This window comes from Leopardus geoffroyi, chromosome B1, assembly GCF_018350155.1.
Source record: "Leopardus geoffroyi isolate Oge1 chromosome B1, O.geoffroyi_Oge1_pat1.0, whole genome shotgun sequence".
Lineage (NCBI taxonomy): Eukaryota > Metazoa > Chordata > Mammalia > Carnivora > Felidae > Leopardus > Leopardus geoffroyi.
The window spans coordinates 25560913-25705091 of record NC_059327.1 but is presented as its reverse complement, the minus strand read 5'-3'; the positions used below and the strand labels follow the sequence as shown (position 1 = coordinate 25705091).

Sequence of the window (144179 nt, the reverse complement as noted above, 5' to 3'; positions counted from 1 at the left end):
AGATTAGACCTCGTGTTCTTGCCACTGTGGAATTTTGCTGCCCATGCAAACAGTCACTCTTTCCCTGGTAGTGAGCAGAAGGCAGTACTCCAAATAGTTAGAGATGTCCTAGGCGGAAGTAGCAAAGACATGGCACGTGCATGGCACATCTGCTGGTCCCCCTTCCTCCCCCTTCCTTTCCCAGGGCCAACACTGTTGAATAACCAGTGCCTCTTTCTGTTGGAGCCCAACCAAGGACCTGGAATCCTCACATGGCATTCCTTTCTGTCCACGACAACTGAAGGGGTCTCACTGTAGAACAGAAGATCTTCTGGTGAGAGGTTTTACAATGTCCTCTTTCACCATTACCACACAGTCCAACATCCTGCCATTTGTGAAACACAACAAGAAAAGACACTACTCTAACAGACCAAAAGTACATATAAATCCTCAATCACTACATGGCCTTCTACTGTAGCACATCGATTGCAAAAGTAGCTCCATTAGTTCCCCATATCCACGCTCTGCAATGGGACTTTGCAGCTATTCATATCAAGAGATGGAGCCATTTTTCTCTTTGAATTTGACCTGGTTTAGTGACTTGGTTTGGCCAGTAGAATGCAGTAGAAGGGACAATGTGACCGTTGCTAACCTGGGCCTCAAAGGACCTTGAACTCCTCTGCTCTGTCTCTAGTTCCTCTACCCTCACCATGACCTTGGTCATGAGAACATATCCCATTGGCCTGCTGGAGACTGAGAAATGGAGCAGAGCAGAGGCAGCCCAGTGGGCCAAGCCAAGGCCCCAGATTTGGGAGAGAGCCCAACCAAGATCACTCAAACTGCCCAGACTGGCACAGTGACCACAGACACATAAATGAGCCCTGCTGAGCCAGCTCATATCAGCAGATCCAGAGTAGTGAGCAAAATGAAATGTTCACTACATTATACAACCAAGATTTGGGAGTGGTTTGTGGCACAGTAATAGTTGACTGACATAATGGCAAATCACAGTCCAATTTCCACTTCCCCCACAAAGCCTTCTTAACCACTTCAGCCAACATTAACTTCTCACTTTCCTGTGGACCACTAAGCATTTACTAAGCCAATAGTTCCCAAGCTTTGTTCCGGTGACAAAAATTCTACGTCCATCTTAGTCATGCACCTTTAATATTTGTTGAGAAAACCAATCATCACAATCACTTAAATTTAATAATTTTGAATATTTATTTTCATAATCATATACTTCACATACATTTAAAAAGAGTTGTGCATATATGATTGAGACATTATTTATTTAGTCAAGGGACGATGGTTGGTACAGCTAGAGATTCAAAACCCCCTTACTACACTTCAGCACTATTTTGGATCCTGGACTCCAAGGTTGAGAATCTTTGGTCTATACGTTTTGGCATCTAATCATGCAATGTCTAGGGGTATGACTTGAATGTTCTCTCAGATATCCATGGCATTGTTTTTGTTTTGAGAGGAGGGACTACATCTTGTCCTCCCCTTGCCCTGCTTAGTGTCCCTCCTCCCAGCACTTACAACCATGCTGTGTACACAACTACAGCAGTGTGGGCAAGGCAGGGGCCGACTACGAAGGCTGTACCTTGTCATTAGGAAAGCACACTCTGGAGTCAGGGTGCCTCGGTTCAAAGCCTGGCTCTGCCACTTACTAGCTCTGTGATCTTGAGCAAGTCAATTCACCCCATCTGGACCTCAGTTTCCTTATCTATAAAATGGGCATATTAATAGTGCTTACCTTATAAGGTTGTGATGAAGGCTAAATATATTCATACATGTAAAACATTCAGAACACTGGGTGATATGTATTAACTTATACTGATCTGCTAGTGTTAGCTTGCGTTATTAACATAAATTAACATATAGTATTATTAATAGAGACATCCTTAGAAAGAGTACCTGGCGTAAATACTTGTTAAATGTTAGATATTATTGCTACTAATGTTGTTATCGCTATCGTTATTATGATGATTAGATCTTCAAAGTCTCTGAACAGTGTTGATTCGTTGAAGTGGGGGTTTGCTAGTATCATTGCCGAATATATGATTCATAATATAACTAGGCTCAGCTCCTCAGGCTAATTTTGAGGCTAATTGGGACTAATTTTGGTACTGGATTTCATGGTGGCAGATAAGGGTTCTGAGGAAACAGCCTGTTCCCTTTCTGTTCAAGGGAATATGCGTGACAGGTCCTTGGAGAATGTTTTCTTGTTAATCATTCTCTTCTTTTTAAAATTTTTTTTTTCAACATTTATTTTTGAGACAGAGAGAGACAGAGCATGAACAGGGGAGGGACAGAGAGAGAGGGAGACACAGAATCTGAAACAGGCTGCAGGCTCTGAGTGGTCAACCCAGAGCCCGACGTGGGGCTCGAACTCACGGGCCGTGAGATCATGACCTGAGCCGAAGTTGGACGCTTAACCGACCAAGCCACCCAGGTGCCCCTAATCATTCTCTTCTGATTCATGCCCAAGCTCTGCTTCTATACTGTGAGCCTCTTCACATGCAGGATAAAGAGCAGTAAAAGCTTGAAGAGCCAACTCGTATAACTTTTACTTCCACAGCATTTACTTCCACAAAATGCTTTCAATTTTTCCTTCCATTTATTTTATTTTTTTAGTTTTTATTTTATTTGTTAAATTTTTAAAGTTTTTTTTATTTATTTTTGACAGAGAGAGAGAGAAACAGAGCATGAGTGGGGGAGGGGCAGAGAGAGAGGAAGACAGAATCCGAAGCAGGCTCGATGCTCTGGGCTGTCAACACAGAGCCCGATGCAGGGTTTGAACTCATGAACTGGGAGATCATGACCTGAGTCAAAGTCGGACACTTAATTGACTGAGCCACCTAGATGCCCAGACTTCCATTTATTTTTAAATGTCTTCTGACATTATGTAATCATTCCAGCTATGGGGAAGCTAATTGTGTGATGATCGGAACAGTTATATATAAAATCTCCTTGGCATTTTCAAGTACTTGTCAACTGTAACCACGGATGTCCAGGCAAAGTGTCACCTCAGACTGCACCCTTCTGAATCCCTTCACCTTTCTCATTGTGGCCATACTTGTTCCTGTCCCCTGCGCTGTTGACCGGCAAGGACCTGCTGCACAATCCCAAGGAGGAGCACAGGTCCCGTAAGGGAGGAGGCTCTGCTTCCAGAGTGCTCATGTGGGTTGTGTGTGACGAGAGTTTTCACATTTGGGGCAAGTGTCTATGTAAACAGCTACGCACAAGTATTACACTTAGGGGTGCTCAGAAGACTTGTTTGGCTTATTAAAAACTGAGGCCTCAGGGCGCCTGGGTGGTTCAGTCGGTTAAGCATCTGACTTCAGCTCAGGTCATGATCTCACAGTTTGTGGGTTCAAACCCTGTATCGGGTTCTGTGCTGACAGTTCAGAGGCTGGAGCCCACTTCAGATTCTGTGTCTCCTTCACTCTCTGCCCCTCCCCTGCTTACACTCTGTCTCTGTCTCTGTCTCAAAAATAAATAAACATTTTTAAAAAAAGCTGAGGCCTCAGGGCGCCTGGGTGGCTCAGTTGGTTAAGCACTTGACTCTTCACGTTGGCTCAGCTCATGATCTCACAGTCTGTGGATTGAGCCTCACACCGTGCTCTGCGCTCACACCTGCTTGGGATTCTATCTCTCCCTCTCTCTCTGCCCCTCCCCTGCTCTCTCGCTCTCAAATAAACATTAAACAAATAAACAAAACTGAGGTCCTGCAAAAGGAAAGCTTAAAACAGCTGAAACCCAAATGATTCTGGTAATGTCTCTGTGCGAAGCCACCCTGTCACTCACCTGCACAGGAGTGGCTTGCTCCGGTACTTTCTTGAGAGCACCTTTTGATGGGGAAGACGGCAGTAATGGATGGAGGCAGAGCCCAGCTAAAGCCCGAGGACAGAGGTGGCCACTCTATAGGTGTCCGCCCTCTGCGCTAACAGTTCTAGAGGTGGCCCTGCTCAAAACCTTCCAAGGGGAAGGGTCGCAGATGCTCTTCCCACCTCACAAATGGGTCAGAGTAAGCGGCATCCTGAAGGCCAGCACGTGCAGCCACACACGGCCCACGGGTTCACAATCAAAGTCCTGCTACTGTTTTCCACTGTACATACTAAGATGAGGACTCAAAAGCAGCATCTGTTTTCAGCAAACTTCAAATTTCATTCAGTTTTAGTAAAATTTAAATGCAAGTTTCCTTCTGTTTTTGGAACTGGAAGAGGCTTTGACAGGTCACATCACCCATTGCCTTGTCTTCTCTCTCTGCCCCTCCCCCACTCATGCAGTCTCTCTCTCTCAAAATAAATAAATAAACTAAAAAAAAAAAAAAAACAGTTATGAGGACAAGGACAGGAGTGGGGGCAGGGGGATATGAACCAAGACTGGCCATCGGTTGATGACTTGAGATTGAAGGAGGAATATATGGGATTTTGTTTCATTATCATCTCTACTTTTGTGGGTACCTAGCATTTTCCCACCACAACAACAAATTTTTAAAAGGGGCATCCACCCTGTTAAAAGGGCTAAACAAAGAGATTTCATTTCCTTCTAAGATAATGTGTTTTATTGTCTCAGAACATTTGCTTTCAGTTAATTCTTACTATTACTTTTTCTCCTATCTTTCCATGGCCATTTGAGTCTCTACTCGTCATCAGGTATTCCACAGCAATAAGAAAAGGGGCCTGACCCCTCATTTATCCATTCCATAAATGTTTACTGAGCAACAACTATGGTCACTGAAGAAGACAGAGAGTCGCCCTCTTCTCTCACGGAGTTGCCTGGGAAAACTAGAGTGCAAACAAGTAAATAAGAAAAAGAACAGATGATGTATATGCGGAGAATTTTCGTAAAGGGGGCTTGATAATACCAGAGAGGTTACATTGAATTTGCTGGTCAGGAGAGATCTCCTAGGGTAGACAGCATCTAAGCTGAGATGAGCCATCCAAAGTTAACGAAGAACATTCTAGGTAAAAAGACCAGGCAGTGCAAAGGCCCTCTGGCAGAGCAAGCATGGTGATGTCTGCAAACCAGAAAGATGGCTGCTATGATTGGTGTATGGTGGGCAAATGGGACTGAGGCTCAAGGTGAAAGAGAAAGGGGGGCGCGTGATGGCTCAGTCAGTTAAGTGTCCGACTTTGGCTCAGGTCAAGATCTCACGGTTGATGAGTTCGAGCCCTGTGTCGGGCTCTGTGCTGACAGCTCAGGGCCTGGAGCCGAATTCAGACTCTGTGTCTCCCTCTCTCTCTGCCCCTCCCCAGCTTGCACTCTCTCTCTCAAAAATAAATAAAACACTTAAAAAAATGTTTAAAAAAAGATGAGAGAGAAAGAATGAGATGAAAATTCAAGGCAGACTTTGAAATCCAGGGAAGAATGCTTGATTTTCATTCCAAGTGTGTTAAGAAAGCAGTAGGAGGGTTTATGGCAGGGAAGTGACATGACACTCCATGGGAGAACAATCACAAGGCAGGGGTTAATGGCAGGCAGACCAGTTTGGGATCTCTTGAGGAAGTCCTGGCCAGGGAAGGTGGAGATTTAGGCCAGGGCTGCTGGCCTGGATGGGGGTAGGACACTGGTGAGGACAGAACAACTCTTGGGTTTGGAACTTGAACAGTGGGGTGGATGGAGACACTGTTTTCAGAAATGGGGAAGACTGAAAGGAAACCAGGCTTTTTTGGCATTTGCGTGGGTCGAGGGGGTGGGAGTAGGAATCATCTGCGTGTTCTAAGTGGTTAATGCCAAGTAACTAAACACAGTCTTGTCATAAACGTGGGTGGCAGCTTCTCTCATTGACATTATATTTAGATATGCAAAGAAAACAATCACCTTTGTTCATGACCAAGACTAAAACTGCTTCTTAAATAAGTTAGTAGAACCAAGCACGTGATTGGGTTTTCTTTTCTTGGTACATCTTTATGTGAAACGAGGCCCTAGATGAGTGTTTTCTCATGATATCAATGATGATAACTCACAGCAGGTAACCTGACCTTTATCTTCCAGATTACATCAGAATAACTGTGTAATTGCTGGTTTAATGGCTGTCTCCATCAGCAGAACATAGGCTTCACAGAGGCAAGGACTTTATCCGTCTTGTTCAGTGCTTGGTACATCATGGATGCTCAGTAAACAGATGAATAAAAGCTTAAAGTTTAGAGAATCTTTGGAAAGTTATTCCAGTTTTGACTATTAAAAAGAAGTTTTTAAAAATAAGGTAGCAGATGTCTATGAAATAGATTTATTCCCTCTGCTAAGTACAACTAAAATAAACATTAGAGGACTCTGGCAGTAGAGAAAGGAAGGTGTGGATGTAGGGATCTCAGAACCTGAGGAAAACCCAACATTCTTTGGGTTTTCTTTCAGCCTCATCTGTCCCAGACCAGGAGCTGAAAAAGCCAGATGAAGCTTCTTCAGCCAATGGTGCATACGAGAGAAATCTGCAGCAAAATCCTGCTGTCTCTAGCCAAAGGGCCAAAAAGGGGATAACCTTGCAAATCAGGAAGCTTGCATACAATAACCTCTATACTCCACACACCTTGGAAAAACCTGCAGCCTCACCCCATCCATGTCAATACAGCTCAGTGAGGAGACTGGACTTACACCCATACAGGCTGTCACAGGTGAAAGTAGTGTCCAAAAAAGCCAAACACATAGTCAATCATGAGGCTCCCTTGTCACATCAGTGGAGACCACAAGGGGAGCCTGGCCCTTCTTTCTCACCCACAGTAACGAGGTATCTATCCCCATACTACCTGGGGTGGTGTCAGGGGAAGCCCAGTAGGGATCAGGACTTCCAAGATCTACCAGCAGTAGTGACACTTCCCTCAGTGTCAGTGAACCCCACGAAGGGAACCAGGAATCTCACTCCCAACCAATGGCACCAAGGACTTCCCTATCCACCACCTCCTCGGGTGTCAACAGAGGATATAGTGAACCTGCATTTCCACCTGTACCTCTCAGTCAGCAAGAAACAGCTAAAACAGAAAGTTCAAATAAGATTTAGGGTGACATAACATAATGCAAAAATGTCCAGGTTATAAGAGAAAGTCATTCATCAATATGATCAATAGAAAATCATATAACCAGGAAGATCTTTAAAAGAAGGAAAAGGGAGAATCAATAGATGCCAACAGCGAGGTGACAGAGATGTTAGAATTATTTGACAAAGATTTCATTGTAGCCATCGTAAAAATGTTTCAAAAAGAAATTAAAGGGCACCTGGGTGGCTCAGTTGGTTGGGCGTCCAACATCGGCTCAGGTCATGATCTCACGGTTTGTGAGTTTGAGCCCTTCATTAGGCTCTCTGCTGTCAGCACACAGCTCGCTTCAGATCCTCTGTCTCCCTCTCTCTGCCCCTCCACCTCCCCCTCCCTCCCTCCCTCCCTCTCTCTCTCAAAAATCAATCAACATAAAAGAAATTAAGAACTTGAAGTAAATGGAAAAAATAGGAAGCCTAAGCAAAGAAATAGCAAATCTCGGGAAAGACACAGAAGATATAAAGAAGGAACAAATGGAAATTTTAGAACTGAAAATATAATAACTGAAATAAAAAGCTCACCAGCAGAACAGAGAGGGTAGAGGAATATAGGCAGAGAACTGGAAGACAGAACAAGAGAAATCCCCCAATCTGAACAAGAGAGAGAACATAAGCTAAAATTAAGTTAACAGAGTTTCAGGAACCTGTGGGCTCTGACAAAAGATCTAACATTCATGCCATTATTGTTCTGAGAGGAGAGGAGAAAGAGGGCAGAGCTGAAAATACACTTAAAGAAATGATTGCAGGAAACTCTACAAGTTTGGTAGGAGATATAAACCTACAGATTAAAGAACCTAAGTGAAACTCAGCACAATAAAGCCAAATAAAGTTATGCAATGACATATTATGATTGAACTTCCAAAAACGAAATAAGAGTAAAAAAAATTTTTTTTGAAAGCAGCAAGAGAGAAATGACACTTTACCTGCAGAAAAACAATTAGAATGACAGCATACTTCCCATCAGAAGTGACAGACCCAGAAGTAAGTGCCCAAGGTATTTCAAGCCCTGAAAGAAAAGAACTGTCAATCCAGAATCCTATATCCAACAAAAGTATCCTTGAGGAATGAAGGGGAAATGAAGACATTCTCAGATAAAGAAAAACTAGTAGAACCTGTTGTCAGCAGCCCACTCTAAAAAAAATGGCTATAGGAAGTTCCCTAAACAGAAAAGACATAGTAAAAGAAGAGACCTTGGCTCAAAGAGGAAATCTCATGGGAAATAGCAAAATATGATAAACTGAGTAAAAATGAAAATACAACATAGGAGAACTTGGGGGATACAGTTAAAGCAGCACTGGCAGGAAAATTTATAGCACTAAAATGCATACGTTGAAAAAGAGGAAAAGTCTCAAACCAATACTCCCATCTCAAGAATCTAGAAAGAGAGGAGCAAAATGAACTCAAAGCAAGCAGAAAAAGGAAATAATGAAGGGTGTAAATCAATAAAACCAAAAACAAAAAAAAAAAAATAGAGAAAATCAATAAAACAAAGATGGGGTTCTTTGAAAAGTTCAGTACAATTGGCAAACCTCTGGCAAGTCTGACAATGAAGAAATAAGAGAAAACACAAATAACCAGCATCAGAATGAAGCAGGGGATATCACTATAGACAGTGCAGGTATCAAAAGGATAATGGAACGCTACAGACAACTGTACACACATAAACTTGATTACTTAGGGAAAATGAACCATTTCCTAAAAAACTCCATAAACTACCAGAATTTACTCAGTATAAAATATGTAATTTGAACAGCCTAAAAACTATTAAGTAAATTGAGTTTTAAAAAAACTTCCAAAAAATAAATTTCAAGGTCCTGAAAGCTTCACTTGGAAGACACTTCAAATGTTTAAAGAAGTAACATCAATTCTATACAATCTCTTCCAGAAAATATATGAGAAATGAATTATGTCCCCAATTCATTGTGTGAAGTTAGTATTACCCTGATACCAAAATCATACAAAGACAGTACAATTAAAAATACCTATAGACCAGTATCCCCATAATTAACGATACAGAGGTTCTTTTTTTTTTTTTTTTTTTTTTTAATTTTTTTTTTTTTCAATGTTTATTTTATTTTTGGGACAGAGAGAGACAGAGCATGAACGGGGGAGGGGCAGAGAGAGAGAGAGACACAGAATCAGAAACAGGCTCCAGGCTCTGAGCCATCAGCCCAGAGCCCGACGCGGGGCTCGAACTCACGGAGCGCAAGATCGTGACCTGGCTGAAGTCGGACGCTTAACCGACTGCGCCACCCAGGCGCCCCGGAGGTTCTTTTTTTAATGTTTATTTCTGAGAGACAGAGTGCAAGTGGGGGAGGGACAGAGAGAGAGGGAGACACAGAATCCGAAGGAGGCTCTAGGCTCTGAGCTGTCAGCACAGAGCCCGATGTGGGGCTCAAACTCACAAACCTTGAGATCATGACTTGAGCTGAAGCCAGATGCTTAACCGACTGAGCCACCCAGGCACCCCAATGATATAGAAGTTCTTAGCAAAATATCAAGAAACAGAATTCAGCAACATATCAAAAGAATTATGCACTATGACTAAGTGGGATTTATTCCAAGGATGCAAAGCTGGTTCAATACTTGAAAATCAACCATTATGATATACTGTATTAAAAGGCTATAGAAGAAAAACTGCATTATATTAATCAATGTAAAAAAAAAGGATTTCACATAATCAACATCTATTTATGATTTTAAAAATCAGAAAAATAACAATAGAAGGGAACTTTTCCAACTTGATAAAGATTTATCTACAAAGAAGCTATAGCTAACATACTTAATGGTGAAAGATGGAATGTTTTCCTCCTAAGATCAGAAACAGGGCAAAGATGTCTGCTCACCACTCTAGTTTAACAAAGTGCTAGAAGCTTTAAGAAGAAATAAAAGTATTCCTTTTTGCAACTAACATGATTGTCTTTGTAGAAAATCCCAAAGAATCTCCCAAATCTCCTAGAATAAATGAGTTCAGTAAGGACACAGGATACAAAATAAAAATACACAAATTAATTACATTTCCATATATTAGCAATGAACACGTGAACACTGAAATTTGAACTACAACACCACTGCATTCTCTCAGGAAAGAAATGCTTAGTATATATCTAACAAAACATATTCAAGACTGGTATTGTGAACAGTGCACCACACCGGTGAAAGAAATCAAAGATAAATAAATGCAGAGATATACTATGTTCATAGATTGGAAATCTCAACAAATTGATTCCCCTAAAATTGATCAAAATCCTAGCAAGACTTTTTTGTAGATACAAACAAAATTATTACAAAATTTATATGAAAGACAAAGGATCTAGAATAGCTAAAACAATTTTGAAAAAGAAAAACAAGATGGGAAGAATCAATCTGCCAAATTTCAAGACTTATTATATAGCTACAGTAATCAAATCTGTGTGGTACTGGCAGAAAGACACAAGATCAATGCAATGGATTAGATGTTAGGGGCTGAACTGCATTCCTCCCAAAATTCATATGTTAAAGTCTTATATTAGTTCTTCAGAGAAACAGAAACAATAGGCTGCAAATATATATATATTTATTGTAGGCACTGGCTCACATGATTATAGAGGCTGAGAAATCCCACAATCTGCTGTCTGCAAGCTAGAGAACTTTTTTTTAGTGTTTATTTATTTTCGAGAGAGAGAGAGCACAAGCGGGGAAGTGGTAGACAGAGAAATGGAGACACAGAATCTGAAGCAGGCTCCAGGCTCTGAGCTGTCAGCGCAGAGCCCGACACAGGGTTCAGACCCATGAACTGCGAGATCATGACCTGAGCCAAAGTTGGATGCTTAACCGACTGAGCCACCCAAGCACCCCTGCAAGCTACAAAATTAAAGCCAATGGCATAATTCAGTCTGAGTGCAAAGGCCTGAGTGTGTAGTATTTAAATCTGTATCTATCCATATCTATATCTATATCTATACCTATATCTATATCTCTGAAACAAAGAGAGAGAGATTATAAACAATTGACTCATGGGGTTATAAAGTCTTAGAAGTCCAAAGATCTTCATTCAGAAACCTAGATACTCAGGAGAGCTGAGGGTGTAGTTCCAATGAGTCTTTTTTTTTTTTTTTTTTTTTTAAGTTTATTTATTTAGAGAGAGAGAGAAACAGAGCACATGAGTGGGACAGGGGCAGAGAAAGAGGGAGACACAGAGAATCCCAAGCAGGCTCTGTGCTATCAGTACAGAGCCTGATGTGGGGCTTAAACTCATGAACTATGAGATCACGACCTGAGCCGAAGTCAAGAGCCAGATGCTTCACTGACTGAGCCACCCAGGTGCCCCTCCAGTCTAGTCTTAAGGCATAAGAACTAGGAAAGCCAATGGTGCAGTTTTAGTACAAATGCCAGCAGACCCAAGAACTAGAAGAGAACTGATGTCCTGGTGTCAGGCAGTCCGGCAGAAAGAGCTCCCTTCTACTCACAGGAGGAGGATCAGTCTTTTTGTATTATTCAGACCTTCAGCTGATTGGATGGACCTGCCCATATTAGGAAGAGCAATCTGCTTTACTCAGTCTACCCATTTGAATATTAATCTCATCCAAAAAAAAAAAAAAAAAAAACCCTTGCAGACAGACCCAGAATAATGTTGACCACATGTCTGGGTCCAGCAGCTCAGTCAAGTTGACACATCAAATTACCCATCTGGAAGCTCTAGCCCCAGTAGCTCAGAATGTGACTATATTTGGTGATAGGACCTTAAAAAGAGGCAATTAAGTTAAAATGAGATCATTAGGGTGGATCTGAATCCAATATAATCAGCGTCCTTATAAGAGAAAAGGAAATTGGGGCACAAACACATACAGAGGGAAGACCATGTGAAGACACATGTCAAGTCAAGGAGAGAGGCCTCAGAAAAAAATCAACCCTGCTGACATTTTGATCTCGGACATCTGTTGTGGTGCTCCCCAAGTGTGGGGTACTTTGTTACGGCAGTCCAAGCAAACTAATACCATAGAGAATCCAGCTATACACAAATATGTCCAACTGATGTTTGACACCAAGGTGCAAAAGCAATTAAACATCCGTAGGCAAAATGTAAACATCAAAGTCTGACACCTTTTGCAAAATTAAGTCAGATGATGGACTTACATATAAGACATAAAAGTATAAATCTCTTAGGAAAAAAAATAGAAAAAGTCTTTGGTTTCCAGAGCTAAAAGATTAAGACTTGACACCAAAACCCAATTCCTACAAAGAAAAATTGCTACGTCGGACTTTATCCAAATTAAAAACTTTGTTCTGCGAAAGGCTGTTAAGAGGGATGTTGTTATTTTAAGGGGATGTAAAGATAAGCTACAGACTGGGAGAGTATATTTGCAAGCCACAGATCTGACAAAGGACTAGAGTCTAGACTGTATGAAGTACTCTTAAAATCCCTCCTAAAAACAACAGCAAATCTGATTTCTCAATTAGAAAAATCGGCAGAAGACACAAACAGATATTTCAGCAAAGAGAATACACAGTCAATAACCACATGAAAAAATATTTAACAGCATGAGCCAATAGGGAAATGCAAATTATAACCACAATGAGATATCCCTTCATATCTATCAGAATGGTTTGAATAAAAAATAGCGACAATATCCAACACTGACAAGAAAGCAAAGAAACTGTATCCCCATACATTGCTGATGGGAGTGTAAAATGGTCCAGCTATTCTGAAAAAGTTTGCTGACTATGCAATTTACCATATGACCCAGCAATTACATTCCCAAAGAAATATTTATGTCCACATAAAGCCCTATACATGGATGTTTTATGACTGTATCATTAATAACAAAAAAAAAATGGAAACAGATGTCCTTCAACAGGTGAGTAATCAAACACACTATGGTATATCCATACTGTGCTATGGAATTCTGTTGTATAGAACACAGTGCAACAATAAAAAGCATGGACATAGTGATACACACAACAACCTGGATGAATCTCCAGAGAATAATGCTGAATGAAAAGTAACCAAGAGGTTACTTACTGTAGGATTCCATTTCACTTTTTATAAAACTGAAAAAGAGATTAGTGGTTACCACAGATCGAACAGGTGATAGGGTAGGAGGAAAGTGGGTCTGGCCATGAGGGAGCCTTATGATGATGGAAATGTTCTGTATCTTGACTATATCAACATCAATATCTGGGCTGTGACATAATACTGCAGTTTGCAAGATGTTACCACTGCAGGAAACTGAGCAAAGGATGTATGGATTTCTCCATATTATTTATTACAACTCCCCCATGAATCTGTAAATTAGCCCAAAATAACAAGTTTAATTTAAAAAATGAGTTATAGGGGCACATGGGGGCTCAGTCAGTTAAGCGTCCAACTTCAGCTCAGGTCATGATCTCACGGTTCATGGGTGCAAGCCCTGCGTTGGGCTCTGCGCTGATAGTTCAGAGCCTGGAGCCTGTTTCGGATTCTGTGTGTCCTTCTCTCTCTGCTCCTCCATCTCCCCCCCACCCAACTCTCTGTCTCTCTCTCACCTGTCTATCTCTCAAAAATAAACATAAAAAATAATAAATAAAATAAAAATGAGTTAAAAAATAAAATAAAAAAATAACAACATGCAGAATGGAAGTATAGGACATGATGGCTAGAAGGGACTTTAGTTTTCTTCCAATCCAAAGTACCCTACACCAGACAAAATTCATTTAATCATTTTGGTTTAAATTAATAGTTTCCCTTATATATATGTTAGGACATGCGATTATATGAAGAAACTTTATTCAGCGGCTATTTAGTCTGAATTTATTAATGACATGCAAAATATAATCCAGAGTATCTTGTCCTTAAGGAAATGGGTTAAAATAATCCTCTATGGCTATGAAGGAACTGTCAGCGTGAGGTCCAGCTGTATTGAACAAAGAAGTGCTCTGGCCCCTTCTTTTGTGAAGCCTTCTTATATTTCATGAGAAATTTACCTTGAAAAGAATCCTAGTTTACTTCTTTGAGAATGTGGACATAGATCCTTCTAGTTTCTAGCACAAGGACTGATACATGGTAGATCTTTAATAAATGTCTGTTGATTTGGCATGGACATTTCTTGCTTTACTTACTAGGCTTACCTATTGCTTTTTCAAGTGTACATACTTGTGGCAGATCACTGAAGTGAAGAGATTAAGGACAAGATGACCTATCAAAGAAGTATTGGTGACAAAATTCCTCAGTACCCTATTAAGAGGGTAAGAGACACCTTACAACTCCTCCCGGTATTCCTCTGCTGATGGGTGAAAATGTGAAGAAATCCAAAGTGTACCATTACAGTGTTTTATTTTTAAAGGCCTTGGATGCTTACAGATATTTTTCTAACATAATGTGCTAGATTCTGCTACTGGGCATTGTCCTCCTCGGACACAATGGATGGCTCTAATGGCAATGACTGAGCCATCTCATAGAATGTTCTTTGTCTACATTTCTCCTGAATTCTGTTGCCAGCAGAGAAAAATGAGAGGCAATAGAATCGGAGTGCCAGAAGCTGAAAGGGAAATTTAGAGGGCCTGTAATTACCCTCCTCACTCTCTAGGTAGATCATTGACATGTAGGGTTCTCTGGTACCATAACAGTGACAGGATGCAGATTTCCACATTCCAAACCACTGTTTCCCTCACTTACATTTCCCCCCTAAACATATGATGTCTACTCTCAGGAGAATAAAGGCTATACTGTGTTTTCATCTTTTGCTTGTATGAGAAATATTAAATCCTAAGTCCCTGAAGGGTAAAATGTCTGCTCTTTTTACACATTGTGTATACAATCTAGCTTGGTACTGTGTGTAGGCATGTAATATGCTCAGTTTTTGAATCGATCATTTGAGAACTTGTCTCTTCTTTCTTAAAGTGAATGCTGCTAACTTTTCTTAAGGCCAAGGGCTTGCGTGGCATTCGCACAGCTCAGAAGGGAGTGGTTCCATGGAGGGAATTCTGTGTCAGGACAGCCAAGCCTTGTCAGACGAGCCCTGGCCTGTGCTCTCAGCAGGCTTGCTTTCTCACAGGCTGCTAACCCAGGGGCCATTTGATCTCTCTGGCACGGTCCTCAAAACCAAGGGGTGGCCCCAAACTGCAGCAGAAAGACACTCTTCTTACTGCTTATTTGTCCCTAACAGATTGATTTAGGGTCCAACCAACTTGCAGTGTTACCAGGAACAAGCGCGTGCGCGCGCGTGCGCGCGCGCGCACACACACACACACACACACACACACACACACAAACACATGTTCATATTTTATAAATGTGCTAAGGAAATAACCTGAATCAGATTTCTACTTAGGCATCCAAAGCCAACTGAGAACCTTTCAGGTATTTTGACATCTACTAGTATAATTGCTAATTATCTGCTTTTATTTGAATCCTTTTAATTCCCTCAAAGCTATCGGATCATGCAACTTCTCTGAGAATCTAAAACTAATCGTACAGGTGTGCAGAGTTCGAAAGGAGGTCACCAATCATATGAAAATGAGCGTGTGAATAGCTCCTGAGGCAGAATCTTGTACTGCTTTCCAGGTATCAGGAATGAAAGAATAAGAAACCTTAAGGTTATTCACAGTAATTGGTGTTAGATGCTAAAAGGTTGGCCACGTCCATGGCTCTCAGAGGGCTGAGCTTCTTAACGCCCTCTAACTGGGGGCAAAACTTGACAGAGATATGAGGTAGCACAAACTTGAAATGATAGATTTGCTTTTGACTACCATACGGCAATCCTTGTTAGGCAGCGTAGCCAAATAACTGATCTGGAGAAGAGCTTTGCAATCGGGAGCCGCCCACTGTTGGCTAGTATCTTCCCCATCACAAAACCCACAGTTCTGCACTATCTCTGAACCCTGGTCAGTGACCCAACTGCTATATGCGCTTCCTCCTGTGGGAAGCAGGTCAAGGAGGAAAAGACAGGTCAGCATTAATCATTCTGTTGCCTCATGAGTAAGCCAGGGTTAGTGGCCTTTTGTACCTGAAAAGCAACCTGTCCCATTTTCTAATCTCCAAATCTATATTGCTAAAAAGACAAGGGTCTGAAAAAGAGCTCCAAGCAGGACCATAGTTCAGAGCCCTGAGGCTCAATTCATGATCACAGATGATTGCATGGTACTCCTTCACCTATTCGTCGTCCAAGCTCCTGGATGATGGATGAGCTTGTTTAAAAGGAAAAGATGATGTTGGCAGATTGCTGCCTGGACAGAGTGTCTCACAGAGGCAAGATTGCCCTTCGCCAAGGCTCTGTGACCGCTGAGATGCCTGGAACCTTGGATGGTAGCTGGTTTTACAGTTATGTCCTTTGATGTGGTACCTAACTGTTTCTTTGAAAAGTTCACAGTGCATTCCATTTTTTAAGACGAACACAGCAGAAGGCATGGCAAGTCCAAACCCATCCCTTTATTCCCAGAGGTAACATTTAGCTGGTGAGCATTTCTGCAGCCCCTCTGGCTGTTACTCCTTTGACTTCTAAACAGGACTAATCAAGTGAGAACAGAATTGGAGAATAGGTTGTGCACCCACAAATCTGGGCTTCTATGATAAGTGAGAAAGGAGAAACACTAAGAAGTAGAATTTATGCAAAAGCAGTAATTAATTTTGTTGTGAATTTTTGTGTATTTTGTACTCAACTATAGTTTATTAACAGTATAGCATACAAATCACAAGAATATAAGCGGATCTTGACACATGCACATGCTGGTGTCACAATCATTCAGTCAATCATTATTTTTAAGTGCTTAGGTTTCTAAAAGCACATTAACAGGCCAATCTAGTTTCTCCATTATTTTCAAGTAAACCTGTAACATTTTTTTTTCTTTTAAAGGCCAGATCAGATCTTGGGAAGTTGATAAATAGAGAAGGGATAACAGTCTGCTTCTTCCTAGACTGAAGTGTCTTATGTGTTTGATCTAGGTCTGAACACACTCTTCAGAAAGAAACAGATCTCAGGGTAAACCAAATTTTCTTTAACTTTTGGCATTATAGAAATCTTGATGCAACTCATTTAAAAAAATACTCTTTCTAAATGTTACAAATTTCACAAGTATTACTATTTTTTTATTATTTATTTATTTTTTTAATTTACATCCAAGTTAGTTAGCATATAGTGCAATAATGATTTCAGGACTAGAATCCAGTGATTCACCCCATATGTACAACACCCAGTGCTCACCCCAACAAGTGTCTTCCTTAATGCCCCTTGCCCATCACAAGCATTATTTTTGATGTATAATTTTCATTCAAGAGGGTACTAAATTTTATCAAAATCCTAAAACATTGGACTTATTTGAGGTACTTACTAAAAATGTAGTCCCCACTCCACTCCAGTTATATTGGATCTCTGAGAATCTGCATTACATCAAATGGCTCTGAAGCTGGGAGACCTGGAAACACTTTGAGAAACCCAAACTTATCGGGACCCAGGGAACAGCCCTAATGAATATCCAGTAGTGCCTACAACCATGCTAAATTATTCTTTTTTTTCCCCTTTTTAATTCAATGAGCACCCCTTTTGGTGAGCAGGCTCTGAAGTCCACAGAGATAAGCTTGCAATCTGGCAGCACAGCTGCATGGTTAAGCGTGGAGCCAAATGTAACAGGTTCAAAGCTGGACTTTGCCACTTCCGAGCTATGTTACTTGCCCTCTCCGTGACTTGGTTTTTCATCCGTTAAAATGGCATTTTTGAATTTTGCCAATAAATTTTTCTAAAGGTTATCAGGATTGGGAAGGGGCAGGGACAGTGCCCACCTCATACTGTGGCGTGGATTAAACAAGTTAATACAGGCCCCAAGCTTATTTGTAACCCCCAAATCCACACCTGTGGCATTGCCACAGCCATTCTTGGACACATGCAGTGTTCAAGAATGTGTCATGTGACGTGCACAATCTCAGCTGAGACTAAACAGGACAGACACTCTGCCTTCTTGTTTCAGCTCTCAGACTGTAAACAAGTGTCACTTTTGAAGTCTATTTACAGTGCCACGTTTTTGCATTTTTGTGCTTTTCATTGGTGATTCTGCTGTTTAAAATGGCCCCCAAGCATAGCTCTAAAGCACTGTGTAGTGTTTGTAAGCACAGACGGCTTTGATGGGCCATGCGGGGAAAATAAGTGCATTAGAGAAGCTTTATTCAGGCATAAGTTACAGTGCTGTTGGCCGGGAGTTCAATGTTGATGGGTCAACAATACCAAAGTGTCTTTAAACAGAAAACACACATAAAGCAAGTTATGTACTGACTGGACGATGCAAACGCTGTGACCGCAGGCTCTCAGAAACCTACCCCCAAATCTCCTCCAAGAGCAGCGGTTCTGTATTCCCTAATTCAGTATTTGCTGCGACTCTCTAGAAAATCACTACCACAAATAATGAGAGCTTGCTGCATACTAAGTAAAGAGCCTACAGTGCTGCCAGGCACACAGTTACTGCTAAAGAAGTGTTTGTGAAATTAAGAAATCCTGACTGAGTTTAGGGAGTCCAGATCCCATCTTTAGAGAGGCTGTACAAGAGACCCAGGAGGAAGCAGAAGCAGGAGATCAGGTGTCTCTACAAGTCCTTCTAAGGAAAGCCAGGGATCCAGGTTTAGGGGAATCACAATGGGCCAAGGCAGACTGGGCGGATGGGATTCCCTCAGGTTTAAGGCCCTTTACAAGCACTGGGGCTACTTGAAGCGGCAATCAAAAGTGCTGGTGGGAAGGCAGTGTGGTTCAGTGGTCCAGTGCCTGAGGGTCAGAATCACCAGGAGGGATTTAGAAACAAACATCTGCTGAGGCTAATTTCCCCAGCCTCACCTCACAAGTTCTGATTCACAGTCTCTGCAGGTAGGTCCAGACATGTGTCACCTTGAGCAGCTCCCCAACACCAGTCCAAAAACAGCACTGGGAGCCACTCAGGTGAGAGAAAGATCTCTTCCTTTCGAATAGGACAAGCTTGTGTTTGAATCCAGCCACATGGCCTTGGGCGGGTGAATGAAATCCGTGAGCCTGGGTTTCAAGAGAAACCTTGAAGCATCAGTGCTGAGGAACACCAGAGAATGTATGTAAACATCTAGATCTGATGTCTGGAATGTTGTGAAGTATCTAATGCATGGTAGGCTGACCTGCCTTCTCGTTAGTTCATCCCCAACTGCTGTTCCCCTGTCTCACTTTATGTATGAAAGGGATGCTGCCCTAGGAAGCACAGGGTTATTTTCCAGCAGGGTGGAGAATTTGTGGCACCCCTCCCTGTGGCGGGGCTCACACATCTGGCTTAGAACAAATGAATATGAAGGCACCTGGGCAGGACTCGGCCCAGGCTCACTTTCCTTGTAGTTTTTGCAACCCAGGGAAGGCTGCAGCCTACATTGTTGGTGAGAATGGGAACCACAAAGAAAGCATTCCTTCCTTGGGCCTCATGTCAGCCTTCCTTAGGAACTTGATCTGGAGCCCCGGGGGCTTTGCAGATGTCACTGGTGAATTGAGTAAATGCAGATGGGCCAGGTGGGTAGCGTGGGCAATGAGCACAGGTGGCCACCGGCCTTAGCTGCATCTGGCCCTGGCTGAAGCTTCCCCAGAGTCCTCAGCAGGCCCTCCAAGCCCCATCTGTTTGCCACTGTCCAGGATGCAGGCCCCTGAGGCCCTGAACAATAGCTCTGTACTGCAGGACAAACTGTCCTTAGTGAGAAGGCCCATGCGGCCTTCTTCACTTCCTCCCCTTCTGCCCCTAACATCTTGTCCAAACCTGTCTCCCTTCCTGTTCTCTCCACCCTCTGCCCCAACTCCTACCCAATCTCCAAAGCTAAATTTCTTCAGGCCACTCCCAGCCTTTGTCATTCATGGTTTCCCTGGATCTTGGCTAAGGGCTCTGCAAGTAGAAAACCTCCTCGCTGGTGGCAAAGCCATAACCGCCAATAAAAGCAATTTCCCTGTGACTCTTTGGCAGGGTGAGAGGAACCCCACATGGTTTCCCTTCATTCCCCTTGACTGGGTTTTGTTCCAGCCAGTGTCCAGGGCTTGTTGAAGTTCAGTCCTGTCCATCAGAAGGCAGGACTTATATGAGCACTCATCAAAGCACGGGCAGTGGAGTGGAATTTTCCTAGGCTTTTAAGTATGTTCTGTTGACATCTTCCACCCTGACTGAAAAATGAAGGCAGCTATACAGGGCAGTGGAAAGCTGAAAATTTACAAACACATACATTATATTACCTGACATTTCTTCGGTGCCATGTGTCAGGCCTGATGTGAATGAAATAACTCATTTAATAGTTTGAATACCCAAGGAGTTAGGAACTCTTAGCATCAGGTACTATCTTGATTTTACTGATAAGGATATTGACACATAGAAAGATTAAGTAATTTGGGGCAAGAGCACAAAGCTTGGAAGCAGCAATGTTAGCATTAGAAACAGCAGAATGTCCCCAGAGTCAGCTCTTGTGGCCTCTTCACTAAGCTGGGCTCTAAAACAGCATTTTTCAACCTAAGAAACCACTGATTGAATCTTAGGGTTCCTGGATACCCTGGGGACTGTCAGGGGGTGGGAGGTACCAAATTTGGGGGGTACCTAGTTACCCAGTCTGCACCCCTCTCCACAGCCCATTTCCCCAGCATCTGCTGCAGCCCCAAACCTTGTGCTTTTCTCTGTTATATCCCGTGGATTCTCATGTGAGTCTTAGTTGGAAAGGGGAGCCTAAGGGAAGTATGTAACTCATCAGACAGTTCCATTGGTCCAGGACAGTTTGGTTGGTGTTCACTCCAGCAATTAGCAGGAAAGCTTGTATTTGGTGGTTGCCTAACAACTGTTTGTTGAATGAGCAAATGATGCCGCCACCCTGCCTTCCCTTCCTCCCCAGCGATGAGGAGATGAGCGCAGGAAGGGGAAGAGTGGGACCGAGTGGCAGAATGCAGCAAGCAAAGCCCTGGGAGTGACGCTTCCTGACTGTGGCACACGTCCAGGGAACTCAGCAGGCCTCGAGGGTCTCGGCTGTAGACTCTGGGTGTTGGGACTAAAAACCTCGAGTTCTAGTACGAACCTTACATTTCTGTGAGTCAACAGCCAGGACACCAGAACCGGGAGCCAGCTAAGCATCAAAGGTGTCAATCATATCTCTTATCTCTAACAAGGGAATCCTCCTCCCTCCAGTGAGTGCACAGGGCTGCTGTTCAATGTTATCTCTGGGAGCTCCCTTAGGGGAAAATTAACATGAAACCTCCCAAGGAAAGAAACAGACACGTATAGACAGTTACTTTTAAGTATAACTAGGTCAAGGATAGTAAGTGGGAGTGGGACCATGAAGAAGGTTCTCTCTACAGGGACAAGGTGGAAAAAGGAATTACACAGGCTGGAAAGTGATGCACACTTACAGGAAGGCCCCACTGTCATTTGGTCAGAGGCAGAAACAAATGCAGAGACAACGCCAATCAAGTGACATCCCTCAGACTCGTGTACACACATCAAAAGTCAAATATATTAACACTCGCCTGCAGGAGTGAAAAGTAGCCCTTGTCAGAGGCATTAAGACAATTTTAAAAATCATTCCTTTTACAACAGATTCAAAATGGGATTCTTTCTACTTTACTTTTAGGTGAGGCACCCATATTCATTTCCTGGGGCTACGGTAACAAATGAGCCCAACCTGGGTGGCTTAAAACAACTGAAATACCTTCTCTCACAGCTCTGGATGCAGGAAGTGGCAAGCAGTATCATGGAGCTGAAATCAAGGCATCCGGAGGGTTGCGCTCCCTGAGAAGGTTCTAGAAGGTTTGGACACCAGTCCAAACGGGAGGGCGGGAGGGTTCTTGCCTCCTCTGGCTTCTGGTGGCTGCTGGCATTCCTTGGCTTGTGACCACCGCTCTCTCTTAACTCTATCTTCCTGCTTATGTTACCTCCTCATCTTCTACATGTCAAATCTCCTTCTGACTTCCTCATAAAGACACTTATGATTGCACTAAGAGCTTACCTGGACAATCCGAGATAACCTCAAGATTCTTAGTTTACCATGTCTTTTGGCATCTAAGGTAATAGTCACCCGATATCTTTGGGGGATGTTTTTCAGCAACAAAAGGCCAAGAATGAATTGCTACGTGCCAGGCCAATGCAGGACTCAAAAACCATCCAGATGAGGGCGTGGGGGATGGGGGTAGGGGGTCAAATACCCAACACCATCACCCACCTTGAATCACCCACCTAGATAAACAGAGGTGGATGCTGAACAGCGCCAACAGGATGCTGCTCATTTTCCCCCACCCCCGAGGAGGAAGACAGAGAAATTTCCCCTTCTCTAGGCCGTGGAAAGTGCTGCCAAGAACACAGTGGAGCACGGTTAGAGTTTTAGCTTGACTGCACCCGCCTTGAGTGTGCACCTGCACTGGGCTGTGCAGGAGGCGCCGGGGGACAGAGCACAGGGACTAAAGTCAGTGCTGCTCATGGCCGCATCGGGCTTTGGAAGACCCGGCCCCACGTGGCTTCCAGGAGGGGCACCGGGATCCAGCAGAGGGACCCACATGCAGAGGCCCCAAGACTGAGGAGGGAATTATCATAAGGAGCTTGCCAGAGAATGGCACAACCCGAAAGTGCCCCAGAGAGGAGCACAACTGGTCAACTGTCAGAGCCCACGTCCAATCCACTATGATTACATCTGTGCCCCTCCAGAAAGACCTCTGGCTCCTTCTCACACATCCCTTGGCCCAGCTCCAGCCTCAGAGAAACTCCAGTTCAATGAGGCAGTAATAGGAGGGAAAATCCTATTGTCGGACCTTGAACCCAAGGCAGGCACAAAATGGGAGAAGGAAAGCTTTAACTTTGACGTCTTCTGTTTGGATGTCTATGCTGGCCTGGTTATTTTAATTATTGAAATGCTTAATTTTCAAAGTGAGACTCATTTGGGGACTTAGAGAACCCAGAGGGCTCTTTATTACCAGCAGTGATGAAGTCATTGGACCTGCCCAAGTCTTTCCCCAGCAGCAGGGAACAAACCAGCCCACAGAATTAGTAAATGGATTCAAACACACCAGGGTGAAAATAAAGTGGTTTTCTGCATGCACCTCATTAAGGCTAGCTAGCCCATTCACTGTGATGTCTGGATTTCTTTTTATCCTTTGGTCTCTTTTTATTATTTAGAGCAAAGAGTTGGATTTCGCCCATGTTCCTAAGCCTCAAGAGAAGGCCACAAAGGGCACATGTGCCAACTAGAGCTGCCCAGGTCTTTCTGTTTTCGAAAATGAACTGCACAAATCACCTTCACAATGTATGTCCTTAAGCTGTGAATTGCAAGGATTTCTGGGTCAGTGGGGAGTGCCTGCATTTCTACAATTAGCTGAACCAGTAACCTCACTAACTTGAAGAGCTACAGTTCACTTGGCTTCCAAAGGCCATCCTCATGGGCTCATTTCAGTGTCGATACAGCATTGGTATCCAGCCTGGGAAGACAGTTCACTGTTTTACTCATTCTTCCAGTGCCTGGGAATCCCCATGCCTTTTATCACCCTTTGTGACTACCACAAATGTGGTCATCTCTGCATTTATCTGCTCCTAATGTTAAGTGGCCTTAACAGTTGCAGCAGATAAAGAAGGGCCAGGATGGAATAAAAGCGTTTTAGACCAGGCTTCCCTCTTCTATTTCTCTTCTTTGTAGACTCAGGCAGTGAACTTGAAATCTGAATCAGGGTGATAAATGGAATCATGGTTTCCCATAATCTCTGGTGGACCAGAGAGCATCATCCTTCCTAGTTACAGATGGTGTCCTCAATACAGGCCAGAACACAATACGGAAACATGCAAAAGGCACCAGGTTAGAAGTCAGGAAGCCTGTGATGTGCTCCCAGCCCAGGAATTTATTGTTTGCATACCATTCTTCATCTGTGCGATGGGCATTCGATGGCCTCATGACCTGTCCAACCAGGCTGAGAAAAGCCAATGAATCAAGGACTGGGAAAGTGCCAATACCCAATTTCGGCAGCATGAAAATAGCCAATTGTCTGTCCTTCTAACAGAGGTGGTGATGAAGAGCTCAGACTCCTCCATGAGGATGATGATTGATCACTTATTTAACTCCACTCCTATTTGTTTCCCCGGAAGAACGAGGGGACAGCATTAAATCACTAGGACAAATAGACTGGACAGAAGATCCTATAACAAATCCACACATATGGGAATGGATATGTGCGTGGGTGTGTTATATTCTTAAAAAGGAGAAGCACAAATGATAACTCACTGGGCATATTCTAGCAGATGCATGCTAAGTCAACAGCAAGGGAAGTTGGAAAACAATTCAGTTTGCATCCAGAACCGTGAGAAGCCTCAGGAATTGGCAGCACAGTTACCTTCAGAAGTGAGGATGAATGAGGGGCCAAAAAGGGAGCAGCTGGTTAAAAGTCTATTTACAAAGCAGTGAGGTGCACAGTCCTCCTGCCAACCCTGTACAGGTTTCCCACCCCTCCCCCTGGAGATTGGAGGCTGATTCTCTAGGGAAGACAAAACAGAATCTACAGATCAGTGATCTCCAGACCAGCTGAGGGCAAGAGTACTTGGTTGAAAACAGGGGGATTAACTGAAATATCCTCACCCTTCTTCCCTACTTTGAAAGTGCTGGAATCCAGGGTAACACTCTTCAGAGAGAAGACTGGAAGATCCTTCTCTGGGGAATGTGTGCATCCTGAGAGAAAAGATCCAAAGACACAGACCTTGGAGTTTCCTGCGGAAATGCACAGTGAAGCCAGCTAGATGCCCCCATGTGCATGTTTCAGATTTCTTTAACACCTAGGAGCAGACAGCCAAGGGCCACAGGACATCTGAGGCAAGTCTCAGATATGAAAAGCTGATTCCAGAAAAGATAAATAGAAAAAAGCAACTTGGAGTAAACAGATACTATGCAAAGATATGAGAATTACTCCCTGTCCTTGTCAAAAACAAACAACAAAGAAATTTATCTTTATCATTCCCAGAGAGATAACAACAGATATTACAACTCAGAAACAAGCATGGAGTTGTTTAAAAAAGGAAAGCATAACCATGTAGCGAACGTACTACACAGCTCAGCTGAAAACAGTATTTACATAATCCACATAATGCAATCTGCTGTGATATAATCAAAAGAATGGTGCAGTTATATATAAATGAGCAGTGATGGGTGGTAAAATCTATGCCATCGTCTTCCATGTGGGAAGATCAGAGCTAATGCTTAAAACTACAAAAAACAAAAGTACCATTATAAACAATACTGGTGAGAGACATACACATATATATGAAAAGAAAAAGTAAAACCACTAAAAGTGATAGCCTTGAGAAGAGGAAATTGGACAGCTGGGGGGTGGCACTAGAGGACTGACAGAATGGTATTTTGGCTAATGAGCTCTGAGAATTCTTTGATTCTTGAAACCATGTGTGTTTCATATAAACCCAAATTGTAAAAGAGCTTAGGCTCTGGAATCAGGCTGTCTGATTAGTAACCGGTTCTCATCCTTGGCTCCCTATAGGTCATTGGGAAGTCTATGTAACCTTTGAGTGCCTGAGCTATCTCCTCACCTGTCCAGCTGGGATCATGGAATTTTTGGAGGATGTAATGGGATAATGCATATAAGGCATGGAGCATGGACCCTGGCACATAGTATGTGCTCAGTAAATGCTGCCTAGTGTTTTTATCATTGTTTTCCCACCCTCAGGGATCTGACTGAATTGGCCTGGGGCACAGCCTAGATACAGGGGTTTGAAAAGCTACCCAGGTGATTCTAACACATGAAGGAAAACCAGCAGTCTACAGCCTAGAGGAAGTGATAGGGAATATAACTACTGCTTAAAAAAAAAAAAAAAATGATTCCTGCATGTTTCATTGTCTGTCATCCCACTTGAGTCCTACAGCATCCAGACGATAAAGATATGGAATGTTAGCACCCCAGTGATTTTCATTTTTCAAAAGAGTAAAAGTTGATAGAAATGTTGACTATACACAGAAGTTTTCTAAGTCGAACCCCACTTGCTCACTGAATTAGATTTGACTTCAAACATAAGTTTTCATAGGAAAATGCTGACCCTAAGACGATACTAAGACTCAGGCTTCAGAATGTAGCAAAAACTTTAAGAGCACACAATGTAAGCATAAAAATATTATGAAAAATATTAGCACGCTCTGAGTTTTTTTTTTAGTATTTTTTTTAACGTTTATTTATTTTTGAGACAGAGAGAGACAGAGCATGAACGGGGGAGGGTCAGAGAGAGGGAGACACAGAATCCGAAACAGGCTCCAGGCTCTGAGCTGTCAGCACAGAGCCCGACGCGGGGCTCGAACTCACGGACCGCGAGATCATGACCCGAGCTGAAGTCGGCCACCCAACCGACTGAGCCACCCAGGCGCCCCAGCAAGCTCTAAGTTTTTGGCAGGTTCAACTACTGGCATCTTCAGAACACATACGTCGAACCAACATCAAAAGCTTGGGAAAAAAGTCAATTTATTTCATCTTTAGAGATTTACAGTTCCGCCTCAAATTTCCAACACAACACAAAGTAGCTTAAGCAGAAGAGGGAGTTTGTAGGCTCGGGTAGCTGGGAGGACCCAAAGGGTGGTCAGCAGAATGAAAGGATGGGCAGAGGGAACCAGCACTTTAGGGGCCAGCATCAGAAGTCACGGTGCTCCTCACATTCCAGGGCTCCCCAGATGTGCAGGATACAGCAATGAAAACAACCATACAAAACTAAGAGATTTAAACATGCAAAAATAAAAAGATGTCCACCTCAGAGGATAAACGTTTGTTCAAGAGCAGTGAGGAGGCCAGTGAGATCCAAACATGAGGGGGACAGCAGGTTATAGGGTAAACTATTGTGGGACTTTGGCTTTACTCTAAGTGACATGAGGTTCCTTTGAAGGATTCAGAGGAGTGACAGAATATAATTAATGCTTCAAAACTTTGTGCAAGCAAACAACAAAATGACCCCTTTGTTGTATGCAAAAGTGAATGTGGACGAGCAAAACAGGAGCCGGAGGCTAAGAGGCTAGCAGGTAGGAGGTTACTACTTTTCAGGGGAGACACTATGCTGGTTGGACTTAAGGTTGTCATAGCAGAAATGATGAGATGTCATCATGTCACCAGGATCTGGTTCTTTTTCAAAGGTGGGGGTTAAAGGACTCACCATAGATTTCACTGGGCTGCAAGGACAGCGAGACATGGTTGATTTCATGCTACCAGGACTCTCTCCCTCCCCATGAATCCTCATGAATGCATCGATCCATCTTTCATCTCTGTCTGTCCTTGGCTTCATTCTAATTCTCTACATGGCAGGCAATGACATGGTGTCCAAGAGCCCGAAATTCATACCCTCCCAGCTAGCAACCATAGGAGCATCTGTATACATCAGACCTCAATAAGGTCCTATTTGGGTCATGGGCCTAACCCTTGGATCAATCACTGTTGTCAGGAAAATGCATTCAATGATTGTCCAGACCTAGAATACACACTCACCCCCATGAGTGCTTACCCCCAGGGCCGTGTTTCTGGAATTGGAAAGTCAGGAAAAGCTCTCCAGGCATGCAAACAGTCTAACCCATGTCCCCCACCCCAGTGAAAACCAACTTCTTTCCCCTTTGAGATTTCTCTTCTTCCCCAGACGCTGAAGTCTCTCCCTTTCCTCGAAACTCAGAACAGCTTTCAACATGGGGCACTCACCTCAAAAGGGATATTGTTCTTTCATTATCTAACGGTAAGAAATCAAATTAAAAGTCCCAGTAATTTTAAATCTGGCCTCAGGATCCAGCTTAGCCTGTCACTCAAAAGCAGGTGGAATAGGGAGGGGAAGAGAGAGAATTTCGAATTGCCAGAAAGATCCTCCAGCCCCCATGAGCCTAACTGTTGAAAGAGTCTCTCAAATACTTTCACAAAAAGATGCCCAGAGAAGCATTTCTGGTCAGTTCTCTGAGAGTCCTGACATGTTTTAGAGCAAGATATGCCTGCATTTTTCACCTTACCTAGGCTTTACCTTAACTCTTTGTCAACTAAGAATTCTTGGCTACAAACCAGCTCTACCCCTAACATTTGTGAGTTTTGGAAAACCTCTGCTGAAGAACTGAGGAAATAGTCCATAGTCTGAAAATAAGTAAATGATTTGGCCATTCGGGATCTTGAAGGGTGTGTTTTCAAAATGGCAGGGGGCCCCGTGTGCTGTGGCACGGGCTGCCAGTCCACATTAACATTCAGGGACTGCTGCGAGGAGTCCGATCATCGATCCCACTGAGGCTGCCATCTTTATCCTTCCTTCTGGAACACCTGCTCCCACAGTCACTGAGAAAGACTGATCTCTGTTGACAGTTTTCCCTAGCCCAAACACCCCCGGGCTGTTTATGGTAAATAGCGCACACTAGTGAGGTTTTATTGATCTCTCTTTCCCAGACACCCCACCATCTCCTCCCACCCCACTCTGATTTTTGTTCGTCTGCCACCTGGAAGCAGCAAATGCTGTTCCTCTTGCTTTTCTGCATACCAGAGGCAACGATAATATTTACAGTGGCGGCGAAAGGCCCTTCCTGCTGTCTTCACAGCTCTGGAGCTCAACTGTGGTGAGACCCAGGGAGAGCCAAATGCAGAGAAAGGGCTCCTTCCCTCTGCTTGCTTAGAGAGGTGTTCACTTCCGGCCTAAACTCCAGATGTGACTCTGTATAGAAGCCCCTCCCTTGACCATCTGGGGCAATGGTAACCAGGGACTTCCCAGAATTTTCCAAAAATGAAAGGGCCCCTCTAGGTGTTCAAGAAAAGGTTACATTTCCTTTTGGAAGAGAGTTACAGAAGAGAGGAACACACCTGGTTGAATTCAATGAGTTGCCTTCAAACAGATTTCATGTGCCCCAGAGGAAACAAAGACAACCATTAAGGTATAGGAATAAAATAATACTAATTAATTAATCAATGTAATTTTGTATATATTTTTACTTTTTAAATCTTTTTTAAGTTTATTTATTTACTTTGAAAGAGAGAGCGAGCAAGAGCGAGCTGGGAGTGGCAGAGAGAGAGAAAGAGAATCCCAAGCAGGCTCCACACTGCCAGCATGGAGCCCAATGAAGGGCTCAAACTCACCAATTGTGAGATCATGACCTGGGCCAAAATCTAGAATTGGGTGCTTAATCGACTGAGCCACCCAGGTACCCCTGTATATATTTTTAAACAAATATACTAGTATAGAAGTATAATTATGTCATTTAAAAATGAACACGTAATTTGAGGCTACATGCTCAAATTGTTACTGCTTTGGGTAAATGTTCAAAATAGTTTGAAAACCATTGAACTAGGAGATACTCATTTTCTTTTCTGACACTGAAATTCTATGGTTCTGTGATTTTATGTCTTATTACAAAGTCTGCCATGACAGACCTGATAAGCGGAGGTGAAACAGACAACTGGCCTCCCAGTGGCAGCCAGATTCTAGTAGAATTTCTGCCACCTGGGCCTTTTTGCTCCCTCCCCACTCCACACCTCTAACGCCACAGAAGGAGGTGAGTTACAGGCACAGGGCAGAGGATGGGCCTCCTTGCTGCCCACCCAGGGCTCCCTTCCTTCTGGGGGTACAGCTGCACCAAGTATTGAGAACAGGTTGCACCTGACAAAAAAAAAATGATGGCTTCTGTCTTTCGAGACGTGCCGCATAGGTGGTACCATTTTATTCTAGTTCTGTTTAGGTTTTTGGCTGCACGTTGGCCACATCACCCCCAGCTTCAAACCAGAAGGGCCTGTCTATTGATCTTCTGGCCCAACTCTGACCACATGGTAGTTTCTCATTTGGGGATTAAGATATGATTTTTCTCAACCTTCCACATATCGTTACTCCTTTCCCATTCAACTTTTCTCATTTGCTTTTCTATCATTTTCCTTCTTTCTATTACTTAATTTCACTTTCCTCTTCTTTCCGAGGATCTGTGGCCTGCTCATGGCCAGCTCCCTTTAGGCAGTACAAACGTCATTCCATTTGGTAACCATTTTTTGGTCTTATTTATTTATTTTGAGACTGAGAGAGAACAAGCAGAAGAGGGGCGGGGGGAGGGGGGGAGAGAGAATCCCAAGCAGGCTCTGCACCGTCAATCAGAACCTGATGCGGGGCTCAAACTCATGAACCGTGAGATCATGACCTCCTGAGCCCAAATCAAGAGTCTGACACTTAACCGACTGAGCCTCCCAGGCACCCCACATTTGATAATCATTTTGTAAAGATCATGTATGGAGTCTGAACCTTCTCTTCAGTTGTACCACATCCCTTAAGCACATCTAACCCCTCCTCCAAACACTTCCTATCTGGAAGTGTTTATTTATGATTTATCTATTTATCTATGATTTATTTAAAAAAAAAACACAGCTTAGATGTCATCTCTTCCAGAAGCCTTCTCTGGTTCCTTATATACCATCCACACAAGCTCATCAATCCCTTCCTTGCACTTTCTACAAATACTTTATTTTTTATTAACATATAACTGATATATAATATTGTTTTAGTTCCAGGTGTAGAGATGAGATTTCATATTTGTATGTATTGCACAATGATCACCATAATACATTTAGGTGACATCCATCACCATACAAAGTCAGAAAATTTTCTTTCTGATGAGCCCTTTTGAGAGCTACTCTCTTAGCAACTTTCAAACACACAATACGTATTATTAACTGTAGTCACCATGCTGCACATTGCATCCCCAGGACTTGTTTCACAACTGGAAGCCTGTGCCTTTTGACCCCTTCTGCACACTCTTCATTGACAGCACCAATGACCCTTGGTTGCACCAGTATATTTACATGTCTATCTCACTTGCTGGTTTGTAAACTCGTCCAAGGCCAAGGCTGAAACGCTACCCATAGCTCCTAGCACAGTGCCTGGTGCAAATCAGATTCCTAATAAATGCAGTGAAGGAAGGAAGGATATCTGAAGTCAACTACTCTTGGCCTCCCCATTAACCCCCTAGAATGTGGCCAACTGCAAAAGTAACAATAACAAAGCTAATATTTATTGTATGCTTTCATTTGCTTTCAGTGAGAAACCAATTAAATATGTAAGTGGTGGAGTGGAGACTGCCAGACCAATTATACACTCCGTTAACTAAGAAGTAAACTCCTTTTTCCTACATACCTTGAAAAAGCATGTTCCAGACTAAATGACAGTATCCTACTTGTTTGGTTGTAATGGCCACGTTATTTCTTGGGTTCTTTTCTATCTTTTTTTTTTTTTTTAATTTTTTTTTTTCAACGTTTATTTATTTTTGGGACAGAGAGAGACAGAGCATGAACGGGAGAGGGTCAGAGAGAGAGAGGGAGACACAGAATCGGAAACAGGCTCCAGGCTCTGAGCCATCAGCCCAGAGCCTGACGCGGGGCTCGAACTCACGGACCATGAGATCGTGACCTGGCTGAAGTCGGACGCTTAACGGACTGCGCCACCCAGGCGCCCCTCTTTTCTATCTTTTAATCACAGTGTATACACGATTATTCCTGGACTTCATGGATTTAAATTCTGCACCAGGAACAGTGACATCTCTTGTTCCTGGAAATTTACTGGAAACTTTTCAGTTCTCAAAAGGCTGAATCTAGCTGAAACACAACTTTATTTATTAAAAAAAATTTTTTTTAACATTTATTTATTTTTGAGAGAAAGAGAGAGACAGAGCGTGAGCTGGGGAGGGGCAGAGAGAGAGAGGGAGACACAGAATCCAAACCAGGCTCCAGGTTCTGAGCTGTCAGCACAGAGCCCAATGCAGGGCTTAAACCCATGAACCACAAGATCATGACCTGACCCGAAGTTGGACGCTTAACTGACTGAGCCACCCAGGTGCCCCTGAACCACAACTTTACATGAATACGGTTTTCTTCTTTTTCTTCTCCAACAGGGAATATTATTTTTTTATAAAAGGTGCAGCAAATTGAAAAAAGCAAACAAATGCAATTTACTAATTTTGATGACTAACTCCTCCATCGGATTCCTCATCCACAGCCAGGACAAATCACGTATTTTTTTCATATATCTTTTGCATTTGGTGCTCGTTTACATTCTGTATGTCTCTCCCTCCCTCCTTCTCTCTCTCACACACACAACATACACATACACACACACACACATACCTGAAGCCCTGTAGCTTTAATTCCTAGGCCATGAAAACTTTTGCACATGTGAGTGCTCCCTCCTCTCTTAGCCTTACAACCAAGTCAGCCCTTACTACCCAAAGCTCACCACTGGCAGCTGCTCAGAGACCAACAGAACCCGAAACAGTAATGCACCCCTGAGGGGCTCTGCCCAAGCGTGCCTGTCCCTAGTTTCCACTCCCAGACTGACACGCCCATCCCAGCAATGTGCTACGAAGAAAAATTCTCTCACAAGGCATGGCAATCCCACGCTGTCCTCTAACTTCAAAAAATACATTTTCCCCTCTCTGGTCGATGCTACAATCACGGTCTCAGGAAACTGATAATTGAACTGATATTTGATCTGAGTGCTAAGATTGTCAGCTACCTGAAAACCGTGATCCTGGGTGACTCAGAGCCTCTTTGGATCATCGTGAAACTGACCAAAATTACATTTCCCCCTCTTTTTCGTTCTCTCTCTGATCTGCCCACTCTCCTATTCTCTCTGCTTCTATATAAGGTCATTGTGAGGACAGACATGATAATGTTTGTGAACTGCCCTGAATTCCTACAAAGGAGGTTTATAAACTCAAAACACTATTGCTTTTCAAGATGTTATTTTTAGTGCTCTGCAAACACTGTTAACATATCTTTAGAGATAAAAGGAGTCCTGTGGAGGGATGGTGGTGATGGTCACACAGCAATGTGAACGTACTTAGTCCACTGCACTGTTCACAGAGGTTTCGATGGTAAATTTTATGTTATGGGCATTTCCCTACAATTCAAAAAATTAATATGCAAACAAAGAGTCCACAACAAAAACAAAAAACCTTTATACTATCTGACTGTTTAGAAAGCAGGTTTCCTGGCATCCAGCCCCTAGGCACCCCGTGTTTTGCCTATTTGCGTCTCCTTGCCCTCTGATCTGTTGTCAAAACCTCACCGAGGCTGAGAGAGGGCTAAAGCTGGAAAGGCTGCAGATGGGTGGCCCTCCTCACCCCTCCCTCCCACATTACGGATGAGGAATGAGGCTCATCTGAACGAAACCGTCAACTACAATTTAAGGTTCCTAATTTCGGGTCCAAATTTGTTTTTCTGGAAGAAAGTGGGACATCACTCTATGTATCGTCGGTAGCAACACCCCCTACTACTAGTAACGATCACGGTACAAATCTGCAACCTCCTTCATCACACCAATCTTGCTGGCCTTGGGAAGGGTGACAGGGAGCTGTGCCCAGCATGCTGAGACACCCTGCCATCACACTGGCCTCCTCCACCAGCACACCCCCAAGGCTGCTGCTCTAGGGGTGACAGGCCCAAGGGGCCACACGCTGGGGTAAGTCTGATTTCTGGCCACCTGTCCCTTGGGTTTTAGGTGACCAGCTTTTAATCCAGTACCATTGCAGATAACTGAACACCAGATCTCACCAGAAAATGGACATTTTACACCTGCGTTATAAAGTCATCAAGGGGCTTTAGGAGAGGCTGACTTAACCTTAGATACCTTGGCTGAGTTGGGCCACAGTAACTGAACCTGCACCTTTCAAAAGAGCTCTCTCTGGAAACAGGTCTGCTGCACACAGAGTGTGATCACCAGGCGGGGCCCATCCTGGGAGAGGAAACACGGCTGCACTAGTAGCAGAGAGACTTTTAGAAGAGTGGGAAGGGTCTTTAGCGACCCAGTCCAACCCCCCTCATTTCATAGATAAGGATCTGAGGACTGAGGCAGGTAGGGTGCACTCAGCGACCTGTCCAAGGCTGCTGGCCAGTCAGCTCTGTCTGGGAGTCGAAGGCGAGCATTTTTACCAGCTGGGATCCAGCGCTCTTCCCGCCACACTATTCCACCCGTGGTGAGGGAGGCAGAAAGGTGTGCACAGGCTTTGGAGCCAGGCCAGCCACACATCCCTCCCCTCTCTCCCTCAACTGTAAGGTTTGGCCAAGTCACCCTCCTTGTGCCTCAGTCTCCACTATAAAATGGGCACACTCATTCCCATCTTTAAAGATGGACACGAGGGTTTAATCAAACGATGTGAGTGAAGTACCACCAGTTTCTGGCACAGTACGTGCCCCACAATGGTAGTAGCTAGTATTTATTCCCTTACAACTGCCCCCCATCCATGGGGGATATGTCCCAACACCCCCAGCGGATGGCTGAAACCAGGGATAATACCAAACCCTCTATATACTCTTTTTCACATACATACATACCTATGATAAAGCTTCATTTATAAATTAGACACAGTAAGAGAACAACAATAACTAATCATAAAATTGTACAAATTATTGCACTGCACTCACCCTCCTTCTTGCGAGGCCTCCCGAGGATGACACGCCCACGTGAGGAGAAGAAGCTAGGAGAACGACTTCGGCGTCGTAACACTAGGTGGGCGGCTCCAGACGTTATGACATCATGGCGTTACGGCGTTATGGCGTTATTGCGTTTTGACGTTATGACGCTGACGCTGACGCTGACGCTGCAGCGTCAGAAGGAGGAGAATTTGCCTCTGGCCGGCGGTGGCCGGCTGGTAACGGAGACGTGGAAAGCGAAACCGCCGACTGGGAAGGGGGAACTACTGCCCTTGGGCCACCACGGCTTTCTGAGCGTAATAGGCGTCCTCCAGGGCAGGATTCCAAATGCACCGTGGGTCCTGCTTGTTGGACTGGGGCACGTCCAGAGCCAAGAGCGAGGGCTCCAATTTGGAATGGAGGAGCGCATGGAAGGAAGGCTGCCCCGGCCAGCTGGGGTGCCAACAGGTCTGAGGGACTCTATGTAGCTGGCTGACATGTCCCGGATACCATGTTCCTGACACTTAATGGTAATATATCTAATGGTAATTAGATGACTTCCACAAAATTCAATAAGGGCGGCAAAGAATAAAGCCCTTACGCTTCCAGGTTGGAAAAAGAGAGGCTGCTCCACATGAGTAGGCTTGAGGGAGCAGGCGGATTAGTGTGGGAGGTGCCGTCCAAGCACTTGTAGAGGAGGGTCCACGGGGCTTTATTTCTTGGCTCTGGGGGGACACACAAAGAATGCTAATGGCTTAGCTGTCTCAGGACATAATAACATAGGATCCACCCAGGCCAGTGGTCCTCGAAGTATGGTTCTCCAACCAGCAGTACCTGGGAGCTTGTTAGATGCAGACTCTTCGGGCCCCATCTTGAACCTACTGAATCAGAAAACTCTGAGGATGGGCTCCAGCAAACTATTTACCAAACCCTCCAGGTGATTCTTAGACATCTACAATTTGAGCACCACTGACCTAAGCCATTTCTCCTGATTTCCTGGTTGATCGCCCAGTGGCTATCAATCTTGGCTGCACAGAAGCCGCCCGGTGCAGAGTCTACAACTCACGGCAGTTAAATCAGAACCTCTGGGATCGGACCCAGGCACCAGCTTTTTTTTAAGACTCCTCAGGTAATTTCAATGTGCAGCCAAGCTTGAGACCCACTGATTTGGAGCAAGAATTTGAATGAAGCAGTTAAGTCATTCATACTATTTGTGTGAATGCAATAGTGCCGAGTATCAATCAATTCAGAATGCGAGGGGGTGGGGGTGGGGGGGCACCACCATTTCTGTTGCTCAGTCTTCATGTTTGTTTTTCCCACTACTACTTCCTCAACTGTCCACTGCAGGTTCTGGATCCCCAAGAGAAGTTCTGAATACATTTGTTCCTCCTACCCATTCACCCACCTCAACTACTATTGAATTAACATTATTGAATTCACTGGCTAGTGTTAAGATCCAAGAGGAAGCTCTATTTGTTCTCTTGGAATCCATCAGTGAATTTCCAAATTAAAGGCAATTATTTTTTAGTTTCCATCATATATGTGTCTCTTATGTGTCAGGTTTCGTCTGTAGTGTTCTTGTTAGGTTTATGTATTTTATTCAGCTTTCGGTTCAGATCAGCACCAAAGTAGGCTCATAAAATCCTAGCTGGTTTAGGTTTTGTTTGGCGTTATGAAACATGCAAGTGTTTCACCTCGTAGAAGACTTAACAGTGGAGACAGTAGGTGGGCCTTGCCAGTCTCCTCTGCCGGGGCGGGGTGGGAAGGGGTGCGGTGGTGGACAGGAAAAGAGAATCTGTTGATTCCCCCAGTACTCTGTAGACTGGATTACAAGAAAGGTGGTAAATAGCCATGGGACCAACACTTTCAGGTTCTAATAAAAATACTATGTTTAAAGATGGGGCCAATAGGATAGTATATCTAAGATGTCATCATAAAGGCTAGCCTTCTGGTTTTAGATTCAGACCAATTACTTGGAAGTTTTAGCCATCTTCCAAGTAGCTCAACGTAGAAATGTTCACAGTTTGTGGAGTTAACAATTTTTAGTCTACCGATACAAATCACATGTTCCTTCTCAGAAGATTTCCTAGGGTAGCAACTTTCACAATGTCTCTAGGAGTTCTGAAGCTCCCTAAATTCTATTTAGGGAGAAATGGAGAGTAAATATACTTGTACATGTTTCTCTGCACACATCAGAATAAACCGTCACCCTGATCTCTCTGCAACTTTCCTGTATTAGCACTGAAAGTCCCATGTCCACTTTCCATTCTGAGCAAACTGGGATAACTGGTCACCCCACATATGCCCAGAGATGCTTGTTGAACATCTGCATCTTTATAAATCTTCCCCTCTGTTTGACTCATGCACTGCTTTATCTCAAACCATTATCACTTGGTGCTTAGACCCCACACACACACACACACACACACGCACGCGCTAAACACCCCCAGTTTCCTCCTCGCAATGGTATTGCAAATACATTCTTTTATTTTGCTTGAATTCTACTTCATGTTTTCCCCACTGCCATCACCACCCTATCTCTCCACAGGATGATTCCAAAAACATCTTGTTCTTTTTAATCAGACTGCCAGAACAAATGTAGAGGAGAAAGGAGAGTGATTCCCGTTGTTTCAGAGCTGAAACTAGATGAAAGACTACATCATAAAAGTTAGAGTGCCGTTTTGTTCAATGAGATAAATCTTTATTGCTTATCCCTAAAGTGCCAGATACCGTGCTACACTGCACTCACAGTAAGACGAGTCCCCAATAGCAAACTAATAAATGAGACAAATGTGTCCTCTTCACTCAATAAGACTCACTGGCATCCTACATTTCCTTGTTCCTTGATTTTCCACTGGAGTGGGCACACACAGCTTAGATTTTTGCCGTCCCTTATCTCAGGCTGCTAGCAGCAATTGACTGAATCCATTGCCAATTTGTTCTTTCTAATCTCAGTGCTGCTCCAGAATTATTATAATAAATTCAATTAATTTCTCATAGCGATTCCAAAATCTGTCCACACGGAAGCTCCTTCCCCCATCCATCATGCAGCACGGGGCTTTGTCGTCTGTCTACGTGAGATCAATGCTGTTTGGTGGGGTTCCAGCTAACATTAGCTTTCCTACATTAAGTTTTCCCGTGCTCATCGTGACCATTTTCTCTCACCCTGTTGCCTTAATAAGAAAATATATTTTCTCCCCTCTGAGGCTCCTTCCTTCATCCTCTATCATGTCTTTAACTTGCTTCTTCAATCATTCCCCATCTAATGTGTTTTTGTCCTGCCCTTTGACTACTCTTCAGCATGCAAATGTGCTTATATCACAATTACTCTTAAGAAAACGTTTTTTAAGTTTATTTATTTTGAAAGAGACAGAGGCAGCATAGGCAGAGGGGAAGAGAGACAAGAAAAGAGAAAGAATCCCAAGCAGGCTCCATGCTGCCAATGCAGAGCCTGACGTGGGGCTTGAACTCATCAAACTGTGAGACCATGACCTGAACCGAAACCAAGAGTCAGACATTTAATCAACTGAGACACCCAAGTGCCCCAAGAAGTTTTTTTTTTAAAAGAGGTGATCTGATTTCCACCGACACTATGGAATTTGCATACCTTTCCCTCTTTCCACCACCCTCTGCCCTTGTCTTTCTCATCTACTGCTGCCATTAATTTCTCAACCTCGTGCAGCCTGGGACTGGCTCCTGCTAAACCGAACTTTTCTCCCAGGGCATACCAATAAACAACTTGTAAAATGTGGTGCCTCTTCTAGGCTCTCACCCAGCCCAGCCCCTTGGCATCATTTGAGAGTATTGTTAGTTTCGGCCTCTCTCACGTTCCGTATCCTGACTCTTCTTGTTCTTCTCTCTCTTCCATAATTCCTGCCTCCTCCCAGTCTTACTCTTGACCTCATCCAGTTCCATGGGCTGCTGCTCCAGCTCTATTCTCTTGACCCCCACATATACCCCCCCTCTCAACTCTCCTCCGCATTTTCTATCCATATTTCCAAACACCTAAAAGACTGCTCCACATGGAAAAATTCCAAGATCCTCAGACTCAGTATGCTAAAAATCAAGTTCATTACCATCATGTCTAAAACCTGTCTCCCTGGGTTTTCTGTCTTCCTTCCTGCATCCACTCCACTAGAGACTCGTATGTTATTCTTGACCTTTTCAATTCCTAATTGCTAGGCATTTGGCAAATAACATTATGTTACTTTTATTTTTGGAACTTTTTGTTGCAAATGGCAGAATCTGAACTCAGGTTCAATAAGAAAACAGGATGTTCTGGCTTGTGGGACCAGATCACAGAAAGGGTAGTTTCACGTGAATGGTACCAGATTTCTTTCCTTACCTCCGATCTCAGCTTTTGTTTGTGCTTTTCTCATTCTTCCAGGTTTCTTCATGTGAAGGGGGCCATGGTCAGCAGCAGCTCTGAAGGCACACCCTGTTAACAAGAATGGGAAGAGACCGTTTATATGTGCCAGGCACCATCCTGGGCACTTCAAAGCCCGCAAGTCAAGAAGAAAGAGAAAAAAACATTCTCCACTGCAAATTTAGAGAATCCATAGACAGAGTCTGCAGTGGGCCGATGTAAGTCATGTCCGCACCACTAGAGCAATTGCTGGGTCAAGAACCAGTGGAGCAACTGCCAGACGTGGACATCTGACTACACACTGGTGAGCTTGGGTATTTCGAGTCGGAAGAGTCCAATGAACCACAGCAGGTCAAAAACATGCAGGGCTAGATTTGGGGGTAAGAAACTGAAATGTAAAAACTCGACAGTGCTTATTAAGGTCCGCAGGGCTTCACATTATCTTACGAAAATTAAGGGGCCAACAAGGAACGGTATCCGAATAGATGTTCAATCCACCAAGGGAAAACAAAAAACAAAAAAACCCATGCAGAAGAGAACCAAAATGTTCCTCAGAACACAGTTTTTGGAATATACTAAAATCCAAATAAATGTGTCCCCAAAGCCCCAAATTTTATGCCAATAGTTCCTAGCTCCTACAAGTATAGAATACCTTTTGAAACTAAAAAAAGTTTTAAACTTCTAAATAATAGTGATTATAATGATAAATCGCACAGTGATGATGAGACGGGATGGCATGCCTTTGTACAACATCACCTATTCAGCCTACAGGCAGGTTTCATCTCTTGGACTGAGCCTGAGGGCCCATGGAGGCCTGTGGTCATAAGCTTTGGAAGGAGGTATTGAAATTGATATTACTGATAAAAATCTCAATAATGCCCCCATGTGATGTCTGTTTTTAAACAATCTAACTTTCCGGTGTCCCTCTTTTTTTTAATGTTTATTTCTTTTTGAGAGAGAAAGAACGTGAGTGGGGGGAAGGGCAGAAAGAGAGGGAGACACAGAATCTGAAGCAGGTTCCAGGCTCTGAGCTGTCCATACAGAGCCCAACGTGAGGCTCAAACCCATGGACCGTGAGATCATGATCATGATCATGAGCCGAAGTCAGGTGCTTAACCAACTGAGCCACCCAGACACCCCTCCAGTGTCCCTTTTTAATAAGGTAAATAGTTGCCAATTTCACCTGTAGGTAACTGCACAAGTTAACTTGATGCTGGTTGTTGTCTGGGCCTCCATGATACCGCACATATGGGCTGCCATTTCTTGTCGTGGTTGGTATTCCCTCTATTTTTCATCTGTTTCTGCCTCTATAGTTCCTCTGATTATTGACTTCTCGTTCACCAGATTTGTAAACATAATGAAGCCTAAAAGGGGCGCACATGAATATGAATTCCATGGTATGTATTAATTAAGCCTCCCGCTGTAACATTTTGGGGAGGTCTTTCTCCCAAGAGTGAATGTTGCCACCCGACAGGTGTGTGATGAGATGCTATTTTCATCTTCCATCGTCTAAGGTTCAGGATGTACCTGGAAACATCCTAGGGGGTAGGGGTGCCCCACATCGCTGTTGTGAGAAGCATTCCTCCACGCCCAGCTCAGTTGGACTTAAGAATGGATGAAAACAAACGTTCAAGAATGTTTGGTTTCCATGTTAAGCTATGTCATCCGTTATCTTCCTTTTGCCTTTAAACGTGACCCAAAGACCTTCCAACAAAATGGAATGCAGCCTTGTATGAAATCAACTTAATCTCTTATTTGTGATTTATCACAGAATACTTGTCCTGAGTATTATTAGGCTGCAACGCTATTCTATTTATTTTGTAGACATTTTTTTAAAGGAAAGGAAGAGCCACTTGAAGTTTTATGTTAAAAAGAGAAAGCTATACAGTGTGTTCTGCATTTGAAATTCCACACGCTATCAATAATCTGGATTTTCCCTGTAAAGAGAGACATACATCCTTTTCCTGATTTCTCCATTTCAGTGTTCGCTTTTACTATATGCCCAGTTCCCCTCGTTCAGTTAAATGTGTGTGAAGTGTGAAGCTTTCTAAGAAATGCCCTGCCCCAGCCGGGATCAAAGTGAATGCTTCTGGAATGGGATATCAGTAGCACGGCTCCCCTGGTTCGCTTTTTTTCACTCCACATTTTTTATTGTCAGCAGTGAATACCTTTCAGAAACAAAGCCACCTGCTATCAAATACAAGGATTGCTGAGTCTTTGTGTGTATGTGCGTGAACGTTGGGCTGGGGGACACTCAGTGTGTGTGTTGCCGGGTGGGAGTTATTTACATGTCTGACTCTCTTCAGGCTATTGCAAACTGTTCCACAAGCTGGCATTAACCTCCCAGGAGGGCGTGAAGCTTCAAATGGCCAGGTCAGGGAGTGACCACTCGGTCACCTCTCCATAGGAAGGGTCAGAAGTCATGCCATGAAGGCTCTCGTGCTGAGAGGCATCTAGCTTAGCAGAGTGAGCATTGACCTGTGGTGGGGGGAGGTCAGGAGATCCTTGCCTTTCTTAACTGTAAAAATAGGGACAGTATCTTTGGGAGCCTCAGTTTTCTTATCTGTAAAGTGAAAAGTCTGGACTAAATCAGGGGTTGCCTGCCATTTGGCTGCATGGTAGACTCACTTGATTTTCTTTTTCTAACAGTGATGCAAAGGTCTTACCCCAGGCCAGTTAAATTAAACCTCTGGGGGTGGAACCCAGACATGGGTATTTTTTTCTCAAAGTTCCCAGGTGAGTCTCCGTGCAGCCAGGGTACAGAACTGCTGGGTAAGGGAGCTCCAAGGTCTCTCTAGTGCTAGCACCTCTGGGGCCTGCTGCTGTCACCTCAGGGTCCCCTAGTCAGCTAAGTGTCCTCAGCTATACGTCCTGCCCAGCCCACCCTTCCAAGTGCATAGCTTGGTAGGGCCACAGCTCCAACAGGATCTGCAGAAGCAGTCAATGTAATTAACCAGAATACCCAACCTGAAGAATGAGGAGTTTGACAGAGGGGAGGGCAGGATCTGTTGTTAAAAGGGAATCATCATGGCTCCTAGGAAAACTGCAGACCAGCTGCAAAGCCCACTCTCGTTTCTCTTGGAACCCTGCACGGCAAGCTCATTTGCCTCTTCATAACCAGTTCTGACTTCTCTTGTGCAGCGCAGCACTGTGCTGCAGAGATAAACTAATTTAATCAAGGACGGGAGCTGCATTTTGATCTTGCAATCATGTCACATAATTCCCTTTTCCAGGGCAGCGCCACACCTCTCTCTGCCCGGTTCTCTTATCTCTCAGATCCCTTTTCCCTTCTTATTCCTTCTTAATCTATCCATCCCCACATCCCCTCATCCACAGATCTGCCCCACTACCATGTGCCCCCCACACCCAAGACACGATTTTCCTTTGTAAGGTCCCATTTTTCCCACTTCTTCCCGCTCCTTTATTTCCAGCCAATATTGCTGGGCCACTGATGGCTGTGAGGATGTGAAAATCTGAGACACAGGCATGAATAATGAATTGGGAGAGCCAGACTGAAGTCAGTCGGAACTGAGAACAGCATTTCAGAAATGCAGCCAAGTGACTTAGCAAGAAGTGATATCACGTTACTGCAAACCCCAAAAGCTTCAGACACACTGTTAATTATGAGAATGCAGTTCTGAGTAAGAATCTGCAATTGTCCAAAAGCAAGCTAAATCTTCATACTCTATTTGGGGCTAAAGCTGGGAGTTCTCAAAGGTGCGGAGATGCTTACTCAACTCTACTGCGCTCGCTAGCCAGTGCAATGACCATCTAGTGGCCAGCTTGCTCATTCCAAGAATAGCACTGTCACACTAGACAGGATGCAGCTGGACAGGGCGAGGGGATGGAATTTTTTTTTTAATGTATTTGTTTATTTTGGGGGCGGGGGAGAGAGAATCCTAAGCAGGTTCTGTGCACTGTCAGTGTAGAGCCTGACACAGGGCTCAATCTCACAAACAGTGAGATCGTGACCTGAGCTGAAGTCAAGAGTCTGACACTTAACCAACTGAGTCACCCAGGTGCCCCTAGAGGGGATGGAATTGAAACTCCACATAGCAGCCAGGCCAGGAAGCAGGGAAGTGGGGGAATAAAGATCTTGAGGTTGCCAGAGGGGAGACCGGCTGGAGATTGGGAAACCCAGGAGATTGTCTGTTGTTCTTCTCAGCCATTATAAGCCAACCTAAGGCCCAGTCCTCCGCTCAGGTGTGCCTGGTCCTATTTAGTCGGAATAGGGATTCCCGTTTAGTCAGAAACCTCCTTTTACAAGCAATACTTGGTAGATGGGTCTGTGATGCCCGAGGTCCAACCTGGGGACTTGCCAGAGCTGGCTAGTAAGCAAGAGGCCTGCAGGACAATCCTAAGTGGCTTTCTTGCTGTCCCTTATATCCCCTCCCATCTGTCCCCCAAATGTAGCCAGACATGTTGTTGTAAAATATAAACCTGGCTATCCCACTCTGTTGCCAGAAACTGTCAGTAGCCTGTCAGCTCCAGAACAGAGGCTGAATTCCTAATCATAGCATTCAGGGCGTCTGTGACTTGGCCCAAGCTTCCGTCTCTAACCCCACTTTCCAACCAGTGACTTGACCTGACAGACCAGAGATGCTGGATGCTTTCTCTGTGTACTCTCCGCTGTTCCTCTCCTGCATGCCTTTGCCCAGGCTGTGTCCTCTGCAGAAATTTCTCTCCGCCCATCTCTGTCTGCTGTATGAACACGCTTAGGAGCCCACTTTTCTTCCAGAGCCCTGGAATCGGACAAACTCTCCTCCCCTCACGTTCCCATCGTGCCTACTGCCCACTTGACATTGAGGGATCTCTTTGTGAGACTAGAATGGACCCTCTGGGGGCAGGAACCTTGTCCTGTTCACCCAGGAATGTTCCTAACATCCAAGACAACGCCTGGAATACAGTAGACATTGATTGATATTTGTCTGGAGAATGCCAGCTGGAAAAGAGTTGGAATGTAGGATAACCGTGCTCCAATCTGACAGGCGTGGATATTCCCTAGTTGCTGCTTAGAATAGAGGTGCAGAGGTCTGAGCAATACTCTTCTTTCTCACCCCTCGTGATGGAGAGAGTTCCCCAGCACGTGCTTCCAATTCCCCCCCTCCCCATCCTCATGTGCTACCACTGTGATCTCATGGTGTCAGCGGCTCCCAAGTTCCCAGGCTCTTCTCATCTTTGTGGGGCCTTAACAGGCAGTGGAGACATGCCCGGGTGACTCATCTGTTGCCAGTGGTGAGTTAAATCTTCCAAGCCAAAGCTTACTTCATTTTCCCGATGTCTGAGTCACGGAAGAAACAGGTAGAGCAGGTATGAATCTCTGTCTGCAAATCTGAATGTGCAAAAAAAAAAAAAAAAAGTATCTTGATTTTTTTTTATAATTCAATTGAGTTTCTATTTCAAGTCTCATTTTTTTTTTTCTGAGGGTGGCAGAGTCCGTTTTTTCTTCCGCTCCCTTTCCCTAACACGGCATCTAAGCACCGAGGGTTTATGTGGTGCCTGAGTGAAGGCATACCGGTCCTCATCCTCAGTTTCATCTATTCATTCTGCTTCCTGCTGGGAAAGCCTGTCCCGTCTAACATTACTGCCCACCCACATGGATCCTGAGGCGGCCTCGTTGGCATCTCCTGTGCTGCTCTTAGGGCCGTGACAGAGCCCGGGGAACTCTGTAGGCTGACCGAGGCCACATCTGCCAAGTCAGTGTGAGGGTTGGTCGGTTGGTTTTTGTTTTTGTTTGGTTGGTTTTCGGTTCCAGCATCCCTAACATTTGACATGGGAACCAGGGCTCGTAGCCTCCTTCCTCAGAGACCTACCAGTATCTACGCTTTCCTAACTCCCCCGGTCCAACTCGATCTCATCCCAGACTGTGACACCTTCTCCTAGCCAGTGTGTATGTAGGGGAGAAGGGAGGGATACCTCCCTGCTACTCCTCTCGTTTACCTCTGTCCTGTTTCCATTTCCTCACGGTCAATTCTTTTGAAACTCATAGGCCACAGAGACTTTTTTCCTCTCTGATCTTTCCTGTCACATTCCTTCCCTGTGTCAGTGATCACCTGCTACAGTCTAGTTACTGAATGGAGAGAAGGGGTAAGATCTAAGAGGGAACTGGTGGGAGAAGTATCATTAAGAGTGTTAGCGGGGACATGGCGCCTGGGTGGCTCATCGGTTAAGCATCCAACTTCAGCTCAGGTCATGATCTCACGGTTCGTGTGTTCGAGCCCCACATTGGGCTCTCTGCTGTCAGCATAGAACCCACTTTGGGTCCTCGGTCCCCCACTCTGCCCCTCCCCCACTCATGCTTGCTCTATCTCTCATAAATAAACATTAAAAAAAAAAAAAAAGAATGTTAGCAAACACGAATGTAGCATTTACAACGAATCAGGCACTGTTCTAAGTACTTTCCAGACATTACCTCATTAAGTTATGGCAGCCCTATGAGGCAGATACTGTTGTCATTCCCATTTTGTAGATGAGGAAACTGAGGTGAAGTGGCAACAGATCATAGGAGCTGAGACTTGAACCCAGGCAGTTTGGCTCCACTGTCAGTGTAGAGCCAAACTCGCACACATCAGTGCCCTGCCACACATCTTATTCTTAGCATAGAGCTGTCTTCCTTGAAGATGTGTAGGAAAAAGAAAAGTTTTAAATACTATGATGGAGCCTTCTCTCTCTATTCAGAGTGCTTTTGCTGGGATTTAACAAATTTTGATTTTCACGAGACATCTATCAGTCATCCGAGTGGATGTCAAAAAGGAAAAAAAGCCTAAAAGTCTTTAAAAATAGAATCTCCCAATACCACTGCCTTCATGTGCCTGGAAGCATTTCATCACGCCCTCAGCCATGGGGTAGGAGTTAGAGGGCTCGACCTCTGAAAACATGTGCCAGTTCCTTATATTGCACTCTGCATGCCCCTGACCATTCTACCTAAGATGAAAATATGAAAAGATACCCAAGGAAAAGCACTTGTGGGCTTCTAATTCCTCTGGAACAAACATTTGTAACATTTTTGAGGATCACAGACTTATTTGTGAGTAAGAAATATCTCCCCATGAAAACCAAGTACATACAGCCAAATGCATATATAATTTATCAGAAAACCACGGGGAAATCACTGAGGCCCATACTGTGTGTGAATCTTACTGGAAGGGAAGTTCTGTACCTTCAACACCTAGCAGAGAATAAACTAATAGAGTTAGGCGCATCCTGCTCCCATTCCAGTCCCCCCACCCCCACATCTATAATGTCTCCCTGTGGTACCATAAGAGACAGAAAATCTTCCCCTTCCTTTTTTTTTTATTTAAAAAAAATTTTTAATGTTCATTTATTATTAAGAAACAGAGAGAGACAGAGCATGGGCAGGGGAGGGGTAGAGAGAGAGGGAGACACAGAATCTGAAACAGGCTCCAGGCTCTGAGCTGTCAGCACAGATCCTGACGCGGGGCTGGAACCCATGGACCGTGAGATCATGACCTGAGCCGAAGTCAGACACTAAACCAACTGAGCCAGCCAGGGGCCTCTCTTCTCCTCCCTTCAGTGCACCCCAGATTCTCTGCAAATGCTTGGTGCTAATGAGGACTTTGTCCTTCTGCATTGTGCGCCTGTGCGTTTGCCTCTGAAGGAAAAGCACTGGCTGTTGGCAGGAACTGATTAGAAGTGGCCACTCTGATTTTTGGACAATTTGGAGGCCACACATAAAACTCTGCATGCCCCTTGGGGCGCCTGGGTGGCACAGTCGGTTAAGCGTCCGACTTCAGCCAGGTCACGATCTCGCGGTCCGTGAGTTCGAGCCCCGCGTCGGGCTCTGGGCTGATGGCTCAGAGCCTGGAGCCTGTTTCCGATTCTGTGTCTCCCTCTCTCTCTGCCCCTCCCCCGTTCATGCTCTGTCTCTCTCTGTCCCAAAAATAAATAAACGTTGAAAAAAAAAAAAAAATTTAAAAAAAAAAAAAAAAAAAAAAACTCTGCATGCCCCACGGGGGCCAGTTAGGGAAGGACCAAGCCTCTTGGTCTCTTCACAACCCATAGAGGACTCTCTCTCAGCCCATTACTGCAGGGTAGCCAGTCCCCCAACTGGTCTTTCCCTTTTCAGGAGGGAATTCAACACATCAAGTTTTAAAATACCTTCTCAAAGAAAACCATTAATGGGTTTTCCAGTACCTCTCAAGAGTATCATGGAAGTGCAGTTAACTCAGCGTCTCAATTCTCTAATCAAGCAACAGAAAGAGTGTTTGAGTCAAGGCCAAACATTATTCTTTCATGGAAGGAAACATGTAGATGGTTCAGGATTAACTCTGTGAGCAGCACAGGGCCCTTTGTAAGAAATAATTGTACGCTACATGTGCAAACACTTACGTGATTATCATTTGTGCTTCATTGGTCTCATGCCACCAGGGTGACTATTAAAAATAAGGAGGGCAAGTATGGGGCGCCTGGGTGGCTCAGTTGGTTAAGTGTCCGACTTCGTCTCAGGTCATGATCTCGCAGTTCATGAGTTTCAGTTCCACATCGGGCTCTGTGCTGACAGCTCAGAGCCTGGAGCCTGCTTCGGATTCTGTGTTTCCCTTTCTCTCTCTGCCCCTCCCCCACTCATGGTCAGTCTCTCTCTCTCTCTCTCTCTCTCTCTCTCTCTCTCTCTCAGAAATAAACATTAAACAAAAAAAGAATTAAAAAAAGAATAAGGAGGGCAAACAAAGCAGACAGCTAAAAGATACTGGGACATGAAAATAGTATTTTCTTCATTCTCATTTCCCATTGCCTTTCCTCTAGTTTGGGGTGGCATGATGTATCCTTTTCATTCCTTCCTATCAACCTTCTCTATTTCTTTGATGATTTTTTTCTTATGACCTATTCTTGCTATCAAGTTTTAATATCTGAACTGTGTTCATGGATGCGCATACCATGAAAAAGGCCATTTTTGTTTTTCTGAGCCTTTGTGATGCATACCCATCAGTAACTATTCTAGACATGTTCCTTGTTACAAGTATGTTTGTGATTATATAAATTTCATGCAAGGAAAACTGTACTAATACGTTCCATGTATTATAATATACAACAAAACTGAATTACGAAAGGGTGAGATGAAATAATTATAAAAGAGCAATAACATTTTATTCTCTCTCCTAACAGATTGCCCATTGCCCTTTGGGAAACGCAGACATAGTGTATCAAAGCAATTAAACAGAACAAAATCCTCCAGAAGGTTTTAGGTTGGATGGCACTGCCTCAAATTGTAACTTGTAATACTCCCGTAACACCCTCTATTCATATAAGTGAATTCGTAAGAGACTCTATTGTAAATAGAATGTTTGTGTCCTCCCAAATTCATATGTTCAAACCCTAACCCCCAGTGTGGATGTATTTGGAGACGGAGTCTCTAAGGAAGAAATTAATGTTAAATTAAGGTAGTGCTCTGATCCAACTCTGGATTAGATAGGTTTTGTGTCCTTATTAGAATAAACACAAGAGAGATCACTCCCTCCCTCTCTCCCTCTCTGTGTGTGTTTGTGCTCATGCTAAGGAAAGACCATATGAGCACAAGCAAGATGGTAGCCATCTGTAAGCCAGAAGAGAGTACTCACCAGAAACCAACCCTATCAGACCTTGATCTTGCACTTTCAGCCTCCAGAACTGTGAGAAAATAAGCTTCTGTTTAAGCCACCCAGTCTGTGGTATTCTGTTATGGCAGCCCAAGCTGACTAAGACACTCTGAGAAAGCATACCAGATTGTTCCTGTGCCCTGAAGCCTATAAACGCGCGCACGCGCGTGCGCACACACACACACACGCACACACACACTCACACGTATATAGTCATTCAACATAAAGTTAATAGTTTCTTCAAAGCTGGTCATAAAATTAGTATTAGGTAACAAACTTCAGGAGTGTCAGAAATATGGTGGTATGGGAAACTCACACAACATCCCCCTAACTTGGGCAAGTGGAGAAATGCAGAGCCAGTGAAATCCTGGTGCTGTAGTCTCAGTGTAGACCCTCCCTTTTCCATCAGATACGCACCAGCTTCGCCAGTGCACTGTGTTGCGACCGCCCCCATTATCATGGTTTTAGTATGTGCTTCAGACAGGCAAGAACTGAAGTGTCTGTGGGAATTAATTAAAAACTGAAGCTCGCTTCTTGAGAATTTTATGGACTGCTGTTTCTTGACATAATTTTGAAGAGACGGTATAATCTACTTTTCCACTGAAAACAGCAAAGATAGATGTTATTTTTGTTTATTTTTTTAAAGATTAACCTCTTGGGGCGCCTGGGTGGCGCAGTCGGTTAAGCGTCCGACTTCAGCCAGGTCACGATCTCGCGGTCCGTGGGTTCCAGCCCCGCGTCAGGCTCTGGGCTGATGGCTCAGAGCCTGGAGCCTGTTTCCGATTCTGTGTCTCCCTCTCTCTCTGCCCCTCCCCCGTTCATGCTCCGTCTCTCTCTGTCCCAAAAATAAATAAACGTTGAAAAAAAAAAAATTAAGATTAACCTCTTGCTAAATGCACTCGTGAGCAAGTTAGAAAGGAAAAATCAATTGAGGGTAAAAGTTAATTAAAAGCAGAAATACATATAGGTAACCACACACGGAGTCTGGTGTTTGCTCTGGGGTAGGGTATGAAACTCTGATGACTTTGAACTCCTCTTTTTAACAACTATGTAATGTGTAAGAAATGAGACAAATCCTTGGGCCAACTGAAGACAAAGATCTGAAAGGAAAACACATAAGCCATGTAGAGACATAAGATAAATAAGAAACCACAGAAAGGTCTACTAAAAAGTACTTGTTTCCCTCAGCCTTGAAGCTAGGTTGAAAGAGAAAATCTTTCTCCTGAGAATTCATAACTATAATCCAGTTTTTCATGGGAATTTTCAGCCCAGATTCACAGTACTTCAAGTCTAGAATTGATTTTAAAGTAGCCCTTGGTTGAGAATGCCTTATTGGTAGTAGGTAGAATTAAATGTGTACTGTTTTTGAAGGAACTTACCTTCAACCAAAGCCTCAAAAATTACTATGGGTAAAATTCCAGGGAACATAAGTCCATATCACAGCAAACACATAAATGAAAGGCATCAGGAATGATGGATTATAAAATCAATCAAGAGGATTCAAAAGGCTCCAAAAGAATGTCTAAAAACAAAAATAGAGCAATTGAAAGTCAGAGCCTGATATTCAGGTTACACAGCATAGACACAGTTTGAGACTAATTGTGAAATGGAAAATAATGTAGCAGAAATTACCCAGAATGCAGCATAGAAAGAAATGAGGTGAAAAAATTAAAGAGTGATTAAGAACCTTATAATATAGAATGAGTTGTAGAATTACAAAATCAGTCAAAATTTTGGAGGGACATAATAAAGAGAATAGAGAAAAGACAATATTCTTTTTTTTTTTTTTTTTAATTTTTTTTTTCAACGTTTATTTATTTTTGGGACAGAGAGAGACAGAGCATGAACGGGGGAGGGGCAGAGAGAGAGGGAGACACAGAACCGGAAACAGGCTCCAGGCTCTGAGCCATCAGCCCAGAGCCTGACGCGGGGCTTGAACTCCCGGACCGCGAGATCGTGACCTGGCTGAAGTCGGACGCTTAACCGACTGCGCCACCCAGGCGCCCTTGAAAAGACAATATTCAAATTGAAAATGGCTCATTATTTTCTGCTACTGTTGAAAGATTTCAATACTCGAACTAAAAAGATGAGCACATGTATATACACAATGGAATGTTACCCAGGCATTAAAAAAGAATGAGATCCTGCCATTTGCAACAACATGGATGGACTTAGAGGGTATTATGCTAAGTGAAATAAGTCAGCCAGAGAAAGACAAATACCATATGATCTCACTCATATGTGGGATTTAAGAAACAAAACAAACAAACAAAGGGAAAAAAGAGAAACAAACAAACAAAAACCAGGTTCCTAAATACAGAGAACAAACTAGTCATTGTCAGAGGTGATGTGGGTGGCGGGGGGGGGGGGGGGGGGGGGGGGGGGGGGGGAGGGAGGTGGAGTTGTGAAAAGAGAAAAGACATGAAGAGTACACTTACCTTGATGAGTAATGTATAGAATTGTTGAATCATTATATTGTACACCTGAAACTTAGTATAACACTGTATGTAAATTATACTTAAATTAAAAAAAAAATTTTTAAAAAGAAATTTTCGAAGAAAATTAAGTTTTTAAAAATCTACAGCTATACATATGATAATCAAACTGCAGGAGGGGAGTGATGAGACAATCTTGGAGCAGCCAGAAACAAAAGATCATCTGCAAAGAAGTGTCACCCAGCAACGACTCTGTCACCTGATTTCTTAACAGGAACAATGAAAATCAGAAGACGGTGGAATATTTTCAGTATGCTGAGAAAAAGTTAACTCAAAAACCAAAATTTTATATCCACTATTTATGAGTCAAAAATGAGGATGAAATAAAGATATTTTGAGACAAAGAAAAACGAATAGGGTTTCCAAGAAACAGACCCTTGCTACAAGAACTTATGAATAAGCATTTTGTATAGAAAGAAACTAATCCTAGACAAAAGGCTTAAGATGAAAGAAAAAAACGCTAAGTAAAGAAATTAGTAAAATTGTGGGTATACATAAACATGTAAGGTGGAAAACAATGATTATAATATAGTCTTTCAGAGTTAAAAAAAAAAAAAAACTAAAATACGGTAATGGTGTAGAAGTAAGGAGGAGATTATTGGAGTTGAAGTGTTTACAGAGCAAATAGTTTGTATGGATGGTAAAGATGCTGACTGATTTTAAACTTTAAGTCTCAATTCATATTAAAAATTTGCAAGGTAACCATTAAAGGAGAATAATGCATATATTCAACAATTCTACTTTTAGGAATTGACAGGAATAGCAACAAACTGGAAACATAACTGGCTATCAGTAGAGAATTGGTTAAAATAATCATGGGTAGTAAAATACTATGAATAGAATTCAGATAATTGAATGCTATGTAGCCTTTTAAAAAATGCAATTGCTGTGGGGTGCCTGGGTGGCTCAGTCGGTTAAACGTCCAACTTCAGCTCAGGTCTTGATCTCATGGTCGGTGAGGGTGAGTTCGAGCCCCGCATAGGGCTCTGTGCTGACAGCTCAGAGCCTGGAGCCTGCTTCAGATTCTATGTCCCTGTCTCTCTCTCTCAAAAATAAATAAGAATTAATTTTTTTTTTTTAGATAAAAAATGCAGTTGCTATGTATCTTTCTTTGGAATAATCTCTAAGGTAAAAACAAAAATGGTGTGTATCATGTATACTGTATAGGGTTTTTTATTTTTAAAGAAGGGACAAAAATATGTGCATACATTGTGCTTGTACTTTTCATAGGATATCTCTGTAAGATACATAGGAAATTCACAACAGTAATTGCCTCTGGGTTAGCTTTTAAGTTTTCTAGTGCATATTCAAAAGGAAGATTTCTCTTAAAAACTTATAAAAGCAATAGAAAAACCATACACAGAACCCTCATACACACATACACACACACTCATACCCAAATACAGCAAGGAACCCGTGGCAAAATACACTGTCTTTAAACAGCAAAGGAGTAAGACATCTAAAAAAGCACTCAGACTTTCTCTTTTCTCATATATAATGATAGAGCTCTAATCCTTACATTTGCTGGGATGCCTGGAAGGCTCAGTCAGTTAAGCATCTGACTTCAGCTCAGGTCATGATCTCTTGGTACATGGGTTCAAGCCCCGCATCAGGCACTGTGCTGACAGCTCAGAGTCCGAAGTCTGCTTTGAATTCTGTGGGTGTGTCTCTCTCTCTGCCCCTTTTCTGCTTTCTCTCTCTCAAAAAAATAAATAAACATTAAAAAAAAAAACGAAACTTAGGGGCACCTGGGTGGCTCAGTAGGTTAGCCATCGACTTCAGCTCAGGTCATGATCTTGCAGTCCGTGGGTTCGAGCCCTGCATCGGGCTCTGTGCTGACATCTCCAAGTCTGGAGCCTGCTTCAGATTCCTCCCTCTCCCTTTGCCCCTTTCCCGCTCACACACTCTCACTCTCTGTGTGTCTCTCTCTCTCAAAAATAAACAAACATTAAAAAAAATTAAGTCTTTCATTTGCTACAGAATATAGTATGAGCATTTACTCTTTCACTCTTACATCCTGTTTGTATACTTTTTGAAGGCCTGACTCAAGTATATTATCTCCTTTGTAGTTCTTGAAATATTTTTAGTATAAGCTTTATATATAGTAGTTTAATAAATATGTGAGGTACTGTGTATCATATTTTATGGATTTGAAGTGTTTATGCTACCAAACTGATCTGAATCATGTTAATGAGTTATTATAACATATGAAACTCAATGGGATGTTATATGAATTTTGAATGGCTTTAAAATTTGAAAGTCCACTTGTTTCTTTCATTGTCTAGATTGCTTGCTCAATTTGACACAATAGGAAAGACTTACTTCAGGCATTTAGGAAAGCAAACACCACACTACAAAATTGTTTTATAAGCAGCCATATTAACGTGTTCTTATGTCTTCATTCTGTGTGACCTAAAAGCCAGCATGTGGAATGCATTCCGCGATCATGTTTGTATATATCACATTCTTAAACTTTGTCTCAAATGAGGAACTCTTGGGCTGAAGGCCAGATTTGAGGACTGGAGGGGGCTGGGTATGGTGCTGGCTGTGCCACGGAGGGGAAAGCATTAATCCCAGACACCAAAGCCAGCACTCATGGGGGTCTTCAGGAACTCCCGAGTTGTACAAATCAGTTGCAGCTGAAGGTACAGAACCGTGTCCTTGCAGTACATGAGATGAGTGGCTCTCTGTGTCCTGAAGTTATCTGGACAAAATCACTTTCTTAGGCATTCATTTGAATTAAAAAAAATTTTTTTTTCATGCTTATTTATTTTTGAGAGAGAGAGAGCATGAGCAGGGGAGGGTCAGACAGAGAGAGACACACAGAATCCGAAGCAGGCTCCAGGCTCCGAGCTGGCGGCACAGAGCCCGATGTGGGACTCGAACGCACAAACCGTGAGATCATGACCTGGGTCGAAGTTGGACACTTAACTGACTGAGCCACCCAGGTGTCCCTATGCATTCATTTGCATTTTAAACAGAAAGACATCATCAGTGAAGACAAGCATGAGAAGGCCCCTTTCAGATATTTAGCATAGGGGCGATTCCAGTGTGTAAAATGGGTGAGTTGGAAATGGGGGGTAGGGACAGCCCAGGACCCTAATTTCCAACTCCTAGATCTAGGGGCTCCTAACCAGCAGTGTTCCTCAAGCTTTGTTTAGTGTGTGAGAGAATCATCTGGCAGTGGATAAAACATGGGCTGGTCAGAACATCTGGGTACGTCTGAGAGTCTAAATCTCAACAAGCACCCCAGGGGATGGAGAGGCTGTGCCCCACCACGCCTCACAGTCATGTGGCCACAGTCATATGGCCATGCTCAGCAGAGCCCAGGGTGAGAACTACTCTGCAAGGGGATCCAAAGTGAGCCTCACTCTTTGATTTACTCATTAAGTGATAACAAGCACAAGATTCTTGATCACTTTGGTTGATTTTCCCACGATTTCCTAAGCCCCACAAACCTGAAGCGGCATCTAGATTTTATCAAGCTGGTAGAAAGAATTCCAAGAATTTGTTGATTTTAAAGCAGCAACAGTGATAGATGCAGAGGCTAAAATTCCATCTCATGCCCTTTCCCAAATTATCTCAATAGAAGGCAGGAGAGCAACTTCTAGATCGTGCAGAACTGGTAAGGACAGCAGCTGAAGCCCCCAAAATAGCTGAATCTTGTTCCGAGCCCAACCAAGGAATTCCTCCCCAACATTTGACTTCAATGGATTGTCTTGAATGCACAGCTGTCTGGGCGATGTGACACTGCCACTCGGTGCTGAAACAAAGGGTCTTAGACTCTAGACTGTGGTCATTGGAGACCCTGCACTAGACCGGCTACTTTCTTGTCTAAGACATTGGACACTGGCAAAATCTGTATATCCAGGAAAGGGGGGTTGTACAGGGCAGGAAACACGTTTCTGTTTCCCTTTTGGAGGTGGTAATGCATCATACTTGGTGCCCACGCTGCCTCTCAGATTAGACAGTAGAGAAATTACAGGGCAGGAGCCAGCATATGTGTCTTTATCTAGATTCTCTCACAGCATTTTCTTTACAGTGCTTGATAATACCAGGTGATTCTGTCTGGGCAGGAAGAAGCCTGGGGGTGCTAGCTAAGATGTGCGAGATCCATTTTCCTTCAGAAGAAGTCAAGAGCTCGCTTAGATATGTCGACAGAAGTTGCAGGATCTCAGTTTTACAAACATAACACCTGAGACTAGGTTCGGCCCAAAACACCAACAAAAAACAACTAACCTGTGGAAAATTACCATTGGTATTTCTCTAGGACCTGAAATTTCCTGAGAACCTGAGAACCCATTTAACAAGATACTGTATAATTTGCTCTTTTTTCATAAGGATTGTTTATTCTGCAACGTGCTTCAATTATTGGAGGAAACATCTAGATAAGAAAGATGATTATCAGGGTGCCTGAGTGGCTCAGTTAGTTAAGCGTCTGACTCTCGGTTTTGGCTCAGGTCGTGATCTCACAGTTCGTGAGTTCAAGCCCCGAGTTGGGCTCTGTGCTGAAAGTTGTGGAGCTTGCTGGGGATTCTCTCTCCCTCTCTTTCTGTCCCTCCCTGGCTTGTTCTCTCTCTCTCTCAAGAAATAAATAAATAAACATAACAAGAATTTTTTTAAAGGCAAGGTGGGGTGCCTAGGTGGCTCAGTCAGTTAAGCATCCATCTTGGACTCAGGTCATGATCTTGCAGTTCGTGAGTTTGAGTCCCAAGTCATGCTGTGCACTGGCAGCTCAGAGCCTGGAGCCTGCTTCGGATTCTGTGTCTCCCTCTCTCTCTGCTCCTCCTCAGCTCGCACTCTGTCACTCTCTCCCTTTCTCTCGTTCTCAAAAATAAACAAGCATGAAAAGAAAAGATGATTATCAAGTAGTAATCTAATTTTTAAGTGAGAATACTAGAACTATAATATTACAATGAGCATTAACCTTCAGAATAGTTACTCTAGAAGACCATACCTATATTTTAATGAAGCTGCCATTTCTCAAAATATTTCTGGACTCCTATTTTGTGAATTGCCCTTAAATCAGGTTAGGAGCCACACAAGAAAAAAAGTCTTATTACAAGAATATTTCTTAACCTTTTAAAAGTACACATTTTTTGAAATGTGAAAAAAAAAAAAGATCACCAGCTATTCTCTATCCTACAGCCCATATCACTGATCGTATCACCCAAGAAAGTTTAAATTTATAGTTTATTTTTTGTTGCTTATTTGGTGAAATCAAGATTTTCTTTTCCTGTTTCCCATCCGTGAATGCATTTTCAAAATACATCACCAACACGCCATCCCCAGAATTTTTATTTCCCACTGAGAATCACTGCATTATATTTTAGTAAAAACTTATTTCTAACCAAAAAAGCACTTAATACTCAGTTTGATCGTTCCTTTTACTCAACAGCCTGCCTCTGAATGAGGCCTTTTTCAAAACTCAAATCCATTTTGAATAGGGAGAGTTTGCCACCCTAAAATAAGAAATGTCACAGACTTTGAGGGCAATTTCAGATGGATTTGTAGAGACTTTTCATGTTGATACTCAAAGACAATACCTGTTTGTGTGCTCAAAACCTAATAGGTTAAGAAGTTAATCTTAACAGTCATTATATACTGATTACAGTTTTTGTAAAGAATTTTTTTAATTTTACTTATTTTGAGAGAGAGAGAGAGAGTGCAAGTGGCGGAAGGGGCAGAGAGAGAGAGAGGTAGACACAAAGAGTCCCAAGCAGGCTCGGAACCGTGAGATCATGACCTGAGCCGAAGTCAGACACTTAGCCAACTGAGCCACCCAGGTGCCCCTACTAATTACAGTTTTTAAACATAGGGATTGTTTTATAATACAAGTCATTATAGATTAGAAGCTATGATGTACAGCCAGTCTGATCACCAGTTTATTAGACATACAGTGTATTGATTGCAGACCTCAAAAACCAGGCACTGAAACATTCATATATGTATAACATAAATCCATAACCAAGTACTAAATATTACTATAGAAACAAGTGGTTTGTGTGTGTGTGTGTTTTGAGAGGTAAAGGAAGAGGAAAAAGATATATTCAAACTTACTTCAAAGACACTTTGGAAGCTGACCACTTCCAAATAAACAATGAGAAGAATTTGATCAAAGAGAGAAGTTTGCAAACTACCTTTGCCATTAATGCAGCTTGGATATTTGCTTTTATTTACTAAAAATCTGTGTCCTGTCAGAGTCATGTTTAAAATATTTGCGGTTTGAACAGGCATGGGTAATGATGGGATATAACTTTTTTTTTTTTTAATTTTTTTTTTCAACGTTTATTTATTTTTGGGACAGAGAGAGACAGAGCATGAACGGGGGAGGGGCAGAGAGAGAGGGAGACACAGAATCGGAAACAGGCTCCAGGCTCTGAGCCATCAGCCCAGAGCCTGACGCAGGGCTCGAACTCCCGGACCGCGAGATCGTGACCTGGCTGAAGTCGGACGCTTAACCGACTGCGCCACCCAGGCGCCCCAAAAGATGCCTTTATCACCCCTGTCGCTCAGGAAATTACAAGTGTTTTAGGGCACGGTGCCAGGAACTGAGGACAAATACCAAATATGTATGTCTTATTATATCACAGCCTCTGTTTCTCTTCCTGGGAATAGGATTATGATTAATACACCACATAGTAGATAAGAGGATTCAATCTGGCACTTGTTAGCAAGCACCTGCGACTGACAGAGTTCTCCTTTGGTGGCAATTACCTTATTTTTCCCTGTTCAACAAAGACACAGTTGCCACTCCCTTTGTGCCAATCTCTGAGCTGGCCACTTGGAGTGATACCGAAAAGGGAGCAGACAGGTTGCAGTCTGACAAACACCGCAACAGAGCTGTGTGGGCCCCTTAAGGGGATAATTCTTCACCACAGTAGAAACTTAGTTTGTGGAGCGGCTGGGCATTTATTGTTTAAGTGTGTCAAGTAGCAGAGTGTCTCGAATGTCAATGATTAGCTTACTTCCACTCAGAATTTAGAGACCCACTTCATGTATTTGTTTAGAGATCAAGGCCTGTGATACCAAGAATGGAAATTGAACACAGTTCTCCTGTGCTAACCCTTTGAGGCTAGTCGGAGCTAACGTCTGCCTAGTCTTTTAAAATGAGCTGTTTTATATACCTCAGCGAACAAATAAAATAAGAAAGAAACTTCTACCAGAACACTGGCAGAAAAGCCTTATTCAAATGAAGTCAAATATTTTTAAAGCGCTTTATGAACAGTACGGTACTCTACAAATGTTTGGCAAGCTTCCACCTACACATTTTATTACCTTTGTTATTTTAGCGTGAGTTATAATCGAAGGTTTTAAGATTGTAAGAACATAAGTCCTCCACCTGCACTGAGGATGTTTGAGAGGGAACAGTGAATGTGTGTGCACGTGAACACACATACACTAAGGGCTGAGAAGAGAAAGGGGTCGTGAGGCTCCCACAAACTGTTGTTATCTTAAAATATTTAAAATATTGTTCTATTTTGAAATGCTAGGGTTTTTTTTTTTTTCCAATTAAGTATGGAAGTTGCTTCCGATGAGCAATAGCATACCTTTCATGGTAGAAATTTTATAGAAAAGTGTTAAGAAGCTGATGAAAACTAAATGTAGCCTCTGTGTTCCTGGCATTCCAAACTATGACCTTGAACTGAAACAAGTTACTGTCTTCATACACCCAAGACATTAATGCACGAGCCCCTCCCCCAGGTTTAGTTACTGGAATATGGTCCCCTCCTCCCCAGCACCCACATACATCCTCATCCCATGCCTCCCAGCCAGTGTGAGGTGTCTCAAGGTGCAAAACGTATGTTCTCAGGGACAAGTCTGGTTTTGCTTATTTCTTATTTCTTGGCCTGTGGCCTTTACTGCTGCTGCCCCGGGTCTGGCACTGGTCTCGAGGCAGCCAGTTAGCCCGCTGCCTGTCTGTCTGTCCCCAGAGCCATGGAGGGAGCCACTGTGATCCAGAAGGCCAAGTTGGCAGAGCAGGCCAGGGCCGTGACAACATGGCAGCCTTCATGAAGAGCGCCATGGAAAAGGGGAGGAGCTATCCTGTGAAGACTGAAACCGGCTCTCAGTGGCCTGCAAGGACGTAGTGGGTGATCAGAGTGCTGCCCAGAGGGATCTGTTCAGTGCTGAGCAGAAAAGTGATGAAGCGGGCTAACAAGAGAAGGGCCGGGAGGTGCAAGTGTCCTGGGAGAAGGTGGAGACCGAGCTTCAGGAGGTGTGTGACATCGTGGAGGACCTGCTGGACACCACCTCATCAAGGACACTGGTGACGCTGAAAGCAGGCTCTTCCACCCAAAAATGAAGGGTGACTGCCCCACTATCTGGCAGAGGTGGCCACCAGTGACAACTAAAAACATCTCTGCTCTGTGGGCCTCCCGGGAGGCCATAGACATCAGCAAGGAGATACTGCACACCAACCCCATCCACCCGAGCCTGGCCCTGAACTGTTCTGTCTTCCTCTATGAGATCTCCAACAGCCCAGAGGAGACGGTCTCACTGGCCAAGAGCACCTTGGATGAGGCCGTGGTTGACCTACACATCCTCACCAAGGACTCCTACAAAGACAGCACCTTCATCATGCAGTGGCTGCAAGACAAGCTGACGCTGGGGGCGGCCAACAACATCAGGGAAGTGGGGGTGAGGCTCTTGAGGAGCCCGACGTTGAGCTGCCCCTGCTCCCTCCCACAGAGGGGACCCGGATGGGGTGGGAGACCCCCACCTGTGAACCACTTCACTGCTCACCTCCTTGACTCTCTCCTGCCCCTGTTGCTTCCGGATCTTAGGAATTGAGGAGTGTCCCACCCCTGTGGCTGAGAAGTGGACTATGTGTGTGGGAGAGGCTGGAGATGAGTGTGTGTGTGTGTGTGTCCAAGAATGAGAATGTGAGGGAAAGCATGCCTGTTGCATGTGACCGTCTTTCCCCCCAATAAAGTTCCCCTGTGACAAAAAAAAAAAAAAAAATACAGCTCTTCTAGGCCAACCATCTCTGTCTGTAGGCTACAGGAAGATGGTTCTCCTTAATTCCCTATAGTACATCTATACATGGCATCTAGTTCACTGGAGGTCAGGCTTTTAGTAAGGCTTAACAGAGGACTTGGTCACAAGCTAAGTGAAACTCACAACAGCTTGTAGAATTTTACACTATTGGCATTTTAGGCTTAGACCCAACCTCCACACCCTGGCTTGGGTGCCATACACCTCCCCATACCTCAGAGCCCAGGCCCAGCCCAGTTCCCAGAAAAAAAGAACAACCTCACCTTGCCAGTCCCAAACCCACCCTTTTCCTGTCCCAGGAAGAGTGACCATTGTTTCTTCTCTTTGGTGGAACACCCACCCCTTCTTCCAGAGCATGGCAAGGCAATCACTGGAGCCATGGGCACTCTCCCAGGGGCCAGCACAGGTCACCTTAAATAACAGCTCATCCAGGCGACAACACAGGCTAGGCTGCAGGGACCCCAGGCCCGGCCATTCCTTTTCTTATTCCGTCCAGCCCCAAATGAACAGAGGTTCAGGTAAGCTTGTTTTTCCTGATGAAGCTGGTTCTTGCTCCTAATTTTTTAAAAGCAAATGTTTAGACAACAAAGTTAACATACCTCCAATGAACAAAAGTAATATTCTGGAAAGTTTTGGGGGACACCATTTTCTATCTTTTTATAATAGATATATCTATTCCCCATTGAATATCTGCTCACCATTGCCAAGCACCTAATAGCATCACCTGAAGCATCAGTCCCTGGATTCCTTTTCTAGGTTCCAGTGTCCCTTTGACAAGGGGCAGTCATTTGTTTTATAACTAACATGTTGAAAGGTCCTACTGAACAGTCCTCCCACCACAGGGGAGACTCCACCCCAAAGAGAGCTTCCATTCCTCAAAGTGACCGTTTTGCACATCAAAAGATAGAGCCCAGTGTCTTAGTAAGTGTTAAGATTTTCATCTTTTCAACTTTTTTACTCAATCATACAAGTCTAGAGCATTCTCCTACAAAGTCCTCGACGTTTTGTGGCAGTGTTAGAAATAAGCATCCCCCACTGGGGACAAACTTAGACAACCATGGGGTAGATGGTCATCCAAAGAGTCAGGCAAGATTAAGTCAGAAAGAGTTACAAAGCATTAATGCCCTTAAGGAAGCGAATCCATTTGTGAATTTGCTAATGCCAGCAAGTCCTCTTTCCCATCACCACCCCCAAAGATAAGAGCAACAACCAACCATTGCCTTTTCATCCTTTATGGGCATAATTTTACACATGCAACTTCATTAGCTGTTTGGATAATGTGGTGGGTGCAAAAAATAAAGCCCATAAAACAACAATATAGATCCCTTGAAAGTGTAGAGCAACTTAATTGTTGTTTTCAGCAAACCCAGAATGACAAAGGGGATTATAATTTAAGTTGTACTGATGGCATATGTGTTAGACAAAAGCTAGTAGTTGACTTTGGTGGCTATTATCCTCCCCTGCAGTTTAAATTACTTTCTCTCTAGGAGCAAAAGAGCAGTAAGAAAAAAAAAAAAAAAATTCTCACCTTATGTAAATGCAGTTCTCCAAATAGACTCGTTTTGCAGACTCTGGAACCGCTGAGGGAGATGTGGTTACACCAATCTAAAGAGTCCTAGAATTTTAGAGATGTGGCCATAAATATCACAATCCAATTTCCTTGGTTCGTGCTTCCTAAGCTGACATGCATATGCCTCGGTTATGCAGGGAGACACCAGGGATGCCCCAAGGGAACTCCAAGATAAAGGGTGACAGTTATAAGTCCTAACACAAGGGAGGCACTGGGAAAATATTTGTTGGATTAATAAATCTCTGTGGTTTATCAGTTTTGCTGGTTGTTAAGTAATTTAAAACATTATTTTAATATTAAAATAAATCTGTACCAAGCATGAACATGAATGTAGGCAGATTTTAAAAAATCATCTGGGCAGTGAGGGATCCCAGGGATGGGATGCAGAAAGCAAATGTGTGACAAATTCACTGAGGGTATGTGTGCTGAGGGTGGGGCGGAGACGATGGGGGGTGGCACTGACCTTAGTAACTTTGGAAATGAGTGGCATCTGTAAGACCAAACACAAAGGAATCTGTGTGTAAGCTTTGTGCTAGTATGTAAGCTTTGTGCTTTAGTTGATAAAGTTGTTTTCCACAGGAGTGCAGATTACCAAGAGTTACTGCTAAACATAGTGGAAATGAACAAGTAAGTGAATGGATAACCAATGATGGGAATCAGCTTTCTCACTGTCGGAAGGAGAGTTGACAGATAAGCAAAGGGAGAAGGCTAGAATGATCCCTGTGTTAGTGGATTCACATTCACATTCACATGGAAACACTGTATGAACTTATGTTTAGCTGAATATAGGTATAGATGTATCTGGATGTACTTCTGGTACATATGTATGTGCAAATATTTATAGACATGTGTACAGATAGGAGTTAGAACATGCACATATATTTCCTTGCTCTGTCAGCTTGAGAGGACCTAGAAGCCAGCACACCTAGAACTCAAATCTTGGTTTCTTATAGCATTCTCCAATAAAAGGAACCAGGACTCCTTGGAGAAATGGCTGATTCTAGGACCATGACAGGAAACACACAAGATGAACCTGGAGTATTTTATAGTGCCAGAAAGTTTAAAAAAAAAAACAAAAAAATTCTAGAGAAAAAAGAAACCCCCAAACAAAACCCCACGATGATAGGGGTATGTCAAAGGGACACAGGAACCAACTGAAAGAACTCCTAATTGAAGCCAAAATTAGAACAATTTGAGCAACAAAATAAAGTAGAATTGGATTATAATCTAAAGTAAAAAGAAACAACATATCCATAAGTTTATGCTACTATAAATAAATGATTGAATAAATAAATTGGAAAAAGACAAATCTCAATAATTCCAAATAATTTCTTTTTTTCTTTTTTCTTTTTTTATTCAAAAACACTTTTTTAATGTTTATTTATTTTTGAGAAAGAGAGTCAGAGCATGAGCAGGGGAGGGGCAGAGAGAGAGGGAGGCACAGAATCTGAAGCAGGCTCCAGGCTCTGAGCTATCCGCGCAGAGTCTGATGCGGGGCTTGAACCCATGAACCATGAGATTGTGACCTGAGCTGGGGTTGGACGCTTAACCCGCTGACCCACCCAGGCGCCCCCCAAATAATTTCTGTACTCTGCTTTCACGGAGGTGGAACTTGAGTGTCCACTTCTCAAATATGGGTTGTGCTTGAGTGACTTCCTTCCAGAAGGTATAGTATGGAAAAGAGTGGAGAAGTGTAACTTTGTGGTGGGGAAAACTGATAAACAGCACCTCAGCCTGGAGAGCAAGGTCAACAGCAACAATGATAATATTGATTAGTATGTTCTCTGGATATGATGTGATGGGAGGTGCCCTTTATCTGTGGTCTTCCTACCAGAAACCCATAACCCCAGTCTAACCATGAGGAAAACATCAGACAGACCCCAACTGAGGGAAGTTCTATTAAATATCTGACCACCAGTCCTCAAAATGATCAAAGGAAGGTCTGAGGAACTGTTAAAGTCAACAAGAGCCTAAGAAAATTTGACAACTAAATATCACAGGGTATCCTGGACAGAATCCCGGAACAGAAATGGATATTAGGTAAAAATTAAGGAAATCTGAGTAAACTACATTATTATTAGTTAACAATAATGTATCCATATTGGTTCATTAATTATAACAAATGAACTTGCTAATGTAATGCTAATAATAAGGGAAATTGGGTACAGGGTGTATGGGAACTCTCTGTACTGTTGTTGCAAGTTTTCTCATCTGAAACTGTTCTCAAATAAAAAAAAAATATATTAAAAAAAAAAAGTCTAAATAGGTCATGGGGTAAAAAGCCAAGTATGAGGAATCTTTAAAGAAATAGGTTGAAGTCAGGCAGAGTAAAGACTATGCCAGAACATCAGGTCCTTTCCTTTGAATCTTTGCCTCCGTTAGGGGTACCATGGTAGCAAGGTTTATGGTGTATAGAACACTACCTTAAACTTTGGACTTTACCTTAGATAACTCTAAGGAAACCCCAAGGATTTACAACTTCTTGTTTAAGGAGTAGAACAAAGACGAAGACTAGGAGTCCTCTAATGATTAACCAACATATGTACATTATCCATGTTAAAAAAGAAAAGAAAAAACTCCATTGACAAAGAATTCAATCAACCACTCATCAGTAAGACTTACTACAATAGTTTGTTTTCATAATATATAAGTATAATACATAAGGCTGATTTCTTTTTTTTTTTTTTTTTTCTTTTTTAAATTTATATCCAAGCTAGTTAGCATATAGTGCAACAATGATTTCAGGAGCAGATTCCTTAATGCCCCTTACCCATCCCCTCTTCCCCCTTAGCCCATCCCCCCTCCCACAACCCCTCTAGTAACTCCCTGTTTGTTCTCCATATTTAGGAGTCCCTTATGTTTTGTCCCCCTCCTTGTTTTTATATTATTTTTGCTTCCCTTCCCTTATGTTCCTCTGTTCTGGGTCTTAAAGTCCTCATATGAGTGAAGTCATATGATATTTCTCTTTCTCTGACTGACTAATTTTGCTTAGCATAATACCCTCCAGTTCCATCCACATAGTTGCAAATGGCAAAATTTCATTCTTTTTGATTGCTGAGTAATGCTCCATTGTATATATACACCACATCTTCTTTATCCATTCATCCATCGATGGACATTTGGGCTCTTTCCATACTTTGGCTATTGTTGATAGTGCTGCTATAAACATTGGGGTACATGTGCCCCTTTGAAACAGCATACCTGTATCCCTTGGATAAATACCTAGTAGTGCAATTGCTGGGTCATAGGGCAGTTCTATTTTTAATATTTTTAGGAACCTCCATACTGTTTTCCAGAGTGGCTGCACCAGTTTGGATTCCCACTAGCAGTGCAAAAGAGATCCTCTTTCTCTGCATCCTCGCCAACATCTGTTGTTGCCTGAGTTGTTCATGTTAGCCATTCTGACCAGTGTGAGGTGGTATCTCATTGTGGTTTTGATTTGTATTTCCCTGATGATGAGTGATGTTGAGCATGTTTTCGTGTGTCAGTGGCCATCTGGATGTCTTCTTTGGAAAAGTGTCTGTTCATGTCTTTTGCCCATTTCTTCACTGGATTGTTTAATTTTTGGGTGTTGAGTCTGATAAGTTCTTTATAGATTTTGGATACTAACCCTTTATCTGATATGTAGTTTGCAAATATCTTCTTCCATTCCATCGGTTGCCTTTTAGTTTTGCTCACTGTTTCCTTTGCTGTGCAGAAGCTTTTTATTTTGATGAGGTCCCAATAGTTCATTTTTGCTTTTGTTTCCCTTAAGGCTGTTTTCTTTGTTCACTTTTAAAACCCTTTGGAAGTTTGTAGTGACTAATATTTATGCAAATAATCCACTTGGCCTCCTGTAAGCAATCTCTCTCTTTTTGCCTGTTAACTCTTCACAAAGCTCCTACCCTGGGTAATTCTTGAGATTGAAAAATCTCATCAGTTTAGTTTATATTTAGTACTTGAAAGCCTTTTAAAAGGTATTGTGTTTACTTTTCATTACAAAAGGCCCATAGTACCTGTTAAATTATAATTTGTGTTTAAATTTATTTTTTTAATGTTTATTTTTGAGAGAGAGAGAGAGGTACGGCATGAGCAGGGTGGGAGCATAGAGAGAGGGAGACACAGAATCCAAAGGAGGCTCCAGGCACAGAGCCCAAAGCTGGGCTTGAGCTCACACACTGCAAGATCATGACCCAAGCCAAAGTTAGATGCTTAACTGACTGAGCCACCCAGGCACCCCTATAACTTGTGTTTTAATTCTGAGTAAATCATACTTGGTTCTTAATAAAATGGCTCCTCAAACTAAATACATGTTTTACTTTGACCAATACCTTTTTAAACATTATATGTGAACTTTTGCCTCTCTCTTCTTCACTCCCTCCCTGCCTCCATCCCTTCACCCCTCCCTTCTTTCCTTCTTCCTCCCTCCCTCCCTCCCTTCATTCCTTCCTGCAAAATGCTTATTGAGCATCTAGTCTGGCCAGGATTTGGGAAAACACTTTAAATAATATATGGTTGGCATGAGGGAGCTCACAGTCTGGTAGGAGAAGCAGACAATGGGAAGATAATTAACCCTCATTGTATGAACATTAGGTTTGAGGTGTTCAAAGGATGCTTATGATGGCCGCGCAGGACAGAAGGCTGTTACTCAGGGGGCGGGCAAAGTCCTCATGGTGTGATCCCCTCTCTCACCCAACACTTGTCTCTAGCTTTCAGGGGATTACTTCCTTTGCGCTGAGGTACATCTGCTATCTGATCATTTCAATCAATTGACTAATGCATCAGATGTAATAGAATCAGCTAAGACCTCTTTCTTATCTTGTCCCAGCTTTTCTTTGTAATATCTCCTAGAAGTAAAACACAAGGTATTTGTGATAAATCCTGGAAGGAACAGTGAAATTCTTTGTGGCCTCTGGCCCTCTCCACATTAAATATATAAAACAGAAGGTGTTTAGAAAAGTGATCAAATTTAACTGCTTAGTGTATTATTTCGCCAAATATTTGAGTGGGAAGCCAGATTTCTTCAAGAGTTTACTTAAAATGTTTGTGAAAAAATTTTTTTAATATTTCTTTAAAACTTTCTTCTCTGATAACATTGTGGTCTTCCTAAGCTGTAAGTGATTAGAAATGCCTGGTTTTTACATCAACCCAAAGTGATAAATAGCTATCAAGCCATAATCTGATAGTGCTGGTCTCATGACAGACTTGGAAAAACAATGTCCCCATTGTAATACGGCAAGGGGCAAAATGGGAGCCTGTCAGAAAGGGTCTTAGTGTCATGCTTTTGCTCCAAAATGTGCTGAATATCATGGACTCATGTCACAACACTGTGTAAGGCAGTGCCCATGTCACTACACAAAACTGTATTATGTAGACCTGATGAGGGCTACCAGCAAATCTTAACACTGACATGTGAGCTCTAAAATTATTAATCTTCCAAACATCAAACTTAGCAGCAAACTTTCTAAAGTTTTTATTCAGGAAGTGTGTTATTAAAATTTGTGTTTCTTATTTAATGCAGGAAAAAGACATTTCTAAGTGTGTGCACATTAGAGGGAAAAATTATATACATGGAAATTATACATGCCCCACTGGGCGCTGTCTCGTGTGAAATCCGATCCCGCAGAAACTGTGCTAACATGACTTTTAATCGAAGATGTTTATGAAACCACCAGACATCTGAACTCTCTTTTCTGGAGCCAAAGATTTCTGGAAAGAAGCTGTTACTTATACTTAGTATCATACCTTGAATAAATCGTGGGTGTGAGCGTGCTTGCAGTTTTGATTTGTCAACAATAGTTTCGCTAAATAAGGAAAGTCCTAAGGGCAGTTCTTTGATTAAATGCACCACTGGTAGATCTCACGTCTCATCTAGTCCAGATAAAGGGAATTCCGGGGCGCCTGGGTGGCTCAGTCCGTTAAGCGTTTGACTCTTGGGTTGGAGCCCCGCATCAGGCTCTGAACTATTGCGTGGGCTCACATGCTCTTTATCAATCTCTCTCTTAAAAATTAATAAATAAACTTTTTAAAAAATGGGGCGGGGGAGGGGATTCCGTGGTGATAGTTACAACCGGCACCACCCAGGGCGAGCCTACCCTGCAAGGCATGTGGAGGAAAAAAGCTGCCTATGTGTTTTCTACCACAAGGCACTGTTTCCGGAAGGCACAGACAGAGAAGTTAGAGCTTAACTGAGGTCAGAGGTCAGAAGGCATTTTGTCTGTTTCAAAGATGGCTTCCTCGATCTTCCCCTGGTAGCGTCCACACTGTGGCAGCAGGCAGTGGGGTGAAGCAGGAGCTCGCTCAAAGGTAAGGGTCTCTAAAATAAATGAGGTGGTGCATACTTCGGTCCAGACTCTTCCCTGCCCTTCCATGTGGTTTCACTTTCTTGGGAACAGCTATTACTCATTCTATGAGATCCTGATCAGATACCATCTCTCCTGGGAAATATCCCTTGTGCCGTAATAGCTAGCTCTTCCCATCCCCCTCCCCCATGTTCCTATGACGTCTTACAGCAGGCACCACCCTTGGGCACCCCCCCCCCCACCTTCTTTATGGTGTCATTACTCTAGCGGTACGTGACTAACCTCATCACTGCCTGGACATTTGTCCAGGAAACAAATCTACAGAGCACGTGAAAACAGTGATAATGAGGGGTGATGGGAAATTGTTGGAGAGGAGAAGGAGGTGCAATACTGAATGCAGCCTGCTGTGAGATCATCAGTGTGGATTCCACACAAAAGGAAAAAGCCAAGGCAAATATAGTCTCAGATTGGAACAGGAGAGTCATAGAATGAAGACAGGGCTAACTCTGGTCTCTTGGAAGCAATGGAAGAATGGCAAACCACAAAAACCTCTCAACTGGTGTGCCTGAAATGTGTGTGTATACAGTGTGTGGATGTGTATCTATGCATACAGCATAAACACTGTTATGTAAACAAGGGTACCAGCCACACTAGACGTGTTTCTTGTGCTTTGGAGAGTAATTTTCTTGGCATGCCATGACTTGCGCTAATTCAAAAGAGATAATCCCAGAAGAATCACTGACTTCGTAGTTCCCAAACCCAGATAATGTTCCAAGTTTTTTTTTTTATGACAGTTTAAAACTTTATTAAGAGAATCTTAATAGTCAAGTAGCTAACATAAGAACATTTTGCAGAGTTTCAGCTTGTCTTTGTTTAAAACCGGATTGCCCTTTTCCTGAGTAATTTGGTTAAACTGTCTCAAGTTTTAAAGTAATTATTTGTGTCCTTCTCTTAAAGGTGGTTGGGCCATATGACTAATTCCCAAACTAGTAAAAAATGAGATCCTTGAGAAGTCTGTTACTCATGATACTGGCATTCATAATAGATCCAGAAGGATACTAGTCCAGAAGGACTGATGTATAACTCTTTGGGTTTTCAAATGCCTGTTCTGCATTTTTTTAGGGAGCAATAATATATAGCAGGTAAATGATTTTGTTCTGGATCAGACTTGGACTTGAATTTTTGCACTACCCCTAACTACCTGTGTATGTTACTTTACCTTCTAAGCTTTTATTTCCTTATCAATAATACAAGTTAACAATGGTACTTATTTCATTGGTTGTTGCTAGGATGAAATAAAATAATACGTGTCAAGCACAGAGCACCACTGCTCAATAATGTTATCTAGTTCATTCCTTTACATTGTCCTACAAAAGGCCACAATCACCAGCAAGAAAGCCAAACACTGCCTAGCCTGCCTGCCTGTGAACTATGAGTGGAGTTGCACTCCACAGGGTGATCCCAACGATTGTAAAGTTCAGCTCTCTATAATTTCTACTCCCTGACGGTCTCTTGCAGGGTCTCACGAGGTTCAAGAGATAGATTCAATAGCACCTTGGCTACTTAATAATAATCACTTTTAAAAATAAAAATTCAGGTAACTTCCTTTAAGCAGATCCTTTAAGAGGAAAGGAAACTGAGACCATCTTACATGTTTTTAAACCAATTTAATTTTGTCATTCCTGCGTGCTTGCTCACATTTTAGTTCTCCTCCTGGTAACAAGCTCCCTTGTCTTTGATTTTCCAGTGATCGGCACATTGCTGGCATGCACCAAGCCCTTACCAAAATTTTTTTTGAAGAAATATTGACAGCTGGATGGAATGAGCTGAGGAACCAACATAAGATAAACATATGTGCCCATGACTCTCAGGGTATTTTCTTGGGACCATGATTTCCCGCCCTTCTATCCAGACCCTTCCAGGGATAAGACTGTTCCCAAGGCAGAGAATCATTTTCTCTAGTTTCTTTTCATTGAGGAATTAAAGCCGATGTAGATCTCATTCGGTACACTCCGTTGAGCAAGGACTATAACTAGATTCTTCTATCACCCAACTGAAATTTTGTTTCATGCCCCATTGTTGTGTCTAGGGCACTGTGGAGTCTGGGATTCATCTAGTCCTTGGACATTTCCCATCTGGGCCGGCATCCCGGAGAGGCCCTCGTCATCAGGCACACCGGTGTCCTCACTGGTACCTGAAAAGTTCCTTCCAATGCAACGCTCCTTCTGCTCTGTCCCAGAATTGGCTGTGTCCTCAGTCTTCCACTATTTTCCTTTCCTTGAGGCAGTAGACAGAAATGTCCCAGGTGATTTATGAAGGAAGGACAAGGCAGGTACATAGAAATGTGTAAACGCACCAACAAAACTACTTGATATTTCAAAATTACTCTGCCACATAGATCATTCAAATTAAGATGAATTGGACAAGGGGAGCACATACCCGTGTGCAAATAGCCTGCCTGGCTCCCAGGTACAGGATTGTCGCCGAAGGGGAGGAGACATTGGTAAATAGACTGGGCTTGTATAAGAAGCAAACAAAACAACAAAGTGATGCATTTAGAGCTATCCAAAAATAGAAATAGCTGCTTCAGTAGCCGTTGGGTTCCTGGACAGAAAATATTTAGCTGAGGCTCAGTGCTCATTTAAGCGGATGCTAGGGAAGAGATTAACAGCTTGAGAGAGGGTTGGAATAAATTGTCTTTAATATTTTCCCAACTGTGGAAGTTTTGTGATTCTTCAGGAGTTTTTGTGCATGTGTGCACATGTGTGCGTGTGTATGGGCGTGTGTGTCTTGCTTTCAGTTTGACGTTGTGGTGACAAGTCCCCCAAGGTCTGTGCTATTGCCTTATTGTGTGACCTCAGGTGACATTCTTCACCTCTCTGCCTGTTTCTTTACCTATAAAATTGGGATAATAATGTTCACTGTGTGTTTGTTTGGTGGATTGAATTTAGGTAAAACTCTGCATTGTAAGTACTTGATAACAAGTAGATAAATCTTGATAGAAAGGCTTACCTAGATATAACTGTTCGGTCATCCCAAAACTTGTGAACACTGCCATATTCAAGGCTTCTAGAAACAGTACATTTCTTTGCAAACCTGGGCCAATTTTTAAAAAAGTGCCACTCAGACTCAGATATTAATTATAATGATGATTGCAGCTGGGTTCCCAGAGCCCTTGTGCCTTCACATTTCCACAAGGGGGGTAGACTTGCCTCCCAGATGAGGAAACTGAACCCAGCTGATGATTGACAGAGCCTTCATTTGAGGTCAGATAATTGGCTCCAGAGCCTCTGTCATCAACCACTGCACTCAATCTGCCACTGACTTGTGGCGTGTGTTAGTCAAGGTTGTCCAGAGAAACAGAACCAACAGGGTGTGTGTGTGTGTGTGTGTGTGGAAAGAGAAGGGGTTGGGAAAGAGAGAGATTTTAAGGAATTGGCCCCTGTAATTGTGGAAGTATGATAAATCGAAAATCTGCATGGCAGGCTGGAGACTCAGGGGCAAAGTTGCAGTTCAAATCCAGAGGCAGTCGGCTGGCAGAATTTCTTCTTGTTCCTGAGGTCAAGACTGTGTTCTATTCAGGCCTCAACTGACTGGACGGGGCCCACCGGCATTATGGAAGTAATACACTCTACTCACAGTCCACAAATTTAAATGTTAATCTCATTCAAAAAATATTTTCAGCAGAAACATCCCGAATAATGTTTGACCAAATATCTGGGTAACCCATGGCCCAGCCAAGTTGACACATGAAATTAACCGCCACATTGTGGTTCTCCACAAAAATTCTTTCTACTTCCTCCCTAGTTTCCCCTGTCCTGGCAATCAGGTTGATTCTGGCAAGCGGGTTGATTCTGAAAACAACTTTTGAGATTCTAAGATAAAAAGTGCTGTATTAAGACCTAAGTTTTCTACTTCCTTCTTCTCCACTCCCTAACCCCTTTTTCTCTCCTCCCCCCCCCCCCCCTTTCTGGGAAAAGAAGGAGGTTAGAGAGAGAGGGAAGTTTCAACAGGGATAGTTTTGCAACATGATACCACAATACCACGGCATGTTGTAACACTATGATGCCTGAGGCGAATGTATCTAAAACACAAATTCCATTTTAAGTGCATTCGCTATATGATAAATCAGCATTTAACACATCTTGGCAATTTGATGTCTTTATACGTACTGCTCTTCTTCCTTCTCAGGTATGAAATTTTCAATATGTAACAGAGTTTGAAGAATTAAAGTTGAGCCCCTAGGGGCGCCTGGGTGGCGCAGTCGGTTAAGCGTCCGACTTCAGCCAGGTCACGATCTCGCGGTCCGTGAGTTCGAGCCCCGCATCGGGCTCTGTGCTGGCAGCTCAGAGCCTGGAGCCTGCTTCCGATTCTGTGTCTCCCTCTCTCTGACCCTCCCCCGTTCATGCTCTATCTCTCTCTGTCCCAAAAATAAATAAACGTTGAAAAAAAAAATTAAAAAAAAAAAAAAAATAAAGTTGAGCCCCTAGTTTCCTATGGAGGAACTTGACAATCTGTTCACATACAATTATTGACATCATGGCCTTATTGCAAAAGGAACTGCTGGACCTTGGGCAGCTATAATGGCCGCCTTCTCAGTCCCTTTGGCCAGCAGTACATTTGCCTGTTCAGATAGGGATAAGAGGTAGTGCTCTACTCTCCAAGTGGAAAGTCATAGGCCTTGAATGGCAAGTACAGAAAGAAGGCTGCCTGTTGAAACATCTGTGACAAGTTCCCATGGCCAGCCTGCCCTGGTTATGATCATATTTTGGAACAAATGCTTCAGCTGAAAAGGCAAAAGGTAATTTCTTTTTAAAAAATTTTTCTTTTAATGTTTAATTTTTGAGAGAGAGGGAGAGAGAGAGAGAGACAGAGCATGAGCAGCAGAGGGGCAGAGAGAGAGGGAGACACAGAATCCGAGGCAGACTCCAGGCTCCAGCTGTCAGGACAGAGCCTGCCGTCGGGTAGAACTCACAAACCATGAGATCATGCATGACCTGAGCCGAAGTTAGCTGCTTAACCAACTGAGCCACCCAGGCACCCTAAAAGATAATTTCTTAGTATCAAATCAAACCGAAAGTATAGTTGCTAATTGTTACATGAGTAAGTTATGGTAAGTTACTAAAAAACAATATTGACCTAACTTGCAAAAAAAAAAAAAAAAAAAAAACCTTTTGAAATCAATTTCCATTCAAAATCACCAAAATGCACAAACTAATCAAATATCCATCTCCTGGTGGATGGGTAAACAAATTTTCGAATATCCATGTCATGGAATACTACTTAGAAGTAAAAAAACAAAACAAAACAAATTGCTACTACATGGAGCTACACGGATATATCTCAAAAGCCTTACACTAAGTGAAAGAAGCCGGACACAAAATACTACGTGGTGTATGATTCTCCTAATATGATATTCCAGAGAAGGCAAAACTAGAGGGACAGATGAGCGATTGCCAGGGGCTAGAGATGGCAGGAAGGGGTTGACTCCAAAGGGGTATGAAGAAACCTTTTGGGGTGATGAAAGTATTCTGTATCCTGATTGTGGTGGTGGTCACAAGACTGCAGGTGTTTGCCAAGATTCATAGATCTGCAATACCTAAAAAGGGTGAATTTACTATATAGAAATTACGCCTCACTAAATGTGACTTCCGAGAAAGAGGTGTATGATCGTGCAAGTGTCTGGAGAGAGAGAAAGACCACGATTCCTGGAAAATGAAGAAGGGCAATTATGAAAGCCTTACTGACCCTGCATGCTCTCCCAGACCTCAGGTGAGCAGAAAGGAGAAGGAAGGGAAGCAGCAGAGGGCAAGCCCTGTTCTCCACCCAATTCTCAATACTTCTGCTGAGTTTGCCAGTGCCTGGGTTTATTGATCAAACCCTCTCCCTATCTATTTGAAGGTTAAAAACATCAAGTTAGTGTTAACCTTGCTGCACGAAGATGCTGCAGGCATGGTCCCCCAGGAAGAGGAGCCTCATTCTCATTCCGGCTTCAGAAGGGCACTAAAAGCACGTCAACCGAGTGAGTTTGGTTGCCCTCTTTCTATGCCTGGACTGCAACTCAAGAAGGTAGAGTGGAGAGGCAAATAATAAATTAAATTGAATGAATGAATGAATGAATGAATGAATGAATGAATGAATAAGGCATGTTTCTCATTTGCCTTGAAAAGCTACAAAAGTCAGGGGCGCTGCTCCTAAGTTAGCAAAGGAGCTTCGGGGACAGCAATATGTCATTTTAAGTGCCAGCCCAAGTTACAACTGGATTACAAGGCAGGCACTGTTAGCAGAAACAGTATGGTTAAATCCCAGTTACTGTAAGAAGGTGAAGGGAAGTGAAATAAGAGGTTTGACCGGTGGGAAGGGGGCGTCGAAAGAAATATAAGAGCATCTAGGTCTTTCCGATGGAAGGGAACACCTCAAATTGCTTCACCGGTAGCTCGAGCTACTGAATTACCTCCAGAATATAATTTAAACATTTCCTTTCCTGGTGCCAAGCATGCCCCTCATTGGCTCGGAGTTTTGCATCTGCTTTTTTCTCTGCAAAATGGGGTCTTCCCACAGGGGAATGTGTCTAAGTCATTCGAGCAGCTCTGACCTACTGTTGCCTTCATCGTGAGTGTAGTCTGTACTTTGCCTTGAAGTCCTGGGAACAATACCATTCATCATGATCACCAAGCTGTTTATCACCCCAGTCTGTACTTTGTGTAAGTGGTAAATTACTGCCTTTTCTAAGCGGTGTGCTCTTTTCTTCCTCCAAATGAGACCAGCTACCTGAGTGAATGGGACAGTGAGCATGTGAGCACTGTGTGAGGCACTGAGGGAGAGGTAGGGAGAGGATTCCTTTGACAGAGGAATCCATTACAGCCAGTAAGAGTGCTACTGTTACCAGATAAACCTAACTTCCAAGGAACAATCTGCTTGTCCTGTCTCTCTCTCCTCTGCTGTTTCCCTATAACCTAGCTCTACACTAGTGTCTTCTGACCCCCACCAGCAACCTTCTGAGTAGAGAGCTATAAGGTGAAAAAGAATATATATTCTTCATAATGTCTGGAACTTAACTTTCTATGTTCGTGCTATGCTAGGTGCTTTCTATGTGTTCTTTCATTTACTATTAATCACATCCCACGAGGAAGGTACTATCAGCACCCCCATTTGTCAAACAAGGATACAGAGACCTAGAGAAATGAATGAACTTGCTGAAGGGCACTCTAGAGACTAGAGGTGATAGTCAACTTCACACCAGTGCCAAAGCGGGAGTTCTTGTCTGCTAAGCAAATACTGCTCTATCCTTCTAAAGCCAAGCCATTCCTTTCAGAAGTAAGGGGCATCTCTAAACGTTGCCTTCTGTCTTCCCAGAATATGCAGGATATATGGCTGGCGCTGGCCTAGATTCAGAGACAAGCTCCACAACTTGATGGGTGTGTGAACTTGTGTAAGCATCTTGCTTTCCCCAACTCTGTCCACTGTAAAATTGGAATACTGATGCTTCTCTGATGGAATTAATTTAGAGAATAAATGTGATAGTATGTATAAAAATAGCAAATGGCACTTTTTCTGCAAAGAACAATTCCCCCCAAAAGTTTAATTATTTGCCACTCCTATCTGTTGTAAGTTGACATGAAGAGAAGGCTGGACACATTTAAAGCAACTGATCGGTGTTTTTCAAACTTTTAGAGGTTTTCAAATACCTTAAATCTGGTTAATGTATCGAGTGGTATACTGGGAAGGAGGGAACAAAGTCAGTATTGCCTTCTGCATAACCACCATGTTCTCAAGAAAAACTACTCCAAGGAAGATATCAAGACCGATATTGGGCAAACCTTCCCATGCACCACCCCCACCTTCTAAGTCCTGCCCTTTCATGAAATCTTGATTTATCTTCATATCAGAAGCTGGAATCTTATTTGTTTACAGTGACCACATCCCCTGAAAAGACATAAGTTAATTGAAAATTGTAATAACACTCAAAGGATCTCAGAGTTAGAGTAATTTGTATACAGCATTAGGAAGCGCCTACTTTTTAGCCCCATGCAATGCAGGAAGCTCTTCCATAAAATCTTTTTTTTTTTTAAACATTTATTTGTTTTTGAGACAGAGAGAGACAGAGCATGAACGAGGGAGGGTCAGAGAGAGAGGGAGACACTGACTCTGAAGCAGGCTCCAGGCTCCGAGCAGTCAGCACAGAGCCCGATGCAGGGCTCGAACTCACGGGCCGTGAGATCATGACCTGAGCCGAAGTCGGACGCCCAACCGACTGAGCCACCCAGGTGCCCCTCTTCCATAAAACGTTGATTAATTATCTGAACTCAAGTCCATACATTTTACCAGTGTTGGGAGCTTGCTGTCCGCATCCATAAACTTACTGAGCCTCCTTATAATTTACCCTCACGAGTCCTAGCTTTCGTCTACACAAAGGCCTACTTCCATATTACCCTCTATCACATATAGGTGGAATATAATCCTGCTGCTCCCCCCTTTCCATGAAACCCTCTTTTCTGGGTGATATAGCTTCCAGGCTCTTACTGTTTCTCATCAGCAGTGTCCAGACTCTTTGGCTCTGCTAGGCCTTAGCTCTGCCCAGTAGCCCATCACCCAACACTGCAATGGCGCTAAGATTGTACCGACTTTTTTTGGCAACCCATCAGTTTGCTGTCGGCTTAGCACTGAGCTTGTAATGTTAGAGACTGCATAAGGGACAGATGAGGCCCCTGGCTCAGAAAAGTGGTGATGTGAACCAGGTGTGTGTGGTGGGCTTGGCCAGGGCAGAGAACCTGGGCTGTTATCAGCACCCTGAACATCAGCCATGGTGTCTGTGGCAGGACAAGCCTATGAGACTGATACAGTATATAAAATCCAGAAGGCCAGTGGATTAACTTAGAACGAGTAATAATTGTTTCAGGACCCAGAAATGACTTGGATTCAACACAATTTATTTTTCCTTCTTTCACACAAAGATATCATGGAATTCTTAGATGTCTCCATGAAATCTGTCCACCGCACAGTATTCATCTACCAGCATGCTAATCCACTGAATCCCTTTTCTGCTTCTTTATATTAAAATCACAAGCTTCTGCTGTTCTCTCAGGCATCCTGTGAGCATAGACAGCAACAGAACGATCCAGGTAGAGAAGAAACTCAAGAGGACAGACTTAGACTGAATATATTCTTGGCGAAGATTGGCAGGGAAACCATCAAAGACTCTAAAACACACATATGGCTCCTCTTACATGGAAAGCTCACTCCTACAGGTTAAGAGGGATGTAAAATGAGTGTAAATCGGGGTTTCTGACCTTTGGGCTGACTGACAAGGCAAGAGCAAGAAAGAAAACTGTAAAATGGGGAAGAACAATGAAACAAGGTGTGGAAGTAATGAAGGGGGACCAATATAAATGATATAGGAGGTCACAGGTGGAGAACAAGAAGAACGAGGTGTGGGGCAATGACCTCAAAATGAACTTTGCAAGATGAATAGAATTTAGATGGGGGCGGCGGGGTGAGTAAAGAGCTTTATAGGTGGAACTGATTAAAATAAAAAATATGGAAGGAAAAACTCATCCGTAGGGTGAATGCATCTGTCAACTGAGGACAGATTTAAGGAGGCATGTCTACAGTGCACTGGTCTATGGAAGCTTAGGGAAAGACCCAGAGAGATTTGAGGAAATCAGGGTGGTGAGAGAGTATGAACTGCTTCCCCGGAGCCCAAAGAGGAAGTCGAATTATCCTTTGAAGGTAGAAAAATGACAGAATTTGGAAGAAGTAAATTAAGTACTACTTTGCAAGGTAGTTGGAAACCTTATAGAACTATATAGACTTTATATAACCTCATAGTTTATACACACTTGATAAGTTGTTAAGAGAAATGAGGGAAGTGTCTGTATGCTGATCTAGTATTAGCATCCCAAAGGGCAACAATATCTTTCCTTTTCTTAAGTAAATGAGATCACTCTCCCATGATAGGACCCAATGTAGCCAGTCTTGAGTTATATCTTAGACTGGGGATCTCATGACACGCAGATGACATACATTTCTGAACACAAACGTTTTCTAATGGCCTCATCCCCCCAAAAGGGTCATTTCCTGCTTAAAAAAGGATCTGGTTTTCTTTGAAATAGTTTGTATGCTAACAAGAACTGCCCTTATTTTCTTTCTTTATGGTCTTGGAAAGCCACTGCACTTTCTGGTCTGTACATTCCTAGATATGCCTCTTGAAAAGTCTTAAATAATGGAATTTGGGGCCAGTGTTGAGAAGATCTTTCTGTTTTACTATAACATTGGATAAAAATAAGTCTACTATTAACATGCTGTTTTCATAGATGTTTATGTTTGTATGTGTATCAGTCACCTCAGAGTATCTCAATTCTAGTCACTTTCTCTTTCTATTCCATAAAGAGCCCAGGAGCTATTGCTACATAATACTAATAATAAGTTCCAAAGTCAGTCCTGAGTCTTTATTCCGCAAAAAAAAAAAAAAAAGGAGATTCTGCTTTTTTATTTTTTTTTTTAAGCTCATTTAATATGGGCCTCAACAGGCGCCTGAGTGGCTCAGTCAGTAAAGAGTCCGACTTCGGCTCAGGTCATGATCTTGCAGTCTGTGAGTTCGAGCCCCGCATCGGGCTCTGTGCTGACAGCTCAGATCCTGGAACCTGCTTCAGATTCTTTGTCTCCCTCTCTCTCTGCCCCTCACCCACTTGTGCTCTGTGTGTGTGTGTGTGTCTCTCTCTCAAAAATAGACATTAAAAAAAATGACAACTCCAAGAACAAGAGTCACACGCTCTACCGACTGAGCCACCAGGCACCCCAGATTCTAATTTTTTAAACATTTTTTTTTATTAAATTAAGGTTTTTTGGTGAGCGGGAGAGATGCGCCTCTTAGCAACATTTTAGTTTAAAAATATTGAAATTCTATGAGAACGACAGCGCGTGATTTTTATCATGCTTCCTTTCTTCTAATAGAGAAACAGAAATAAACACATTGGAGACTTTGATATTATGTTTAAATGACAAGACATTTAGATTTCTTACAAAAATGTAAAGAGAAAAACAGTGTGTCTGGTGGCCGGCAGGGGTTGGGGGTGGGGGCGGGGCAGCCGAAGCAGACATGGGCACGAAGAACAGTGTCCTCAGTCACTGTGGTTTAGGGAATAAGGAAATGCCAAAGGAGAAGCATATTTGGCTCACACTTGGAGAAACCAAAGGAAGGTTTGTTGCAAGTGGGGCGCCTGAGCAGTTCAGTCGGCTAAGCGTCCGACCCTCGATTTTGGCTCAGGTCATGATCTATAGTTTGTGGCACCAACCCCCTCCTCATCACATTATCAGCGAGGAGCCTGCTTGGGATTCTGTCTCTCCCTTTCCCTCTGCCCACCCCCCACACTCTCTCTCTCTCTCTCTCTCTCTCTCTCTCTCTCAAAATAAACAAACATTTTAAAAAATAGGTTTGGTGCCAGTAACAAAAGGACAAGGAATCGCCTAGACTGAGATGTTAATGTCAACTTGGTGATTTAACCTGCTGTCTACCCTGAGGGCAAAGTAAACTGTTTCTTTGCGCTGTCTTTGATTTCTTAACCTATAGGCTTAAAACAATAGCGTGGAAAGAGGTTAAGGGAACGAAGCTTAGCAAAGACCTCCAGCTTGGCTGCTTTCGGAGCTGCGAGGATATTGGAGCTAATGACTCAGAACGGTTTGGAACTCTCTGTGGGGTTCATGCCTCCACAGTTTGCCCTGCATTTGCCACAGATAATAACCAAGCATTGGCTGAAATAACCATTATGATAATATGGTGGAGAAGTCCCATGTCTTTCTAGTGTTTACCCTTACGGTGAAATGGAGACAAAACCTTCGATTGGTGAACGCTCTGATGTGGATTTTAATGCACCTATAAATAATTAAATTGGACACATTCCAAAGTTGAAAAGTCATAAATAGAATTTAAGATTTTTTCCCCTTCTTTTCTTTTCTCTTTTCTTTCTTTTTCTTTCTGTCTCTCTTTCCTCTCCTTGCTTACCTTACTTTACACTTCTCTTTCTCCTTCTTCTCCTTCCTCTTCTTCTTCCTCTCCCTCCTCTCCTCCTCCTCCTTGTCCTTCTTCTCCTTCATCTTCTTCTTCTTCTGTTACGCTGTTAAGGAAACACTGTAGGGATCTTTCATAACATTGAACTTTATTAAAGAAACTTATGAGCTATTTTCTCAAACCTTCCATTTGTGCTGTAGTCAAAAGACCTGGGGTAAAAAGGCCTGGATTGTAGTCTAAGTTCCACCACCTACTAGGCGTATATCCTGGGTGAATACATAATCTTTTTGAACCCCAGTTTTCTCATCTGTAAACTAGAACTCCTAGCCAGGAATAGAATTCAGCTCTGCTGACTCTCAGCTCAGTGCTTCATGGCTTTACCCCAGGATCCTATTGGTGCCTTCCTATTTGCCTCCATTATCCTCACCCAGGTGTCTTTCCTGAAGACCCCTTAATCTCCCTCCTTTGCATTGTCTGCATCCCCTGTGATGCCAGAGAGTAACAACTCAGATGCCAGAAAAAGCGCTGGAATTTAGTTCTTCCAAATTCACACCAATAAATATCCTGATCCTGCAAGAGCATGAAATGAAACACAACAGAACAGATACGCTTTCCCACATCCCGCTTCCGTGTCATGCTTCACTCTCCAAGTGGTCAGCTGCCATCCTTGCAACCTCAGCCACAATGTGAGTCATCAGGAAGACCTCGTTAACTCTCTGGGAAGTGGAGTCCCCCGCTCTGTGACCTGATAAAGTATTGCCCTTCAGAACACCTGTCACAATTTGCCATCAAGAACGCATGGTCCCTAGGGGCGCCTCGGTGGCTCAGTCAGTTAAGCATCCAACTTTTGATTTCTGCTCAGGTCATGAGCTTGCAGTGTCATGAGTCTGAGCCCCATGTCTGGCTCTGCATCGACAGTGTAGAGTCTGCCTGGAATTCTTTCTCTCTTCCTCTGTCTCTGCCCCTCCCCTGCTCATACTGTCTCTGTCTTTCTCAAAATAAATAAATAAAACTTAAAAAAAAAAAAAAAAAGAATGCATGGTCCCTATACCTGAAACTAATAAATACTGTATGTTAATTATACTTCAATAAAAAAAAAATTTTAGGGGAGCCTGGGTGATTCAGTCGGTTAAGCATCCGACTTCGGCTCAGGTCATGATCTCACAGTTTATGGGTTCAAGCCCTACGTTGGGCTCTGTGCTGACAGCTCAGAGCCTGGAGCCTATGCTTCGGATTCTGTGTCTCCTTCTCTCTCTGCCCCTCCCACGCTCGTGCTCTCTCTCTCTCTCTCTCTCGAAAGTAAATAAAATTTTTTAAAGAAGGGTATATAATATTAAAAAAATGCATGGTTCTGTTTGGCTGTGTCATTGCCTCCCAGCCACTCCCACTATCCTGCCCAGTTCAGAAAGTCAGGAAGCATATCTGTTTAGCTCATCACTGTATCACCAGGCCTTGCTTAGAGCTTGGCACAGGGTGTGTCCTCAATAAAAATGTGCTGAATGAGTGAATGAATAGATTTAACTTTCTGATGAATGCTCAACAACATCCATCCTTTATTGAGTGTAATGTTTTCCAGGTACTATAGACTAATGGTTTGGGTCACCCCAAAGCTTATATATTGAAACCTACCCCTAAGGTGATGGTATTAGGAGGTGGGATCTTTGGAAGCTGATTAGGTCCTAAGAGTGGAACACTCCTGAATGGGATGAGTGTCTTTATAAAATAGACCCCAGAGAGCTTCTTCACCCCTTCCACCATATGAAGACACAGCAAAAAGACAGTCTTTTATGAACCAAGAAGTGGGCTCTCACCAGACACTGAGTCTGCTGGTGCCTTGATCATAGACTTCCCAGCCTCCTGAACTGTGAGAAATAAATGTCTGTTGTTTATGGCACTCTGTTATAATAGCCCAAATGTAGTAAGACCGAAGACACCAGGTTCTGAACTAGGCATTTTACATAACTTAGCTTGCTTAATTTTTAAAGCAACCGCTTGAGGAAGGTATCACTAATTGTATTTTACAGACAAGGAAATTGAGGCCAGTGAAAGCGCTAAGTAGGAACATCCAACCCTGCTTCCAGAATCATGGTGGCAATGATGACTTTCCGAAGGTGGCAATGCTGATACTCCATTTAATTCCTTCCAAGTCTGGCTAAAGCCAAATTTAAATGGCTGACCTTCTTGGGCAAGTTAGTATCTCAATAGGGAGAGTTAGATATCAGATAGATAGATCTATGGATCATATCTATCTGTCTGTCTAATCACACAATTGGTTTTTATCAAGGAAGGCTTTATTAATTATAGGAAATATCAGTAAATATGAAACATAACCATCTGGTATAGAGCTGGGCTAAGCTGGTTGACTCTGGAAGGTATGGGGATTTTGTCCTTTTGCTCCTCCACCCCCACCACACTCAGAACAGCCCCTTGGAAATCAGGAACTGTCCCCTTCTGGCTTTCTTAAGATACTGATGCCAATCTGTCAAGCACAGGTGTTGCTTTATTGCAGCCCAAAAGATGTGGATCTCTTCATTATCTCCCCTGTCATACAATGACATTGTAATGCCTGTTCTTTAATTGAATTACAAACAAAGCAACACTATGCCCTGATTTGAAAAGTCACATTTATTTTCATTCTGGACACTAGCTCTGTGGGATCATGCAAGTGAATGCTGCTGTCATCCCCACTCGGACTCAGTCAGCTGAGTTGGAAGAGATTTTGTGTTTGTGGTTTTCTTTCTTTCTTTCTTGTCTTTCTTTCTCTCTCTCTCTCTCTCTCTCTCTTTTTTTAAGAAAAGAGATTAGTGAATGCATGTCTGTTTGAAAGCAAATTCCTTTTTGAGGAAAACACCAGCACAGTGCCCTGGTGATGAGCCCTTTCTCCTCATCTTGTGAGCCTTGACCTACTGATGAGAATATTAGATAATAAAAGGTTTCTTTAGAGAAGAATCCGAGATAAAACTCTACAATTCCCTCATCTCACAAATGCACATTTTTTCTTTTTCCTTTTATGCCCTTGTGTTACATCTTTTTGGAAGCTGTTTTCTCATTCAAACAACCCCTACTGGGCAAGCAAGTCTAGAAGAGCTGCAGGTGTCCCCTGGCCACTGCTTAAAAAGCCTACTTGTTAATCAGCCCCATCACGTGTCTTTTGACCCCTTTCCTGCCCTGCTCTCTCCATGGCTCTCTCTGCCAGCCACCACTGCCACTTCTAAAAGGGGAAAAAACTGAACAGTCAAAAGAGCTATTATCCTAAAGCCTCCTTAACAAGGCCTGGGGCTTTCCAGTAAATTAGTTGGAGGTTTTCTCCCCTCCCCCTTTCTAGACACGGGGTGGTCGGTGGTCCCCTTCCCCCATTCATTGATCACTGCAAAGCTTGGTGACTCTGCTACCTTCTGTGACCACAGGACATTCTACCAAGCATCCTTCTGGGAGCCTCTCAGCCACCATTTCTAGATGTCAGAAACCAGTTAGGGCTGTAAATCCACAAGCAGGTTACCCTGACTCCACAAAGTACAGCAAGGGCGATATTGTAGGCAATGCTGTCTGGGAGTTTAAACAGGGCATCCGAAAAATAAATAAGCCACTCCCTGCCCCCCACCCCCAGTCTTCTATACTTGATTATTGACTGTTCTGACTATGCAAGTCTTCCCCACGTGAAAATGCTAATTCTAGGACATTATGACTTGGGGAGAAGTAATTTGCTAATAAGAGCCAGTGTTTGTAGGACGCCCTGGGGTTGGATAGTTAAGTTATAGATAGTCCACATCAATTACATATTGCGGGCCTGAAATTGAAGGAAGGGGGCACGTATCTACAGGTCCTAGATGAGAAGGTTTATTTGCTCCCCCTTGTCATCCCATCCCACCCCATCCAGCACAGAAATCACGCACCATCTGTCCTGTCACTCAATTCATGCTCTCAGAAACATGAAAGGAGGAAGTGGGTAAAAGTATTTTTGGTCTCACCACGTGGTAGAACATGGAGAGAAATAAGATGTCCTCAGAGTTACATCTTATACAGTTGTGCTGTATCCAAATGGGATTTTACTCCCAGAAAGGGCCAATGCTGGTTATTAGTAAAATGCTTTAAAAGTCCAAAAAATTGGCTTTCAATCCTCTTAGGGTATGTTTCCTATGAGAACCATAAAAAAAAGGGGGGGGGGGAGAGAAAAGACCACTTTACTTTAAGGGGAATAGGCAAAGGAAACATTTTGTTTTTCAACATGCTTATAAAACTTTACAGCAGGTGGCAAATGACGCGTCCTTTTTAGATAAATAGAAGCCTTTTTTTTTTCCTTCCATTGAACATTCCTCAGGCAAATTTGATTCAGAGCACTGGCTTACCTTTGCAAGTGACAGCCCCTAAGATACGATCCGTGTAATGACATTCACATGGCTGGGTTTGGAGAATGATTACTGGGTCCCAGAGGTAATGTCACAAAAACAACGCAGAGGTCAGGACATTCACAAGCCTACTGACCTAGTAAAAGGCAAACCCGAAGCTGCCTTGGGCGAGGCAAGGGGAGAAGGATGTCCAACGGTGGTTGAACAGGAAAGCATGTGATGTTTTCTCATCCATGATTTATCAGGCAGCAATAGGCCTGGAGTTTCTGTGACTTCATAGAATTATGAATCGATCTCTTACCTACAGGAGTTTAAAAACTGATGGTCTTCTGAATGACTAAGGCTCATTGACTTAAAGGTAACATGAGATGTTTCAGACCTGTTTCATCTTTCAGAAACAGGCAGTTTGCTTACAGAGACATAGGCGTTTCTCTCAATCTCTCAATTGTATAAAATATACACAACATAAAAGGTGCCATTTTAACTTTTTTAAAATGTGCAGTTCCCTGGCACTAAGCACATTCACCTTATGAATCCATCACACCATCCATTTCCAGAACTTTTTCATCTTCCCAAAGGGAAACTGCACCCTCTAAACAATACTTCCCCACTCGCACCACTCCCCTCCTCAGCAACCACCATTCTGCTTGCTGTCTCTATGGATTTGACTACTCCAGGGACCTCAGCTAAAGTGGAATCCAGCAATTTTCCTTTTGTGACTGGCTTATTCCACTTGGCATAATGTCCTGAAGGTTCATCCGTGGTGTAGCAGGTGTTAGACTTTCCATCACTTTTAAGGCTCAATGATATTCCATTCTTTCTCTTTTCACGAACAGCTTCATTGAGGTATAGTTTACATACCATAAAGTTCAACCATTTTAAGCATGTAATTCAACAATTTTTACTCAGTGTTTCAAGTTGTGCAATCATGATTTACAGTTTAGTTTCAGAACACTTCCGTCATTGGAGTAAGATCCCCCCATACCCATTGACAGTGATCCCTCGCGCCCATACCCCATTCCCACCCCCCACCCCAGGCAGCCGCTAGTCTACTTTCTGTCTCTATCAGGTTATTTCTTCTGGATATTTCATATAAATGTAATCACACAGTAAGTAATCTTTTGTCTGGCTTCTTTCAGTTAGCATAACCTTTCTGAGGTCCATCCGTGTTGCCACATGTATCAGCATTTAATTTTTTTATTACTGAATAGTATTTCACCATATGGACAGATTGCATATTTATTCATTCACCAGTTGATGGACATCTGGGTTGTTTCTACTCTTTAGCTGTTATGCAGTGTGAACATTTGTGCACCAGTTTTCGTGTGTACCTAGTTCTACTTCGAGGTAGATACCTAAGAATGGAATTCCTGGGCCACGTGACAAATTTATGGTTAACTTTGTAGGAAACCGTTAACCTGTTTTCCATAGTAGCTGTATCATTAGGAGGTTTTAACTAAGCAGGTCTTTCAAATGGGCTTGTTTTTTCCTTTGTGACCCTTCCTAATGTAGAATATGCTGCTTCTTTCTAACCCTGGCTCCAGCTCAGTCAGAAAGAGAAGCAGTGGGAGTTATGAATTAATTCCTCAAATAGTTCTCATTTTCACATCCTTAACTCACAATCCACATTAAAACCAAACAACCTAGGGGCGCCTGGGTGGCTCAGTCAGTTAAGCGTCCGACTTCGGCTCAGGTCATGATCTCACAGTCTCTGGGTTCGAGCCCCACGTCGGGCTCTGTGCTGACAGCTCAGATCCTAGAGCCTGTTTTGGATTCTGTGTCTCCCTCTTTCTCTGACCCTTCCTGTTCATGTTCTCTCTCTCTCTGTCTCAAAAATAAATAAAAGTTAAAAAAAAATTTTTTAAACAAACAACCTTGAAAGCTCAGAAGAACAGTATTATGAAATGTCTTAGGAGACCTTGGGCAAGTCATGTTAGTCATTTAGGACCTCTGTGCCTCCATTTATCCTTGAAGGATTAGACATGGATTATCTCTCCTGTCCATTAATGACATCTCTGGAAGTGTATGTGGACCCAGAACACCCCCCTGATGGGCTTTGAGGTACATCTTCATTCACACTCCCTGGGTGCAGAGGTAACGAGTTTCTTAACCATGCAAATGCCAGCTCGGGTAAGGAACCAGGACTTTCTCCTAACCATAGAACCTGAAACCGGAGAAAGAGGGAGCCATCAATGAAAGAATGACCATTCTCTTCACAGGGCAGGTTGAACGAAACGACACTGACCTTAATACAGAGAACTGTCTGGCATTACATATGTAGTGGGCATTAATTACCATGTCTCCTGTGTGTCATGCTCTCTGAAGCTGATTTTTGAAAAATCTTTCTCTTCCGTCTGGAAGCAGTAGTGTCTATCGTTGGGTGGAACGTTTTCATTTTGATAACCGTATTATTTTCCTCAGGCTGTTGTAACAAAGTACCAAAAACCTGGAGGCTTAAAACAACGGAAGTTTATTGCCTAGAGGCTAGAAGTCTGAGATCAAGGTGGAGGCAAGAGCCAGTCTCTCTCTGACAGCTCTGGGGAAAAAAACTTCCCTTGTCTCTTTTAGCTTCTGTTGTATTCTGCCAGTTCTTGGCCTCCCTCAGCTTCCAGATTCATCAACGTGGTCACATGGTCTCTTCTCCCATTGTGTTTTCACACTATCTTCCTTTTTTGGGAGCCTCTTTCCTTTTTGTAAGGACATCGGTTACTTTGGGCTGGGAACCACCCTAATGACCTCACTTTGACTTGGTTACCTCTTTATGGACCCTACTTCCAAATAAGGTCACATTCTGAGAAACTGGGGTTAGGACTTCAATACATCTTTTTTGGGGGTGTGGGGGAACACAGTTCAATCTGTAAGTGACATTTTTTTTTTTAATTTTTTTTTCAACGTTTATTTATTTTTTTTGGGACAGAGAGAGACAGAGCATGAACGGGGGAGGGGCAGAGAGAGAGGGAGACACAGAATCGGAAACAGGCTCCAGGCTCTGAGCCATCAGCCCAGAGCGTGACGAGGGGCTCGAACTCACGGACCGCGAGATCGTGTCCTGGCTGAAGTCCGATGCTTAACCGACTGCGCCACCCAGGTGCCCCTGTAAGTGACATTTTGAAAAACTAAGGCTTGCAATAAGGTATCCATCAATGGATGCACATCTAACTGTATTTATGTTAAAAAAGGCAAACAATAAAGTGTTTTCCTACTTCAACACCTGACATCTGAGCTCTGTGGCACTTGGGCACAAAGGAAGATCATAACAATCTTGCACCCTTGGCTCCCAGTCCCATGTGGTTTGAGATTCTGACATCCTGCAGTTATTTAAATAATAGTTTTCAATTTGGGGGGGAAATCTATTCAGTGCTTGGAATATGATACTGTAAATTATTTAGAATGTTTTATCCTGTGGAGAGTTGCCTAGGACATTAGTTGGGGGAGAATGAGATGTTAGAAAAGGTTTTTTGAAAAAGCTGGGACACAAGGATAATCACAGGACAGGGGTTAACTGATAAGATTACTTGGATTTCCGCACTTCAGAGAAGAAAGAGGTTAAGTTGGGATGGCAGCCCAAAGAGCTAATTGTAAGTCAGGGAGAACCAAGGGGTGGAGTGGGGTTGTGTATGCTTGCTAGACCAACCTTTGACTGGCTTGCTGAGAATATCATTTTCCAGCAGGATGGAGAGAACTCAGATGAGCTCCTCACAGCAAATTTCCAGAAGACCTTTTCCTTGCCTCCTTACCTTCCCAGTCTCCTCCGTGGTGGTTTTGGGACCCCAGATGCCACCGAGGCAGGCCCAGCACGTGCCCATGGTTCCCAGGGATTCCACCCTACCTCATCTGCGGCCACCTTCTTCCCCCCAGTCCAATGCCCTTTTCCCTAGTCAACAGCCCTCTCAAGCCCACCTTTCCCATCTCATTTTCCTCCCACCTGATTTTCTCCTTCCATGGGGTGCACTGGAAACTCCTGCTGTTGTGAACAGAGTGACTAAGAGTTTAAGCTGGTCTCAGACACTCTCCAGCTCACACAATTTCCCGCAACCTGAATTCCTTTCACGTCATCTCCCTGGCTGTTCTCTCCAGGAGACATCTCTTCACACTGCCCTGGGTTTAAGAAAGTCTCAAAGAGAGGGTCCTTACTCCTTTTCTCCACAGCCTCTTCTAGATTACTGTGTTTGCCCATCCTTCACCTTTTCTTTCTTTTTTTTTTTTTTTTAACATTTATTCATTTTTTGAGAGACAGAGAGAGACAGAGCACGAGCAGGGGGAGGGGCAGAGAGAGAGGGAGACACAGATTCCGAAGCAGGTGCCAGGCTCCGAGCTGTCCGCACAGAGCCCGACGCGGGGCTCGAACTCACCAACTGAGAGATCGTGACCTGAGCCAAAGTCAGACGCTTAACCGACCGAGCCACCCAGGCGCCCCAGCCCTTCACCTTTTCAGATCATCTCTTCATATTCCTCCAACCTCCTTCAATTTTCCTGGGGCTCCAAACACCGCAGCTGGCAGGATACCTTCTTTCACTGGATGGCTGCCACACGTGCCAGGGTCAAGAGACCGCAACCTCAATGTCCTGACTTCCCTAGCTGTCCTAGTGCTACCATTGGTCTACCAGTCTCTGGAGGCTACAATTCTGCTGCTTCTCTTTGATTCCTTCCTCTCCCTTATAGCAACTCCTACCTGGGAGTTTCTGTGAGGTTTACACAAGAGAAGGCATGTAAACCGTTTAGCACCCAGCGCCTGACATAGAATGAGTACTCCACAGTGTAAGCTATTATTATCAGTTAATATCTTATTATTCACAGTGAATCAATAAGTAACCAGCTCCTGTATCTCCCTCTTCATGTCTTTCAGAACTGTCCACCCCACATCCCTGCTTTCCATTCTCACTGCTGCCTCCCTTATCCAGGCCCCTTACCTCCCATCTGGACCAGAGATGGAAACTCCAAGCCAGTCTTCTTGTCTCCAGCCTCTAGTCCCACTTCCTAATTTATCTGGGATAGAAGATGCAGGTAGAGCTAATGAAAAGCTAACTTGGATGATATCATTTGGTTCCTCAGAAAAGTCAGTGCTCTCCTCCTGGCTGGCTTGCAGGCCAAGCCTTCCTGCTGGCCCCACCCTGCGTTTCCAGCCTTGTCTCCCATAACCGTAACCGTGCTCCAGCCAGACTGGATAGGAGATCTCTGCAAAGTCTCCCGCCTCTCCCATGACCATCCCTTGGTGGATACCATTCTCTCAGTCTGGGAAGTCCCCACTGGCCACACATGGAAATCCTGCTCATCCTCCTAAGCCCCCTTCTTCCCTGAAGCCACTTTTTTTGTTTCTGTCTTTTCCTTCTTTGAGCCCCCACCGCCCCTGCATTATCTCCCTCTCATAGACCTTGTATTTTCCTCATAGGACCTCATCCGGTGCTAAGTAGAGGGCACTCAATAAATGTTTGTTGAACACCTTTCTGAACACCTTTCTCCCGTTAAGGGGAGAGACACCTCTCTGTTGTGTGGGGCCTATTCTCTGGCAGGGGAGAGATCAGGCACAGGATTACTTTGGTCCAATCTTCACACTGTCTCACCCCTTAAATTCCCCAGCTAGCATCTTCTCAGTATAATTTGACGGTGTGCACTTCCTCATTCTGCCTTTTTCCTTCTCTAATTCCAAGCGACTTTCACTTACTTACCCCAAAGCACTACCTGTCCCCGCCTTTGCCATTTCCCCAAATTTAACTGCTCTCTTGTACAGAACGGTGCTCCTGGACTAAAACCTTGAAGGGAATTGCTCTTCTTCAAGGTCTGATGTGTCTCAGGGCACACAAGCAAGCCCTGCAGTTAAAAGTGTCATGAAATGGACTGATAAGTAGCCAGAAGCAGAATGCTGTGTATACACAAATGGCCCTGCATTTCAGGATGCAGTTTGGAAGTTCGAGCAAGAATTGTTTATTAAAATGCATGAGGTTACCGCAGCTTTACCGAGGAGATAACATACTTAACAGTCACTGGTAGAGCACTGCATCAGAGAATAGGAATTTTATGTGGATCTAAGTGAGTCTTTTGAAGTATTTTTTGATTCTTTTCATTAGGCAGGATGAAGCCATCTTTAAGGCTGTGTCGCTGGCATTAAAAGATGCACATTATATGTCAGCAACTACAGTGTAATGCATTCATTTTGTGTGAGCACAGCGAAAACACTTTGGAACACAGTTTATTTTGCAGAAAGACTGAATTAACCCTTCAACTGCTGTCCCATGCCACAGAACCGCCAATCCCGTCTCACGCCGTTGCGTTTGCTTATCATTATGTTCTTCCGCCTGTTTATGTACTAAGGATAAATTAAGTAAACAGAAGAAAATAAAGTGGGAAAGTGAGTGGCTTCTATGTGCACTCAAGCCTGTGAGGTGGGTGTCCCCACCCAGGCCTTACAGAAGAAGAAGGGAAATATCTAGCCTGAATCATGGGATCCAGAAGCTTCTCAAACCCTAGGGGTGTGCCATCTCCCTCTGTAACTGAATTGCTTGGCCGGCCTTGTGCTATTTTTGTATTTCTCCAGTGCAGACCACTTTGTACCTGTCTGCTTATCAACACCCCGCCCACGTCTTAGTCAAGAGAGGCCTGGACCCTTCAGTTTTGTTGACTGCTGCTGGAGGCTAACCAGAGTTTTCCTTCCCTGTCTGTTCCAGTGGTTTCCCCTCACTTTGGGAAGAAAGAAAAATAGGGCTGGACTACCTGTACTTGGGGACAAGGAGGTAGCATGGCAGCATGGAATCGTCCATCAGTGGGGCCAGACAGCCTTTGCTTCGGCTCCCAGCATTACCACTTTTCAGCAAATGGGCCCGGGCAAGTTATGTGGTACTTCGTGGGTCGGTTTTCTTCTCTATGAAATAGCGGTGATGTCCCCGTCCTGGGGTGGCATGGCGCAGGGTAGGTACTTAACCAGTGTTGGTTCCATCCCACTACACCTTCCCCCAAATGCTGTTCACACTCAGGAGAAATCCAGACATTGGAGCACGAGGAAGCGTTCCCTATATCCCTCTACCTTTCTCCTTTCCTCACCCCCGAGCCAAGCCTCACAAACGTGTCTTCTCCCTCTCTCCTCTCTGCCAACCTCCTCACCCTCTCAGGGCTAGATCTCAAGAAAGCCCAGGAATCTCCAGGGGAACCAGTCTTCCTCCTCTCAGCCGGTGGAGGCTCACAGGCTCATCCCTGTGGGCTGAGGGCAGAGGACCCAACTGGAGTTACAATACATTATTACCTCTCTGGAGAACAGGAGGGGCAGAGAGAGGAGCCCACAGGTGTTTTTCCCCCGGTCTTCTCCCTATTCCATTTCACCACATTGCCCCCACCCAGGCATTCTCAAGGTGGTGACCCGGGCGCTAACGTCTTGAGGAACCACCCAGGTCAAGGTGCAGAGCCTGTCAGAGGCAGGTGGAGGAAGGGACTGACTAGGTGTGGGCTGCGTGGTACTCTTTGTTAAAAGATATTTATTTAGCCGGAGGACTATCTCGAACTCGGTCTATCTCAGTGAGTGAGTCACTTACTGGAAACTGTAAACACAGGTGTAATATTGGCCTGCGTAAGACCTGGATGTCCGAGGGAGGTGGAAGACCAGCTCTGTCCAGTTCAACCGTTCATTCCATATCCAGAACACCGAAGTTCCTAGAGGTTAAGCCACTGGCCTGAGTGAGGCTCAGTCCAGGGACCGAGGGGATCTGGAATCCGAGGCCGGGATTCCCAGCCCGGCTCCCTCGCGCCCCACCCTCCTCCCGCCGGCTACAGCGATGGACAGTCCCGGTGCCCACGCAGCTTTCGGGACCGGTCTGGGATCCCGACCTCATTATTCCCCTCCTGACCCCTGGCTTTCTCGGCTCCCCCTCGCCGGCTCTCGTGCTTTCCCCGCCCCCCGAGTCTCGCAGAGCCGGCTGGATGAAGGGATGCCGGACACCTATGATACCTCTACAGACATTGTAGTAAGAGCCAGGCTGCCGGCACCGAGAGTCGCCGTGGCAGAGGCGCGCACCGCGGTCTCCGGGGAGGGGGCAAGCCGGGGCCCCGCTCGCGGGTCGGACGGCGCCCAGTCCCGGGCCAGGGGCGGGGCCTCGCGGCCCGGAGCGGGCGGGCGGGTGGGCGCGGGTGGGAGGGGCGGGGCGGGGAGAGTTTGGACGACTCCGGGCTGAAAGCCTCAGCCCGCCGGCGGGGAGCCGGAGGCGCGCGGGCCCGGGTAGGGGGTGGGGGCGCGGGGAGGCGGCGGGGACTGCGGAGGTGCGGCGGGAGCCTGGGCGGGCGGCGTAACCGGAGGCGGAGGGGGCGGAGCCGCGCTCGCAGCTGCCACCCGGCCTCCGGGCCCAGGCAGAGGACACCCGCCCGCGGCCGGGCACGCACTGCGCGCGCTCACTCTCCAAACAATGCTCCGAGGCGCCCGGCCGGGCGGCTGGCTTCTCGGCGACCGACGGCGAGGCCGGGGGAGCGCGGCCCCGAGGTGAGCCCGCGACGCTTTCTCCAAATCCGGCCTCTTTTTGTCTGGCAAACGTGGCCGCAGAGGGGAACTCCGGGGAAGCGCTGCGGTCGCCGAGAGGGCGATCCCCTGTCGGCGTCCCCCGGGGTGACAGGCGGCCGCTCGGGGAGGGTGGAGCGTCCGGACCGCGTGCGCCCGGGCTTGTGCTCCAGGTGCAGGCACGGAGCCCGGAGCACACGGGAGCCGGAGGGCTGTTTTCGATTCATTCGAGCATCGCGCTTTTTAAAACGGGGAAACTTTCCTTCGAGTTCGGGGAGGGGACACCGACTGTTGTGCTGGTCTTGCTGGTCTTGCTGTTCAGTCTGGGGCAGGGGACCCGAGCGCTTTGCGAGTTGCTAGTGGGGACACTTCATTTCCGCGGCAGCTGTATTGTCAAAGGAGCAGAGGGAGAGGCCGTTCAGGGATCCCGGGGGTGATGGTTTGGGGCCGCAGGGTAGCGGCCGCTGACGCTGCCCCGGGTTAGATGCCAGCCTCCGAGTCTCCGGAGGGAACGAGATGATGCCTCTCTCCCGAGCCTTCTGAAAGAGGGCGTACCGTGGACAGGTTCTTAACCTTTGCGTGTGCTGCTCGTGTTCCCAGCTGGACACGCGCGCGCACACACACACACACGCAAGCACACCAGGAAAAAATAGAACCCTCTCCACCTCTCCGCTTTCAGGTCCTGTAAATGGGAATGGAGGCAGGGCCCGCTGTGTTTATTTTTCTCAGGTAAAGCTCAGCCAGCAAGGACATGGCTTTGCAGAACTGGATAGGAAAGCCCAAAGGTCTAGGGGCCAGGAATTTTGCAATGCCATCAGTGCAGAGCCAGGTTCCACGGACCTTACTGATCACTGGCCTGATCCGTGGTAGCAACCTTTTCCCGTTTTGAGAGGGACATTTGACAGGAAGCCCTGGGGAATTGTGCGGTGACTTTGCCATCCCGTTGTGCTGTGGAATTCGGCCATCCTCCTTACTGGTTTAGACTGTAGTAGGTCTAACCCATGAAAATCACATTCCTACTGCTGAGATGAGATTGCATAGGTAGCATTGGAGACGGAAAAAAATAAAATGAAAAGTTGGGCGAATATCACAACTTACCCTCTGGGGTAAGGAGGGGTGGGGGAAGGAGGGTGTTAAGATTGTCACTTTGTTCTTTCTGCCTGGGCAACCCTTGCCAGTGGAGTATTGAAAACCAGACACTTTCTGTACCTACTTTTCTTTTCCACTGTTGCATTAATTTAACGGTATGTATACATTTATCAGGTGAGTGTTTTTTGGAATTCTGTCACTTCGGGGTGAGGCATGAACAGCCTTTGATGCAAGCGTGAAGGGGTATTTGGAGCCAAAAGGTTTAATTTTACAGATCTGGCCGTCATTCTTCAGATTCTTTTGGAAATGGGATGGGAGTGTGTCTGACAACTTCAGTCTTGCAAATTGCAGCCACAAATCTAGTGCAGAAGTTTGCAGAGGCAAAGATGTTTTATCACGACTTGGATCAGAAAGAATGCTGGGATCTTTTTCTAATCTTGCCCTGCTACCTCCCACTGAACTGGGGGAATTTGCATAATTCTGGGGGCCGCCTCCCTTCGGAGGTAAGGAACGTGGGCAGGAAGGTACCATTCCCAGGCTGTGGAGAGTTGGCACTGGGAGGCGAAGCGACGTTCCTGGTTTGTGAGCGCCACTTGAGTTTTTCACCATCTTTCACAGGAAACAAATAGGGGATAATTCCAGGCATGGAGCTCCCCAGACAGAACTGGGAAAGCATCTTTTCTGGCTTGACAGGATGGTAAATTCTGTTTGCTGTGACTGAGAAACCAGTTGTAACAGGATGCAGTGAGTCAGTGGTGGTGGAAGGCTAGCACTTCATTCTGTTCTCTTCTTCAAAGACTGCCCCTAAAAACCTTTGCATCTCTGAGCAGTCGTGTCGGTGAGAGTTGTGCCCACATCAGAGAATTTCAGAGCTGGGCCTGGGAGCGAAGAGAGGGTGCATAGGCTGTGGCCAGGGTTCTGAGGGAAGCTTCCCGCTCATCAGTAATCCAGAGCCTACCCGAAGTCCCAGGGCGGTGGTGGGCCATCGGCGACAAGGAGTGGGGACCTCTGGCACCAAGCAGACATGACAAGTTTGTGCTCGCAGTTGCCTGTCGGGGAGGAAATGAAATGTGACCTCCCCGGACTGTCTCTTTGTGAATCTGTGGTAGCCCCGAGGAAGTGGTTGGACACCCACCTCCACAGTTAGCTCAGCCTTATAAGGAGCTGCAGGAACGCAGAAGGGACCACAGAGAACTGGTCTTTAAGCTTTCTTCCCTACTGTCATCAGGGTGGGGGGTGGGGTGGGGGGGGCGGGGCTCGGGAGCCTCTGACTGTAGTAAATGGGAGACTGTTCTTCTCTGTGGCCAGGAAGCCTGTTGGCTCCCTAAGAAAGGACCAGCTCCTCACCTTGGGGCAGGGATCTGGAGACTTGCTCTCCGAACACCACTGTGCTTCCTCCCCTTTTTCCTCCTTGCAAGATTTAGCAGCCGAGCCTAAAGCTCTCGGTGGCTCAAAATTATGGGAGGAAGAAAAATCCTTGCTATCCACCTCTGCTGGTTGAAGCTTAGTGACCTCTTCTGGGGAACTTGGTGAGGAATGAACCTGCTACTGGGGTGTATTTAGGGGAGGAGAAGAACCTAACCCACAATCATCTTAAAGAGAGGGATGCATAGGACCCACCAACAGTTGCTGAAAGACAAATACTTGTGTATTTCAGAGCGTTCATTTAGCTTAGTGAGGCAGTGGCTTTGCGGGGAACTTTGGAGGGAAAGGAGGTGAATTTAGCGCCAGTGCTTGCTGAATAAGCACCCCTGTCTGTGAGTGCGTGTGGGACAACAGAAAGAGAGCACTTTCCAAAACGATTCAGGAGTGGGCTCCTGGCTCAGTCTACCTGGTTAGTCCTGTTGATAGTTTAAGTTTGTTTGTTTGTTTGTTTATTTATTTATTTATTTATTTATTTATTTATTTTTGAGAGAGAGAGAGAGAGAGAATGCGAGAGAGCGCACAAGCAGGGAAGAGGCAGAGGGAGAGGGAGACAGAATCTGAAGCAGGCTCTAGGCTCTGAGCCATCAGCCCAGAGCCTGACGCAGGGCTCAGACTCACAAAGCATGAGATCATGACCTGAGCCGAAATCAAGAGTCGGATGCTTAATCAACTGAGCCACCCAGGTGCCCCTAAAGCTTTTTTTATTAAAAAGAATTTTTTTGTTGTTTTTAATGTTTATTTATTTTTGAGTAAGAGAGACAGAGGGTGAGCAGGGGAGGGGCAGAGAGAGAGGGAGACACAGAATCCGAAGCAGGCTCCAGGCTCTGAACTGTCAGCACAGAGCCCGACGCAGGGCTTGAACCCACAAACCACGGGATCATGACCTGAGCCGAAGTCGGACACCTAACTGACTGAGCCACTCAGGCACCCCTGTCCTGGTAGTTTAGAAGGTATCAGCCTCAAAGCAAGTTCTCACTGGAGGACAGTGGAGAGCAAACCCTAGGGTAAAACTCCCTATTGGATGAGAATCTGTTCACCTTCGATTTATGAGGATTATTTTCTCATGAACACCCTCCTTATGAGGAACTCAGTTCATTTAAGTGAGCAGAGAAGAGCAGTGAGCAGCAAACAGATAATGGCCAGCAACTCTGTCTGATGAAGGACATGATGAGGTGAGGGGTTGCCCACACATTTGGCCTCGCTTTCCGAAACCACCAAACCCCCTATGTCTATGGATGAGTCTTAGTTTATGCCATTGCCATTGTTTTTTCCATCTGTGAGGGTTTTTTTTACTTATTTATTTAAGTAATCTCTACACCCAATGTGGGGCTCGAACTCATGACCCTGAGATCAGGAGTCGAATGCTCTTCCGGCTGAGCCAGCCAGGCTCCCCTCTATCTGTAAATAGGGATAACAGCTACCTGCGGGATGTTATTCAAGCTAATTGGTTAATACCTGCAAACTTCTGAGCTCATCTTGAATGGGCGAATTTGCTAGGTGCTAGGGGCAAACTCTCTGTGCTCAGTTTGACTGTCAGAGACACCTCTCTCAACAAGCTGACTGCCTTACCTCCAGGGCTATCATAGGGAAAAATAACTGTGATAATCTCTTCCCTCTGTTCTGTTCTACCAGCCACCCGTAGACCACAGGGCTGTGGTGGTCAGGCATTTCTTTTTCTGTTTTCCCCCCTTGACCTGCAGCCCCTGCTCTATTGACCTCGCTGAGCACTGGGTTGAATAACTTATATTTAGTAAGGAGAGGAGGGCAGATTCCCCAGATGCCAGACCTCCTGACACAGTTCCCCCGAGGGGCAGGCCGGCACCACACCTCTCCCCTTTCTCCTGCATTTAGTCTCCACCTGCCCAGAAGCACCATTAGAGCACTGGTCTCTGGCCGCAGGCCTGCCTGCCTGCTCAGTCCTTGGTTACAGATTGTGGCCTGTCCTCCGGAAGCCACCGTTTTTACTTGCAGAATTACTTTGTAGTTCTTGTCCCAAGCTCTAGACACCCCAGCAGCAGGGAATGCATGGAAGACAGGGCAGTTCCTTATCTAAAACCCTATGTGATTTCTTCCTGCCACAGTCCCCAAACCTCAGCGCTCGGGACTTCAGGGGACTGAAATGTCCACTATGCTCCGTACTCCTGTATCAGAGTTGCGTTTAGTTTTTACAGCTTCCGAAAAGGCCGCACCACTGCAGAGTGACTACGAGCCTTAGGACAAATAGGTGAGGGTCTCAGAAGAAATGGAATGCTAATCTTGACCTTTTCTTCTCCCTTTTTCCTCTTCCCTCCCCTTCCTACTCTCCATTCAAATAATTAGACTCTAGGGTAATGCAGCCATCCTCTGGCCGCGTGGATCTCTGATCAGGCAGATCCCTGCCATTCCCGGGAGCCGCTCTGTGCCCCGCATCTGCCTCCCATAAGACCACGCCGGAGAGCTGGGCACAAGATGAGCCAGCACACTGTCTGCTCAAGATGCACCAGACCGTCCGACTGAGCCCCGCGAGCCCAAAAATGTCTGCGTGCAGTGACTTTGTGGAGCACATCTGGAAGCCCGGGTCCTGCAAGAACTGCTTCTGCCTGAGGAGTGACCACCAGCTGGCACCCGGCCATCCCCAGCCGCGAGCAGGCAGCCTGCCCCCTCCACCTCGCCTGCCCCCCAGGGCGGAGACCTGCCGCCAGGAAGATGACTCTGTGAACAGCTCCCCCTACTCCAAGCCCACCATCGCCGTGAAGCCCACCATGATGAGCTCAGACACCTCTGACGTGTGGACAGAGGCGAACCTGAGCGCTGAAGTCTCGCAGGTGAGGCTGACGAACCCGTGTGGTATTTTTACAGGGGCCGCTCTTGTTGTAACGCTTGGTGACTGGCTGGCAGCCAGGGAGGGCTGTTGGAGCAAGACTTCTGCAGGACAGGATGGCTTCCCGTCAGCTCGCCCCATGACTGCCCCGTCCTGGCTGCTGCCCTCCTTTCCAGCTGTCCCTTTAGGCCAAGAACCATCAATCCAGTCCCTCAAGTTTAAATGCAGACTGGGTTAATTATTTATCTGGGGACACACCAAAATGAAGCTTTTTTTTTTGTAAGTTAAAAAATGTTTTAATTGATAATTAAAAATATATACGCAAGTAGCGGTAATTGTATAACAAACGCCCTGCATCCCACTGTCCTTCACCATGAGTGTCAACAGACCAACTCATGACCGGGTCTGGTCTTGCTTCCTCTCCACCCCCACCTCCACCCTGCCTTCCCTGTGATTTTGAAGCAAATCCCAGATATCACATCATTTCCCTACATGTCTTAAAAGATAAAGTCTTCTTAAAAAATAGAACTGCAATACCAAGATCGCCCTTAAAATATTAGCAGTAGTTCCTTCATATCCAGTTCCCAGCCAGCGTTCAAATTTCCAGCTGCGAACGTTGGATTTTAGCAACTTTGACCTGGGATAACTAAAGACGGTCACATCCCTAGAGATTAGACTGTTCTGCTCATCCCACAGGTCACCCTTACAAAGGTGTAGTTATTTAGAGGCCGTGCAGAGCCCGCTGCCTCTAGACGTGTCTAAGATGCTGTCAGTCAGTCTAGGACATTCTCAAACTGCTTGGGACTTGTTTGACCTTTCTGTCTAGTGTAGTTTTCCTAAACCATCATGGTGGGTGGATCAGGAAGGGTGCGCGAGCCTATGTAAAATCAGAGGTCAGTTTTATATCGGAGGTGGCTTAACTGAAGAGAGGCACTTCCTGTGGTTGCACGTAGCTCCATGTCCCAGCTCTATTTGTCGTAAGCCAGTCACACCCACTCGCCAGGCTACGTTCACTACCTTCAGCCTTCACAGACGTAAGCCAAGGACTCTCAGTTCAGAATCATCTTGGAAAGGAAGCAAATGCAAGCCCTACTTTGAGGCTGCTTCTAAAAGTTTGGGGGCAGGGGGAGACTTTTTTTTTTTAAGTTTATTTTTATTTATTTTTTTTGAGAAACAGGTAGAAAGCAAGCAGGGGAGGGGCAGAGAGAGAAGGAGACAGGATCCCAAGCAGGCTCCACACTGTCAGCACAGAGTCCGATGCGGGGCTTGAACTCACGAACGTGAGATCATGACCTGAGCCTTAACCGACCGAGCCACCCAGGCACCCCGGGGCAGGGGGAGACTTTAGAAGGGAAGGACGAGGGGAACGTGACTTCAGGGATGGGAATGAGCAGTCCACATCTCTGTCTCCTAGTTCAACTAGTCTGGCCACTTACGTAGGCTTGGGCCGAGGTCACTGGCAAAGCCCAGAGAGCAGCGAGGGGGCTGGGACCCAGCTCAGAAACCACCCCTCACTCTCTTGCCCCACCGCCCAGCCAAGGTATTTTAAAAAGCCTTAAGACTTCGGTTTCTTTGGGAATGTACTGTGGCATGGTTATCAAAAAACTAACAAACACGGAGCGAAAATTAAACTCCAAACTCTCTTTTCAAAGCTCTTAGGAGAACTTACCTCATCAGGCAATTGTGAAGGAGAAGGCAGAATGTTCCTTTTCAGGGTTTTTCCTTCCCCTACCTCACAGACTTAAGCCAAAAGAATGACAGCCCCGGGGAGGGAAGCACGGCTGGGTGTCTGGGAAGGCCAGTGGCTTCGTGGGTGTGACAAGGAGGAGAGGTTGTGGGGCGATCAGAGGGGGAGGCGTGCTGGAGAGCTTCCTCGCTGCAGCACAGAAGACCGTTCACAATGTCATGGCACTTCCCTCTCACTTTTTCTCTCTTCCTTTTTTCTCTGACAAGGTCTAATGTAAGTCTTTTAACCTTGGGGCTGTGTAGGTCATCTGGAGACGAGCCCCCGGCAAGCTCCCCCTCCCGAAGCAGGACGACGTGCCGATAGTTTACCTGGGCAGCTTCCGTGGCGTCCAGAAGCCTGCCGGGTCCTCCGTCTCCGCAGATGGCCACTCTCGCTGCCCCCCTGCGTATGCCATGGTTGGTCTGCACAGCCTCGAGGCCCGGGGGGAGCGGAGCACTGCCTTCCACCCAGTGAGTTTCCCCAATGAGAAGGGGGGGCGAGAAGATAAACCCGTGTTTCCCTACCAGGAGCTGACCTCCACTCAGGAGAGCTTCCGCCAGAAAGTGGCTGCCTTTGCCGGGATGACATCTGGCTGTCACAAGGGCGCCGGGCCCTGCCCCTCTCCACAGCCGCTGCGGGAGTCCCTGGCCTCGGAGGATGACAGCGATCAAAGGTGCTCGCCTTCAGGGGACAGCGAGGGGGGGGAATACTGCTCCATCCTGGATTGTTGCCCCGGGAGCCCCACGGCCACGGCCACCTCACAGGCTGCGAGTTCTCGGTGCAGGCCTGGTGGAGGGGACTGCCCAGCAGTGTGCTGGGGGCAGGCAGTGTGTGCGGGGTCCACTGAGGAGCAGAAGCGGGTTGTGAGCTTCCCGAGGGAGTGCTGTAGCCAGGGCCCCGCGGAGAACCCTCCCCGCCTGGGTCCCAAGAAGCTGTCCCTGCCCTCAGAGGCGGCCAGTTCTTCAGATGGCCTCTCCTGTGGGAGTCCCAGCAGCGGGGCCAGCAGCCCCTTCGCCCCCCATCTTGAGAGTGATTACTGCTCCCTCATGAAGGAACCTGTGCCAGGGAAGCAGCAGGACGCTGGCTCGAACAGGTGCCTTGGACTGACTGGGGAGCCCCAGCCTCTAGCCCACCCCAGGGAGGCTGTACAGCCTGAACCCATCTATGCTGAGAGCACCAAGAGGAAGAAGGCGGTTCCAGCGCCTTCTAAGCCACAGGCCACAGCGGAACACGCAGCAGCAGCTGCTCGGGGCCAGGGCCAGGTACGGACAGCTAATGCCTGGGCTCCGAAAGCGCCATCTGGCTGGGGCCGGGACAGGGAAGGCCCAGATAAGGTTCCCCAGGTGGCAGCTACCATCACGGTCATGGCAGCCCATCCGGAAGAGGACCGCCGGACGATCTACCTGAGCAGCCCCGACTCTGCAGTGGGGGTGCAGTGGCCACGCGGGCCCCTGAGCCAGGACTCAGAGGCAGGCGAAGAGGAGACTTCAGCTGGCCAGGGGCTGAGCTCCAGAGAAAGCCACCGCCCCGACGCGAGTGAGAACACACCCAAGGGGAAGCCTGCCATTCCCCCCAAGCTGTCCAAGAGTAGCCCCGGAGGGTCCCCAGTGTCGCCATCTGCCTCCCCACTCTCTGACCTCAGCGAGGGGAGCACTGGGGGTGGTCCTGGACCCCAGGCTTTATCCGGGGGCCCCACTGACTCTGCCTCCTCCTGCCGGGCCAATGGCGTCGCCACCAATGACTCTGTCTGGTGCCACCCACCTGCCGCCACTGCCTCAGCCTTGGACCAGCGGCGACCCCGGTACCAGACTGGGGCCTGGAGTCGTCAGTGCCGGATAGAGGAAGAGGAGGAGGTGGAGCAGGAGTTGTTGAGTCAAAGCTGGGGACGAGAGATGGAAAACGGCGCCACAGACCCCTCAAACTCCTCTGCCTGGCACCGTCTCCGCCCCACAGACGGCTCCTCTGGGCAGAGCAGCAAAGTCGGGACCGGGATGAGCAAATCGGCCTCTTTTGCCTTTGAGTTCCCCAAGGACAGAAGTGGGATTGAAGTGTTCTCACCTCCTCCACCGCCTCCAAAGTCGAGGTGAGTATGACTGTCTGTGTGTAAGTCGGGCTCGTTCCAGAGGACTGGGGGAGAGCTCTTCTAGAAACCTGTGCTGTTGCCCCCCTACCAGAAGCCCTTGGGCCCAAGCTCTGGGTCTGGCACTCTGGGCACCAAGTATCTGCCCAAAGGCCTTGTGCCTTTATGTAAATTTCTAAGTTGATGTTTGTGCTCAGCAAACAGACCTACAGGCTGTACCCTGCCTGGGACTGGCTATTTGAAATAAATCTTTGCAAGAAGCACCCCTAAGCTGTCCCTCTTTTCTGATGCTTGTAGTTTTATAAGCTGGTACTCTTTTCCTCCCCATCTCTCTGGAGTATCTTTAGCAGACTTTTCTAGGGAAAACCCTGAGATTCTCCGTTTATTTAAACATGCAGAAGAATGCCAAAGGAGGCTATGCTGCAGAATTTGGAGAGGCAAAGAGATGGGGAGGCCCATGGGCAATGCCAAATGTGTGCTCCAGAAACAGGCCTTGGAGCCAAGAGCCAAATAGTAGGAGGCTCTGCGCGCGGTTGGTAACCTTTAGATGTGGGCTTTTATGGGGGGAAAAAAGTAGTTTCATTTTAGCGTGCTGAAACTCACAGCTTTGTCCACCGCTTTGCTGCTGTCTCCTGCCAGTTTAAAGTACGTTTCAAAGGCCTAAGGTAAATAAATGCCTTTTTAAAGGTATTGAGTTGTGCATGGAATTTAAATTCTGGAAGAAAAAAAAAAAATGTCCTTCTTCGAGCAAAACTGATTCCTATCAGGGAAAGGAGAAGCCTGCTGTTTTTTAAAAAATGACAGCCTTTCCAAACAGACTTTCTCTAGCGGTGTCATTTCCAGTGATTCTGTTTCAGCTTACGTGCCTCCGGGTTGATGTCAGAAGCAGGGAAACTGACCACAGAGAGATGCAGCTGTGAATACTTGACTTTGAACATCAAGGCGTCTCAGGCTATGATGCTCTCTAACATGGGCTTTTTCAATGACCACTACTTTGTTCTGGTATTGCGCTGGCCACCTGCCAGTGGTATAGACATCCTCAGGTGATTGCAGACTCTCTTTGGCTATAGTTTTAACTTCCTGAGTGAATAAGGGATCCAGCAGCTAAGAATAGCTCCCGTTTATATGGTACTTACTATGGGCCAGGCCTGGATGTAAGGGAATTAGACATATTAATTCATTTGATCCTCAGAACAGCCCTAGGAGATAGGAATTACCATCCCCAATTTACAGATGACAAAACAGAGATAGAAGAAGCTGAAGTCACCTGCCAAAATTACACAGCTGTACCTGCTCCTAAATACATAGGGCGCTTCAGCAGGTGTAGGAAGTGAACAAGACATCTGTCTGCCTCCGGCCTGGGTTGGTTAGTGAGAAGCATGGGCTTTGAACTTGATCAGAAAATCAAGTTTATAATGCATCTGTCTTATCTATGGGCTGAGTGATCTTGAGCCTCCCTAAAATTGGACGGTAATAACAATACTTTTATAACACCCTGTTGCTGAAAGACTCAAATGAGATGAACAGAATCCAGTAGAGAGTATAGTTATGTAGGCAAAAGCCACCTGGAGCTCTTGACTGTGGCAGGGACACCCACACCCTATAGGAAACTTCTGGCCCAATCCCAGGCACCCACCTGAACACCCCCTCATTCCTCAGAGAAGAAAGTAAACCTTTCTCATGTAAGAATTAAGGGCTTGGAGGAATCCAGTCACCATAGCAACATAACTCAGGGTTTGCATTAGCATCTGGGTTGAGATCTGAGGTTTTTGGCCCAGTTTATAGGATAAAACCATTGGATTATACATAGCTCAAACCAGGTGGGAATCTCAGAGGTCCTGGGTTCCAGCTCTTAAAAACAAAAAACAAACAAAAAAAGTTGTTAGTTTAAGGGCTTTTAGGAAAAAAAAGTCTGGGAAATAAATTTGGCTTAAGGGAGCCCAGAAAAGAGAAAAGAGCATCTGGTACTATTTAAAATAAAACAAACTCGTATATATTTTCATTTGGGGAAGATTTTTTTAATCATTACTGATATGTCTTGAGTCATCATGTCTCCCTCATGAGGAGATAAGAGGACAGGCTTGGGACCATAAGCTGATTTTTAATTCTGGAACTCAGTACTTCCGAATCCTTCTGAGGAGGGTGCGAGAAACCCCCAGTCTTCAAATCTAGCAGGTCAGGGTGATGGCAAATTGGACCATTAATGAGAATACAGCCCACAGTTGATGCAGGACCAATACCAGTAGCACAGTGGTAACTATGTTAGGCTGATGTCAATTTCCAAGATGGAAGATGTTAGAAGGTCTTTGACATTCAAGGTTAACTTACTTTCTTTCCATGGGCCATTTGCTAACAGGTCCTATTTCTAAGAATCAGCCTCACTTTCAAGCAAAGAGAACGAATCTCATGCGGTGTATTAAGTACACTCGACCCTCTAGAGAAAGGGGTTGTTTCATGCATGACAGTGTTACTTTTCACTTACGTTTACTTAGTTCCTTCTGCTTTCTTGGACTATTCTGGAAGAACACAATCATTTTCTGGTTTGCCTGTGGTCCTATTTTACAAAATTGTGGCTTGGAGGAAAAAAAAGATGTTGAGAATGACCTGACTTTCCTGTGGTCTTATTTTGGATGTTTGCCCGTAGCTTATCTGTCTGTCTGAGATATTGTCCTCCGTAAACTCCCATTAAGGTTCTGGAGAAAACTCTTGCTGTAATGTCATGTAGGACTTATTTCCCACAGGTTGGTCTCCTAACCAGAAGTACCTGTCAATCTTCACCTTTGAACTCTGCCCTAAACTGGGGCACTAAATCATTCCAGAGACTCAGTGAGGTCTGTCAGTCTAAGTAGGTGAGCCCGGATGTGCAGGTGGTTGCCTTGGCAACAGCAGGTACCCACAGACCCAGACTGTACCTCAACTACCGGGAGGAAAACTAGGTGCACTTCAACACCTCTGAAGGGCTCCCAGCATAGGACATGGGCATTGAGAACCTTTGTCCTACATGACATTACAGCTGTTCTCATTAAACTTCTTAGTTTAAATGTCATGTTCAAGACTTAAGGCAGTTTAATGAGAATAGCAGTGCCTGGGGGAAATAATTAAGATGCAGAAGAATCAAATTTATTTCTGCCTTTTATTTCTTTGCAGTTGCAAACCTGGTTTTAAATGACAAACGGCTTTTGAGTGACAAGGTCAGTTGAGGGAGGATCATCTGATTAGGGCAGACGGGAATTTCATGGAGAAACCCCAAATTAGGATGAGAGGCCTGAATTGAGAGGAGGAGTTGGAGCCCAGCAAGGGAATAAGAACTCAGACAAGGTTTATATGGTTTTAGTGTCCAAAGGTCTGGCCCTAGGTGAGACTAATTGAAAGTAAAAAATTTCTCCGAAAAAGTGAGAGACGTTTACTTTTGAAGTTATCACTCATGCTGATTGTAATTTTAACCCACTACTTAACTGCATTCTCCCCCTCCTCTGGGGGGGTGGGTTCCGGAGAGCAGAGACGGAGTCTGTCCTTGGGCCTTTGCTCACGCTTGACTCCCCCCCTCTCCCTCCCACATTCTTCTCGGCAGACAGGTGATGACGGGGTCATGGATGGAGCACTTTTCTGTCCACAGAAGTGGCCACTTGGCTAACCAGAGGGATCAAAATGACTTCATTGTGTGGTCTCTTGGTAACATGGACTCTCAGTATATGAGTACCATGGCCGGGATTGGTATTTATCTCCAGACTCCATCTACAATCTGCGTAAAGCTCCAGATGCTTTATTCCTGCAATACTTTCTGCTATAGTGGATTACGGTGGGATGGCAACTATTCACTAGGAAATCCCATAGTCCTGATGGCTTTTCTGTGTGGCATTTTGAAAATCACAGTTTGTATTAGAAAACACTGTATGTGCCTTGAGAGTCTTCTCTGTGTTTAGCCTTTTTGACAAAGCTGAGATAAGTCGGCTGGAGGTCAATGTGGACCAGGGAAGAATGAATACTGGGGATACTTCAGGGAGAGAAACTGCCTGCACATATACTCACCAAGTTTGGCAAACAGAACAAAGCACATCCACAATGCAAGGTTAAGGTTAGATTCTGCTCCCGACCAGGGTTAAATTAATAGTCGGCTTCTTCCTGTGAGTTTGTGGATAGAACCTAAAATCACTGGATATCTAATGATGCTGTCTGGACCAGGGACCATTAACATTGATTCCTAGATTTCTCTTCTGTAATTAAAAAAAAAAAATTACTGATTTGAGCAGTAGTCTATATCAAATATTTTGGAGGTTTTCTCCAGTTTTAAGCATACATTCATGGCTAAGGCTAGGGATTAGCGATTCTTTAATTCATCAGATATCTACTAACCGCCTACTTTCTATTATGTTCTAAGGTGCTAAAAGTCAGTCACTGGGGTTCTGCTCTTTAAGGCCCCTAAGGGTTGAGTTGGTATACATCGAATCAGTAGGTGTGTAACATGACCACCAAGGGTTCTCCCTCTTCTTTGGTTTCCTTTGATGAGACTGGTCATCATAGCAACTGGATTCTCAGCACATTATCATTCTGTTGAGTAACACAGAGGTAAGCTCAGCTTGGCGTCCAAGAGGAATGAAAGAATAGTCCTTTCTTTAAGTGTCTTTTGACTCGATCCAAGACCAAGCTTAGTACAGGTATATAGACAACCACTTATTTTTGAAAAGTCAGGGTTGGGGAAGATGCTCCTTGAAGGTCATGAGCATGCTTAGCCATCTGTAATAACACAGTATCCTGTGTGGTGCCTGGCACATAATAGATGCTCAAGAAATACTGGTTAAATTGGAGGCAGAGACCGTGCCCTGTTTATTTCAGTTTCTCCAAAAGCACTGTGCTTGAGAAAGAAGCAAGTAGCTTTAAACACTTATATCAGTATCTTTCTGAAACCCAGGTTTCTGGATTGCCCCAGTACTCTGTTCATGCCTCTGTTTTGGTAATTAACACAGTATTGTCTTGCACTGCATTACATTGGATCCATATTTGTATCTCCTCAAGAAATTTTAAACTCCTAGGAGTGCAAGCACCATGTTTCATACATTTTTCTTTGACTTTCCCATAGGCTACCTTGTAGCACAGTGCCTGGGACATAGTAGGTATTCAATAAAGGATTATCGAATTGGGGGAAAAAAGCCAGAGCGAACTACACATCTTAGCCCGATTTTTCACTGGACAGCCCACTAGAATTCTGTGCCTAGCCTTGCTCAGTAGAACATTGTAACCTTGAGTAAAAGAAGCTGAAGTTAATAATTATTAATGCTTCAAGGTGGGCAAACACCATATAGGCACAATGCATCTTTTCATGGATTAATTTCCCTCTACTGATTATACATTTCAGTTTTGCAACTGGACTCATACTCTGCTGCCCTTTTTTTTTTTTTAAGCTGACCAGGTGTGTGGAACCAGCCCTCTCCTCTTTCCACAAAAATGTTCCTTTCAGGTAGTAATCACCTAAGGACTTTTTTCCCCAGCAGTGAGTCTCAAGAAATTCTAAGTGTGGCTTCACTTCTCTTAGGAATATATTTTTTATGCTTTCTGAGGTGGGTTGGAAAATACAAGTGTGGGGCATATGATCGAGCCCCCTTTGTCCATCAAGTGATCAGAGGGACTTTTTTGTAAATTTGCCTGCCTACTTTTTGGGTGTAGAACTCACCAGTTGGTGAGAAATGATCACGATTTGTGGTGCAAGTAATTTGTTGTTATTTTGAGATCGTTGGTCTGCTCACGAAAGGACTTCCTTTTATCAAGGTTGATAAACCAACTGCAAAGAATGCTCAGTGGCCCTTTCTGCAGCTGATAACTTTCAGAGTTTAAGATCAGGCTTCATCTTCTGTACTAGAATTGCTCATTCTTGCTTTATATTGACTTTGGGACACATCCCTAAAGATGCTGGCTGTTAAGGTGCTCATGCTGTTTCCATACAACTTTGTAAAGCTGCCTGCTTTGTGTAGCTGTTGTCTAATGCCTTGGATGGCTTATTCTCTGTGCTTCTCGAACAAGCTGACTCACAGACACAGCTGTTCTCCATGGGGGCGGGGGGCAGAAGGGGAACTTCCAGATTCTAGAGTGCTTTGAAAACTCCTTCCCTTTTTACTCATCTTACTCTCCAGTGTCCATCGCTGTCAGATGATCCGCTGACTTCCTTGTTTGCTGTTTTTCAGCCACTTCATGCCCATTTATGCATCTGCTATAAAAACTTATCTGAAGTCTACAACCTAGGAGGTTAATTGGCATTGTTTGTTACCATGTATGTTCCTGGGTTGCAGAAAGCCCTTCAGAATGGGTCTTGCTCTTCAGGGAGCTCCAAATGGCAGTCAAAATGAATGAGAACATACAGCTACCTTGGATAAATGCAAGAACAGTTGGGATAAATTGACATATCAGTAAGTAAAAGGACCTTGAAGATCAGGAAAAAAGGGAGGAAGTCTTTGGAATGTTAAAACGAGTCACAGTGGGGATGCACTTAAAGATAATTCTTATTAATATGTGCAGATCAAAAGGAAGGTTTTACTAAGGAATGTTTTTGAACCATGAGGGCCATTAGGTTGCATCCTCCACACCAGTTCCAATCAATTGGAGTAGCAGCCTGGGAGCTCCACGTTGAAAACAGGGTGACCTGCGGGAAGGCTCCCCTTGATCAGTTAGTACTGTCTGCAGGTGATGCCAGTGGGGGTGTAGATGCCTGTGCTGGATATTTATCAATCCAGGTTTGGAATCTAAGATTGAGAATCTAAAATCTACAATGTAAAATCACTGGTGGTCAGTAACTACTCCCTACACTAATTTAAGAGTTCCATACCTGGGAGACGATCTGTGTTCTGTACAACCCAAGCTGTCCTAAGCAGACTTTGGCAGACGGTGGTTGTCTCTTTGATTACAGCCTCAAAGTTCACACTGTTAGTGTCAAAATGTTTTGTAGTCTCTTGATGAGCGGTTATGAATATTCCATGAATGTTAACCTTTTTGGAGATCTGTATTTGAGTAAATAGGAGTTAGCATTATGTCTTTTACCCATTAAATAATGTGTGTTCACTTAGCCATACCCTCTTTTGTTTGTAGCAATGGTTTTCTTTTCTATGCCCTCAACAGGTGAGTGAGGGAGTAGGGGCAGGAAGTACGTCAAATCTTTTAGAGGGATAGTTTGAAAATGAAAATTTAGTGCTATAATATAAATTTAAATTTGGGAGATAAAAAACAAAACCATCGTTTTCATACCCATAGAACATATAATTTTCTGAGTGTTCTTGGCTGGTGATGAGTTAGATGATCTGTTTCATAGAGATGTTCAATGTGGGGACAGAGCATGTCTCTTGAGGAGGAAGTACAAGAAAACAAGAGAACTGGGACAAGAATATTCACTGATCCGTTACGTTTACTTGGTGACCTCCCATCAAATCTCTCAAAGTGTCTTTTGTATATTCACGTCCTCTCCAAAACCTGAAACAGAAATCGCCTCTACCGGTGAATCCTAAATCCAGCCCCTTGACCCTACTTCTTTTCTACTTTCAGTGCTGGTCCAAATTTCTTATAAAAGCAGAGAAACGTAATGAAAGAGACTCCTCACCGTTCAGAGTCTGAAGTTTTCTTGGTCTTGACAGTCGTTTAGTCACTAAATATTGAGGACTTGGTATAGGTGGACCTAATATGAATTATTGAGTCAAATTAAGTATACATTCCGCCCCTACAATCTTCATTCCTCAGTGTTAGGCCTCAGAGAAACGCATAGGTCAATAAGGGAACGTATATGATGAAGGTCATTACAACATCCTTCACAGTGGCAGGTGGTTGGTACAAGCCCACATATTCCTTTCTAGGAAAACAGAAGAGTAAAATGTCATGATTGTGAAATGAAATACTTAACAACAGTCAGAAGCTGTGGGCTGGGTGTATAATCAGAAACATGGATGAACCTTGAACTAGTATCGAGTGAAATAACAGAGAGGCAGAACAAGATCTGTAACACAATGTAATGAATATAAATTGAAAACATGTAAAGTAACCCCATATCTTTTTAAAACATAAATCCAAGGGTATATATCCAAGGAAACCCAGTGAATACCTGGAAGTGGGAAATTGGGAAAGTGGAGAATTAGTGTAGAGATGGGGATGAAGGGAAAAACTAAAATAACACAGATCAATGTGAAGGTGTTTCATTAATCGAAGCAGACGATGATCTCACCTCTCTACACTTGAAGTAAACAGGAACATAAGAAAGACTGAATCATGAGAGAGAGAGAGAGAGAGAGAGAGGACTTATTTGCCAGAGATAAGGATGGCAACAAAGAATATAAAGAAAAATGAATGTTTGGAGGAGCTTGTCATAGCTGCTTTGGAGAATGGGAGGTCAAGTGCAAGGATTCCCAGGAAGCCCCCAGAGCTAGCTGAAGGCAGGGAACGTGAATCAATTGTGGCCCCAGGCTGCACGGTTATGCGCTTTCCTGGAGAAGCAACCGACTGGTGCAGGAGTGAAGATGGCGGATGATTGTCGTTACCTAGTGTGATGTCCTGATTTGTAATAAGAAATAAATCTTTGGTCTTCGTTCCTGTTTCTAGTACAGAGCTCCTAAAACTCGCCCGACTCCGCGAGTTTCCTAGGAGCCATAAAGGTGTGTTTTATTATGTTAATGAGGTGACTTTTGGACCCACCTAAGGATGGGGGCTGGTTGCCAGGAAATCAGCCGGGTGATTACAGGGTTAGAACTTTCAGTCCCACCCCCTAGCCCCTGGGGAGGCGTGAGGGGCTGGAGGTTGACTCCGTCTTCTGTGGCCAGTGATTTGATCCACCGTGCCAATGTAACGAGGCTTCCATTAGACCCCGAAAGGATGGCGTTTGGAGAGTTACAAGGTTGGTGAACCTGTGGAGATGTGGGCAGAGCAGTGCACCGGCAGAGGTCACGGAGGCTCCGCGCCCGTTCTCGATACCTTATCCTATGCGTCTCTTCTGTCTGGCTGCTCCCGGGTTACCTTCTGTTAGTGAAATGTTCCTCTGAGTTCTGTGAGCTGCTCTAGCAAATGAATCGGACCCACGGAAGAGATTGTTGGAACCTCCGATCTACAGTCTGTTGGTCAGGAGCACAGGTGGCGTCATGAACCTGTGATTTTCCTGGGCGGTTTAGCGGGGCTGAGCCCTTAACCTGCATAATCTGATGCTGTCTCCGGGTTAGCTCGTGTCAGAATTGAGTTGAATGGTAGGACACCCACCTGGTAAGAATCAGTAGGGTAGGGAAACCCTACCACCATGGTGGAATTGGGTGACCACAACCCTTACTTAGGTTGGAGAGGTGCCAGCCAGGACGGAGGCCAGGGTGATGGAGCTGTTGAGAAGCAGCTAACGGGGCTGAAGAAGTGACCTGGGAGTGGGAAAGGAACCTCATCCTTTTTGGGCAACAGACTGGGCTGGAGTGGGGCGTGGAGAAGCAGATCATGTAGGGGCCTTGTTGCAAATAGTCTGACTCTCCCAAGCCAGCAGGGTAGGACCAAAGTCTAATTTAAATACACACAGAGGTCTTAAGCCAATAGTTGGGCTCAGAAACTGGGTCGACCAAGTGGATCTGGAGCATTTGCTGAGTCAAGAGAAAGAGGGAAAGAATTCTGAAAGTGTGGTTGCCAAAACCAGTCATCTACAAACAGGAAGATTCTGGTCAGGCACAGATCATATTGGTGGCTGGATTCCAACAGGAATAGGTCAGGAGTAGAAAAGTAATTCCCAAGTGGGTGAGTAAGAATTCGCTACTACTATGGTTTAGGTTTACTCAACCACCAGAGTCCGCCAGTGGGGGTGGAGAGGGGCTGTGAACAGGGAAGGAATCCTGGGAGGTTCTGTTTTGCAGGTGGGAGGCAGGCTAATGTAACAAAAGAGGTTCTTGCATTGCTAAATTTGTGTATAATGGAGCTCAGCAACCTGGTCAGATGTGGGCTTTGTCAGCCCCTGAGCCTGGGGCTACACTACAAATTACCAAGGTCTTGAATACGGACCTTCAAACTGAGGTCTGGTTGATAGAAAGAGAAGTTCTTCCTACTTACTTTAGAATAATGCATGCCTTCGGAGACTCATCCTGATGGAACCACAACGAAAGTAGAGGTAACGAGAGAGTGACATCCGCAACCCATCGCTGTTTTCCGCATCTCTCCAGTTAGAACCCCCCAGTTTACTGGAGACGGCGGAGTCTCCCTGTGTGTCTGTCTCTGTCTGTCTCCCCATCCCATCCATTCATCTTTCTGTATAAGTAACACCCTCTGTGTATCTGGTGCTGTTTTTACCACTTAGTAAGTATTAACTCATTGACACTTCCTAACAGCCCCATGAGATAAGTATTATTGTTACCCCCTTTAGGATGGATGGGATAGATGAGAGGCTGAAGCACAGAGAGATCAGATGCCCTTGCCAAGGCACCCAGCCCGGAAGCAGTGGAGCCGGGATCCAAACCGGGCAGCAGAGCCCGTGTATTCACGGTCTTAACCACCACATCGGAGGCCTTCCTAGGTGACTCTGAAACCCATCTGGGAAGTTATGCAAATGCCTGCGTGGCTGCTCTTCCCAATGGCTCCTGAGGGTCCTCCCACGCTGCGCTGGCCTGTAGGTGGGGCGGGCAGCAGGCGGTGCCCCTCTGTGGATTGCAGCTGCTTGGTGGTCCACTCGTTACTCATCTTTTCATCTCTTCCTTTCTGCCCCTGTGTGAACGGATGAAAGACCGTCCTCCTTGACTTTCCAGGCCGGGATGTGAGGCCTCTGTTCTTAGATGATCATATTGGAGATGAAAGCATAGCGCTGGTGACGGGGTCTCTCCTAGCCTGCCCCTTAGCGGCTCCTCGTCTGCCCTTAGCCTCAGCTTCCCACGCCAGGTACCTCCAAACCTCTGCCTTCTTCACTCCTTCACCTGGCAGCCCAGAGCTTCTCTAGGAAAGTACACAAAAATTACCCCGCAGACGGGGGCTGCAGATTAAGGAATTTTTTTTTCCCTGAGACCTGAAAGGTCATCTTTTAAAAATATTTGTATCTCTCAATGCCAAAGTATGTCTGCATATAGTCAGGGCAAATGCCTGCAAATTTCCGTTTGACCAATTTAAGCATTTTTATCCTTCCCTAAAACCAACTACTGACCTAAATGTGTGTGTTCCTGTGTGTGTGTATACGTCCCTATCTTTAAAAATAAATATGGCTTTATTCCTATCTTTAAATGGTTTTCCACTGAACCAAAGGGTGTTTCAGCTTGTGGACTGTGGAAGTCACTAGTGCATTAACTGTAGATGCAAATGAACAGGCCTGCACCATGGGGAACATTGAGGTCACCTGACCGAAAATGAAACTTATTTCCTATCTTTATACACGCTAATAAATCTGTGGGGAAACGTGCCCCCAGAGGAGACTGGACTTATTAGCCCTTGCAGGTGGCTCATAGATACTTGGAAAATAACCCCCTTCACATCTTCATCAAAGAGAATCAATGATAAAAACAATACAAACTTTCTGGCATAGTTATCTGCCTTTCTCATCCCATCTCTTGGAGAAAAAATTGTTTTTAACCACAAGATTTGTAAAAATACAGGATATTTGGGGACTGTTGTATTTTGTAAATATGAGAAAGTTTCAGCTGTCGAATCCAGCTTTATGGAGGGGTTCTCGCACAGTGTTCCTGCCTTTTGCAAGTTTTGCTGGACAAGTGTAATTCTTTTCTAAAAGGAAACTTTTTTCCTACCAGATGCTACCGAGTTACTGAAACAGAGGCAGATAAAATTAATCAAGAACTATTTAATAATTCCTCTGGGTTCCAGTATATTCTGACTATGATACAACTCCTCAAACAGTTTATAATTTGGGTGTGGTAACAAGCCCATTTCACATGAAACAATTAGAATAATCTAACCAGGATTATAACCTAATGCCCAGTGATGTGAATCAGATTCAGTTGGGTGTGAGGTCCAGCAGAAGCAGAAGAGCCAGAAAAGACTGCAGTGGTTTGGGAGGGATTTGTAGGTAAGTGATAACTGATGCTGGGTCTTGAGGAATGTAAAGGTTTGAAAGGGAGAGACAGTGGTTTCCCCAGAGCCAGGGTGGGGAGGGGACAGTTAATGTAGAGTGCTTTGGGGACAATGGGAGACTAGCCCAATCAGAGCAAAGGATTTAGGAGGGAAAGTAGTAGTATATTAATCAAAATGGTAATTCTTTTTTCAAACAAGGAGTCCAGTCAGATGTTCTAATATATAAACAGTGTGTGTGTATGTGTGTGTGTGTGGGGGGGGGGGGTGGGTGGGTGGGGAGGAATATTTGAAATTGAGATTGGCAAAGAATATCTGGGGTGTGTGTTTCAGTTACCACAGAGGACCCGAGATCTAATGGGGTGTCCCGGGTTACTAATACTTACAAGAGCTCTGTGGAGGGCTCATCAGGGTCAGCCATCATTATGGGAGCAGTATTTTAGAAAGATTTTGAGTCAGGATGCTCAACCCCAAGGCTGCAGATCTATTCTGAAGGTTTGGATTGAACCCCCTATATACTGTCTTAGAGGAGCTTGGTAAATATCTCCCGGTTGTAGGTTTGTTGAAGCAGGGATGGCATCACCTCTACTCACTGTTGTATCTCTAACACCTAACACAGTGCTCGCCATGAGTAGGCAGTCAAAATTTATTTCTTGAAAACCTTGGGAATGGTATTCAGGATAGACAGGACAGGGGGCACACTGCGGATGATACAGATATAAGAGAAGTAAAATAAGGTGCTCTTATTTACTGAGCAAACCCAGTGTTTCAGCTTGAATCATTCAATGATTTTGACCTTAGGATGTGGCTAAATAGTAGAGAATAAGTGGGGTAAAGCTTGCCGTGTTTCAGAGTGCATTTGAATTGCCTCAAACTTGGAGCCCAACAAGACAATTGGAGATTGAAAGCCTCAGGTCAGAGGCAGCGCCGTCCCCACTTTCCTGTGCTTTAGCAGGAAGTGCATTTTATAGAAAAGTCAGAGAGGAACTGAGGGGAAAGGAGAGCTCTGAGCGGTGAATTCACAGCAGGCTGACGAGGCGTTCCGCCACCCGCTGCCGAAGCTGGCCCTCCTCCTCAGGGCTACTCCATGGGACCCCGCAGTCACTGGCCCAGCCTGTCCCCGGGCTCTGGGAGGCCATGCCGATGAGGACGGCACCACAGGCCAGAGTCTAGGATGGTAAGAGGTTCTCATTCTTTTATCTGGGCATGACTTGACTTATTTGCATCTAAAACTCGTCTGTTTTCACTTCTTCTTGGCAATTTAAAAAAAATTGTGTATCGAATCTTCTACCCTGTTCGTGCTTTCAGAGCTAGCTCACGGGTCTTCCCCGAGTCATCACCAGACTTAGCAGTGAATGTGACCCATCCGAGGACTTGGTGCTTGTGTACCAGGGTCTGGAGACCCGGTCTAAAACTGCACGCTGGTGTTACTTGGGTTTTCCCAGCTCCTGCCCCAGAGGCAGAGAACTCTTCCCCCAAATGCAGGTGAACTGAACACAAGTGAGGGCAGTGACAGCGAGCCTTTGCCGCAGTCACACTTTGAACTGTGCTGTCCTATGAGGAGCCTAGCAGCCATGCAGAGTTGGGGACGCAGTCTCTACTACGTTGTAAAGGGCCCAGCATCCGTTAAGGATTTCGGACGTCCTAAAAGCTCGGGGGTATTTTTAGATGAGACTGGTTCCTATGAATGAGGAAGTCTGGCAGATGGCTCTTCCGCCCGGATGATTTTTTTTTTCCAGCTTTCTACCAATACGGTACGGAGAAAACCCTGGCAGGGCTGGATTCTCTGAGGACAATGGGGGGAAAAGCCATTCTAAAAACACCGGGCAGCAGCTGCAGGGCTCGTTCTCTAAGGACACTGTGCCACTGGCCGTGTATTTCATCCGACTCTCCTGTGACTGTGTCTAATCAACGGGAGGCAGGAAAGGAAGTCTGAGCAAGAACAAATCGTTTATCACACTGCGCGAGCAAAGACATCTGTGCGGACTGCGCTCACCCTGCAGCTGATAAGAATGTTATTTACCACCCAGAGAGGAAAGACTGGAGTGTGTGGTTTCGGCCCGTTGAAGCCACTTCCTTAAATCACATGACATCAGATTTCATCTTATAGGTGGTTTGCACCCGTTTTCTGAAAGACAAACTATCATTAGTGAGGGGAAAGTGACTTTAAAAACAATCAGTAGAGTCTTGCTGTGCGTTGTTGACTGTGGTCATTTGGACTTATGTCTGATAGACCAATCCAGTAGGGCTCAGAATAGTCACCTTCAGAATATTAAGCCTTTTCCAGGGATCCTTGAGAAATCTGTTGCATACATAGGACACACAGAAACAACTTGATTGCCAGTCTCTGCTTTGATGGCAAGCCTCCCTTTCATTTTGAAATCTGATGTAGTTTTGCTTATTCCCTCACTGAAGTGGCAATTCTTTTAAGAAGGCAGATGACACAGGCTTCCAGGATGTTTTGATGCAATTCATAGAAATGAGTCATCAGTCCCAAGATTTCACTAGTAAGAGAAAGGGTTACCCCTTTCCTTCCCCATTTACACCAGAGCATTTCAAATGCCTACTGAGTTTTTGTGACCTGGAGGGAGCCTATGCTTCTTAAGCCTTTTTAGTAGAGAAACAGTAGTAATATTCCCAGAAGCCATTCCCAGAAACCTGAAAATTCCACTTGTGCTTAGATATTTAGATTTACCGAGGTCTACTTTTGGAAGCTCCCCACTTCTGTGTACACACACACACACACACACACACACACGCACGCACATGCAACACACACACGTGCACACTGCAGAAGGTTTACCCTGCAACCAAAGAATAATCTTATTTCGTCTGCCTTCACTTGGTGAGTTCAAGACTGTGACTTCCCCCTCACTGTGAGTAGATTTGGAAGTATTAGTTTCTGAAGTCTCAGAAGAATGGTTCGGTCTGAGAAGTAACTTTTTCCACCTGTAAGGCTATTCTGGGGTACAACTAACCTTCACTGAATCTGCCTGTCCCGCTGTGGGGCCTGCTGGGTCATCCTTCCTGTTCCTTGCCTTTTCAGACAGTCAGCAACAGGTGAACAAGAAAACTGACCTGGGCTCATGCAGGTCCTAGGGACTTCCTTTCCTCCTAGAAATGCTCATTTTCAATTTATCGAATATTTCAAGCACACAGTGAAGTTCAAACAAGAACTTTCCTATGTGTCCTCCAAAGATTTTTCAAGCATTATTAACATTTTGCCATTTTAGAAAAATAAAACATCACAGGCACAGCGGAGGATCACTTTGTATCCACTTTTTGTTTCAGTCTCCCGTTGTTACCCAGAGTGTTCACTTTCTTGAACTTAAGGAGTATTACTCTACATTTTACTCTCTACATATGATTAAAAAAAATTATAGCATCATTATGTACTTTTAAAATGTATTTAAATGGCATCATGTTGTACCCGAGGCCTTTTGCAAGCTACTTTTTTTTTTTGTTTTTTGCAGAAATTTCTTTCATTGAAGCATAATTGACATACAATATTACATTAGTTTTAGGTTTATAAACATAGCGATTCAACAATTACGTACATTATGAAATGCTCACCATGTGTAGTTACCGTCTGTCACCATACAAAGTTATTACAATATGATCAACCATATTCCCTATGCTGTACTTTTCATCCCTGTGACGTATTTATTTTATAACTGGAAGTTTGAACCTCTTGATCCCCTTCACCTCTTTCAACCGTCCACCCCCCCCCCCCCCCCTCACCACTTCCTTCCCTTCTGGCAATCACTTTTTTTGTTCTCTGCATTTATGAGTCTGTTTCTTTTGTTTGTTTGTTTCCTTTGCTTTTTAGATCCCACATATAAGTGGACTCATATGGTATTTGTCTTTCTCTAATTTCACTTAGCATGATACCCCCCTAGGTACATCCATGTTGTTACAGAAGGCAAGTTATCATTCTTTTTTATGACAGAGTAATATTCTATGGTGTGTATATACACCTGTTCCTTATTCCTTTATCTGCTCATCTATCAGTAGACACTTGGATTGCTTCCATATGTTGGCTATTGTAAATATGCTGCAGTAAACATAGGGGTGCTTGTATCTTTTCAAATTAGTATTCTTTTTTTAGGTAAATACCCAGAAATTGCTGGGTCATATGGTTTTCCTATTTTTAATTTTTTGAGGAACCTCCATACTGGTTTCCACAGTGGCTACACCAGTTAGCATTCCTACCAACAGTGCAAGATGGTTCCTTTCTCTACACAGCCTTGCCGAGAGTTGTTATTTCTTGTCTTTTTGATGCTGGCCATTCTGACTGGTGTGAGATGACCATCTCATTGTGGTTTTGCTTTGCAGCAAGCTACTTTTAACATTAACATTTAAGGATCACTTCAATATCAGTACCTCAAAATCAAGTTCATTTATTTTTGAATGCTTTCTCATCTTCCATCTTAAGACTATACCACAATGTATCCATTCCTTTATTGATGGACACTGGACTGTTTATGATTCTGTTCTTGCTGTTAGGAACACCGAGGATAACCTTGTCCGTGTGTGAGAGTTTCTCTAGATCAGCAATGTACAGTACAGTAGCCAATAGCTTAAAAAGCAGCTAGTCTAAATTGCACTGTGCTGTAAGTGTAAAATGCACACCAGATTTTGAAGACTTAGACTGAAAAAAAAAAAGAGTAAACTATCTCATTAATGACTTTTATCCTCATTGCATATTAAGATGACAATATTTTTTACATATCTTGTTAAATAAATATATCGTTAAAATAATTTCACCTATAATTTGGCTACTGAAAAGTTTAAAATTATATATATGACTTGTGTTATAGTTTTATTGGACAAGACTGGTCTAGATCAGGAGTTAGGAATCTACCATCCATAGTGTGGTCATCTGTGTCTGTGAATAAAGTTGTATTGGAAAGCATGCCCATTTACTTACACGAAGTCTATGACTGCTTTCCTGCTTCAACAGCAGAGTTGAGTAGTTGTAACAGAGATCGTATGATCCATAAGCCTAAAATATCTACCATCTGGCCCTTTAAGGAAATGTTTGTTGACTCCTTTTCTAGAGCAATGGTTTTTAGCCTTTATCATGATCCAACAAGCACACACCTGAAACAAAAGTTTCACGAAACATTTCAAAAATCCTTACTATAACATGTTCATATTTTCTGGTCACGTAGCATATTTCGTTAAAATAAACTGCTGGTAAGGTGCCGTGACTCACTAAATTGACTTAACCATTCATTCACTACTAGTGATTTAAATAACATTGTTCAAAGATACATATCCAAAGTGTGTGTGTGTGTGTGTGTGTGTGTGTGTGTGTGTACACCAATCTATAGTCCCACACAGTGCGAGAAAGTTCCTATTTTCCCACATCCTTGACAAAACCTGATATTGCCAGACTGATGTGATAGATGTGAAATGGAATCTCATTTTATGTATTTATAATCTGATTACAGTTGATCATCTTTTCATATGTCAATTGATCTTTCATATTTTTTCTTTTGTGAATTACCTGTTCATACCCATTGCCCTTTTTTTAATAGCATCATTTGTCTGTTGATTTTTTTTAACATTCTGAATACCAATACTTTATTAGTTATATAGATTGCAAATGTGTGTACATTTGGGTACAAATGGGTACCAGTCCTAGGTTTGGCTTTTTTCTTTTTATGGTGTCTTTATTTTATCAGAGAGGATTTTTATGTTTTAATGTTTATTTTTATTTAATTATTTCTCTTGAGAGAGGGGGAGAGGGGCCGAGAGAGGGAGAGAGAATTGCAAGCAGCCTCCATGCTCAGCACAAAGCCCTATCTGGGGCTTGATCCCACAACTATGAGATTATGACCTGAGCCAAAATCAAGATTAGGACACTTACCCTACTGAGCCACCCAGGCTCCCCAGGAGCTGTACGTTTTTTTTTAAAATATTTAAAAAAAAAATTTTTTTTTAATGTTTATTTATTTTTGAGAGAGACAGAGAGAGAGCATGAGAGGCAGAGGGGCAGAGAGAGAAGGAGACACAGAATCTGAAGCAGGCTCCAGGCTCCGAGCTGTCACCACAGAGCCTGACGTGGGGCTTGAACTCACAAGTGCAAGATCTTGACCTGAGCCGAAGTCAGCGGCTTAACCAACTGAGCCACCCAGGAGCCCCAGGAGCTTTACATTTTAAAGAATCAAGTTGATCTATCTTTTCCTTTATGGTTTCTACTTTTTAAAAATTTTCATTTAACAGATCCTTCCTATCCCAAGGTCATAAACTTTTTCTTCTAACAGATTTTAAATCTTAGGTTTTGGCCCGTTACAAATAGCTAGTGTGTAAGTACCATAAACTGACATGTTTGTTCTTCAATCACTGATACAACACTACATTTGCACACAGCAAGTTCCTGTACATGGATCTGCTTCTTGGATCTCTGTCCTCAAAACATGATTGCAAGTTTATCAGAAACACATATGTACTGACCCACTTAGAGTGCAACCAGGTCTAGATAGTTTTACAGGCAAGTTTCAGTAATCTTTCAAGGAGCACATAATCCCTATCTTCTATAAACTACGCAAGGTGATTGAGAAAAAGAAACAGTTACCCAATTCATTTTATGATTCTAAGCTAACCTTTATACTTTTGTACTAGTTACGAACAGTATAGGAAAGAAAAATTATGAGCTAACCTCACATTTGAATGTAAGTGTAAAAATCCTAAGTGAAATATTTGTAAAAAGAATCCAGCAATGTGTACTAAAATAAGTTTATACAAAGTGTGCAAGCGTGGGTTCATTTAAGAAGAGCTGTTAATGTAAATCATCACATTAACAGAATAAAGGAGGAAACAGTTTGCCTTTTTTATACATGTAGAAAAAGCATTTGCTAAAATCTGATAACTGTAAATGATTTAGAATATAAAACTTTAGATAACTTGGAAGAGAAATACACTTCCTTAACCTCATAAAGAGCATCTTCCAGAACCTACAGCAAACGCACTTTGTTGAAGTATCCCTTGCACTGTTCTGGTATTGAGTTCCCTCTTTGATCTGGCACCCCAGCATTTTTCTTCCTCTCGGTGCTTTGCTATAAATAACTCTGTGTGTGTGTGTGTGTGTGTGTGTGTGTGTGTGTGTGTGTGTGTGTACTCACACATTTATGTATTTTTTAGTTTTATCTCTTTATATAAATTTCATTCAGTGTTTTTGTAAGTTTGTAGAATGGGGAGCTTTGCCAGCTCAGCAGCTCTGGTGCTGGAATTTCTCCCTTGGCAATTCTCTGGGCCTGAGAACCGAGGGACTCCAGAGGCCATTTTGGAGGGGAGCAGGGTAGTTGTGTTGCCGCCTACTTGGCTTCACTCTTAGACCGAGGAGTTGTCATTACTCACAACTTTGTATCTAGGCATCATCTGCAAAAGTCATTATTGAGATTTGATGAGAATAGAAATAATTTACAAAACTTTTCTATGATTTTATTTTGCCAGAGGGTAAAATAAAGACAATCTACTGGCACAGCACTTCCTAAAGACCTGATATTTCCCAGATCCCTACAGTGACATTAAAATGTAAGCAATATTATTAGTTGCAACCTTTGCCATCACTGTCACAACTACACTTGACAGGGGCGCCTGGGTGGCTCAGTTGGTTAAGCATCTGACTTCGGCCCAGGTCATGATCTCGTGGTTTGTGGGTTTGAGCCCCACGTCAGGCTCTGTGCTGACAGCTTGGAGCCTGGGGCCTGCTTCCGATTCTGGGTCTCCCTCTCTCTCTTCTCCTCCCCAGCTCATGCTCTGTCTCTCTGTCTCTCTGTATCTCAAAAATAAACACTAAAAAAAACCACAAAAGGAAAACAACCACACTTGACAGCTTTAAAAAGGTTTTTACTGTGGCTCTAAGAATTGGAGGTGCGGAGAAGGACATGTTCCTGGTGAGTATTTTCATGGTGGCTAACAGACTTTCTCTAAACTTTCTGGTAATAAGCAAGGGATCCCAGTGACTATGAAGACTAATTCAGGGCCTGGCGATGTTGAACACAAAGAACAATCGATAAATTCTTGACTGTAAGGTCATGTGCATGAAATAAGGCGGTTCTGATGCCAAATCAATACTGCATTGTATATTTCCTGCAGCAGATATTGAGATATAGATCTGCCGGAGTGGGAACAGGAATGTCATCAGGAAATACCAGTTCAGACAAATCTGGGTTACCACCTACAGGGAAAGAGCCGGATTGATTGTGGCCTGCCTCACTTTGTGGCGAAAATGTCAGGTCAGAGTGAATATTCATGTAGTCCTTGGAAAAGGGGGAAGGAGAAATCAATAAGGTACACTGCTCTATCTGATAATGGCAGTGTTTTCTCCGAGGCAAGTAATTTTTTTCTTGGACTTGGTGTTCCTGTCCCTGATTTGTTGGTCACTGTGTCTTTAGAGATGCAACAAAAGATTTCATAGAAAGCCTAAGGGCAGATTCTGTACTTCAGGAAGAAAGGTTATGTTAACATGTTTCTGAGGATCGCACTAGAGGTCTGGTTACATTGATATAAAGTTTTCCTTGATTCCAAGGAACAAACTAGACCCTTTGAAGCTATGTCAGGAGAGCACCAGGCAGAAAGAAATCCCACGTCGTTAATCCCAATTTGCAATTTGCTTATCCTGTGATCTTGCACAAACTATCCAATCTCAGTATATCTCCAGACATTGATTTGTGTGATCGTGTTCGGTTTTTTTCTCTGTAGAGATGTTATACACCGTACAGTAGGTGACATAAATGTTTTGGTAGACGGGGTCAAGAATACGATGGCAGTTCCTCCCAAATCATGATTTTGGCATTTGTCTCAATTTCATAGACTCACTCCTCCTAACTACACTGGAGAAATCTCCTACCATTCATGTGCGTAAAGTTCCAAAAGGGTCCGTGTTCTCCCTTCCCAGAATCATTTTTTCAAAGCTCGCTGGTATTATCAGGCTTCAGGAGCATAGTAGGCTCATGATCCATCGGCCTGGTTTTTGAATGGAAACCAAACTAATTGCTTTTACTGTGTGTTCTTGCCTCTTCCAGGCATCTTTTAAAGATGAACAAGAGTAGCTCTGATTTGGAAAAAGTGAGCCAGGGCTCCGCAGAGAGCCTCAGCCCTCCCTGCAGAGGCGTCCACGTCGGCTTCACCACGGGTTCCACGGACAGCCTGGCCTCGGACTCCAGGACCTGCAGTGATGGAGGTAACAGACTCGACCTTGCTGGGGAGGCTTAGATTCTCCCAAGTCTGGAAGGCTAGCCCTCAGCTTGCTGCCAGGATTTGGAATGGCTGAACTAGACCCACTGTCTCGGTCCTGTTTTCCCCACGAGGTAGACTCCACCGAGGAGCGGTGGGCATTAATTCTCTCTTGAATACAGGACAAGGTGCCTCGTCCCGTGCTGCCCTTTCTACTTACATACATTGCGTCCCTGTGGAACGAGGCAGAGGAAGCTCAAGGTGAAAGCATATTGAAAGACTCCTGATTCCTCGGGTGATAAGCCATTTATATATAGGTCTGTTCTCCATTTCTGTCCTCGGGATTGCTTCTCAGGGGATTAGGTACATGCCAACCACAAGTTTTCACCCTCTGTGCTTCTCTCTCTCTCTGTCCTTCTTTCTCCCCCTCCCGCAGCTCGTTTGCCCTTTTACGTGCATGATTGCACACACACATGCACACGCTTACTTGGACACAGCAGGTGCTTGCATAAATGTTTGTTGTATTAAAGCACGGAGGCTTCATTAGTCTACTGTCCATCCCACTCCCTGGATAAAGCTCTTAGGCGTAGTAATGTGGGTATGTCCTGATTGGGCATATTCCTCAGAAGGAAGTCTTGTGTTTCTGTAGTTGGGACAGGTAATAGTAAAACCTCTCATTATTTCGACATTGTGTGTGTGTGCGTGTGTGTGTGTGTGTGTCCTCTGCTGCATTTCTCTTAAACTCCCTTTAGCGTGTGACGTTTCGACATGTGCTAACACGACGGCCTTTCTCGCTCCTGTGGACACATTTCTTCCCAGTAGGCAATTTTGGAGTCGAGGTTTCCGTCATGAATTCACGATCACTAACAATTTTCCGTCTGAGAGATGAGTACTGCTAACACTGAAGCATGTGTCATAAGTCAGCCTGTGGTGTGTTCTTATGGGAAACTTCTGAAAGCTCAGACTTAAAAACAGGAAATATCTTAATCTCGATTAGGTGGGACATAGCAAAAGAGGCTTTCCTTTTTCTGCAGATTTTCCTGGGATTTCATCTTTTCCCTTTTCCCATCCCATTGTGCAAAAATTCTACGAGGTGGATTATTCCACAGAGGGCTGGGCGGGGCACGTGAACCATTGGACCCTGTGCCCTGACATGCTTTCTGGGGGACGATGGGTGATTCTGAGGGAGCAGTGTACGTTGGAGCCCCCCGCTGGCCACCAGCCAGCTCGCCTTGATGTGAACTCTCCCGAACTACCTGGGCACGTGGCTTCTCAGAACCAGCAAATCATGACTCTTGCTCTCAGGACTCTGAAGGTCTAGCTAGGGAGACAAGACCAAAACACATGACACATGGGTGGCTTGTCTAAGCTAGGAGATTGGGCTTCCCAGAACATGAATGCTATCAAGGCTTCCAGAAGAGAAAGGAGTCAGTGAGGGTTGAGGAAGCGTTCAGGGAAGTTGCTTGGAGAAGATGGCGCTTGAGCTCATGTCTCAAGTGCGATTAGAACTGACGAGGGAGAGGGAGGAAAGAGCTTTGTAGGTTAAGGAAGAAGTGGGAAATACGGAGCCATTGGGGATTAGGAATACAGTGGCGACACCTAACTCGGGCATTTTCTAATCCAAATGAATGTATTTTCATGGTTCTTCTTTTATCATGAACCAGTTCTGCCATGGAAATGCACTTCAAAACTTGGATTCCTAGATCAACGAAAAGTATATACCTTGTTACCAGACTCTGGGTCCTTAGAGTGAACCATTTCTATTTGCTGCTCCTGCGGATGGCTCTGTACCCCAGACCATGCTTTGCAGCTGGCAAGAGACCAACACCTTCTCTCTCTATTCTTTCTCTCTCTCTCTTCTTTCTGTGTCTCTCTGTCTCTCTGGCCATGAAATGTAAGAAGCTCTCAGTCTGCTTCTCCTCGTTAACCAAGGTGGCTTGCTGTAGATCTGTTCCTGGACAGTCATCTTTCAGTCCCATGAATTCTTACTCACTTTTACCTTATAAAACTAATATTGAAATATTTACCCATCACGCCTTTTGTGACTAATATTGCAGCTGAAAGAGGGGAGCTGAATAAGAGAGGTAGAGTTCGTTCAAGCTGAAGTTCCTGGAGACCAGAATGTAGTGTCTACTTCTCTAATATTATATATGAAGTCAAAAGATATCATTAGACTATTTGGTTTGTCAGGAAGAATTCACTAATGAAAAAGATGCATTCCGCAGGCTATTTATATCTGCAGTAAAGTGAGTTGAGGACAAAGTCATTCCAGAGCGTATCCTAACAGTTTATGTAAATTTCTCAGAAGCTTATCAGAGTTAGTGGTTAAAGTTAGTTTTCGACTATTTGGGTTTTGTGGCAAATAATAATAATAGATTTTATAAGAAGAGCAAACATAGCTGGAATCTATAACTTTGTTGCATTTTGGAAACCAGTTTGTCTAAATTATATATTTTTATATCAAGATTCATTTCACCTCTTTGTGCTTCTGAGGCATCTCATACTCCTCAAACCACATCTGTTATCCCATTTGTCCATATGGGCAATTCAGTTGAACAGTGAGTCAACTCAGTGGCAGGAAAAATCCGTCTAAGCAGTTGTTTGGTTTATGCTCAGTTTGGGAGGGACAAACTGCATGTGTCAGGACAGATCCATGGATGTTGCCAAGAGGTCATCTGTAGTGAATAGATGGGAGGCAAAATGCTCAGCTAGACAGTCATCACAAATGGTCATCAGAAAGTGAAAGAAAGAAAGAAAGAAAGAAAGAAAGAAAGAAAGAAAGAAAGAAAGAAAAAGATAACAGAAGAGAGAAAGAAAGTCATCGGAAGACTCTTGGGCTTTAAGTGATTCCTGTTAATTTTTTTTAATGTTTATTTAGTTTTGAGAGAGACAGAGCACAAATGGGGGGGAGGGGGGCGAGGGGCAGAGTGAGAGGGAGACACAGAATCTGAAGCAGGCTCCAGGCTCCGAGCTGTCAGCACAGAGCTCAACGCAGGGCTCGAACCCCTGAACCGTGAGATCATGACCTGAGCCGAAGTCAGACACTTAACCGACTGAGCCACCCAGGTGCCCCCAAATGCTCCCTTTTAAATAGACAAACCCAATGGCACATTAAGATTATTTAACTTTTTGATTTAGGATAACATTAAAATTCGGTTGCACAGTTTAACAGGCATCACGGAGGCCAGGTCCCCACAGTACGGGAGATTAGAGAGTGCTCTCTTGGATTGAAACTGTTGGCACAAGCAATAGATAAGAGGTCTACAGCGAATATAGGTGTAAATTCACATGAAGATATGTGCCAGGTCAGTGTTGGTATTTTTATAACTGGCAAACCAGAGATACAGCCAAGTTAACGAAATACAGGAAAACCTTGGATTGTGGGTAACTTGTTCTGTTAGTGTTCTGCAAGACGAGCAAACATTTCGAAAAATTTTTAACTTGATAGACAAGTGATGTCTTGCCGTACAAGTAGTACGGGACGCCGAACGTCACATGATCACAAGGGAGCCAGTGGTTCTTGAGATCCTCTTTGATATCCGAGTGCTTTGGATTGTAAGCACGTTTTCCGAACAAATTACGCTTGCAAACCAAGGTTTTACTATAATCTTGACAGTAGTCAGCTTGTTTTTCTTAGTAATGATGCCAAGAGGATTTTTTAAATATACCCATTAATCGCGTCCTTGATTTGGTAGATATTTGTTAAATCCAAGGCTTGTGCTGCTGGGCACAGCTTTAGATGTTGAACATACCGCAGTCACCAAGCCTGCCCAGTTCTTTCTGTCACATTCCAGTGGGGAGAGATGGACAATGAGGAAGATAAAGGGCTACAGTAGCTGGCGTGTCAGATGGCAGGAAATGCTGTGGGGAAAAATCAAGCCGGGGAAGTGGGCGGGGAGGGGAGGGCGGATCTGTCAGGAGGAGAGGCAGTAAGTCCACAAAGATCAGACATCAGTCAGAAGGAGTGACAGCCTGACCTTCACCGAGCATTTGCTCCCCTACTCAGGCTGTTACCTGAGTCTCTGTAAGAAGAAAAAAGCAGCCCTGAAAAGGCATCTAAACTCCCCAGCTGAAAATAGTGTCTTCTGGCTATTATTGTTTCTGGCTGCCAGAACACTGGATCCTAAACTGGTGGGTTCGGTCTAATATGTTACATTTGGTGTTTTGCCCTCACACGGTTAGGCCCTCCTCATCCCCCACGCCCCTGGAGACAGACTAAGTCACGGGTTCTGTTCAGGGAGATTTGTTACTGAAGGACGAAGAAGCTATCCCAAAGGAAAAGATCCTCCGTTTTTAAGATTGTCTGTGGCCTGAGCCCATACAATATCACGAAAGTGAAGCTTTGTTTTAGTTTAAACTATTTCCTATAAACAGAATTAAAAAAAAATTTTTTTTAGTGCTTCTTTATTTATTTTGAGAGAGAGCTAGAGAGCCAGTAGAGGAGGGACTGAGAGAGAGGGAGCGAGAGGGAGAGAGAGAACCCCAAGCAGGCTCTGCGATGTCAGCTCATTGATCCCGTGAATCATGAGATCATGACCTGAGCCAAAATTAAGAGTCGGACTCTTAACTGACTGAGCCACTCAGGTGCCCCAAACTGAATTTTAAAATATATATTATTTTGTCACTAAAGTCAGTATGTGTCTATGATAAAAATTCACACACCAGGGAAAGATATGACAGGCAAAGTCAAAGTAATCAGATGCCTCTTATCCCAGCTCCCACCTTTGACATGCTTTGAGCATATTTTTCTATGTCCTCTCAGAAATTTTTATCCATATTTTTAAAATATCATAAACTTCAATTTGACACATTGTTATACTTAATGTATCTTGAAGTCTTTCCAATCAGAACCTCTAAATTTACCTCATTTTTTTAAAATGCTGTATATTTTGTCCTTGTGTGAATTCGTTAAACCCCTCTCTTAACAATGCATATTTAGGTGATTTTCATTACCAGTCTCCAGTAAGATCCCGTGACATACTTTGAGATAATTTGGTGAACATATCTGAAAGATAAATTCTTAGAAGAAGAAGGGGCATCTGGGTGGCTCAGTTGGTGAAGGGTCTGACTCTTGATTTCAGCTCAGGTCCTGATCTCAGGGTCATGGGATCGAGTCCCACACTGGATTCGGTGCTGAGTGTGGAGTCTCCTTGGGATTCTCTCTCTCCCCGTCTTTATGCCCCTCCCCCACTTGCACATGCATGCACACTCTCTCTCACACACAAAATAAATAAATAAGCTTTAAAAAAAAAAAAAAAGAAGTGGAATTGATAAGTCAAAACCTATATGCATTTTAAATAGATGTTCCCAAATTATCCCGTAAAATGTCAGTTTACGCTTCCATCAACAGCATGTTAAAGTGGTTTGAACTAACTTCTAATTTTACTGTTAATTTGGAAGACAACCCCAAATGATTGTGTTCTCACAGGAGACCGGAAGGCAGGGTTCTGGAGCCACGCTTGGGCTGTTGGCACGGAACGTTTTCCATGGGCCCGTTTTCCAAGCTGAGAGACAGTGCTTCTCCTGTTTTACATGTAAATCGCATTCACATCTTGATTATTGTTTCTCGGGATGATCAAGTGTTCCAGAGAGGCTCCTCACCAATGCCACGTTTTCCTTCCAGTTGTGGAATGTTGAGAATCTGTTTCCATTTTCAGGCCACGTTTACCTTCTTGAGACAGCCAGGGTTCCTTCTGAAGGAATACTTCGCTGCCTTTTTTTTTTTTTTTTTTTTTTTTTTTTAACATTTAATGTTGAGCCTGTCTGATTGTGTGATCAAACAAGGGTTTGCACAGTTTTTCTTTGGAGGAAAAAGCTACATGTGAGGCTAGAACATCCCCTCTGCCACCCACCTCGTGTCTCCTGGGGTAAGAAGAGGGGGTTTGGCAGAAACCTGAAAGGGTGCCACTTCCTGGGCACCAGTGGCAAGGTGTCCACATAGATGGCTTTCTTTGAACAAGGCCACGGGCTGTAGGAGAGGTTTTTTCCATCTGCTTTGTTCCCTATGCCTTGCAGTTAGTAGGTGCTCAGGAAATATTGACTGACTGAATGGATAATTCTGTACAGCCATTTCCAGCCAATAATCTATATCCTCATTTAAAAAAAAAAAAAAGATCCATAGAACACTCCATGTTTCAAACAAAAGAAAATTCCATTTGCTTTACCTTACCCGCAGTGGGAGAAGAGCCAGACCCAAAAGCTAAGAATTTGGAGCTCGGTGGGGTATCTGCCCTCCGAGCCACATTTGCTCTGGCCGGCTGCTGTCAGAAGGCAGAGCCGTGCACTAAGGGAGCCAAACAGCCTCATTCACACAGCTCAAAACTGGACTGACCACTTCCTCCATAAGCTTACCTCTCATTTTGGCCCTGGAGAACAATGAAAGTGCCTATTAAAAGCCAGCAAAAAGAGAGGACTCTATAATAAAGAAAACATCACAGTGCTACATTTGAACTTCTGGCCTGCGTTTCTGCCTGGGCTGTTTATCCTGACCACTGAAATCCTGATTTCTTCTCTGCTTTCTAAATATAATGGCAGCAAACTAGTATACTTTCTCCTCGGTCTTTTTAAAATCCCACCCAGTGTACCATATGCGATATGTAGTTTCCCCACCAGAAATGCTTTCTCTTCTCTGAAACACACACTGAAGAGAGACAGAGGTGTTCTGCTCTATGATGGGCTCCGGGCTTTGTATGCAGAATTGGCAATTGGAAGAAAAACTTAGGAACTGGGGTTTGGAGCTCTCTGGCCCTATTAGCACGAAAAGTCATTTAAAAACCTACCAATGATGTAACTACGATGGAGGCAAACTTCCCAGAAAAGTATTTTCCATTCTCACCCTTTTTTACACTCTTAATTGTAAGCCAGAATTTGGAAACAGGGTGATCTAACACCAGCATAAAACCAGGATATATTTGAATTCTTCTCACTGCTGTTGAATCTAAGTCCTGAGAATATGGGCTGTTGGCCAGAGTTTTTCAGCATTTTTTTTAGGCACATTTTTCTGAACCAGTGGTTTGCCTGTGGATTTTGCAACTATTTTAGGTGTCAAGACATATTTTTTCCCTCTTCTTTCTGGCTCTTCTTCTAAATGCAGAGTGTGGCGGCTGCTACAAATACAGTTGACCCTGGGAAAAACAGAGGGGTTGGGTCACCAGCCCCCTCCGCACAGGCAACAATCCACGGTTTTAGTAGCTTCTATTAGAAACGTAACTGATGGGGCGCCTGGGTGGCTCAGTCGGTTAAGCATCCGACTTCGGCTCAGGTGGTGATCTCGCGGTCCGTGAGTTTGAGCCCCGTGTTGGGCTCTGTGCTGACAGCTCAGAACCTGGAGCCTGTTTCAGATTCTGTGTCTCCCTCTCTCTGACCCTCCCCCATTCATGCTCTGTCTCTCTCTGTCTCAAAAATAAATAAAGGTTAAAAAAAAAAATTAAAGAAACGTAACTGCTAATAGTTGACCAGAAGCCTGATAACATAGGCTGATTTTGTACTCTGTGTGTATTATATACTGCGTTCTTACCACAAGGTGAGCTAGAGAAAAGAAAATCATAACGAAGAGAAAATACCCTTACAGTACTGTATTTATCAGAAAAAAAAAACAAAACACAAAAACCACCTATAAACGGACCTACACATTCTGAGCCCATGTTCAAGGGTCAACTGTAGTGAGAATCTAGCGGCTGTGTTACCTCCAGCCATGTTTCGGAGGAAGTGCTCCATGTAAGAGTAAAGAAAACAGTAGAATCAGAGTGGGGCTTTAGGGGTGCCCTCTGGTCCCATAGAAAGGAAGGAGGTACCTCTTGTCCCATGGTGGAGAAATCACAGTTTCATTGACAAGGGCCACATGTTGACCCCTTTCAGGGTAGCCCTAAGAATATGACGGGCTGAGCTGTTACGTGATCCTGAGGTGCCCAGAGGCTATCAGAGTGAAGTTTGGTCTCCTCGCCAGCTGTGGTTCCGAACTGAAAGAAACATTTTAAGAAACTAAGTTAAAAAGGACGCCTCAGGTCGGGAGGAGGTGTGCCCGTTACAGAACTAGGCATTATTTTTTTTTTTTTTTTTTTTTTTACCTCAGAATCACAATATGTGTACATAAGGCCCAATTATATGCGTAAAGTGCACATTTGAGGTGAGCCTCACTTCCCTGGGTGAGGTTTGGGTAACTGTAGCCCTTCCTGCTGGGGACGGGTGGGGTGGGGGAGCCCTCTCAGGCCCTGCTGTCCTCTAATTAGGACGGGCTTTGTGCAGTGATTGTTGGGTGACCAAACACACAGCAGCTAAGAAATAAAGGAGAAGGAACCACACTCCACCTAATACCCAGAACTCCTTGCCAGATTTACCTATAGATCTGATCAAAGCCGCTGACTAACGCAGTTCCCACAGGAAAGCAAGAGAACACCCATTGGATAAAGGAGAAAATCACTTCCTTCCAACTGCCTGAACACACACACAAGTTATTTTTGGTGTGAGAGCAGAACCTCCTGATTCCCTCTGGCAATCTAGGGAATAAGAAGTGTTACAGATTTTTTTTTTTTTTTTTTTTAAATTCCTGCTACCCTTATAGGTTGGAAAGTTAACCAGGGGCAGCTGAGGGAGCTAGAGCGAGAGAAGCAGGAGAGCTATCTGCCTAGAGGTATTTTTATTTGAGGGGCAGCTTTGAGACAAAATGCCTGCTGGAAGAAGTTGAAAATGGAGAGAGTAGCTGAAATGGTAGACTATTCATGCTGGAAGGGACCTTCACTGTGGTACGATCTGGTCAATTTTTAAATGAGGAAACTCAGCCCGGTGAGGGCAACAGCTAGTTAGGGGTTCATCCCGCTGTCCACCCCCAGGTCACAGGTAGAGGCAGAAAAGGACATGTTGCAGGCGTCATGGAGAGCCATACAGGGAAGGCAAACCAATAAGAATGGGGAAGTAAGCACAAGGCTTAAAGAGGCGACTAGCCAAAAAACTGATTTGTCAGAAACTACCCGGGGACTGGGGACTGGAAGGAGTCCTCACTGTCGGCAGGCTGTCCCTGTCACTGGAGGCACTGATTAAAGCATTGACCAGAATGGTGCCTGGGTGGTCAGTCAGCTGAGTGTCCAACTCTTGTTTCGGCTCAGCTCATGATCTCACGTTTTATGAGTTCGAGCCCTGCATCAGGCTCTGTGATGACAGGAGCCTTCTCTCTCTCTCTCTCTGCCCCTCCCCTGCGTGTTCTCTCTCTCTCTCTCTCTCTCTCTCTCTCTCTCTCTCATGCAATAAATAAGAGACCAGAGACTCTGATCACACTCCCCTGCCTCCCCTCGTCTTCCATCTTCTGCCTGTTGATAACAAATGGAGAATCAGATTGATGGTTGCAGACTTCTGCCGTCCAAAATGCAGAAAGGCCGGGAAATGGACCTGTTTCCACTCAGTCACCCTCTTGCTCATCCCCTGGGAACTTGGTGGCTGAGGCTTAGTGTCCTTTGAGAGCCCCGTATACAAGGGGTCTTATTCCTCCGTTTTGCAGTCCAGCAGCTGGTCACCGGTGCTCCCCGTTCTCTCAGCCTCTGCTAAAGGGAGGATGGAGACGAAGTGACTGTGCAGCCCTAGCCTTCATCCGCCCCCACTGCTGACTGCACCCTTGGGAGCAGAAAAGCCTCTTGGGGAGAGTGGGGGGGGAACCCATAGACCCCAGGGATCCAGAACCTGCTGCGATCAGGGTCTCCCGTCCTCCGGCTGGCTGGCTCTCGCCGGTCCCCTTTCAGACCGTGAGGGGAAAATACACGGGTGTGTAAAGTTGCCTGGCCCGACTGTGCCGCTGCTGCTTGGTTTATAATCAGTCTGGCCTGGAAGGGTATAAATCCCTCATTCAGCCTTGCTGGCAGGAGCCCCGCCCGTCATTAGCAATGCAGGGGTGAGGTGGGAGGGAAAACTTAACTGCGATCTTGGAAAACCACTGGGAAGCAAGAGAGCTTGCCTCCTGCAGATGTGGGAGCGTGAGCAGCATTGTGCTTTCTCCCGGGTCCCGTGAGAGCGATAGTGGAGCCGGGGGAGGAAGGTGTCAGTGTGGGGCCCGACCGCCTTGCTGTGTACTAGACAGGAGGCCCCTGCGGTCACTCACGGACACTGCTCTCGTCAGTGAGGCTGGGCCTGGATGTCAGTGGGCAAGGTGAGCCCTGATGACGTGGTCTGTCACCTTGCTCGCGAGAGGAAGCCTCCTCCCTAGGGGATACCCCAAAGTAAGGAGACCCCGTGTTGGTCTGTGGGGCTTGGTGCCCGTGTTTGCTCCTTGGGGGTCCATTCTGGAAGTCCGCACTTTGGTTGGAGAAAGCAGAGGGCAACTCTGTGTGGGCAAAGAAAATCGTTAACTATTCAGGAGCCGCGCCAGAAAGATCGTGTGCATCAACACAAAACTAACACTTTGCTTTCCTTTGGGGCCTTTTGCTATTTGCCTGGGACCTAAGTGTTTGTTGTAGCTCTTGCATTCCAGTCATGCTGCTGAGGTGGGGAGAGGCACAGAGGGACGCTGCATGCCCTGCTCTTAGGATGACATAGCTCGATGAACTCAGCGAACAGCAGGTGTCATTAGTGCCTAGGTCCTTGAATGTCAGATCCGTAGTTCTCTCACATTTTAACCCTTGGGATACTAGGATGCATTTTAGGACCTGTGAAGACAGTTAACGCTCCTGTTATTTCCCTAGAAGCTTTTATCAAAATAGTGGGGACATCCTCCAGTCAGTTCTCAGAATGAAAGAAATGAGTTCTATTTCAGTTTGCTGTTTTCTGTCCCCAGTGGCCATGCCTTCTTCCCTGAATATTTTTACCCAAACCCTTGTTTCATTGGTTTGAAACCTCCGTTTCATACGTTGATACAAAGAGTGAAGTCCAGTCATTGCCCTGTCTAGACTGGCCCTCAGCTCACTGTCTATGACATTTCTGAATGTCCCCATGTTCTGTGCAGTTTGGGGTGGGGGGCTGAGGCCATCCCCGTCCCTCACCCCCATCAGGTTCAGCATTCACGTGCCCCACTCTGGGAACTGGCGTCTAGGAAAGACTTGCTTTCCCTTAAGATCTGTTTCTTCATTTATAAAATCACATACCAGCCCCTCAAGGCAACCAGGGTGTTTTTATTGTTTTTATTGTGGGTCAGTTGTACTCTCTATAAACCTGACTTTTAAAAAATCCATTCAAAATACGTGTTCAAGTTTGTTGTTGCAGGCATTGTTTGCAAAATATTGGAAACAAGCTAAGTGTCCATCAGGAGGGGACTGGTTAAATAAATCCTGATACTTGCATATGATGGTATATGATGGGATTGCTATTAAAAAGAATTAGATAGATCTGCACATCTGATGTAAAATATCTCCTTTGTGTAAACGTGTGCATGTGCATTTGTCTGGGTTGTTTGGCAAATCTTCAGAAGGATCCCTGGAAATTGCCAGCATGGCTTCCTCTGATGAGGGGGACTGGGTGCTAACGTAGGAGGCTGACCTCAAAGGCGCCGGATACCTTTTTTTGCATTTTGAATTGTGTTCACTGTGCATATGTTATCTCTTAGAAATAAATAACAAGTAAAATCAATTTCTGTGACCGCAGGGCCCTGGAACTGAGTGGCATAGGCCTCTTAGCCTGATTGTTGCTGTTTCTCAATTTCAGGCCCTTCCTCTGAGCCAGCGCACTCCCCCACCAGCAGCGGGAAGAAACTCTTTGCTCCTGTTCCATTTCCTTCGGGCTCCACTGAGGATGTGTCCCCCAGCGGCCCCCTACAGCCCCCGCCTCTCCCCCAGAAGAAGTTAGTGAGCCGAGCGGCCTCTTCGCCTGATGGCTTCTTCTGGACCCAAGGCTCCCCCAAGCCAAGAACAGCAAGTCCCAAGCTGAACCTCAGCCACTCGGAAACCAACGTCTGTGCCCACGAAGAGTCCCACTTCAGCTACTCCTCGAGCCCCGGGAGCCGCCACCATCATATCTTCTCCTCTTCTGAGCCCCTGGAGAAAACTTTCAAAGGGAACGGCCACTGGGTGCCGGCACCAGGGCTGGCGGGCGGCCAGAGCGGCTTCGGGAGCCCCAGCCTCCAGTGCAAAGGGGTCCCCTCGGCCTCCCAGCTGAGCGTGTCCAGCCAGGCCTCCACCGGCAGCACCCAGCTGCAGCTCCACAGCCTCCTGGGCAGCATCAGCAGCAAGGAGGGCACCTATGCCAAGTTGGGGGGCCTCTATGCCCAGTCCCTGGTCCGCCTCGCAGCCAAGTGTGAGGACCTCTTCATGGGTGGCCAGAAAAAGGAGCTGCACTTCAACGAGAATAACTGGTCACTCTTCAAACTGACCTGTAACAGGCCCTGTTGTGACTCGGGGGACGCCATCTATTATTGCGCCACCTGCTCCGAGGACCCTGGCAGCACCTACGCGGTGAAAGTAGGTACCGCCCCGCCCCCTTGCTGTGAAAGTAGGTACTGCCCCGCCCCCTGCTGTGAATGTAGGTATCGCCCCGCCCCCTGCTGTGAAAGTAGGAACCGCCCCGCCCCCTGCTGTGAAGGTAGGTATTGCCCCGTCTCCTGCTGTGAACGCAGGTGTCGCCCCACCCCCTGCTCCTATTCTGCAGTGCAACCAGCTGGTCCTGGTTGTGGCAGGACAGCCTTTGGAGCAAGTCCTTTCACCTGTCCGGGCTTCAGGCAGGCTTGGTGCCTGAGTTTACTGTGAGCACCCGTGCTCACCGATTTCACCCTCAGCCTGGCCCAGGACATAAGGTTCCTTATGGAGCTTATGATCCAGTCAGAGGGACGGACAATGAAGACACTATTCTTCAAATGCTAGATAGCTGGAGAGGGAGGTGGACCTAGGCGTGATCTTGAACACAGAGTAACTGCATCGATGAAGCATTCAGTATGCAACAAGACTCTCCAGTGCATTAACTACATGACCTCACATCCTCACAGGGCAGATAGGTTTTACAGATGGGGAATCGGAGGCGCAAAATGATTTAGCTGCCCACAGCTGGCGGTGGCAGGTGGCTGCTTTGGCTTGCCTGCTACACCTCTACTACCATCCTGTCCCTTAAGGGAAATGGAGTTCAGAGAAGTGAAGTGAGTAGTTCAAGTAACACAGCTCTTTAATTTTTGCCACCAGCTCAGGGCCCTTGCTACCATCCCCCACCACTCTCTCAAGGTGCAGCTCCCTGCAAGCTGGTCGAGCCGTCTGCACCCACATTCTGTTCCTTCCATGTGGCCTTTTTTCTCATCTTTTGGTGTCCCCTGAATACCTGGAGGTCCTGTAGCTCTTCTATAAATGCAAGCTTTTGCGGGTAGTGAGGAGGGGAACAATGAGCTCTTTTTTTTTTTTTTTTTTTTTTTTTTTTTGTGTGTGCCATCACCTGTCCCAAGATCTTTTATTTCCAGTCAGAAAAAAATGCAAATACTGATCTAACATGAAATGGCCTGGGGAGGCAGGGTGGTTTCCTGCTTACCAGTGGAGTTTTTAAAAATATTATGATGATTAGGGACGCCTGGGTGACTCAGTCGGTTAAGCATCCGACTTCAGCTCAGGTCATGATCTCATGGTTTGTGAGTTCGGGCCCCGCATCGGGCTCTGCGCTGAAGGCTCAGAGCCTGGAGCCTGCTTCGGGTTCTGTGTCTCCCTCTCTCTCTCTCTCTGCCCCTCCCCCACTCGCACTCTGTCTCTCAAAAATAAATAAAAATTTTAAAAAAAGTTTTTAATATTATGACTATTAACCAAGGAAAATTGCAATGAATTTTGTACTTGGAGATTTTTCTTTTAACAACTTGGTGATAGCACCATAAAAAATAGATTAGTAACCCCTGACTTACAGGTTCAGGGGGCCATATATAATTATTTGCTGCCTTACGATGAAAAAACTGGGGGTGAAGAGGCCAGTACGGCTATAAGAATACAATCAATTATCCAGAATCAAGGTCCCAAAAGACTAGGGGGGGTTGTGGCTAAGATGGCAAGCACCAGATGGAAGAAAATACAAACATGCTGAACTGAGAGTCTGTCGATTTCTTGAACTTCACTGTCTCTTTCTATCAAAATCCATCTTGGTAAGTGATCCTGCTCTGCCACTCCCCAAGCACAGTGAAAAACAAAAAAGAAACAATCCCAGTGTTCCCCTTCCTGTTCAGATGGTGCTGTATCCATCCAGTAGAGGGAAAGTGAGTGCACTCTCCAGTGAGCTGAACTTGAGAAGCCAGGCTTCTGGTCGTCTTTGTTGGCCCAGATCCAGGGTGTGGACCCAACCAATGAAAGGAATGGAAATGTGAGCTCCTCGAAGCCTGAGGGCTGGAGGTGTCTTACAGGAGGTTCTTTGCTTTTGCTAGCCCCAGGGAACCTGAGGAGGTAATCAGTGAGCCAGCCTTCCCTTGCCCTCCCTGAGGTCAAGGGCATCAGCCACTGTCACCTGGCTCCTGGGGCTGGAACTGGGTTCATTCAGTGCCTCTCCATTTTGAGGAAGGAAGGACCTGGTGGAAGCAGCTTGCTCCCTCCTGCCTTGGGGTGGAAAGTGATGTCATCCTGCTCTGGGAACTAAGGAGCTAGGTGGCCACTGATCAGAACCTTGGGGTAAAGGGTTCTGGTTTTCACATATATTTTTTAGTTTATTTATTTATTTTGAGAGAGAGAGAGAGAGTGACAGAGCACACACGAGAGACAGAGCAGGGGAGGGGCAGAGGGAGAGAGAGTTCTCTGCTGTCAGCACAGAGCCCAATGCGGGGCTCGAACTCTCAAACCGTGAGACCATGACCTGAGCCCAAACCAAGAGTGGATACCTAACTGACTGAGCCACCCAGGCGCCCGTGGTTTTTATATTTTTAAGTGATTGTCATGTGCAGCTTGGATCTAGGACCTCCTGGAACAATGAAGAATTAGCCACATTCTCTGAAGAACAATGCAGAAAATCTGGCTTTCCTGGCGGAGGTTAAAAACAAGCATTGTTCCTCATTTCATTAGAAATGTAAGCTATGAGGAAGTGGGGACACGAGGCCCCAGCCCTCTAAGGAAGAGAGTCCCAGGTGTCCTATTTGACTCTGCCGGAGACATGGCAGCCCAAGGACCATCTCTGTAACATATGAAAAGGAAATCTGGAGAAGAGCATCCAGTGTTCAGAATCTGGGGAACAACAATCCCGATTCGCAAGTGTGCCTGGCCCCGGTAATTGTGGGGCGGGGGCTCTCGGAACATCGTTTCCCATGTGCAGCTGTTGTACTTCATTAGCACTGCAGTCTAGACGGAATACAGTCATCTGGAATCCGAGGGACGGAGCGGTCTCCCCGCCCACGCCACCGCTCCGGCACTGAGCTCATGTCATCTGTGCCTGGTAAGCGCGAGCCTTGCTCGCGAGTCCCCATTAACAAAAGCAGGCTCGCACCTGCTCGCACTAAATGCCAGGCCCTCCGTTTATGGGCTCAGCGCCCTGCAGCAGCCAGGAGATTAAAGCCAGCTCTTGTAGCCCTGCTCCGTGACTATGTGGTGGGGGGGAAAAATCATCAGCTGTGTGTGAGTTTTAGAAGCTGCTTTATTCCTTGGTCAACTAGGACTCCAGTTTGGTAATTAGGGACTTGTGTTAAGCCAGCTGGGCCTTCTTTATTTAAAGAACGTGACTTAGCCCAGATTTTTAACCACGAACGAGGCTGTGGCTCCAAAGTTGAAAGTGAGACTTGGCTCAGCAAAACGTTTGAAATTTGAGCTGAACCAAAGGTTTGTATGGTCTTGCACCAGATCCCAAGCTCAGACTCCCTGAAAATGAAATGGAGGGGGTGAGGGTGGAGAAGCCTCCCTGTTCTCCCCCCTTCCCCTATCCGCACCCACCATCCCGTACTGTGAAACGACCGCAGGGGGCACCCCCATCTTTGCGCTATACTGACTCTCAGATTGGGGGCAGGGGGGTCCTGACAGAGGACTAGCTCGCCGATTTTAAAATGCATCCAGCCCTGTCCCCATTTATTCTGCTCCTTCGTTTACATCTCTGTGCAAACTGTCAGTGGTATTTGCTGGGCCTAGGCCTTTGACACCCTTGAGAAAAGGAATCCTTGGAAACCCTTCCCAGGCCCTGGACAGCTGCAGCCCCCAGGTTTGTACAGTAACTGGCAAGCCAGCTCTGGATTGCCTCACCACATGGCTACAGCCAGACCAGCAGAGCGGTCACCATAGCAACCTTCTCCAGCTCACTGTGGGCTAGTCACTGTGTTGAGAGCCACACCTGTGTTGTGTCCCTGGCTGCTCACAGTGGCCCTGGGAGAAAGGACCTATCGCTGTCCGGACTGCAGAGGAGAAAATAGACTGAGATAAATAAGGTGGATCCTTGCTATTTGTGGATTCTGTATTTTTGAATTCACTTGTTAACATTCATTTGTAACCCCAAATCATAATTTGTGGCCCTTTTGTGGTCCCTGGAAATGCACAGAGTAGGGGGAGACTTGGGTCACCAGACATGCGAATTCCCAGCCAAGGTAGAACAAGGCAAGGCTCTGGCTTCTTGTTTCGGTTCTCCCCTGTCAACAGGTGTCCTTTTTGTGGTCTCTTCCTTGTCTCGTTCTTCACATTTTTGTGCCTTGTGTTGATGATTTCACTGTTGGAAATGACCAAGCTGAGCGCTGAAGTCCTGCCTAGTGGTCGTGAGCACAAGAAGGCTGTCATGTGCCTTTGGGGGAGTGTTAGGTGAGCTTCGTTTAGGCGTGAGTTCCAGTGCCGTCTGCAGGAGTTCTGTGTTCATGAATCCACAGTATCTACTAATAAGGCGTCTTTAAACAGAAACACACACAAAGCAAGGTTATGTGTTGGCCAGTTGGTAAAAAATGTTACGAACAGACGCTTGCAAGAACTTCGCCCTATATTTCCCCTAGGAGCAGTGGTTCAGTATTCGCTCATTCCGTGTTTGTGGCTACTTAACAGAACTACTGCAAAATAACAAGAATCGATTGTAACTTGCCAGGGTTTGCCGAGTTCGAGTTCGTATTTAAGCCAGGATCTTTTTCACTTCCAAGCCCATACTTTTGACTCCTGGAGACTTCTCCCTTGTACAATCTTGGGCAAATAATTTAACCCCTCGAAGCCTCTGTTTCCTCTTCTGTAGAAGCATCTACCTCATCCTGTCTCATCGGGTTGTCTGAGATTTAATGAGACACTGTGTGAAAAATGATTAGTAGGCAGTGCCTCACACGTGCAAGAGTTTGGTAGGTGTGTGTTGTGGTGGAGAAGCTCTCACGGGGAAGGGAGTGACCCCGACCTCAGCAATGCATGGCCCACATAGCCACAGAGGGCACAGCAGTGCCATAAACAGTGGCTGGCATCTATACGCGAGACTACATTTTGAAGCCTACACATTCCCTTTCATTTAATAGTGTTTCAGAAGACTGCCGTGTAAAAACCAAATACAGTTGGGTGGGCTACAATGGGGAGTCCACAACAATGCCCTTTAGATGCGTGTTCCAGAATCATTTTTGTTAGTGTATTAGGAAGCAATGTCTGGGGGGAAATGCACTTGCTTTTACTTCTGTTTTTACCTCTGTAATAGAGAGATTACTAATGTGTTGCCTCCCTTCAGCCCCTAATTATCATTTTAAAAGTTTCCTCAGAGGCTGGACTCTCTTATTTCAGGTTTCAGGCTGAGAAGAAGGTTTGTATAGCTGCAATCTAAATAAATGCCTGTGAAAAGATGCTTGCAGCAGAACTCCTGAAAACGTCACCTGTTAGCAATGTGGCGCTTTGTAAACGCTGCTGTAATCACTCGCGTGTGGCAGCGCGGCAGCCTGAAGGGTTATTTTGGATTGCTCGCGGGATGATATGTTCTAGGTAGATGCGAGGTGCCTTTCTTTGCAGGATTACTACACCAATCCTCACCTTCCTATAACGCATGGCTGAGGATGCACTGTATCCTTTTGAGAGGGGAGACCACAGACCATCTTCTGTCCCTTTCCTTGTAATTACGGGGAAAATGAGGCCTGACAGAGGGCCATTACGTCTGGCTTGAGCAGCTGCGTGGCAGCCAGAAGAGGATTGCCACGGCTAAAGATCCTCAGTGGCCGGTGCTGTCTTAATACAAGATGTTGAAGAGGCCGGAGAGCGATGGTCGTGGGGATTCCCCAGAGGAGCTCCAACTCACCTGCTTGTTTATTCCTACAATAATAGGGTGTTCAGAGGGTGCCGTGGGTTGGCATCCCTCACCCTGGAGAGCCCTCTGTGCCAGCAACCAACATTGCACCTTTACCTGGATCTGGAAACTAGGGCAGTCTCAGGGAGTTTGGCCACAGCCTAGAAGGACCTGCTTCTGTCCCTGAGATTCCCGAAGAAGGGAGCAAAGCGCCCTAGCGCCAAACACGTCCGCGGTCAGGTGGCCGCTGTAGGGCGCAAGGAATGCGGATTAAGGTTGACTGCCTGTGTAAACGCTTGTCTGGTTTCCTGAGAATTTCTCTAGCACACACTAGGGGCAGACAGATGTGTTCCTACTGATAGGGTGCCACGTTGTCCTGCGGGAGCCTCACTCCTGCTGGATCATGTTGTCATGTTATGTTTAACTCTTAAAGAAATTGCCAAACTGTGTTCCAAAGTGATGGCACCATTTTATACGCCACCAGCAATGTAGGAGGGCTCCCATATCTCTGCATCCTCATGGACACTTGTTACTGTCTGTCATTCTTGTTATAGACATTCGAGTGGGCGTCAAGCCATACCTCACTGTGGCTTTGATTTGCATCTCCCCAGTGACTACTTTTTAAAAAAAAAAAATATTTAGTTTTGAGAGAGAGAAAGCACAAGCAGGGGAGGGGCAGAGAGTGGGGGGGTACAGAGGATCTGAGGCAGGCTCTGTGCTGAGAGCAGCGAGCCCGACTCGGGGCTCGAACTCACAAACTGATGGATCATGACCAGAGCCGAAGTCGGACACTCAGCCGAATGAGCCACCCAGGCGCCCCTCCCCAGTGACTACTGTGTTGTGGCCATTTACGTATTTCTTTGGTAAAATTCCTCTTAATATAGTTTGTCCACTTTTGATTGGGTAGTTTATGATTCTCTTACTGCGTTGTAAGAGTTTTTTGTTAAATTTTACTTAAAAATTATTCATCAGATAGGTGTTTTGTAAATATTTTCTCCAGCCTATGACTTGTCTTTTCCTTTTCTTAATGGTATCTTAGGAATTTTGATAATTACTGACTTTTTTTTTCCCTTATGGACCATGCTTTTGGTGTGGCATCTGGGAAATCTTTGCCCAGCCCAAAGTCTCAAACAGTCTGTCCTGGGTTTTCTTCTAAAACGTGTATTCGGGGCTCTTACACCTAAGCGTGATCCACGTTGAGGCAATTTGTGTGTCTGGTGTAAGGGTTTACTTCTCCTTTTTGCAAGCGGCTATCCGAAATGTTCCAACACCGTTTGTTGAGGATGATGGATTCCACCGTTGACCTGACTTTGCCTTTCGCCCGCAGATCTGCAAGACCCCTGAGCCCAAAGCAGCCCCTTACTGCAGCCCTTCTGTGCCCGTGCACTTCAACATCCAGCAGGACTGCGGCCACTTTGTTGCCTCGGTGCCCTCCAGCATGCTCACCTCTCCTGACGCACCCAAGGACCCTCTGCCTGCACCCCCGTCACACCCACCTGCCCAGGAGCAGGACTGCGTGGTGGTCATCACCCCCGAGGTGCCCCACCAGACGGCCTCTGACTTTGTGCGGGACTCCGCCTCCAGCCATCAGTCCGAGCCTGAGGTTTACGAGCGGCGCGTGTGCTTCCTGCTCCTGCAGCTTTGCAACGGGCTGGAGCATCTGAAGGAGCACGGGATCATCCACCGGGACCTGTGCCTGGAGAACCTGCTGCTGGTGCACTGCTCCCCCCAGGCCTCCCCCGGCGCCTCCCCCGCCGCCCCATCCCCTTCCCCGGCTGGGGCTCCCGCAGCGTGCCCCTCTGCCTCTCTCGCAGCTGCCGCCCCCGCCCCCGTCCCCGCCCCCGCCTGCCAGGGGGTGCCCAGTGAGAAGTACCTGCCGCGGCTCATCATCAGCAACTTCCTGAAGGCCAAGCAGAAGCCAGGCGGCACCACCAACCTGCAGCAGAAGAAGAGCCAGGCCCGGCTGGCCCCGGAGATCGTGTCTGCCTCGCAGTACCGCAAGTTCGATGAGTTCCAGACGGGCATCCTCATTTATGAGCTGCTCCACCAGCCCAACCCGTTCGAGGTGCGGGCGCGGCTGCGGGAACAGGACTACCGGCAGGAGGACCTGCCCCCGCTGCCCGCGCTGTCCCTCTACTCGCCCGGCCTGCAGCAGCTCGCACACCTGCTGCTGGAGGCCGACCCCATCAAGCGCATCCGCATCGGCGAGGCCAAGCGGGTGCTGCAGTGCCTGCTGTGGGGGCCGCGGCGGGAGCTGGTGGAGCAGCCGGGCACGTCGGAGGAGGTGCTGTGCGGCACGCTGCACAACTGGATCGACATGAAGCGCGCCCTGATGATGATGAAGTTTGCCGAGCGGGCGGCGGACCGCAGGCGCGGGGTGGAGCTGGAGGACTGGCTGTGCTGCCAGTATCTGGCGGCGGCCGAGCCGGGGGCGCTCCTCCAGTCCCTGAAGCTCCTGCAGCTTCTGTGAGCGCGGCCCCCCAGCACCGCCCTTCAGCCACCCGCTCCCCTGCCCGCGCCTCCCCCCCCCCCCCCCCCCCCCCGCCCCTTGCACCCTGCCTGGCCTTGGGAACATCTGTCTCCCCTGGGAAATGGTACAAACGACTGTCATACTTGGATGTAATATATATATAAAATATCTAAATAAGAAAGACTGCGGCTGTCATTGCCCACGCCGTCCCCCCGCTCCCCGTCCTCCTCAAGTCCTCCAGGTTTCTTCCTGCAATCAGTACACTCCTGGCCCCGCGCCCCGGCCTGGGGACAGTTCTGCGGATGCAGTGAAGTCTGGACTCCGACTTCACTACGTCACCATGGGATCACTTTACCCCTTCGTCAAATGGCTGTTAAAAAAAAAAAAAATCCAGCAGAACTTCACTCAATATTTTTTGGTTTTAAAGTTTATTTTGAAAGAGAGAGCATGAGCGGGGGAGGGGCAGAGAGGAAGAGAGAGAGAGAATCTCAAGCAGGCTCCACTTTGTGAACACAGAGCAGATGTGGGGCTTGAACTCAGGAACTGTGAGACCATGACCTGAGGGGAAACCAAGAGTCGAGGCTTTGCGGACCTAGCCACCCAGGTGCCCCAACAGACCTTCATTTAAAAAAAAAAATGGGGGTTGAGCTCTTTTATCCCCAAGTGTTCACATGTGTTAATATGTTTGGTGGTTAAATTGAATATAAGCCTCTGAGCAGTAGCTCCAAGACCACTTGAGGTGTCCTTGACCTGCTGGTGAGCTAGAGCAGCGGGCCACTAGGCCCCAGGGCCTGTGGGCATCACTTAACTTCCCCACGCAGCAGTGTCTTAGAATCCGGACTCAACTCCGAGGCCAGCAGAGGTTCAGAATTCAACCCCACTGCTCCAA

The 144179-nt window shown here is 45.0% G+C and overlaps 1 protein-coding gene, 1 long non-coding RNA gene and 1 pseudogene across 3 annotated transcripts; all 3 read left to right on the top strand.

Moving 5' to 3' along the window:
* Nucleotides 1-34575: 34575 nt before the first annotated feature.
* On the top strand, nt 34576-73796 carry LOC123586402. The gene is made up of 3 exons (XR_006706779.1): nt 34576-34868; nt 38726-39008; nt 73542-73796. It is a non-coding gene; the product is annotated as an uncharacterized LOC123586402 (long non-coding RNA).
* LOC123586398 lies at nt 58731-59690 on the top strand (annotated as a pseudogene).
* An 18422-nt stretch (nt 73797-92218) lies between the features above and the next one.
* PRAG1 (PEAK1 related, kinase-activating pseudokinase 1) lies at nt 92219-143471 on the top strand. Of its 2 annotated transcripts, XM_045455573.1 has the most exons (6): nt 92219-92451; nt 97300-97784; nt 99770-101589; nt 122613-122770; nt 134383-135134; nt 142148-143471. In XM_045455573.1, exons 2-6 carry the CDS (start codon nt 97455-97457, stop codon nt 143288-143290), a joined length of 4203 nt encoding a protein of 1400 aa, XP_045311529.1. In that variant the 5' UTR covers nt 92219-92451; nt 97300-97454; the 3' UTR covers nt 143291-143471. The 2 variants fall into 2 exon arrangements, with proteins under 2 accessions (XP_045311529.1, XP_045311540.1); XM_045455584.1 differs by lacking the exon at nt 92219-92451 and having other exon boundaries at nt 97673-97784; nt 99734-101589.
* Nucleotides 143472-144179: the final 708 nt, after the last annotated feature.

Excerpts from the sequence above, each read along its gene's own strand:
- PRAG1 (XM_045455573.1), top strand. The coding sequence starts at position 97,455 with ATGCACCAGACCGTCCGACTGAGCCCCGCGAGCCCAAAAATGTCTGCG. Across the intron at positions 97,785-99,769 it reads TGAGCGCTGAAGTCTCGCAG|GTCATCTGGAGACGAGCCCC; the intron begins GTGAGGCTGACG and ends GGGGCTGTGTAG. Across the intron at positions 122,771-134,382 it reads CAGGACCTGCAGTGATGGAG|GCCCTTCCTCTGAGCCAGCG; the intron begins GTAACAGACTCG and ends TCTCAATTTCAG.